The following is a 141,668-nucleotide window of genomic DNA, read 5'->3' on the forward strand; positions in this document are numbered from 1 at the left end:
TCCCAGGGGTAAAGGCAGGTGGCCGGGGAGGTGCTTCAGTGGACATTGGTGTGGGACCTCTGAGCTGGGACCACCTGTGTCCGCTGGGCCTCGCAGGAGACGACCCAACACCTGAGTAATGAATGGGGGGCTTCCCCAACCCCCCGGTCACCTTCTCTGAGTTAGGAGAATCATCTAAAGGACCCCATCTGTCCCCATCACTCACACAGCACACAAATGATCCAGGCAGCGACCTAGCTCCAGGAGTGTGGCTGAGGAGCAATTTCTCTGAAACACAAAAGCTCACTCATTCCTTGAGCGCCATGCGTTCTAATTCATCCCGAAGTTTTCTTTCCGCACATGAGCTCTGACTCTCCTGGGCAGGAGTGCCTACCCCACCCCCACCCCTCCAGGGAGGCAGCACTGCTGCTGCCCCAAGTCCGCTCCCTGGCACTGTGGTTGCTAGAGGAGGCTGGGGACAGTGCACCCTGGCAGCACCGGGCGGCCGGGTCAAAGCAGCCTGGAAAGGCAGGTCTGGGCATGGAGTGGGCGCTGGGGGTGGCACTGGGATCGGTGCTGTCTTTCATTGTTTAAAGTCACACAGCAGGTACCTTCCCTTTGTCCCTAACATTGGGAGGGAACGACTACCAATTTCAGAGATGCTTCAAGGAAACACATGGGAGAAGGACCATTCAGAAAACTGTATTGCACGTTGATGACAGGCCCACTGTGGCTGAGAAAGCAGGGGCTACAGTGCTCGGGAAGCTTTCGCGTGGGAACATTTCTCAGACACGGTTGGTGATCCGGCCACTTCAGAGGCAGCATTGCCCGTTACTGAAAGTGGTGCATCTGAAAAGCAGAACTCAGGTGGGGAGGACGACGGCACACGGCTGGAGGGAAAAGACGGGGTGCCCCTGACCTTGGCCCTCGTGAGGCCACTGGGAAGGGACTGGGAGGCAAACATGATTCCAGGCGGCTCGGCTCCCTGGTCCTGAGACCCAGGGCTCAGAGGGGGGCCAGTGACCAGGGGTCAGGACAGAAGCCGTGTTCACAGACGAGAAGCTGACACGGGGACCTTCCTCCACGCTCCATGCAGGAGGGCGGACTCGGAAAACTGGTACCACACGGGCAACAGGCTGCCTTTGCTCCTCAGCAGCTTCCCACTCCCAGGTCTTCACCTAGAATGTCCAGAACGTGACACAGGGCAGCGGAAGCCTGTCCCGCGGGAGCTCTCACTCCAGCTTAAGGGTGTGCACGATGCCTGGCGCCCCCAGCTCCCGGCGCCGCCCAGAGCCCTGCGGCGGGCGGCCTAGTCATCATACCGCACTTCGGCCCGCAGCTCCTTGGTGACGTAGCCCACCAGCATGGCCAGTATCTGCTGCTGTAGGACCTCATTGGCCATGACCAGCGCGGCCAGCTGCACGGCGTCCGTCCACTCCACGTGCCTGAGGATGTTGGTGACCTCGTTAAACAGCTTCTGCTTCTCGCAGGGTGGCAGCTCCATGAGGATCTGAGGGACTGGCTTAAACTGCCCACTGGTCATCCAGGCACCTAACAGACCCCCAACGGCGCCCCCTAGAGGACAAGGAAGGCTTCAATTAGTGTGACCGCATTCATAAAGGACGGCCCTGGGTGCCGGTCCACAGCACGTCCCCATGGTGACACGTGGGTATTCATGAGCATGTCACAGCAGGCGCAGCTTCGAGCCCACTCGGCCAGACAGCACAGAGAACAAAGGTCGATGTGGCTTTCCGACCATTGGGCTCAGATAACTGACCCCCCGACATGCCTGGCCGGGAGCCCACTCACGGACGCAGCATGAAGCGTGTCCCCGCCCTGAGCCACGCTAACGAAAACCCTCTGCATGGGCTGCAGATGTTTCCCACCGACATCTCTCCGCTCACAAAGGACAAGGCTGAGAAGCCAGTGCACGGCCAGCACCCTCTCATGGGGGGACCGCGTTTCCTCCACCGGTTGCCTAATATGCTCTTTGTCCCTGAATTGTGGAAATTTCCAGTGAACTCATGTGGTTAAAGGACCCTGGGGACAGGCAAGGAGACCTCTTCTCGTGCAGCAATGTTTCTCATACAACCCATCCACAGTCGCAGGAGGATAACGAAGCAATTTAATGTGTCCACCTAGTTCTCTTTCTGCTGTCCTCAACGGGCACAAACGTTATTGTAAATGTAAATTTGTCACCACAGTTAAGGCACAGCTGTGGGACTGGAAGACCTCGAGTCCGCGGAAAGTGCCACCTGCCCAGGCCAGGGGCAGGTCTGCAGCAGGAAGTGCCCAGGGCCGGGGCTCAAACTCAAGTGCCTTCTGAGGCCAGGAGGTCACTGAAAGGGGAGACACGGGCTGAGCAGGCCTGTGGGGACCTGAAGAGCGGGGTCGCTGTCTAAAGGGGCAGCAGCTACCCCATGCCAGCCAATTGCTGCCACACAGAATACGAGTTTGTATCTTTTATGCGTCTCATGATTCTCAAATATTGATGATCACGTATTTAAAAGATGCAGCCTGGCTGGACTTCCTGACTCTCCTCGTAAGAACACATACAAAGTTGTAACAGTAACTTTATGGTGCAGAACCAGGCAAACACGACCTTACCCAGGTGGTCAAGGTCAGCATCACCAGGGAGGGCCTGTGGATGTCATGTGTCCCTGAAACGCTGCGATGGGAAGGGCGCTTCACCTCCGCGGTGTTCTTCCCAAACCCATAACCCCATCTATGAGGAGAAAGGGTCAGGCGAAGCCAGACCAAGAGGCATTCCACAGAACACCCGCCCACACTCTGCAAACCCATCACGGCCATGAAAAACCTGCAAGGTCCCAGACTGTCACAGACCAGGGACTATGGAGATGATGATTAAATGCCACGAGGTACCTTGAGCTGGACCCTGAAGCACAAAACAATCAGTAATGCAAAGGCTGGTACAACCCAAGTAAAGTCTGCAGAAAGGGGATAGATTACAGTGTGTCAGTGTTGGATTCTTAGTTTCCACAAATGTCCCTGGGATGTAAGATGTTAACACCAGAGGGACTGAAACTGGTGAGGGATAGACGGGGATTCTGTGCACTGTCTTTAAATCAACTCTCTGTAAATCTCATACTGTTCAAAAATAAAAACTTTAACTAAAAGAAGAGAACCCAGCCAGAGAGAAGCCGTGAGCAGGTGACTCGCCTGACGGGCAGTAACCCTGCACCCCCTCGGGAAGCTGAGGTGGAGGCTCCTGGATGCACACCCCTCCTCTGGGGGGAACGCCTGCACCTCACATCCTGGAGGCTGTAACTGCCCCAGGACAGGCTCCCCTCTGCCCTAAAGAAAGGGGCATCCCGGGGAGAAACACCAGGGATTACAAGTTTCCGACCCTTTTCCCCACGACTCTAGAGCCGACAGGAGTTGCATTGCTCTGCGCTGACCCTTCATGACACATTAGTGTTTGATTTAGAGAAGCACCTGTACCCTAAAGTCACCAGGAATCCTGACCAGCAAATTACTAGCTGTCTGGAGAAGAGAAAACTCCTTTGTTTTCTGGGTAAAATGATGCTCCTGCCCATGGCAAGGGGGGGTGGGGGGACAGTGGCCAGTCCCTGGGTCCCTTGCAGGTACCCTGTTCTGACCAGCTTCCCCTGAGTCTGAGTAAAATATGTGCTCCCAAAATGGCATCCAGGCCTGGCTATGTGACAAGTGATGCCAGCAAGCCGTCCTCTGAGCACATGGGAGGGCGGGACAGAGATGATCTCTGAGGAAGGAGGCCGAACCGTGTCTCCTCCCTCACTGGCTGCTTCCTGGATGGCAAGGACTGCAGCCACTAGTTCAGAGGCTGGAAAGGGAATGCAGAGATGGCAGGTCTGAGTCCGCCCACATGCAGCCTCTACTTTCTTCCTGATGTGGCCTCAGCTAATTGCAATGTCCTTGAACGTCAATCCTGCTCCTGAAGGAAGAACAGAGCAGGAAGTCTTGCCAGTGAGCTGCAAACAGAGGTCGACCACGGCAGAAAATGGTCGTTTCTCCAGCAGGCACAGGGGCTTTCTACCAGACTGAGTACCCCGCGGCCCCTGCCCCTGGAACAGGCTGCCCAGCACAGCAGAGGCCTTCCGGGAGGCCGCTGAGCTGATGTGGCAGGCCACGCCTTCAGCAGAGGCCACGCCTTCAGCAGACGCCCTGGGTTGTAGGGTCCATCGCAGCGACCTCGAGGGAGGCCTCATGGACCCTCCCCAAGTCAGGCCTGACTGGCCAGCTCTCCAACGCCACCCTACCCCGTAGTTTGGGCCATAGCTCGTGGTTTGGGCCACACGGCAATTCTCCCTGCTCTTATTCCAAAGGAAGCAACTGCATCCTAGCTCCAAGGAACCATGGGAAAATCAGCCAAACTTCACTCTTTGCCAGAAACCAGTTCCCGCATAGAAACAAGTGGTCAAACAAGGGGGCCGGGTGACCAATCTACGAGTTAGTTTTTCCCATTTCCTGCATTGGACTGTCTGCTTCTGGAAAGGGGACGCTCTCTCTGAAAGAGCTGATGTAAAATGACCGGACAGCGTCTCTCCTAGTTGGTGCCCAGCTTCCTCACCTCCCAGGTTGTCTCTTGCGGTGACCTGTAATAACCACAGACGAGGGGAACTACCCAAGGGTCACTCTGAGGTCTGCAGACTCTAGGACACATCCCTGGGGCACAGGTGTCCTCCAGGGCTGCATGACACGGTGCCATTTCAAGACGCCCTGCATCTGAGATATTCACACAGGAGCTTGTGTTGTTCATGAGACAAGTTATGGACACAAAGATCATGTCACAGGAGCAAACTTAACTCAACAACTCCTCACACAGGACGGAGACTTCTGTGTGGTCTCTGTGGGCGGGAGGCCTTTATCTGACACCCACGAGGCTGGCTGCCCCACGAGGAACTGGCACTTACCCACAGCTAGTCCTGGTGGCCCACCGACCAAGCCACCAACGAAGGCCACAGCCCCTGTGACCAGGGCGCCCTTCCCTGAGTGCTTGACAGCTGCCTTCATTTTCCTCTGCTCAGAAATGGAGCACAGCAGCTTCATGACGTCGTCCACCATGACGGGCATCCCGGCACGCCTGGAAGGAAGAATTTCAAAGGGCGAGTTTTAATGAGCGTCAGAGTGTTTCCACCCAAAGGTTACTCTTCCGAGAGTTTTGAGGACAGGTTCCCCGTTGCAGGAGAGAAATGTAGCTCTGCTATGTACACAAGACAGCACCCAGTCACGTGACAAGTTCTGTGTCACAGAGAAAGCAGGGTTGCGTTTCGTTAATAAGCAAACAGAATCCACCGAGTGGATGAAAGGTCTTCCTTACCCTCTGATTAACTTCCGATCTGTGACAGAGTAAAGTGACCACGTGCTGCAGTAGCTCATCACAGCTGTGGCAAGTCTGACCTCTGGCACCAGTGGCCAGCCTGTTGGCACTGGCTCTGCCAACCCCATGTGCAAAGCCTGGCACAGTGCGTAAGCCCCAGCCTTGTGACAGGGCATCTGTGCTCTGGCCAAGCCAGACAGGGGAGGGCACAGGGCTGCCACTGCACTGGACTCCGTGCCCCTCGTGTGACCCTGAGCAGAGTGTCGGCTTCCTCACCTGTATGGCGGAGACAAACCACCTCCAGGCTGGATTCTGGAGACAGGTGAGTGGAACGGGTACAAAGTGCCTGGCGAGTCTGGAACCCTGCAGACTCTCAGACACGATGTCTCTAGGTGACCATTCTGTTACCAACACACACCACTGGCTTCTAAAAGCAACCACACCAAAAATCAACCCAGTTTTCCTGGGACCGGATGAAGCAGTAACATGAAACCATCAGAGACTAGAAGAAATGGGAGAATTCCGGGAAGTCATGTACCTGCGGATAGACTGACAGGAGAGCACTCGACCTTTGGAACAATGATGTCAGAACAATTTCTGGAGTCAGGACGCTGTTTGCCACGCTGGCAGATAAGGGCAGGCAGTGTGTGGGGGCGGGCAGCCCTGCCCAGGGTGGGCATGGAGCGCCCCCACCTGGCAGGGTTGAGAAGCAAACTCAAAGTGGCAGCAACGAAGGAAGGCTAGGCGGGCACTTCTTGTTCCAGCAATCCCTATCCATTCAAGGCTGACACATGCAAACAGTCGCTAAAGGAACATGACTGAGACAGTTTGGGGCAGACTCTATTGCTCCATATCTTTTGGTTACATGAGGTTGTTTTGACCCAAGTGTAACCTAATGTACATCTGCCCTCCAGTCCTGGGAGAAAAGTCTGAGTCCTGAGAACAAGTCTGTTATCCTCCGTCTCCCCGCAGTCAGACTTCTGGGCAGTCCCAGGAGCGTGAGGAGGAGCCTGTGCCCCAGCGCCTGACACTGCCCCCTCTTTTCCTCCAACATCTTGGGATCAGTGATTCCCCACAAGGCACAGGAGTCACTGAAGGTCTTGCTAGCACAGCCGGCATGGCCTGGGGAGACTCGGATGTCACCACAAGCCCCCAGGTAGTCCGACCTCACTCTGGACACCAAGACTCTGAAAGAGCATGACCCAGGACATTTGACATCTATTCCTCGAGTTCAGAAATGGCCAAAAGAAGTCCCTCAGATGTGTCTATTTGCCAAGTGGGGTGTGGAAAGCAATGGCTGTGCAGCCCTGCAGGGCTGCCCACGGGCCCGGAGGAGAACTCAGATGTGCCGGTCCTTGCCTCTTCTCCCCGGTGTCCTGGATCTCAAACCCCTCCTGGCTTTCCGGCCCCTCTGCTCACCAGTGGTGACCACATACAGACAGAGCACACGCCCCTCCCCCTTCCCAGAAGAGAGCCACTTCCTCTCTTCCAGAGGTCAAGACTTGTCCACACACTAATGTCATTATAACAGCGAAGGGACTGCACATGGCAGAAGCCACTCAGAAATGGAGAAAGCAGGCAGAACCTGATTTTCCCAGAAGCCGTGGTCCTGTGAGGCTAAGCGAAGAAAATGAGTGCAACCTTGATTCCCAAAGAGCTGTTTGCAAAGTAACAAGAAAGCAGTTATGATGGCTACCGGACTAAAGATTTAAAACATTGTTTAGAAGTAATATCACTATGTTACGTTATCTGACCCACAGAAATGCCTCCCTTCTCATAAACACCCATTACCTTTGTCTCCTAATCAGAACACACTATATGGATTTCTGCCTGAATCAGTGTGTCCCAAAAAGCTCTTCTTAGTGATCTTAAATAAATGCTTATTGCCACTCACTTTGAAGAGCCTTTACTTTTAGGTTAACAGTTGCTGGTACTTAAAAATCAGGAGATCTCACATATACCTCAGATTCTACTCTTGAAAAATCGGAAGAGCAAGGCACACTGGACCTGCCTTCTGGCAGCGACTGAGACCAGAGCTGAGGAGGGCTGCCCTCTCTGCCACTGGCCCCTGCAGCGTCCTCCCTACCTACTACCTACCTGGCAGGTCACTACGCACCTGTCAAAGTATCCCTGTTTCTTTCTTAAAAGCTAAAGGAGCTACCAGCCCCCACCAGGGCTAATCTCCCTAAATTGTTACCATCCCTTCCCCATCATCTCTACACTAGCACCCACGCCTCCTTTCACAGGGCAAGGCCAGGTGTGCTGACTGGAGCAGGTATCCTGCTAGGACTCCACCTTGCTTATAAAACCCCCGCCACGCATGCGCGCACGCGGGTTCCCGTGGGAGGTCACACAGTACCAGCGTTACTGAGGGAGGGGACACCCACATATACCCGGGTTACTGCAAGAAGTGACACACAGGCACGACAGGTTAGTGCAGGAGGTCACACACACACACACACACACACACACACACACACACACACGTTACTGCTGGAGGTGACAGACCCAGACACCAGGTTAGTACCGGAGCCCCGCTGGGTGTTGGGCCCTGGATCCGGCGGCCTCCCCCCCCTTCCCCCCCCCCCCGCCCCCCAGCTCTGCGCTTCCGCCAGTGTCCTTCCGGCGCATTTCACTCTCGGTGTCCCGCGTCTTCATCCGGAAAGTGAGTGAACTAACGGAGTCACCTGCAACTGCTCCGGCGGTCGGCCATCCCCGCGCTCGCTGGCAGGCCTGGGGGCACGGCGCGCGCCCCTCCCCTGCCCCGCCGGCGCTGGGCCCTCACCTGCTGGAGCCGTCCCGCCGCCTCGCGGTCACCGACAGCTCCGCGGGGACACTGGGGCCTCCCCGCCCAGCCGAGGGTCTTCCGAACCCTGGGGCCGCCCAGCGCGCAGGCCCCGCCCTCCTGTCTTCCGGCTCGTGGCGCGGGGACCTTCCGGGTCGCCACCAACTAGGGCACAGTGGGACCCAGCCCTGAGGGCACTGCCACCGCCGTGTTTGGGCCCTGGCTGCCCAGCCTGGCGAGAGGACCCTGGGCAGGGCGCTGCGCAAGTCCCTCTGACCTGATCCCAGCTCCCAAGAGGCGTCCAGGGGCGGACCCTGTGGCCCCAAGGCCAGCACGGCCTCTCACCCCACCCCCTATAGGAAACCCTCTCTCCCTTTGGCCCTGAATTTGGGATCTCGGACTTCCTCAATCCCCCGCGGGAGAGAGCACAGGGCCTTGCGCAGCAGAAGGACTAAATTACTGTTTGGTGACTGCTAAGGCCACAGTCAAACAGCAACCAGGGACCTTTGGGGCTGGGAGGGTGGAGGGTTGAAAGGACAGGCGCACGTTTTACTCCTAGGTTTCCAGGACAAAGCTCAGGTTGGGGAGACTCTTGGGAGGGTGCAAAGGACGTGAGGGGGTGAGGTCACAGGTCACCCCCCATACCTAGCTCCCCAAATGGCTGTTGCTCAAGTCCCTTATTTCAGATGGGTAGTATTTGCATCTAACCTACCGCACATCTGGAAACTTTCAATCATCTCTAGATTGCTTATAATACTGGATACAACGTAAATGCTGTGTAAATAGTTGTTACACTGTATATATAGTTACACTGATCACCCATTTCAAGAATGTTTAGGGAATAATAACAAGAAAAAAAGTCTCACTTTAGAGGCCAGTTTAGACCTAACTACATAGCAGACATCAGCAGCAACATTTTTGAAACAATATTTTCCATTTCTGGTTGGTTGACTGTGTGGATATGGACCCTGCAGATAAGGAGGGTCCCCTGTACGTTAGAGGGGCATATGGAGAAGCCCTGACCCCATCTCCCCCAATCAGACTCACACCAAGTCTGGTCTTGGACCATCTCAGATCTGAAAAAGGCTTCTGGGGGCTTTCCATGGACTATCCCACTTAACCCTAACAGCAATCCTGCAAGGTAAGCATGGTTGTCACTGCCATGTTACAGGAGAACGGAGGCACCAAGGTCTCCTGAGACCACCCAGGTAGACAGGGTGAGGGGCCAGACTCCATCCCACAGCCACCTGGCTCCAAAGCCCGAGCTCTGGCCCGCACTCTGCGCTGCTTTCCTGGGTGCTGAGAGCACCCTGCTAATGGGCCTTTTTCACATTGCCGTAGTCACTTTGTTTCTTTTTCCTTTTCTGTTGTTTGAATGGAAAAGCACTTTGGAGATATATGCACAGTCACGTGCATATATGACTGTGGTCCCATAAGATTGTAATGGAGTAGAAATACTCCTACCACCCAGTGTCGTCGCAGTCATTGTAAATTTGTACCTGTTGCGAGTGTCTGTAAGGGCAATCACCACATTTCAGTCTCTTCCTGAAAGTCAAGGGGACATTAACCCCTCCACAGGGCCCTACGTCCCTGCGTGGTACTCGTGACGTGAGTGGGGAACAAAGTCCCGGCACACAGGTTCAGTTAGAGTGAGTAACAGCTTTATTTGGGAGCCAATGTCCCTCCAGAGGCCAAAGCTCTGATAAGCACAGGAGGTTATACAAAATAGAATTTAATAATGAACCAAGTCCCAGAGTCGATCGGGATGGAGAAGGTCCCTGGTCCAGGAGAGGTGACTGCGCCCACGACGGGTCTGAGGCCAGCTGGTCTTGCGAGGAAGAGCTTTGGAGATCCCAGAGTATCGCGGCTTGTACCTCGCACAGGACTCTGTCGGATAGTGTCTCACCCAGAGCCTCGCAGAGGGTCTTAGCCGAGCGCCCAGTCAGACCACTCACAGCATTGCTCTGCAGTTCTGCTTTTATCCTCTTTTCCTTGGACCTGTTTACCTCTTAGGTGAGAACCAGAAGTGGTTTGGTAAATGTGTTTATCACTCAATTTTGTTATGCTCAGTTTCACACAAAAACATGTTTTTACTTCACTCTTATCAGTCTCACACATATGCAGCCATATTCCTGTCCCTAGTAAACAACTTGTTTTGCAAACCTCAATCCAACATGTATAATACATTTTACATGCTCTATACAGGCCATCCCCTGATTTCTCAAATGTTACAAAGAAAACATTGAGGAAATTACAATTATTGTGTTTTAGCAAAAGTTTACCTGTGCAACAGGTGCATATTATATATTTCAGCAAATAGCATCCAAAGATAACACATATCATAAAAAGCAAAATTTAAGTCCACCCCAAACATTTCCAATGATAGAATTCTAGGTATTGCAAAAAAAAAATACACTGGGTTATATGTGCTCCACGAGCCAGAACAAGTGTGTAGGCGCAGGAATCTCTTAATGAGTCTCCAAAAGGGACAAGGTGTACTTAATTCAATGGCTATGCCTTCCTCAGATGACCCTGCTTTCGTGGTATAAACCAATGCCTGTATTTTGGTTGTATGTGCCTCCAATGCATGGAGGTGTTTAATGGTGTCATCATGAGTGGTCTTTAGCACGTCCGGATTTTGATGAATAGCTTCCTTGACTGTGGTGGAATTAATCCAAGGAATTGGTTCGCTAGTATCTGCCATCGTGGTGGAAGGAAGCAGTATGAGAAATGTGTATTAGTAGAGGTCATGTAACTATGACCATTAAAAGTAAAGTTAATATTCAAAACATGAATGCAAGCTGTAAAGGTTAACTTGTTATCTGACATGGCTGTGTGATTAAAATAGAATAACTGAGATTTGTTGCGTGTACACAAAATCCATGTGCCATCACCCAAGCTCTTTACCAGTGTTGGGGTTTCAGTTTGTAGCATAGGAATATCAGAGAAGGTAACTTCCACAGGATGCATAGTGAAGTAAATAGATGAAGTGAAAAGACGAACAAGATCTCCAGAAAGGTAATAGCCTTGTAGATAAAAGGGGCTTTCAAGGGGAACAGAGGTCCGTCCCTGAATTGTGACGGGTGTAGCATAAATGTCATAGAAAAGTACTGAAGCTGTATCTGTTCTATTAGATTCACCTGACATTCACCATCGGCTGTACAGCCAGATGGCCTGGAATAATCCATTTCTAACAGAGAAGAAGTATGGGATCTAAGAAAGAAGAAGTTTTGTTCTAACTGCTCATGTGATTGTTGTTGTAGTTGTTGAGTTTTCATAAGTGCATGGATAAGTGTGCCATGTGTATGTAGTAAAGAAGTAATTTCACCTATAGAAGAAGAAAGTTCGTGTACAATGTCCCGAGTCTGCTTGAAAAAAATGCTGTCTGGTTACTTGTTCCTCCAATAGTTTCCCTCTTATCTCCTGTATCCCAGCTGCTTGTACTCCAGCAGTGATGAAATTAGTAATGAGTCCAGCTGCTAACAGTACCTGTAATGGTTTCCTAACCTTGAAGTCATCCAGTGGTTTCATCATGCCTAAATTAATTGTTGTACGATATCTAGGATCGGTGTATCCCTTACATTTAGGGACTAGATATGACATCCTGAAATCATCTAAATTAAAAGTAAGGTGTCCCCTTCTAGGTATAGGTCTATATAGCAGGCGTTTAGGCTACACCATAATAGTTAATGGTGTGAATGTGGTACTGGTGACTGGAGGTGGTTTCACCAAACCTCATGTCCATCCTGGTTTATCACGTTCAGTTCTCAGGCCCTGTGTTGCACTGAAGCAAGCTCTATGATACATGGTCCTGGCACATACTCAGGAACATGGCATTTCTTCCATGTCATTATTGCTAGAAAAAGGTTCTGTTCAGTGTTGATGAAGGTGGTGTTTCTAATTCCTTCGGCTGGTACGTGAGGAACAAAGGTAGCATACTTCCAGCTGCCTTGCACTGGAAGCAACATTTGAAAAGAATAAGGACCTAGTAGCGTATTTGCTCTTGGCAAGTCTGGTAAAGAACCTCCCCAGGTTTCCCACCACTCAGGTGAGCGTCCTTGGAGGCGTGCAGAAACATTGGGCGGAAAATAAGAATGAAGATCTGAAAAGGCGTGCGGTTGACAGAAAGCAAAAGTTGGAGACTGTCTCTGTAGAACATCTGCTCGAGCAGATCCAGTAATAGACATTACCCTGATGTGTGTGTGATTCCAACGTTTGGTAATGCTATAGCAAAAGGAAGTGTGTATAATAATTCTGTCCAAATGTCAGCAATTTTGCTTTTAGGCCCTAAGGGAAAATATGGGCCTGCAGCTATGGGTGACTAGTGCTGCATAGCTGTTACCATCTCTGGCTTGTGTGAGCAGGAAAGAAAAATAGAGTAGCCAACAGTTTTTTGAATAGCTGTCCATTGGCCATCCCACCATGTGTCTGCAAAAACTGGTATTTGAACTTTTTCTTTGTAAGGCTGTTGTAAAGGGTAGCCATAATCTGTGAGGTTAAAAGGCAGCTTCCGTACTGGGGCGGTAGCCGGAAGGAAAGGTATCCAAAGAACATACTTCTCCCAACCAGTGGCTTTGTGTGTTTTCAATGTTACATTAAACCATGTAACATTAGCTTTTTCTATAAAGATGTATCCCTCCATGTCTGATGTATCATTAATATATGTAAAGTTCCTAAGTGGATATACCCTGGTGGTCTTTAGAATCTTGTGCTATAAAGCAGGGTTAGAGTGACTAAGCATAAGATTAGGCGTGTTCTGACAAGGGTTGGTTCCATTTTTACATGTAATATAAGAAGATATGCTGGTCCTTAAGCTTCTACCTGTATTGGGTATGAATGGTATAGCATGAGATTGTGTTTCTGTATCTACGTGGTTCCAAATACTCTGTGTGGTAGTTGCATTTACAGGGAAGCAAAGCAAAAGTTTTTGAGTTTTTAACCAAGTACTGTTCTTTAGGGGTATTGTAGTATAATTAGCTTTGTATCCAATTACACAGATGTGTTCCAATTTGGGGCATGCCTCTATTATTTCCTGGTCCAAATCTCTCTGAGGGTATTCCAATGGTCTATTAAGATTGGCTAATGTGGATGTAAGAATTGTAACCGGTGGATGAGTGATCCAATCCATTGGTACTGGTGAAAGGGTAGTTTTGATTTTGTTAAAAAAAATTTTGAAGGAGATAAAAAATTGTCCAAAGATTTATACCAAATATCAAATAGTGGGTTTCCCATACAGTTATGGATACAAAAATTTCCAAACACTGGGAAATTCAGAAAATCTGTCAGTTTGTATGTATAGTAGATTCTACCACTTTTTCTGTGGAAGTAATATTGTAGGAAAGTGGATATCCAAATCTTCCTGTTACAGGTGTTTTGCTAGGTGAGAAGCGGAAAGGACGCTAGAATTAGATTGAGGATCGATGGTTTAGCTGTAGTTCCAGCTATGGTTCTCGGGCTGGTCGGGGCCGTTTATGCAGCACTGCTGTCAGGTGTAGTGCTGTTAGTACGTGTAAGTTACTGCTCTCCTCCTCGTAACCCTCATAACCCTCCTCGTCACGATCATCATAAGCACCCTCCTCCTCTTCCCCAGGTTCCCACCAAAAGTTATAGACTAAATTGCTACAGCCCTTGTAAGATGCTAGTATCAATCAGAAGCATGTAGAATTAGGGCTGACGCTGTACGGTTCAATTCAGGTAGTATCAACGCCCATGCCAAAAGGTGTGTCATTATATTGTATGGAGCCTTTATGAATTTTTAAAGTTTCTGCATCCTCTAGGTCTTGTAAGTATACTGAAAAGTGTGGTATGTTATTAAAATCCTGATTTAATGTATAGTAAGCTGATTGTGTACATTCTATCCATGTATTCTTGCATGTTTGGACATCTTGTTTTGTGGCTTTGGTGTGTAAATTCCCTCCATCGCCTGGTTGTCTGCAGTCTTTGCAATATAACCTGCGTGCATCTGTCCTGTGTCTAGTAAGACAGCAATAGGATCGCACCTTGAGCCATGACAGAGTTCACGCTCCCCTGTTAAAAAAGGTTCTCAAAAGCCTAGGAGTGTTGTATAGAATGTATTCAGGAATATGTTCCTCTAATCCTGGTGCTGGAAGGAGCGTGGCGCCTGTGCGTATCTTACATGTTGCTCTAGCAGGTGGTAATAAAGTAATAGGAGACGGAGCTTCAGTAGGGTTTGTAGCAGAGATTGTGTTATTAATAGGGTCTATACCTGCCAGTACAAGGAGGGCGGATAGGAGAAGTTTCTGAAAGCATGTGTTCCAATAGTGGAACCGCGTAATGACTAGGACTAGGTAATTCAGGTCTAGCAAGCAAGATTTCAGGGTTATGTTTTCTCTGACACTTGTGCAGCAACGGGCAAATACAGTGTACCATATATACTAAAAGCCAAGCAAGTCCTGTATTTCCTATATTCAGTTTGCTGTCTAGCCAAAAGCTGTGTGCTTGAACAAACTTGTATCAGTAAGTCCTTCTGCTATTGCGTTAAGGTCCCATTCCTCACAGGCGTGAGAAGATCAAATCTATGTATCCAAAACGCATCTTCTTGCGGTCCCCATCTAGAGCCACAATGTTTCCAGAAGACACAGGTATAATTGGTAAACTTTACAGTCAGCCCCTGCAGTGGTGTTATCCCGAGAGCAAGTTCTAGTCCCACAAATGGTATGGTGTCCGGGCAAAAATATGTCCATGTAGATTAGGATGCAATAAACAAGAAAGCTGAAAACTACGCAAGTGAATCTGCAAGGTAACATCATCTGTGACAGGGGTAAAGTTAATTAGGGTCTGACTGTAATTCCTGTAATCCCCTTCTAATTTCCCTATGGTTTGGTCTTCTACCCAAAATGTAGATTCTCAGATTCCTAGCTATAATTTCATCTTCTGTCCATCTTCTGTTTTGGTTCTAACAGTCCAATGCATGGTCTAGTTTTGGCATTCCTATGCGTGTTAAAAAATTGAATCCTCCTAGTTAAATATTTCTGTGTCTCTGTAAAGGTGTCTAATAGTTGTCTAATGATAATAGTTTGCGGTGAGATTGGGTTACGTGATTTTCTAAAGTTTAAAGCAATCTGTAGATTATATTTGTAGCACGTTATCTGTTCTTCAGGTTTTCTATACATGTAATCCAAGTATCCAGGCATTCTACAGCAGAGAATATGCTTCACTTAGCATAACGAAGACCAAAAAGCTGGTTGTTTGATTTCTCAAATTCCTTTGCCCTAATGTGTCTGTCAGGTGGCCTCACCGCTATACAAGTGCATGTGCAGCAGTCTCTATTGCCTAGCCGATGTCCTAAGTTATACAGGCAGGATCTCCCCTCCTGAGGGCCCATGACCTGGTAGTGGTTTGGGGCTTTACCCAAAGGTGTATTTGAGGCACATGCCATCCCCTCCAGTAGGCATATTCACAAAGGAAAAGGGTGATAAATAAAATAGAGAAAATAAGGGCTGGTCGTACTGCCAAGTGAAGGTATGTTGGAGCACAGAGATAAATAAAAATAATATAAACAGGTTCAATAAGTGTAAGCACTAATAAAATATCTACCGTGTTTCCCCAAAAATAAGACCTCGCTGGACAATCAGCTCTAATGCGTCTTTTGGAGCAAAAATTAATATAAGACCCAGTCTTATTTTACTATAAGACCAGGTCTATAATATAATATAATATAATATAATATAATATAATATAATATAATATAATATAATATAATATAATATAATACCGGGTCTTATATTAATTTTTGCTCCAAAAGATGCATTAGAGCTGATTGTCCGGCGAGGTCTTATTTTCGGGGAAACAGGGTAGTAAAAAGTAGCAAGAATACTTAAAAGTTTGGGGGATTTGGTTGGCTCTGTAACTCTCCACATCCTCCTGAAGCCCAATAAATATTCCCTCCTCCATCAGCGATTATATCCTGTGGGGAGAGTTTATTTTTATCATCCTTAATGGTGACTTTATAAAGAAATTGACATGGTTTGTTGTCAATGGCAAATCGACAATGTCTGGTGAGTGATTTACATACTAGGAGTGAGGTGGCTCACGACCAAGCCTTTCCCTTTGATTTAAAAGGAAACATGCAACATCCACTGCCTATTGAAAAGAAGAATGTTGCTCTAGTAATTTTAGTTCCCTTTTTAAAAGTCCAATGAATCTTTCAATATTGCCTGAAGGAGTGGGATTATGAGGCAAATGATATCGCCACTGGATTTCCAAAAGTTGTGCCAGTTTTTAGTTGCTATGGAGGTAAAATGCGGTCCTTGATCACTTTCAATAACCTTAGGTGGTCCATAGAAACAACTCCATGGAAGAATCGCTCTTTGGGCTGCCCTCGATGTGGGTTTGTGACAGGCTAATGCAACTCCGAAGCCAGGGTATTTATCCACTAAGATGCACGTAGGTTTTTGGGTGTATGAGTGTGTTAAGGGTCCAATAAAATCAATTTGACAAAGAAAATGAAACGTGTATATAGATATAGTATCCGGTGGTTCTTTGTATCTATATCTGTCAATAAATGTTTTGCAGTCAACGCAGGTAGAAATAACGTGCTTAATGCATTGCCATGGAATTCGTAAACCTTTTAGTCAGCCAATTATAAAGGTAATGTGTTCCTAAATGCCCTAAGTCATTATGGACCTGTTTAATAGTATCACCAACTATAACAGGTTTTTGTTCTGTAACTTGTGTTGCATAGTCCTTTAGATGAGCTGGAGGCTAACGTGCCCTCTGTGGTCTATGTGGATGTGTTTTGGGGTCTAAGGGTTGTGTTTTGTCCGGTTCATTAGGAACCTTAAATGCTCCGGTTGTATCATAGTCCTGACATTTAATAGGAAATTTGATTTGTCTCTTTGGCCTCGATACTGAGTCCTTAGACTCTACCCTTACCTCTGATTCTTTGGTGAATCTTTGGAGTCTGCAATGTTATTACAGTATTCGTCTGGTGTTTCTCCCTTTCTATGTGCTGATACGTGTGTAACTAAGATCTTAATCTGTTCAGCCAACAGGCTTAGTTCTTTCCAGTAACCCCTGGACCACACCTCGCTGCCATTAATTTTGAAACTGTCTTTTTCCATATTTGTGACCAAATTGTAATTCCGTTAGCAACTGCCCAGGAGTCAGTAAAAATTCTGACCGTAGGTTGCCTTTCCTGTACTGAGTGTCTCACTGCCAGCACCACAGCTATGAGCTCTGCGTGTTGAGCAGAACGGCTCTCACCTTGTTCTCTGAGAACCACCCCACCCTCTGGCCTGAAAGCTGCTGCTGTCCATGCAGTCACGCCCTTAGTTACCACTGCTGAGCTGTCTGTGAACCAGACGTTCTGTGAGACAGGGGACCACCAGAATGAGCCCCATTTTCCTATTGGGACGTGGATTTTCTCATCTCTTGGACCAAGGTCTGGCAAGTCTATCTCTGCCTTGTGAATCTCCTCCGTGAGAAGACTAGGTTGCCCCTTCGTGGCAATATCGCTGCCTTGGATATACCATTTCCAGGTTAGCAACCACTGGTCATGTTGGACGCCCACTGTTTCTTCTGGTGTCAGCTTAGTCCAGTGTAGGACAGGTACTGTGGTTCCAACAGTGAGCTTGGTGTGGCCTGTGAGAGGCTCCGTTGATTTTGAAGCCTCATACAAGAGGCAGACCGATTGCTCAAATTTAGTATATGTATTAGGAGAGCATGGAAATCGCTTGGTCCAGAAACCACATGGTTTGAACAGTCTATCCCCTTTCTTTCTGGTCCACAGTTGTCTGTACTAGTTCCAAGCACAAGTCATCACCTAGTGCTAGATATGCTAGGGTGTGAAAGGTAAGAATATAGTCTTTTAACTGCTGAAAAGCTTTTTCCTGTTCTGAGTCCCAAGCAAAATGTTCTGCCTTCCTAGTTACTTTGTACAATGGTGCCAGCAACGCTCCCGTATAAGGAATGCGCTGTCTCCAACAGCCAGATAACCCTGTCAGCCTCTGAGCCTGTACCTTACTTATCCTTGGTGCTGTGAGAGCTTTCATTTCGTCACTGGCTGATTGTGGTGCTTGTCTGCTTGTGAATTCCATGTTATACCTAAAAATTTAACAGTTGTGGGACCCGAGGTCTTTTCCTCGTTTATGGTCCATCCTTTTGATCTTAAATCCTGTATCAATTTTTGTTTTTCCTGTTCCAATATGTGTTCCTCATCACGCATCATAACGATATCATCACTGTAGGAGATAATAAGAGAAGAGTATTTGGAGTTGTCCATTTGTGATGCCAAAATGGAATGTGCAATGACTGGGCTATTCAAGTATCCCCGTGGTAACCTACTGAATTGACAGCGTGCACATTCCCATGTGAAGGAGGTATAATATTCTTTGCTGTCCTAGGTAATCAGAATGGCAAAGAACATATCTGACATGTCAATTGTCACATAAAATTTGCTGTTTCTCTGGGTAATTTTATTAATTACCCCTTCAGGGTCAGGCAATGCCCCTGGCATTTTGGAACTATTTTTATTAATATTCCCGTAGTCAACAGTCAATCTGTATTGCCCATTTGGTTTTAAAACTGGCCACACTGGGCTATTAAATCTGTGAGAGCGACCTTTAGAGATTACGCCCTCAGTCACCATTTCCTGAAGTTTAGCAGTGATTTTCCTGTGTCCCGCCTTAAGGGGGTACTGTTTAGTAAAGCATTGTCCAATAGGTTTTGGTAATTTCACTGGATCAATCTAGACGGATGCTTCATTACATGTGAAGCCAACTACATTATTTTCTTAAGGTTTTAAGTAGAAGAAAGGAAGAAAACAAAGTATGTCCCAGGGTGTTTTCTAAATTTTGTCCTGTATAGGCACAGGAGTTAATTGGGTTTCCATCATAATTATGTATAATGATAGGAATTTTATATGCTTTGGAGAGTGTACCCCCAAGCCCTTCAATATTGCAGGATGGGAATGTCCCCAAATTCCTGCTATCTGTTTGATTCAACAGAGTAACCTGTGAGCCTGCATCAATTAAGAATTCTACCACCTGAAGGCGTGAAAACATTTCTCTATATAACTTTATATAAGGTCTGTTATCCCCGGGTCGATCATGGATGCTGGCTGTGTCCACCTGGGGATTTACCTGTTTTTTTAAAGAGAATTTTGGAGTATGTCATACCTGTGATTGTTGGTCTTCTCTAGCATTCCATCTGGGATTCCTGTTAAGAGCTCGCCTTAGGGGTTGTGTATTTCCCCGGACTTATTTTGAAAATTAGGGCTCCTATAGGAATTACCCTGAAAATTGGAATTCCGCTGTGGATTTTCTGAGAAGTTATTCACCTGTTGATTTCTTGGCGACCATCCCCTGAACATACTAATAACGGGCCTGGTGTTTGGAAAAATCTGCCATTGCAGGGCCTGTTAAATGTCTGCCTAGGGTTTTCCTGTTTCCTGGTTTGTTGCTGTGGCATAAAGCCTGTGCTGGGATTCCTGATTTGTGCATTGAATGTAAATTTTGGAATGCCGTGGAGTTCCTCGGCCAGTCTGAAGACCTTAATTATGTCTTCAATTATCCCTGCCTGTGCTATTGAAGTCAGATCTGACATTTTTAGGTGTGGCGGGGCTCCTCTGAGTATGGCTTTCTTTATTGCATTTGAAGCAGTCACCTGCATGGGACTGTTAATATTTTTGTCACATATCATCGCCAGAATTGCCAATTTTCTAGTGACTTTGATGGCTTGAGCTGTGTCCTTCCAGTGTAAACCACCCCCCAGGGACGTTGGGTCCACTGTAGGGTATGTGGCTCGCCAGGCCTCTGCGATCCAATCCCACAGTGTCAGTATCCCTGTCGGGGATGCCTGAGTTGTGGCCAATAGCTGGTCATTCAACTGAGGTTGCTCAGTGACGGCTGATATTTGCCTCATCCCTGTTCCTGGAAGCTTGATAGTGTTTGCTCCTTTATCCCAAATATGAAGGAGCCATTCTGCGTCTGCCAGATCTTTTTGTGAGAAATCAGTCCTCATGGTTTGGAGTTCTGCTCTAGTGAATTCTCTTCCCTCCTCTAGGTGTTGTGGTTTTCCCTGCTCATGGTTACAATCTGTAACCTGTTTTCTAGTTATTACCGGTCTAGCCTGGCAGACGTCCTCTGGGGCCCACGGGTTGTTATAATCTCCTGGATCCTCTGGGTGCAAATCCCTTGGTTTCCATTCATCATTTTTAAACCCAAACTTTAGGTTTTCTGCAGATCTGCTCAAAACTGTCCTGGTCAGTGTCTTTCCTTTATTCCTGTCCTCATCGACCTGTGAGAGGCTTTTAAGCAAAATCACAGGAATTGCCTGCGTGATCACCCTTGAAATGAAAGGATTCACATTTTTAGGATTTTTGAGGTCCATCCGTACATCCTCGGGGGTTTGTATGCGAAGCTGTTTCCTGACTTCTGCCTGTCTCATACCATGGATCCTCCTTATTAAGCACAGTATTTGGACGTCTCCTAACACTAAGCTTCTTTTTTAGGGATTTAGCTAGGGTCCACATCCTCTGGAAGAGAGAGACAGAGAGACAGAGAGAGAGAGACAGAGAGAGAGACAGAGAGAGACAGAGAGAGACAGAGAGACAATCTAGGAGAAACGGAAAATAAACTATAGAAGTTTGGATGCAAGAGAATATAAGTAATTAGTTTTCCAAACTAAAAATTCCCATTTCACAGTTCCAGCTGTTAACAAATTCTGTCTCAATTTTTCCTCACACAGTTCGGCTCTTTCATAAATTATTTTGGCTACGCAACGTGCCATACGTTGTTACCCACTGTCGTCCAGCACCACATAGATTTTAAGAAAAAATTCTCAAAGTCATTAATTGCTGACTACGCCAATTTAAAGCCGATTATACCATTTTAAACCCAACTACGCCCGTTTATGTTGCTAGCGCCTGTAAGAGCAGTCATTTCAGTCTCTTCCTGAAAGTCAAGGGGACATTAATCCCTCCACCTGGCCCTATGTCCCTGCGTGGTACTTGTGACGTGAGTAGGGAACAAAGTGCCAGCACACAGGTTCAGATAGAGCGAGTAACACACCTTTATTTGGGAGCCAATGTCCCTCCAGAGGCCAATGCTCTGATCAGCACAGAAGGTTATACAGAGTAGAATAGAATTTAATAATGAACCAAGTCCCAGAGTCAATCGGGATGGAGAAGGTTCCTGGTCCAGGAGAGACAACTGGGCCCACGACGGGTCTGAGGCGAGCTGGTCTTGCAGGGAAGACCTTCGGAGAGTCCCGGTATCGCGGCTTGTACCTCGCAGAGGTTCATAGCTCAGTCAGACCACTCACAGCGTTGCTCTGCAGTCCTGCTTTTATCCTCTTTTCCTTGGACTTGTTTACTTCTTAGGTGAAAACCAGAAGTTGTTTGCCAGGAGTTGTTTACTTGTTAGGTGATAAGCAGAAGTTGTTTTGGTGAAGGTGTTTATCACTCAATTCTGTTATGCTCAGTTTCACTCAAAAACATGTTTTTTACTTCACTCTTCTCAGTCTCACACATGTGTGGCCATCGTCCTGTCCCTAGTAAACAACTTGTTTGCAAACCTCAGGCCACATATACAATACGTTTTGTAAGCTCTATACAGTACCCCAGTGCATTACTCACCCTTTGTGGCGATCCGGGCGTCCAGTGCCTGTCAAGCCTGCGCTGGTGTGCGGTCACCCCTGGGCTTTCACATCCACTCACACTCACCTGCTGACTCCCCCGAGCCGCTTCCAGTCCTGCAGGCTCCACTCACCGTAAGTTCCCTCTGAAGTGGACCATGGACTTTTCTACCATATTTTTACTGCACTTTGTCTGTGTTTATATGTTTAGATGCACACGTACTTCCCACTGCATTACACTTGCCTACAGGACTCAGTACTGTGACGTGCTGCACAGGCTTGTAGCCCAGGTGTGCAGCGGGCCGGACCATGCGGCCCAGGTGTGCAGCGGGCCGGACCATGCGGCCCAGGTGTGCAGCGGGACGGACCATGCGGCCCAGGTGTGCAGCAGGCCGGACCATGTGGCCCAGGTGTGAGGTGAGCCGGACCATGCGGCCCAGGTGTGCAGTGGGCTGGACCATGCGGCCCAGGTGTGCAGTGGGCTGGACCATGCGGCCCAGATGTGCAGTGGGCCGGACCATGCGGCCCAGGTGTGCAGCGGGCCGGACCATGTGGCCTAGGTTTGCAGTGGGCTGGACCATGTGGCCCAGGTGTGCAGTGGGCTGGACCAGGTGGCCCAGGTGTGCAGTGGGCTGGACCATCCAGGTTTGTGTGACTCGCTCTGTGATGTTCACACAACCACAAAGTCGCCTAACAACACGTTTCTCAGATCGTGTTTCTATCATTAAGTAATGCCTGACTGTATATACGTATATTTTTAAACCACTTTATTGAGGTATGATTGACACAAAAAGCTGTACATGTTTGATGTATACAACTTGATGAAATGGATGTATGTTCACACCTGTGAAGCCATCACCATCATCCGGGCCATAAATCTATCACCTCTGGATATTTCCTCCTGCCCCTTTTATTATATAATCATGAGTGTGAGTGTGTATGTGTGAGTGAGAGTGTGTGCATGAGTGTTTGTGTGTAAGAACATGAAACATAAGACCTATGCGCTTAGTAAACCTTGCTGTAAGATGCAGTGTCAGCTGCAGGCACTTTGTGTGTGGATCTCTAGAACTTACTCATCTGTCATCACTGAAACTTTGTCTCCCTGTCATCATTCTGATACTTCTGAACCCTCTGTCCCCTGTGAGAAAGGGCCCAGAGCATTAACCAGGGTTCCCCTGGCCACAGTGAAGGCCCCATTCTTTCCTGAGCAGGAGTTTTGCTTGAGCCTGGGGGACCCTCAGGAGTGCAAGTTAACTGAAGTGAAGAAGAGCCCTGCTCCGTGGGGTGTCCCCAGGCCTGGACCCCAGAGAGGAACCAGTTCCTCTGCAGGCAGCTCCCCCTGGCGACATATTAAGTAAAGGTCTGCTCACTCCTTCCCCAGAGACAGAGAAGAGCATCGTGAGGACAGAAAGATGCTGGAAGGGAAAGCAACGTCACAGTCGAGCCCTCCAGAGAAGGTTAGCTGTAAGAAGTCCACAGACCTTCAACCCGTCAGCAGCTTGGGCCCTTCATTCTGATATGAGAGAAGTTGTGAAATGCACGCACAGAAGCCCGTCCATGTAAGACCCGTTACCACATCCTTATGGTGGCACCTGGGCCTCCTGCAAAGGGGTTCCTGTGAACGGGGATGCCTGTGGGGTCCCCACCATGGTGTGGTGACTGCACGGGCCCAGCGTACAGTGCGTTCATGACGTTCACAGCCGGTCTGGCTCATGACCTTGGACAGTCACTCATTGGCCCTGTGCCTCAGTTTCCTCATTCGGGGAACGACAACGATCGTGGGTGTCTCAGGATTGTTCTGCAGGTTAAAGGAGGTAATGTGTAGGACTCAAAGTTGATCTTGGTTACGTGGGAGGTTATGAAAATGAAGAGCATCCGTAAGTCCCACATGTGAGCCTCACGTCCCCAGAGGGGCAGGACACCCTACCCCCATCCTTCACCACGCACCCTTCTCCCCACGGGTCCAAGGATCCCCTGAGTGCCAGGCTGTGTTCACAGAGCCAGCCGGAGCCAGAACTCCGATGGGGTTCCCTGAGGCCAGCAGCCCTACCCCCCTTTCCCAGAGGCCAAATGAGCCACTCCTGCCTACCCGGCTCTTGCAAGTTGAGCCCACCCAGGCCGCATGCTGGACAGTCCAGGCGCCGGCCACACACATATAAACCCCTGCAACCTCTTAGCAAGAGCACACAAGTAAACTTGACGTCATTTTTAAACTGACATGTTATGCTCAGTGTTCTCTTCATTTTAAATTACTTCTGAGGAGGCACTAAAGTCTGTTTGGTGCTGAGGGATCCCCAGGAAACACGATCTGGTCTCGCAGCCAGTCACTTGCCCCGAGGCACCCAAGAGCCAGGGTCCGGGATTGTGTCACGAGCTGGGCCCAGGACACACTTCCTGAGGGTCTCTGAGTCCTGAACTCTGAGGTGGGGGAGGTCCCCTTCCCCCAGTTCTCCCCAGGATGCACACCATTCATTTTGTCTGTCAAGTGTTCAGTGCACTTTGGGCACATACTGGTGTATTAGTTGGCTGGGGTCCTAAAAAGAAGCACCATAGACGGGTGGCTTAAGACAGAAGTGTGCTGTCTCCCAGTGTTGAACTAAAAGTCCAAGGTGTCAGAGGGCTGTGCGCCTCCGCACGTGTGAGGGAGAATCCTTCTTGCCTCTTTCAGCTTCTGGTGCCGGTGGCAGGTCCTCCCGGTGTATCTGTCTTTGCCCAAAGTGCCCTCTTCTTATAAAGACACAGTCGTCCTGGGTCAGGGTGACCCCAATGGCCTCATCTTAACTTGTTACATCTGCAGAGACCTATTTCCAAGTAAGGTCACAGTTACAGGTACCGGGGGATAGGACATGAAGACATCGTTTTGGGCAAAACAGTTCAATCTGTAGCACCAGGGACCCACAAATGCCACTGTGGTGACTGGTACCCCTCAGGCGCGGGGCACGAGCAGGCACCATGGACAGAGCGGCCATGCCTGTGGCTTGGGTCAAAGTGTGTCCAGGGACCATCCCGCCGCCCGCCATCAGTCCTGGAGGGCTTGCTTCTGAAAAGCGACAAGGTGGCTCCGGACGGGTAATAAGCCCATCCTGAGCTTCATGCCTGTTCTCCTAAATTATTAATTCATCTCCTTCCTGTGCTGTTTGCATCCTTCAAATATTTGTAGAAGGTTATCCTGCCCCTTAGTCGTCACTTAGCCCACTGTACGTGTTTGCGGTGGCGCTGGAGTGTGTCCTCCTCATCCCCGTAATAATAATTATTATTACTATTATTGTTACTGTTTCTTCCCAGCGGACTCCCTTAGCCCCTCAGCCGCCATCAGAGCTGTGTGAATTTTCTCTAGGTTCCCGGTCTTTCAAGTGTCAAGGTCCCCAGGATGGAGCCCTAGAAGTCAGTGATGACAGGGGATGGCGCACAGACCCTTGATCCCCCGACTCTGTAATTTTCGTCAGTTTCTCCAAAGCCACATCAAATGACTAGAAAAGCAGTGCACTTACAGTGTACGTGCAGGTTCCTGACACACACCCCAGCCCTGCTCCCATCCACACAATCCTGTCTCCTCAGCTACAAAATGAGGATGAGTGCCCTCCCTCCCCTCTGGCCACAGCCTGGGGTGACCTCGAGATCCGCGTGGGGAAATGCTGTGTGGGGTGGGGGGAGGGGGGCGTCAGCACCAGCAATGCTGACATGAGATTGGACCTGTGCAGAATGTCCTGGGGTCAGCTGTTTGAGAACGCTGTAAATTCTAACTTAGAATTTACAAAAAACTCCATAGAACTGAGATTCACCCTAAAATCTGTTGGTTGAAAGAATGTAGAGATGCCCTACTCCAAAATCTGTTGGATTTTAGAATTCCCAAGAAAGTGTGCAACTCAGAGCCAGTGGGGCCCTGGAGACACGTTGCAGGAGGCCCCGAGGGGGCTTTGCAGGGCTGTGCTATGACAAATGACTCTGTTTTGAAGTCTACCTCATCTTCCATTTCAGATCTCGCTGAAGATTTCTTCTGTACCCGGAAAACGTATTTTCAGTCTGAGAAGAATGATTTTCAATGGTTCTGTTGAACATGCAATTCTCACGCAAGTATTTCTATAATTATGCTTTTTCAGTTATAACACAGTTTCTGGAACAATAGGACTTTTATTGTATTGCCATATCTGTTATAATAGATGTTTTATTACGGAAAATTATGGGAGAGTCACTATTATGATTCTGAAGTTTTTATTTCAAATCGCTCATAGGATGGAAATTCTTTCTCCCAAGTCATTTTTACTTTCTGCTGCGTTGGTTTTTGGGTTTTTTGGGGGGTGGGGGTTGAACTTTGTTCTGTTTGGGGTTTGTTCGATGATGCAATGTTTCCTTTTGCTGCAGTGCAGAGCTGCCCCTGGTGTGTGTTTGTTTGTTGTTAGCATGTGGTGCACACAATTTTTAAAAAATGTCATCTAGATTGTTCTATCTGTATCTGCATGCATCAGTCTGCTCGGGTGCCATTACAGACACCGCTGATTGGGGGTCCGACAACAGAAGTTTGTTTCTCGCAGTTCTGGAGGCTAGTAGCTCAGCATCAAGGTGCCAACAAGGTTGGTTTCATGCTGAGGCCTCTTTGCTTGGCCCGCAGGCGGCCCCCACCGTGCTGGGGCGCACGGGGCCTGTGAGTGCAGGGAGAAGTTGATGCCGGGCCTCAGCATATGAAGTCCATGGCACCGCGTAGCTTTGGTTGTTGTTGCTAAAGAAGTCTCCAGAGTACTTGCATTAAATGAAGTTGATAACCTTTATTTTAAGAAGGAATAAATAATATTAGTGAGAGTCACAATAGAGAACTGGAAACTTCAAGCACAGTAGACCGGGTAATATCCTATTTCGGATGGAGCCCCACTGGGGGGAGAAGAGTGGAGAGGGGCTGGGGTTGGGCTGGAGCTTTTCTTGGTTGATTCGCTGGTCTCAGGCCCCAGCTGGTGGGGTCTAGAAGAATGTTTGTTGACTGGAATACAATGGTTTAGGAAGGTTCTCCCTCTGGAGAAAGGGTGATCCTCAAATCTCGGACATCAGGTCTAGCTGTATCAGGCCCGTCGACCTTTCCACACTGGAAGGATTTAAGGGCTAGGAAAAGTCCCCAAATGACTGCCCACAGCAGCCCAGGGCCATCAGAGCCCACCTCTGAGCTTAGCCCTCATTTCCACGTGTCCCTGGTGAAACATACCCATGGCTTAGAGGCCTCAGCCACGGATGGAGGGCAAAGTCCTGTGCCCCGGGGAGAAGTAAGGCTCCCCAGTCACAGCCTCTAAGGAGACAGAGCTCAAATCATCCAGGCCCCCGGTTTCCAGAGGATTTCCTAGGCTCCCCAAGAAATAGAGGGAGGAAGGGACTTCCCCCTGTCACACTGTCAGTAACAGAATCAGAGCAGAACTCCAAACCTCTTGGCCTCTGTTCTGCCCACAGCAGACTCTCTGGCAGGGAGGGGAGGCGGCCTGGAGGGTACTGTGGTGGGGGTGCTGCCTGCCTTTGAAGGGCGGTAAACACACACACACACACTCACACACTCACACACACACACGCACACACGCACAGATACACACTCACACACATATACACACATACATACACACATATACACACACTCACACACACTCACACACACATATACATACACACATGCACAACACACACACATACATACACATATACATGCACACATGCACACACACACATATACACACACGCGCATATACATACACACACTCACACACACATAGTAAATCCAGAAAACCACAGAGGAGAATGTTCAGGGAATCTTCCAAATGGAGAACAGTGAGACAGTTCGAAGCTCCCAGAACAGGCACACTGGAAATCCCAGGGCATTCTTTTGAGGCTCAGTGCACAGGGAGCTGGGGTGTCTGGGGTGCCACCTTCTCCCCCACCCTCATGCCCACCCCACAGCACAGCTGGCCACTGGAAACTTCTCCTGCTTTGGGGAGCACACTCTTGATGGGAACCAGTAGGGACAGGGATCCAAAGTGGACCCACATTCCTTTTCCAGGCCCCTTTGCTGGGCCACCTTTCCGTTAGTGAAGCAGAGACTCGCCTCCTGTCCCCATCAGTTCTTACCCCCTGGGGACCTCAGGTGAATAATGCTCCATTCACCTCGGTGTTCAGGCCCGGATAAGGGAGGCTTTGGGGTGATGCTCTGGGAGATAAGCAGGCACAGCAAGCAGGACAAAGGCGCAGCCCCGCCTGATACATGTGGGGAAACAATGCAGCATGAAGGGAGTAGTGTGTGTGGATTTGACCCGACTGTGAAGCATCCCTCACAGGCCCCTTGTCTTCACTGGCTGCTTTCTGCTAAGTTTCGTCAAGTAATTAGCAGGCCGTTTCAACAGATAGATGAATTACAGTCAAGTATTTGTTTTATGAACATAGAATAAAGTCTTCCTTTCCTTTGTTATGGAGAGCATGGCCTCTGGGCAGGATGCAGGGGTGGTGGGTGAAGCACAGTGTCTCTCCTGATGGGGACCCTGGACCCTGCCTCCTCCTCCTCCCTCTCCCAGCCGCCCCCTCAGCTCCTGCATCAGCCTTCCTCTCTCTGCTCGCTGGCCTGGCCCCAATGAAGGAGGAAGTGCAGATCATCTGGGGACTTCCCCAAAGCATGTCTAACCCAGGCGCTTGGTGCCACAGACTTTGACTGAAGGGTTTGCAGAGGCCAGAGAGGGTTCCACTAACAGCATGACCCATCGAGTGCCTGAGAAGGAATACTGAGACATCCTGGTTCTCGAAACTTACTGGGGCCCAGTTGGGCTCACCCCACTCTATTGGGTCTCTTCCTCCTCTCTTCCCGATGGGCCGGCCTCAGCTCCCCCCTCGCTCTCGCTGGCCCGCCCTTCCCACAGCCGGTGTCAGTAGGTGCTCATCCCCTCCAGGTCTCGGCAGATGGGGGTCCAGAGCACTGATGTAGTGGCCACATTCCGCTGGGCACCCAGCCTCCTCCTACCTGGAGGAAAGCCATGTGTGTAGGGGTTTGCGCTAGTTAGTCTGTTTCCCTAATGAACGGCTTTCCCAACACCCGCTTTCGTGTGACTAGGGTGCTCGTACATTTTCTGCTCTTTTAAAAATAGCAAGTTTCATTCCTGCCACACATACAGATATACAGACATGCCCACAAGACTGCAGGTTAAAGAAAAGAAAATACCACCTTGAGGAGACAAGTCTTGAGTAAGTCTCTTCCCAGGTCTGTTGATGTGCTACACTGTCACTTTCCAGAACACTTTACTGTCTCAGCAGGGACGCTGGGGCTTTCTGAGATTGTCTGTTCTCAGAGGGCGATGGCATGTGTCCCAGCCATGTGGGTGACAGGTGGACAGAGGGAGGCATTCAGAGAGTGTTCTGGAGTGATTTGCAAAGTCTCAGACAAAAATACCTCTTCCATCCTCTGCAGAGTCTAGAGCTAAATTCGCACCCTTTTCCCTCTCTTCCCATCACTTCAAATCAAATTCTTGCCCTTAATGCTTCCTTTCCGAACTGCTCCAAAAAGGGAAGTCTTCTCACGCGTGTGAAGCGCCCCACATGTATGAGAATCACCCCACCAGGGTGTGCTGAAGCCTTAACTTAGCGAAATGTAAAGCTGCTAGGCCCTGATCGAGGCCCAGAATGTTTTCATTTGAGGAGGCACTCGGGACAGTGCACACCACGCTGCACAGATGCCCTGAAAGTGGCCACGGGGCAACCTGTGAGACAGCGTGTGCTCGCGTGTCTGTGCTGAGCTGGCGGGATGATGAACTCTGATGTGGGCCTGAGGCAAACGGGGCACCTGTCTCCCATGCACGCACCTGTTTGGAGACTGGTCTAACATCGTCCTTCCCCGTTCATCTGTGGAGATCAGTGCATGTTCGATGGCAACCTCATGCTGAAGCATGGTGTGTTCCACAGGCCGTACGACACTCAACAATTATTTGCTGGAGGAACAAATGAGCATAAAAAGAATACAATAATACGTTATTCCAAACACAGAGGTGGCACAGATTTATCCTCCAAACACTCAAACTCCTGATGACTTCTCCTTGGAGAAAAAGCAATGACACGAACCTCTCCTGTAACAAATTTCTACTAACCATGGATTTTGCCAAAGTGGAACTTTAGGTTTTACTGCGGAGCTCAGGACATGAATTGAAGATACCACTAGGGGGTGCTAGAGGTCAGGAAATGCGGGAACCATTGAAGGGGAGCTCAGGATTTTAGTCTAACTACGCGTTTCACTTTGTGAGATGTGTGCATTGAAATTTCCCTATGTCTTCACTGTTTCTGATATGATAACATTGCTCTGTAGATGCCCAGTTTGAGACATTTATGTCCCCTGTGATGACATGAAATTTCAAGACTGGCTACAGGTGACAGAACCCAGGTCTGTCTGCCTAACACCAACTATCTTCAGTACTTTGTGTTCTTATCATTTGTAGCCTGACACAGGCAGAAATCCCACTCGTGAACTCCTCCTTCTCCAGGGGAAGTCGGAGGTTGGAGACACTGTCTTAACCTGGGTCCTTCCCAAAGCAGAGCCTGAGAAAAGGGCTTGGGCAAAGGGAACTATTTGAGAGGTGGTCCCAGAAACAGGGGTGAGGAAGCAGAGAAAGTGACACGGGGAGGGAGGAAAGGCCAATACAAGGCTGCCATACGAAGGCTGGGGGCTTGTTATCAAGGCCCCAGGCTCAGTCCCTTGGGGACTTCTGAGCAGGATATGGACGGCCGCTCAGAATTCCCTGCCTACCCCCATGGATGAGCGTTCCCACATGTGTGGGGTGCATGTTGAACAGGCTCTATCTGCCATCCCATGCCAAGGCATCAGGGAACCCCTGGGGCCAATGGCAGAAAATACGCTGAAGGCACGGTGCCGATGACGGCCCATAGCCTGGCCTTTGTCACCACGGCCACGCCATTCGTGGGACTACTTATCACCCAAGCCGTGGGGTGGCTGATGCTGGCTTCCATCCATGGGGTGACTTGTCTTGTCCACCGAGCTGCTGGGGGAGCCCTTCCAGCACCCCCCTGAAGGGGTTGGCTGTCGGGGTCTGAGGGGGGACGAGGAGGAAGGACTGGGGCCTCCTTCATTCATTTCTTCAACAAACATGTATTATTACCGCTACATGACATGTATAGTTACCGCTGTGTGACATGTATGGTTACCGCTGTGTGACATGTATGGTTATCACTATGTGACAGTAGCAAGTCCCTCAAACACTTTGTGCCTCCATCTCCTGGGGGGGGGGAGACAGGAGCAGCTGGGCAGGAGTGCAGGCCCAGTCCTGCAGGGCCTCCTGGGCCCACGAGGCCTGGGGGTTTGTCCTAAATGCTATGGGAAGCCACTTGGGGGTGGTAGTGGTGGGGGACAGGGTAAGGCCTATAGGAAAACTAATCCAAATGACTTTTAAAATACAGCCCAGCTGTGAGGACCAGGGATAGGGGAGGAAAGGACACTGCAGGAGGTCGTATAGCCTGAACAAATGTGTGTGTTTCCCCAAAATTCATGTGTTGAAGCCCTAATGCTCAGTGTGATGGTATTGGGGTGGTTGAGAGGTCAGACGAGGTCACGAGGGTAGAGCCTCATGATGGGGTTAGTACCCTTATAAGGAAAGGAAGGGACACCAGAGGCCCCAGCACATGTTGCTATAGCCGCCGAGCAGACTGGCCTGTGCTCCAGGCCCTGGAGGAATGAGGGCCGACGGAGAGCAGTGCAGTGGGTGGATGGGGCACGGGGTGAGTCATACTCTGTAGGCTGGACCCGCGTGATGATGGTTGGGATGTGGGGTGAAGGACAGTGGCGTCAGGAGTGGCTCCCAGGTCTGGGCTCTGCCCCAAGGGGGATGGAGAAGCCAGTTCTGGGAGGGCAGCGGGTGGGGTGCAGTTTTATCGTGTGGGGTCCAGCACTGGAGCGCTGTTGCCATTAGTCTGTTTAAGGAGGCATCTGAGAGGTGGGGTGGGGGGTGGGCTGTCAGGAGGGTGGGGTGTCGCTGAGGTGGAGCAGGGAGATCTCCAGATGAAGGCAGCAGTCAGGTGAGTGATAAGGTGGTGCCTTCACAGCCTCTTTGTTCAAAACATTTACGCCCAACCTCGCCTCCCCCTGACCCACGCAGCCTCCTAGCACACTGTGCCCTGGGAGCAAGGACCTCCAGGTGTCCAAGACTGTGAGGAGGGTCCCTCCACTGCAACCCTCCCCCCCGACTTAAACGCTTTGTGCCTCCATCTCCTGGGGGGGGGGGGTAGGCAGGAGCAGCTGGGCAGGAGCTCAGGCCCAGTCCTCCCCACCGAACGCTTAGACCTCAGTTAACTAGCTGTTTTCAGGGAGAAGTCAGAATAATTCAGGACAAGCATCTCTGCGGTCAGGACGGGGTGTGTGTGGATGGTCCTGTGTCCAGTCCCAGGTCCCACGTCTCAGCCACGTGCTCAGCAAGACCGAGCTCGGCAGTGGGTCTTTCCTTCATTGTCCTTCATCCACAGACGTCCACAGGGTTCCTGACATGGGCGCAGTGCCCTGTTCTCACCGTTCATCTGAGCGGTAACCACAAAGAAAGGTCCCCGCACTCACGGAGCACACGTTCTGCTTGACAGAGGCGGCTGACGAGATCAAGAGGGTAATGAGATAACGACAGAAGAACAGAAGAAAAGAAAAGAAGGTGATATGAGAGTGAGAAGCCAGGAGGCAGGGCACTTTGGAGCAGGCAGTCTGGGAAGGCCTCTCTGAGGAGACGACAGCTGTACCAAGCACCAAAGGACGGGAAGGAGCCGGGCAAGGATCTGGGGAAGAGGGTCCTGCAGGGGATAGCCGAGAAAGGCGCAGAGGATGGAGGCGCTTGCCCAGGAGGTGCCCATTCTGGCCGACTTGGCCCCCTGCGGGCGCTCTCCTGAGGGGCTCTCTGGCCCTCCATTGGCCACCCCTGATGGGGGCTTCCTGAGCAGATGGGGCACCCTGACCCACCCCACACTGGGAACCAGAGGCAGAGACAGGGACCAAAATGATGTCTTCTTTCTTATTATCAGTATCTATAGCCTGTCTGGTGTTTGGATGCACACATTTACAGAACAAGACCTGTTGAAAAGCTTTAAAGCACAACACGATTCCTAAGGTGGGGAGAGAAATGATAGATATCAGAGAGATGACAGAGATAGAGATTCAGAAATGGGACGTTGTCTTCTGAAAATGAAGAGGCTTCCACCACTCTGGTCCCATGATGGCGCAGCCCCAGAGGGTGAAACCTGAAGACATGAGCGGCAGGCGGGAGGGGCCCAGGAGTCACGGAGCCCTGTCCAGGACCCTGGACTCCACAGCCAGGCCCCCTCGCTTTCCTCTCAACACTGACAGTCGCGCCCACTTACACGCCTCAGACTCCTGCTGCACAGAGGGCTTGGGCTGTGTTCCCAGAGCACTCACCACGTGGACAGGAAGCCAGCCGTTCTATAGCCTAACAAGTCACCAGGCTCTGGACTCCTTGGCAGTGATGGCTGCAAGGAAGGGAGAAGATGCACTGGGACGCCTCAGGCCACCGAGCCTCGTCCCAGGAAGAGATGTGGAGCCTGGCCCCGGCCAGCAGCACCTGTGGGCCCCCGGGCAGGGCCTGCAGCTGGCTGGGGCACCATGCAGGCGGTGCTACACATCCCTTACATGCCCCATTTGCACATCTGTGAAGGGGGACGCCCCTCTGCACCCCGCCTGCCATTCTGGGTCTGTCATTACCATTCAACAAAGACCTTTGGAATACCAGCCATGGGCCCAACCTCACGGTCGTAGGAGAAAAGGGTGGCTGAACGCTTCTGAGTGCTCTGGCCTCACAGAGCTGGCTATCACACAGATGTCCCCACCCTGTCACGGTCAGTCTGTTCGTGTCCCCCAGGACATGGAGCCCACTTTGAGGGCAGGGACTGAGCACCTTTGAAAAAGGTGTGTCACCCCCAAAGCCAGCCCAGAATCCATCACATGCTTCAATAGTTCTGTCTTTTATGAATGATGGGCCAGTATTACGGGAACACGAAGGTGTTGGGAGCAGACCTGCTTTGTTTTCCCTGGGGAGACCCCACGGGGGGCTCTGGACTAAATGGAAGCTCGGATGCTTCCCAGTTCTGCCTAAACTGATGGGCTCACCTCCGATCACCAGCCTCAGGGCCTCACAGGTCTTTTCAGAGTCCAGAGATTCTCTGGGACTCACCCCTCCTTGCCTCTGGAGAAAGGCCCAGCCCTGACCATTCCCTCTGGGACAAGCTCCAAGGCCACGGACCACTTCACGCTCTCAACCCATCCCCCATAGACCAGGCCAAGCTCCCAGCTCCTCGAAGGTCACTGCTCTCCGGCCTCCAGGCCAGGGTCACTGCCCCTCAGCAAGGACTGAGTGGATCAGGCTGCCCCTGCACCCACCTCCAGGCGGCTGTGGGGGGCTGGCTGGGGGCAGTGAGCTTGCCTGGCTCGCCTGTGCCAAGTGGGACGGTCCTGCATGGCACAGTTTGGTCAGGGGGCTTCAGACTTGTGTATTTTCACATTCTGATTGTTTCAGCATGTACGGGCTTCTGATGGACTCATTTACTGGGAAGCTAAAGATACCCTTAAACGCCTAAAAATAAACCTGAACTGCTAAAAATTCAGCATTTCTCTCCCTCGCTTTCACCAGCTGGGCCTGTCTGCTTTCGCTCCGACACCATCAGGAGTTACAAACAAGATTTACAAAAGCAAACAGGTTTACACCGGCCTGATTAGCTGATTCTCTTTTATCTGCAATTTGCCAAAACATTTTGGGGATGTTATTATTGAGACACTCCTTTCTTACTTTCCTTCCTCCCTCCCTCCCTCCCTCCCTCCCTCCCTCCCTCCCTCCCTCCCTCCCTCCCTCCCTCCCTTCTTCCTTCCTTCCTTCCTTCCTCCTTCCTTCCTTCCTTCCTTCCTTCCTTCCTTCCTTCCTTCCTTTTCTAATCCCTTCAGTTTTGTGACATATGCCCCTTTATTTTAGGATTTAGAAAAAGTTTTGTCCAAAATGTCCTCCCTCGGCCGGCTGCCGCTCCTTTGATTATTCGAAGAGACTCCCCTGGTTCCTGTGAGTACCAAGCAGACTGCCTGAAGGACAGTTTAGAGGAAACCTGCTAAACCAATAAATCCCGCTCACCCTCAGTTCCAGAGGAACCTTTTACATAAATATCTGCCATAGAAATAAATCAGATAAATTAGTAAGGACTCCATCTCCCCCAAACGAAACTGTGCACAGTAATGGTTATCAGACCAGTTAAAAGAATAAACCTATTAAATAAATAAATTTGCTCTACACCAATTTATGTCACCGCTGTACTTAAGGGGAAACCTCTTAAAAGAGTAGATTTACACACACACCGACCTCCACTGGGTGTGTGTAATTATGCATAAGGAGAGGCATTACTTTTAAAGTGGATGAATGGGCGATACTTTCTTGATTTACTGTTAGAAACAGAAAAATGGTAATGGCATGAAATAAGCGTTTGCAAACCCATTTCAGAAGACAGGAAATGCTTGATTTACCTAGGGCACCCATCATGTTCTGTATTTCAGATCGAAAGAGATAAATGGCAAGGCAAATGGATATTTGGGGGGAAATCTATAGCCTTTCTGTCAACTCTGCAAGTTAAATGTTTGGAATAAAAACGCAGAGAGTGTCTGTGTATGAGGAAGAAGCCGTGATTTATGAGCAATCTGGCAAATGGAAGTGGGCAGTGCTTACCTGGGAAGGTGAGGACCTCACACACATGAGGGGCCCAGGCCCTTTCTTTCCAGGACTCCCAATGTCCTTAGCTGTGAAATCTGGTGTTCACCCAGCCCAGCCCCGCCCCCTGCCCCCCCCAGCCACCTAGATGCTGTCCCAATACCATTCTTGTTCTGACCTCATTCTTGCCCTTAAAAACCCTTGCCCACCAGCCCAATGGGAGAAGAGATGGACGCCCTATCAGGTGGTTGGGCCTAGTTGTCATGGAGGCCACTTGTAGCTCTGGGCCTTGCTGTCACTCACTAATCCATCCCAGTACAAGTCTTTATCGAATGCCAGCTGTATATGAGATGTGATTAAAACATACAGTGAATGCTGTTGCCGAGTGCCATCCAACGGAAAGGCAGGGGTCTTCATTACAGGAATCGGTACAACGAAACTTAGTCACATTGGGTGACAATTTTCAACTTGTTCAATGCAGTCAGTCTGGTGTGAGCCACAGTTGAGAGGTGTGTTTTACAGTGTGTGGTAAATCATCCTCCATCATGACAACACTCCGTGTCACACATCGCTTCTGGTATATGGCAATTTCTGTCAAATAAAAACATTACGCTGTGTCCTCATCCACGTTATTCACCGGATCTGGCACCGTGTGACCCCTGGCTCTTCCCCAAAGTCAAAATGATTGAGGACCTAAGGCAGCCATGACAGCTCAACTAAAGACACTCACAAAAGAGGACTTCCAGAACCGCTTCCGAAAGTGGAAAGAATGATGGGACAAGTGTGTTTGAAGCAAGGGGGAGTATTTTGAGGGGGATTAATGGCAATGTGCCTTTGACTAATAATTTTTTTAAATTTAGACTTTCACTGTATTTTGTGATCACACCTTGTACAATATGTCAGCTGCTGCTCACAGCCACCCACCAAGTTTCTGCATTGCACACAACTCAGTGTTTCCCAAGGCAGAAATCATATCTAGAAATCGGCCATAATCTCAGGAACCTTGTCTACACTCAAATAGAGGATTGAAACTGGAGCCCAAACCCTGTTTTCCAAAGAGCAGTGCTCCCTTCCTGAATTGCCTGAGTCATTTCAGGACCTAGTCCCTCGGCTTCGCCCTTGCACAGAGCCGGGGTGAACTGTCAGGCGGTCAGGGCTGGGGCCCAGCGTCAGTCCTCACTCTGCTCCTCGCTGGCTGGGTCGCTCAGTCTCTCCGAGCCTCTGTTCCTGCACCTCCAGAATGAGTACGCCCGTCCCGCGGCCCTGATGGTTAAAGGAGCTCATGCTGAAAGGAGCTTGCCGGGCTGGCCAGTCAGCAAACAGAGACAAGTACTGCTTTGCTGGTTTTCATCATCAGGGAAACAAGAAAAAATATCGACCAGGTGACAGGCTGTGTGCACAGCTCCGTCGAGGTGCTCTGAGGACCAAGAGATCTGTCTCGAGATGTTGTGTGTTCTCGTACGTGAGAAAGGGAACATTTGGTGGTGTCAGTACTGCTGTGGCAGCTCAGGGAGGAGGATGTGAGCTGAGCTGACTTGGAAATGGAGTCAAGACAGACAGAGAGAGGAGGCATTTGAGGCCGTGGGCCCAGCCCAGCGGTCGGGAGATGCAGGCATGTCTCTGGAAGTGAAGCCGTGGGGGAGAGTCAGCGGGCCCCCTCTCGGCCACCACGCAGCCTGGCTTCTGCCACCCTGCTGCAGGCCCCTGGTGTCCTCAGCCCACGGGCCCAGGGGCCGCTGTGTGAAGGTTGTCCCTGCCTGGGCCACCCACTCAGCCCCCGGCGAGTGCCCCACTATGGCTCAGGGCGGCCAGCCTGGCCATGGCGTCCTGCTTGATGGTGCCCAGGCGGCAATTCAGGAGCTGGCAGATTTACACAGTCAGACGCACTAATATCTTTTGACCGGCCCACAAATTGTCATTTTTATGGGTATTTACAACCAAGGCACTTTGTAAACCTAAGAACTGATATTTCCCTGAGGAAACCTGGTTCTCGATTCTTGATAAATTCTTGGAAATTCAAAGCAGTCCCAGCCCAGGGGTTTCTCTGTCTATTTTGGGGCCTGGAGCTAGGCTTTCCTGGGGCAGAATCACAGGACAGCCTGAGCGGCCTCAAGGTGCTTCAAGCAAATGGTAATCCCAGCAGCACTCATCAGAAGAGCAACTGCCCTTCCCGGGTGTATCTCATCTAATCATCACAGCAGCCTCAGGTGCAAGCACTGTGGTGTCCCATGTCACAGATGAGGAAACTGAGGCAGAGGACCGCCGTGAGAGTCGGGGAAAACACACCTGGAGGGTAAATGGGAATGTGGCCCCAGTTTTCTGGGACAAGTTAGAAAGCCCAAATGAAACCAACATGGAAGCAAAAGAAGAAAGTATTAGCTCATGTAAACAAAAAGTGCAGAGGAAGTGATGGCTTCAAGCAGATGCTGGGCAGGGCTCCATCCGTGTTACCCAGTTTCCTGACACTGCCTGGCTTCCGTCTGCTTGCCTGTCCATTGTCACACTGGCTCGCCTGTCTTGCTGCCGGGGCCCCAGTCTTTAAAATTCCCTCCCACTCATATCAAACAGAACAGAGACGTGAGGACCCCATCGTGTGAGGGTGGCACAGACCCTGGGGCTGTCCACACCGGCAAATGTAACATTTATGAAGACAAAGGAGCCAGACTGGAGTCACCCTCCCAGGAGGCCTGCCACCATCCCAGCAGTTCAGTCACCTTCTAGCAAAGGGACAGGACCTGGATGTGTGACGCCCGCAGGTCTGGCCCTTTCCCCAGTTCAGGGCCCTCAGCCAGCCCAGCCTCGGCTCCCCATCTCTTAAGAGCCTCTGGGGCATCAGGGCGACACTCCTGAGGCCGTGACACTCCCAGCACCCAGCGTGCCCCATCACCACTCCCAGAAGGAGTTGGTAGACAGCTGGCCAGGCAGGAAGCAGTGGGTCCTCAGCTCTGCAGCTGCCCTGGCCCTGTGACCTTGAGCATAAATTATCAGCAGATTCCTCTTGTTCTCAACTCTCTTCCACCCATTACCGTGTTGACTTCAGATGCATCTTACAATCAATGGGTGCGTGGTTTCATTTCTTTTATTCTCCCAGACCTGGTGTTGTCAATGACCGGCTTTATAGTTGATGACACAGTGTCACATAAATCCAGGTACCACACAGAGCACCCAGGAAGGGTGAGGGGACATCCCTGGATCGGCCTGCGCCTGCAGGAGATGGGGGAGTTTGAAGTGAAACAGTGTCCAGCTCAGCTCAGCCCCCGCACAGGGCAGCCTCGTCACGAGGCCCAGATGGAAAGGCCAATTCAGGGCTGGAGGGTGGGGGCCATGCTTCAGGCACTGGGTCCCTCAAGCTAGGTGTTTGCCACCCCTGGGAGCCCCGGCCAGCCGCTGCTCACTGCCCACCATTCCTGCTGCACAGAACAGTCATTTCTGCCCCCTTCCACATTGTTCCAGAGAGCGACAATCCAAAACAAGCATCGCAACTCAGCAAACGTTCTTTTTTGACAGCTTGAACATTAAAAAAAAAAAAAGCTGCATGGAAGCAAAGCCCTCTCCCCACGGTGCTCAGTGTGGGGCTCCCTCGGTCACTGGTGGGGGCTGTGGGAGGACGGAGGCCCCGCCTGCCTGCCCAGTGGCAGCCCCAGCCTGGATCCTGGGGGCATCTGACGCCTGGACCCCTCCCACCCAGGTCCCACTCCTGGTTCCCAGAGGCCTACGACAGAGCCGGATGTGACTTAGAAGGCAACACCCACAGATCCAGGGGCCGAGTGGATGTGGGGAATGCTGCCCAGGGCTCCAGGGACAGAAACATGCCAGGAGCAAATTCAGGAGAAGAGGGACTGGTCCCTCCTAGTGATGGGGACACACTGAGGGGCCAGCCCACGTTCAGGGTGACACAGCTGGGGGGGGGGGGCTGGACGACACTTACTGGGACCTGAGCAGGCCTTGGGACCTTGTACTCCTAGGCGAGTGCTTCTCAAGGGAGTGGGAGCATGATTTTGCCTCCTGGGGGGCATTTGGCAATGTCTGGAGCCGTGCTCAGGTTTCACAAGTGGGGACAGGGTTCTATTGGCATCCAGCGGGTAGGCTGACGGTTGGGGGTGCTCACATCCTACCTGGCACAGGATGGCCCTGCAGCGAAAAAGTACTACAGTGTCCAGGTGGGGAAGCTCTGCCAGGCCCTGGGAACAGCTGACGGCCGTGTTTGTGGGACTGAGGGTCAGCATGCGGACACGCAGCCTGGGGTGTCTTCACATAAACTGGGACAACGCAGGGTGGAGGGTGGGTGGGTGACAGCCTGGGGCGATCCCGGCTGCCAGGCGCCATGTGGAACTGCAGAGCCTGAGATTCTAGAATGGAGCCTAGCCTTTGAGGTCTGTCGGGCCTTATATCCACCATGGCGGGGAGAACAAGTTTTATTGAAGCGTTTTCAGCGCCGTTTATAGAGTAAACATTTAGGCATGCGCCCCGCGGCCTCTGCCTATACTCCTGATCCCGGGGAGGGCCACTCAGTCAACCAGGCCTGGGATGGATGAGGTGTGCGCCCTGCAGGGGGCCCGTGGGTCGTGTGGGCAGGGCTCAGCTGGGTGACTTTTGAGGTTCATTGTTCATTCAGCCGCTACTTGTTGAAGCCCTACTGTGTGTGGGCAACTTGCTTGGTGCAGCGATGCTTACAGTTGTGGACGAAAAAAGGGGTTCTAAGGAAAGTGACCTCACAGGATGATTGATCATAAATTCCCACCTGGGCAGCCCAGGGTGGCCAGTCACACCCCAGGCCTGCAACTTCTTCAGTGAAAGGTTTAAGCCAGGCTTGTGCATCTAGGCTCACACACCTTTCAAATGCCAGAAGTAACCCCTCCGAAGGGGGCCTGACCCTCGGGAGCGCACACAATCTTGTCAGCTGCCCTGTGACCCACCCCTGCCTCGCTCTCTCCAATCTTCCCTAGTTCCCTCCTTAATCTCAAATGCATAAAAGAAGCTGCAAAACTCTTGTTCTCTGGAGCATCTGAGATCTTCCTCCCAGGCATTGTTGTCAGTTTGGCTCAAATAAACTCATAAAAATTCTCTACAGGTTTGACGTTTCTTAACAAACACAGTCTAGGACAAGAGGCCAGTTGGACAAAACCCACCAACGCTGACTGTCATGGGGCAGGCACGGGAGATGGCGGGTACTGCCTCCTGCGAATCCTTACCCTGGGGCACAGGGCCCCCGTGGGCCCCCTCTGCCCTCCTGTGCCCACAGGTGAAGTCTCTCCCTCAGGCCAGTCTGGCCCACTTCCAGGTCCACTCCAAGGAGAAGTGTCCACTGGAATCTCAGTCCCGGCACACAAAGCAGAGACCTCTGAGATCACCAGTGTGCCCAATACACAGATAAGAAAACCAATGCTCAAATTTGCATAGGCTGTGCCTGGAGGGGGTGGCAGAAACCTGGCTTAGCCAGATTAGCCAGTTCCCTTAACACTCTGCCGCCTGCCAGGCGCCCTTCCCACCCTGGCTGCCCCCGGGGATTGGGTGGGGAGGGCTTTCACAATTACCAGTTCTGTAATCTCCAATCTGTGGTCCTGGTTCCACTTCACTAAACTAGAAAGCCACCCTTAGGGTACCCCTGTCCTAACCTGGCCTGTTATGAGCCACCACTGGCCATGACCCACAGAGGGCATGGGGGATTGCTCATCAGGGGCTTGACTCTTCAGTGGGCAGCCCAGGGTAACCATGAGTAAGGGCAAGTGCCCACCTCTCCGCCTGGCCCTCCTCTCCCCACTGGAAGGTCCTTCTTGACCTGCGTGCGCCTGTGTTCCCCCTGTCGTGGAGCCTTCTGCCCCATGTTGGCTGTGCTGCCTCCACGGATCATGAGAGGGCGCCTGGCCCAGAGTCTTCTATGGGCAGCGCTGGCCGGGAGATGACTCAGGGAGGTCCATATCCCAGGGATCCTGCCCAAAGCATCTCTAAGAAGTAAACAGCCAGGACTGGACCCCAGACCTCTGGGCAGCCCCCTCCCACACCCCCACACAGTGGTCTGATGGGGAGCTGTCAGTTCTGTTCGTCAGCCTTTCTGTAATCATTGTTATATGTTAAACCTCTCTGACTAGGTCTTCGCCTTGTGCCCCATTTTGCAAAAATTATAATTAGATCCCTCACAGAGCCCCATTTCAACCCATGAAGTCTCACAGAAGCCCAATTCTCTCCCTAGGCTGGGAGATCAGCGATGCACTCCCTGCCCAGGATAAGAACATGAGCTAATGACAGCATGTCTGAGGGAGCCCAGGGAAGGGAGTGTCTTGTTGGCTGGGGGGGTGAGAGGTTGGGGTGGGGGGAGTGGCCGAGCTTTGCTGTAAGAGTTAGAGACTGACTCTGGACCCCCTCTGCCAGGACTCAAACCCCACTTTCCAGCTGTGTGGGCTGAGCAGGTTATTTAACCTCTCCGTGCCTCAGTTTCCCCTTCTGTAAAATGGGGGCAATTGGAGTGGCTCTCGTTGGAGTCAGCAGGACCGAACAGGGAAGTGCTGAGCATGACGTCAGTGTATAATAAATCTTAGCTCTCATCGTCTCTATACTTGGACGTATATATATATTCATATAGCCTTGTATTTGGACTGAGTCTTAATAAAAGGGGACAGAATCTGCCAGCCAGAAGGAAGGAGGTTTGGAGGGAGGCTGAGGATCTCAGAGCTAAAGGGCAAAGGCGTTGGAGCTGCAGAAGGGACTGCGTTTCAGAACCCTGGGCTCTCTCAGGCCTCCGGGGCAAGAGGAGATGGCAAGGGGCTGCCCAGCACCCCCACCCCCAGTACTGGCCCTAAACAGGCTGCTTCTCTTTCTTCTTTTTTAGAACGAAAACTCATCTTGCCACAGTATGCGGCAGCCAGTAAAACACGTTCCTCTTTAACATGTTAGCAAAACAGCCTCCAATTTGAATATTGGCTTTCTCCCATCTGTGGCAGTTTGCACAGATTTTTTTTAGAGTGGCAGAATGCCTCATCTACACGCCAGCCGGCTGCAGGCACCCTGCGCTGCTACAGAGTCGCTCCCCCCACCCCCCGCCGTTGGTGAGGACCCCCATCCCAGATCTCACCCCAGCCCCAGCCCCGCCCCTACAGAGTGTGGTATCTGGCAGGGGGCTCAGCTTCCCCCCACCAGCTTTGCTCAAGTGGGCCCCAGATTTGTGGATTTTGCAAACCAGTAAAACTACCCCCCTCAAAACCAACTGGAGAACTTATGATTTTGTCAAGGAAAGCTAATCTAGAGGGGAAAATCCTATCACCCACGGATCTCCTTCAATTCACTAAAGAAGGCGGTTTTGACATCAAAAAGTGAAGAAAGACAGAATTAAAGGTCTTTAAGCTGCGCAAATTTAGCTTTAGGGGACCCAGCATATTGCCTTTGTTTTCCTCCTTTGGGGTTTTTCCTCCTTCAGGGGTTAAAAATAACCCTGAGGAATCTGCAGATCTACTCCAAGGGGCTCATGAGTTGTGTGCCCTCGGAGTGCCCAGCTGGACCCTGTCCTGAGCTACTCTGGGCTCACCTGTCCCCAGCCCACATACTTAGTCCTCGGGAGACATACGCCGCTGCTCTGGAGCGTGTCAAGTGGCAAAGAACCAAGGAAGGAATAAATAGCAATATTTTAAAGTTTTGAAGTGCTATTTTAACACAAATACCAGAGCAACTATAGCATAAATCAACAGAGACACCCAAAAGTGTGTTTGTACAAGAAATGTAATAAGCTGGTATGAAAAACAGTGTCAACTGGTGCAGATGGCAGAAAAAGCCAGCATTCAAATGTGTGCTGTTTTACTAACACGTTAAAGATCAACATTTTGCTACCTGCTGTTCATGATAGCGGGATTGAAAAACACACAACACACACTTATCCTCGCGCACGATAGTCTAACCCAGAGAATGAAAGATTCTTAAGGAAATTGTCACGCACTTTCTATCCTTCATCTGGTGGCTTTAAAGCTTCCGTGCTTCAGAGGAAAATGTGCTTTCGCCCCTGTGCCTGATGTCTGAGCAAATTAGGAAAGGGAGGAGGAGGTGTCAGTGTTTCTGCCCTACCAGGCCTTCTGGGTTTGTAACTGGCGGGGCGTGGGGGGGCACAGAGCGCCCCTAAGTGCACACTACGGGCACCTCCCTCTCTGTGCACAGCACAGGGCTATTTCCAGGGCGCTTTCTCTGGCACCGCAGCTCCAGGGCCCCCGAAGAGCACTGTTAGGTAGGCAGGATGGGAGCAGTAGCCCATTCCACCGATGGGCAAACTGAGGCTCAGAGGTGGTCAGCGCCGGCCAGGGTGGCAGAGCCTAAAGGAGGTGGGTTAGGGATGCAGACCAAGCATGTAAACCAGCCGGAAGTTGCCAAAGAATTCTCAGCAGTCTCGCGCTGTTTGCTCTTAAACCCATCAGCTTATAGTCAACCCCCAGCTCCACCTGACCTGACCTTGGATAGGTGACCTGACCTCTGAGACCCCCCGGCTTAGGCTGAGGGATGAGAGGAACACGAGCCTCCTGCAGGGTTGGTGTGACATCCGGATGAGATGTGGAGGAAAGTGCTCAGTGAGGGCTGAGCCTGACCTGTGAGCAGGAGCAGTGAAGGCTTCGTCCAGAACGAACAGGGCAACCCGTGGGCCTGGGAGACAGAGCTGGTGTGTTTATTTGGTGTGTTCAAAAAGTTCCGAGGCCATGTATGAAAAGCTAGAGATTTCACTTAAAGATCTAGAGTTCTCCTTGTCTTGACAATCCCATTCAGAAGCTCTGGAAACGCAGAGCCAGCTGCCCACCTGGCAGCAAGCAGCTGGACCTGCTGCCCGGCCCACAGTCCCTGTGGACTGTGGCCGGCTGGGCCAGACAGGAAGCGCGTTGAGGGTGGGGCTGGGCCCCCTGGGCCCCACTGTGCCCGAGCACATGGCAGGGCAGGCTTCCCTGGCCTCGAATGTGCCACAGTGGATTGAATGATGGCATCCCCAAAAGAGAGGGCCACATCCCAGAACCTGTGACCTTGTTTGTTAAACGGGTCTTGTCAGGTGTAATAAGTGAAGGCTCTTGAGATGAGGCTGGATTACTCTGCCGGGCCCTAAATCCAATGGCAGTTGTCTGTATGAGCGACAGAAGATGGAATGACAGCACGACCTGGAGAGAAGGCCACGTGAAGACAGAGGCAGACACTGGGCAGTGCAGCCGCAAGGCAGGAGCCACTGGGAGCCGGAAGAGGCAAAAAAGAAGCCTCCCCTGGGCCTGCAGCGCGAGCACAGCCCTGCTGACACCTGGACGGCTGGCTTCCAGCCTCCAGAACTGAGATGATACATTTCTGCTGTTTTGGGCCACCCAGCTCGTGGTTGTTTGTTAGGCAGCCTCAGGAAACCCATGGGGGCATGGCCAGCTGGGCGCTGGGCGGCGAGTGGCCCTGACAACCCCTGTCTGGCTTTGTGAGCAGCTCACCCTCTGAGCTCAGACTCCTCAGAGGCTCCCTTGGTCCCCAGCACAGACTGCACAGCCCGTGGGGACCTCGGCTTCCCTACACTCATGCTCCCAAGTTCCCACAGCTTCAGCTGGTTGCAACGCCCCACCCCCTGCCCGCCCTGGCACTCCTGTTCCCTCTGCCCACCCCCTCCTGGGGAAGTGAGCCTCTATGCTGAACCCTCCGGTAGAAACTGCATTTGCCCTCTTGATGTCAGCCCAGAACCCAGCAGAGAGCCTGAAACATGTATGAGGTGCTCAACTAGTGTAGATTACACATGCAAACAGATCAACGTGCACATTCCCGGGAAGCAGCAGAGGGAGGGACAACGTGACACCGTGCTTTACCCATTACCCATGGCGACAAGGGAAAAGTACGGTACCATCAAGTGTTGCAGAGGATGTGGGAAAATACTCTCATAAGTCAATTGATGGTGGGAGTAGAAATTGTTACCTCTGATGTGATTTGTGGTATATTTAAACATTTTTAAGCACAAGTACTCCAGGACCCAGCGGTTCCATTCTTCTGTTTAACCTGGAGAAATCTTAAATGGAGACCTAGACAATAACTTTCACTGCAGCCTTGCAATAACAGGAAATAACCTCGATGACAGCAGAGGGCTGGTTGAATGCCCAGCGAGGGATCCCTGCCGGGAAATCACAGTTAAGGAGGCACGCCTGCCAGTTAAGACACACACCGCAGGCTGGAAAACAGTTAAGGACAGACGGACCCATTACAGAGTGTATTTTTGTTTTGCTTTAAGAAACCATCCCACAAAATAATACTACCAGTCACCTGGGCAGTTGTTCTGTGTTACTGTGACTTATAATAAGAAATGTATGTTTGGTGTCTGTCCCATTCTGGCACAGAGCTCCTAAAACCCCTGGAATTTCCTCAGTGATGAGAGCAATAAAGGTGTCAGTTTTTAGGTTAATGAATGACTTTTGGAAAGCTCCCAGGTAACCTAGGGATGTGGGCTGGTCCCCAGAAGAACCAACCCTGTGACTGGAGACTTGGAGCTTCCAGCCCATCCCCTGACCTCTGGGGAGGGGACAGGGGCTGGAGGTTGCATGGATCACCAATGGCAGATGATTTAATCAGTCGTGCCTATGTAACGAACCTGCCATAAAAACCCAAAAGGACTGGGTTTGGAGAGCTTCCGGGTTGGTGACTACGGGGAGGTTTGAGGAGAGTGGCACATTCTGAGAGAGCAGGCGAGCTCCACGCCTTTTCCCCAACCCCACCCTGTGCAACTCTTCCGTCTGTTCCTGAGTTACATCCCTTTATAATAAACCCATGATCTAGTAAGTAAAATGCTTCCCTGAGTTCTGTGGGCTGCTCTAGCGAATTAATCGAACCCAAGGAGGGGGTCGTGGGAACCTCTGATTTATAGGCAGTGGGTCAGAAGCATACGTGACTTTCGATTGGCATCTGAATTGGCAGGAGGGGTCGGGGTGGTCTTGTAGGACCGAGTCCTTAACCTGTGGGTGGGGTTGGTGCTCTCTCCAGGTAGAGAGGGTGAGACTGGGGTTGAATGGAGTTGGAGCACTGCGTGGCTGTGGAACCCCACCCCACGCCCACACGTCAGACATTGAGTGCAGCAGAACCTTCAGGGGCTCAACATGGAGTGATTGTACACTCCAAGGGACATGTGACAATGTCTGGAGATAGTTTTGGTTGTCACAACTAGGCCGGAGGTACTCCTGGCACCTAGCAGTAGAGGCGGAGGGTGAGGCAAAGCGCCCTGCAAAGTACAGCCTGGCCCCCACGACAGTCACCCAGCCCAAATGCCAGGGGAGCCAAGGTTGAGAAACCCTGCTCTGAGCACAGGAAAATCCCTGGAGGAACACAGGTGACATCGATAACACCCTCGAGGGAGTCTGGGCACTGGCAAAAAGAACTTGAATCCCATGGGTAATGCTTCCGCTTTGTTTTCTAGAATAGCATTGAATGCTGTTGTGTAACTAGACAGAGACGGAAGGACAGGGGATGGTCAGGCTGGACCAGGAGACCTGGGCCTGTCCTGTGTCCCCACCCCCACGCTGTGTCCAGGGCAGTGGAGGGGTGAGGGGGGCAGGGAGGCCAGAGGCTCATTTGGATCACTGCTGTCCCCACACCGCAGTCTCAAGGGGCTTGCTTGGGGCAGGCTGGAGCAACGGCCTCGTCCCCCGCCGTGACACTTCCAGAAGTGCCAGTACTGCAACAACACTGATAACACATTAGGTTCCCACTTTCCCGTAATGAATGTGACTTTTGGCAACTTTGCGGCATGTTTTTAAAAACAGCCTCTTTCACCAAAGCATCAGTACCAGCAAGTTTGTTACAGCCTCCAAAGCAACTTCATCCGTCCCCTGCAGCTCATGGTGACAAAGTGTCTCCATCCTCACGGCGGCTCCAGAACCCTCCAGACAATTAGCCCAGAAGGAGCGACACTGGTGTGCCTTTCAAGTACAGCTCGGTGCTCGCTTCCAGCAGGTACCAAGACCTGGTGAAAAAGACGGGGCCTTCCTCCCAGGACACGTTTGTATGTGCACTGACCCCCTCACCAGACCTCTCCTCCGTGCATCTGGGGCCCAGGAGTTCACAGTGGGTGACCTGGACCTCAGGACTCTTTCTGGACCCTCAGGATGAGACAAAAGAAGGGAGCAACTTAAGCTGAAGTCACCCGTGGCAGGTGGAGGCTATGATTCTTCTTTTAAGTTACTTGTAACATAGTCTCCAGGTAGAAACGTAAACACATCACAGGTGAGGCTGACGGCCCTCGTCCTGATGCTGGTGCCTGTGGGTGTCTGTCCCAGCCCTGTGGGCCTCCATGCTCGTGTGTGCCCGCAGGAAACGTCCACGGACACACTCATGCATCCACTCACTCCTACATCCTGCTGTCCTCACGTGCTCCAGGCCAGGAGGCGTAGGCCTGGGGTTTCCCACCCTGCAGTAGGGGGCCGGAGCCTGTGCTTGCCCGGTATTGCCCAAGGGCATGAATGAACCTGCTACGTGCCTGTCCCCGGCACCTAGAGGGCAACGCTGCCTCACAGCTACACGCATCTTCAGTGTCAATGGATTCGGCTCAGTTAGGTTTCAGCAGCAGTAAAGGCTTCTCTCAGTAAACTGAGGGGGCTCCACTCCCTCCCCAGACCACAGGGAAGGTTTCTGGATGGGGAATGTTGTGGCTTGAACTGTATCCCCCAAAAGACGTGCTGAAGCCCTCACCACCAACACCTGTGGATGTGGCTTGCTTGGAAGAAGGGTCTTTGCAAAGGTCATCATATTAAGCAGGATTATACTGGATTAGGACGGGCCCCCAATTCAGTGACTGGTGTCCTTAAAACGAGAGACACGAACGCACAGGGAAGACGCTGCGTGAAGACACAGGCAGAGACTGGAGTGCTGCTGCCACCAGCCCAGGACTGTGGGGACCCAGAGAAGCCGGAGGAGGAGGAAGGAGCCGCCCCCAGAGCCTGCAGAGAGAGCGTGGCCCTGCCCACGTCTGCGTTTTGAACAGATCAGCTCCAGAAGTGTAAGGGAACAGATTTCTGTTGTTTTAAGGCCACCAAGTTTGTGGTAATTTGTCACTGCCGCCCTCAGAAACTCACACAGGGGACGTATGGCAGCCGTCTCACCCCACTGCTGTGGGCATGGCCTGATCCACTCTCCTTGTAACCCAGATGAAACACCCTTGCACCCCGGGGTCTGAGCAGTTCTCAGCTCAAGGATTCCGGCCAGTGACTGAAAGCCACACAGGGGCGAGGTCCACATGACCCTGGTTAAGTACCCAGGGGTGGCCTCTCTGCTCAGGCTCCCACAGGGCGTGCCATCTGCCCCTGGCACCCTTTCCCGCCTGGCAGGCCCTTCTAGGGGCAGCCCCGCCTTCCCCCAGGTCAGGACAATCTCAGCACCACCGTTCCCTTCCATGGCCTCTTCCCATCCTCCTCTCCCATTTTAGGGAAAGTTTAATTCACCTAGACCTACATTTCAGCCCCATTACTGCCCCGGGCCTTTCGGGCCTGAGTAAGGATGGCCTGGGAGGTGGGATCACTTCCTCATTTGATGGGTGTGGAATGGTGGCGCATGTCTTCAGTGGGAGGGCGAGCTGCTGTCCACACTCTGCCAGGGGCCCTCCTCCCAGAACCGTCCTGGAGAGCCCAGCTGGCTGGCACCTTTCACTCCGGTGTCTGTAGGAGGGGAGGTGGCTGAGATCTGAAAGGATTGAGAGGCCCAGGAAGGCAGGAGGGGCCTTTTGGTCAGTGGTCGTGGAGGGTGGTCAGGGCTCCTAGAAACACCTTGAGAAAGCATTTCAGATCTTGCTCCCTGGTATATGTCATCAGTTTGGCTTAAATGAACTGTTATAAAACATTTTTAAAAAAACAAAAAACCCTCAGGGCTAGACTGTCTTGGCCCATCTCCTTGAAGGCTGAAGTTTACAAGAGTCTTCACACAGTAGCCATAGGAAGCCAGCAAAACACAATCCTCATCCTCTGACACACATGCACTTTAAACGTTCCAGGGTTTCCCAGAGACCCCTCACCGGCTTCCAAGGCCCTCAGAGGCAAGACCCACCCACCTCTCAGCCTTTCCTTGTTCCCACCTGCCATGTCCTGCACCCCAGCCATACTGGTCTTTAGTTTCTAGAATGTGCACACACCTGCCCCTGGGCCTTTGCATGTGCTGAATCTCTTGTCTGCTCTTCCCCTTCTCCTAAGTAATTCCTGCACATCCTCCACGTCTCAGCTCAAAGCTCACTTCAAGGGGAGCCCTCCCGACACCCCACCTTTACCCCAGAGCAGCTCAGATCTCCCTTTAGAGCTGTCACCACACCCCACCCTTCTCCATAGCAACACTTACTGGGGTAGTTACATGCTGATGGTGCCAATAAAAGCTCTGCCAGCTTAGCTTGCATCAGAGTGGATCCTCACAGCTGAGGAAGGGAACCTCTGACTGGCTGGGCCTACACCACAGTATCAACTTGAAACTGGGGAGGGCCATTGGCACAGCCCCATTTGAACCACTTGGATTAAAAGTGGGAAGGGTGTCCCACAAATGGAAATTACCTGAGGACAGGCACCAGCTATCAGCAGGGCAAAAGCAACTCCCCCCAGTGAGGGGCAAGCGTCCAGCAGGGCTGCTCGGGGCCGAGCTGGAGACCACATGGGCTCCACCGGCAGGAGCCAGCGAGCGGCACAGGAAGCAATAGAGGCTATGGGCTGCCTGCGACCTATCAGAGGGACCAGCTTGTCCCTGGCTGGGGCTGGGACAGCTGGGGCTTGGTCCCACACCACTCAGTGCACAGCTGCTGAGCTGGGGGAGGAGGGGGTCTGAGGGTGCACCAGCCCCGCTGTGATGGAGGCCTGGTCCGCTGCAAGGATGCAGACAGCACAGAAATAAAGCAGGGAGGCGGGTTGACAGAGTGGCCTGATGAAAACAGAGCAGGGTGGGTCACCGTGGGGGGCAGTTATCAGGAAGGGCTCTTAGGGCGAGAGATATAGGGAACCAGCACCCCTGACAGGAACGGCAAGTGCAAAGGCCCTTGGTAGAGATGAGTGTGTTGTGTTCTAGAAGGTAGAAGAAGGTTTGTGTGGCTGGAGCAGGAGGGAAGGGGCGGCAGGAGCCCTGGGGAGGAGAAATGAGACGCCATTGGGAGACATCCGGTGGGGAGAACGGACTGAGCGCTGGGAGGCGCGTGTCTGCTGGAAGGCCCACCAGTTGCAAGGGGCTGGGCTCCCCCTGGCTCCCACTGCCACAGAGCCGAGTCCTGGCACCCCCACCCCCATCCCCCACCCCACTTGTGAGGCAATGGAGACATCTGCTACATTGCAGATACAATTGGACACTTTTCAACATATTGCTTAGCCTATAATTTCCTGAGGCTCCATTCAATTCAGCCTGCACAGGGCAGGCAGGGACCTGGGCTGCTGGGGCGGCTTCCGCAGCAGAAGCAGGAGGCGAAGACGGCTCCTAGGTACAGGCGGGTGCCCAGTTTCAGGGCAGCTGACACTCCTCCGAAGGGGCTGCCTGACCAGTAAGTCAAGCCCCCAGCTCTGTGCCTCGGGGCCTTTCCTTGGTTAAGAGGAGAGGTCCATGGGTGTGAACAGACTGAAAGCTGCAAGGACAGCACCCGTCTTCTGAAGGAGGGATAGGTGTGTGAGTGGCTGCCACTCTCCCACGTTAGCGCCCTTCATCCTGATGGAACCTCACCCCTACCCTGTTGTCTAGGGACCTGGAGGCTTGGAGAAGGAAGTGACTTGCATGAGTTCTAAGTGGCAGAGCCATCACTGAACCCGCCATGGCACCCGCTGCGGCCTGGCTCTGGAGGGTCTGAGCCTCCGCCCCTCAGCTTCTCTGTCATTCCCTGGGCACCTACAGGGCGGGCGTCACCATGTCCATGACCCAGAGTGCTGCTCCTGTCACACCCTCCCCAGAAAGAGAGCAGAGAGGCTGAGGGCGCACTGGCCCCACGGGTCCCTGTGTCAGAAGCATGGGGGCCAGCCCCCATGTCCCCAGTGAGCAAACCTGACAGGCTCGCAGCCACAGCCCCGCCAGCCCTGCCCACATGGCTTGCTGCAGCCGGCCCCTTGGATGGATGGTTGAGCGAAGGGCTGACAACTGGTCCTGGGAAGTCTCAGGAAGACTCTGTGGGCTTTCCCCGGTGGTTTGTTGTCTCTCCTGTGCCCCTCTGAAGGGGCAGGAGAGGAAGCTGGGGCCTACAGTGAGCTGTGTGGGTGGGAGAGGAGGGGCTGTGCCTCTGCACCCCCCCCTTCTACATGTCTGTACCCCTGCCAGGACCCGGCTGCCCACAGTTCTCAGAGAAGCACACCTCTCAGCCACGTGCTCAACCGCAGCCTGTGTCAGCAACAGGACCTCGCGGAGGAGGGATTTGCAGGCTGGGGACCAGCAGTGCGTGGCCAGTTGTCTGAGCCTTTCCCTCCTCAGGACCTCACTTCTCCTTCCAGCTGCCACCTCAGAATAGCCCAGAGCCCAGTCTCCGTGCCCCACCCGGGACCAGTCAACTCCTGCGGGGGTGGCTTCTGCCAGACCCCAAAGAGCATGTGTGTGTGTGTGGTGGGGTACTGTTTCCAGAGGAAGGCGGTGCAACGGGCAAAGCTCAGCAGGAAGAGCTTGGGGTGGCAGGGGGAGGCTTCTGCATGGGCTTTAACGGTGAGCCCTGCTCAGACACAGAGAGGAGAGGGGCAGCACTCAGGATGGCATGTTTGTGGCAGGGGTCCGCAGGGTGTGGCTGCTGTGTGGCCAGGGGGTCAGAACCCCAGGACCAGGTCTCTGCTAGTCTCTGATGCACTTCGGAAAAGGTGTCCTGCTGGGGGAGCACAGCCCCGGAGGCGCATGGCCTGGGGAATGGCAGGCGCAGAGGTTTCGCCAGACTGCACAACACGCACAGCTGTGCAGCACGCCGACCCAGACGTCAGGACGGGACAGATGGGCCTCCTCTCCGCAGCCAAACAGTGTGTGTCCCACAGTGCCTGCCCGGGACCCAGCCTCCTGCAGCAACAAGATGCAAAGGGGAAGCAGGGTGGCAGCCCCCAGCTGCCAGGCAGAGGCCGAGGGCCAGGCGGGCAGCCCTGCGAGTCCATGGACACCCCACCTGCACGGCTGCTGGGAGTGAGCTCTGCTCCACAACAACAGGAAGCAATCCATCAGCCGCGTGGGCCTGCGTGGAGCCCCCGCAGCCCAGTGGACGGGCCTCTGATCCCCCAGCACACCCAGAGGCCAGAGGCAGCACCATGCGCCAATTAGAGGAGCCAGTCGAGTCGCACTGCACAGGGGTATTTCCTCTCACTGCACAGAACCGAGGGACATAAATCCCGGGTCCCCTTCTGTGGCCTGATCCTGTTGTCTGTGTGCTCATATCATTTAATAACTCCTGCCACGGCCCAAGGGCCAGGTCTGCGGGGGATCCTGGGGCCCGTGTGGAGATTCCCGTCAACATTCGGGCTGCTTACACTTCCGTTTCCCCTCCGAGCCTCCCAGAAGTTTCCATAAAAACAGATGTCGGTAATCAAAGACTTCCCAGCCCTGAATAGCTCTGCTCCTGGAGACTTCGGCAGAGCCTGCTTCCTCTGCAGGGTTTGTGGCTCCAAAGTCTCTTAAACCTGCCATCGAATCTTCCTTCCCAGGAAGGAAGGCCCCCCGGAATCATTTACCGCCTATTTTATGATCAGTAATAATGGTAATAACACCTTAGCTGTCTTGTTCCTCTTCCAATTATGCTCAGAGCACATGGCACAGGAGCGCCTGGACCTAAGGTGGCTGAGCAGTGAGCTCTCATTCCCATTTTGCAGATAGAAAGGAGGAGGCAGTATGCTGAAGGGACCAGCCTAAGTGCCATCTGCCCTAGATTCCAAACATTCCAGGAGAAAGGTGGGAGTGGCCTGTCCCCTTCCTTGTCACAGGCCTGCTGCTGGCCTTGTCCCACATTCCTTCTGCAGTACACCTTTGTCAACTGCCGCGGAGGTACCCCTCAGCTGGCCAGGGCTCAGCGGTGGGGTGGGATGGAGCCAGGACCTCAGTTTCCACATCCATGCTCCCTACAGCTCACCACGTTAGTGCCCGCGTGAGCTGGGCGGTGGGTGAGAAAATGACTTCTGAACCACACCGCCCAGACTGCACGTGGATTCCAGTCTCTCCTGTTCCTCGTGCCTCTTGCTGCCCCTTCATGCTGTGGAGACCAGGTGGGCTCAGACCAGATCCCACACACGCCTGGTCTCCCTAGATGGCAGGGGTGACAGCTGGGCTCAGCTGACCACAAGCCTTCTCCCAGGGCCGCGAGTCTTGAGCGAGAGAGCCAATGAGGAAAGGAGCACTTGTCTGGGAAGTCAGATTTCCCCAGGGGTGCTCTTGTCATTTGAGATGGCTGGAGTCGGTTCCCGTCACCTGCAACCAAACCCTGGTGACCAGCGTGGCCCCATGACCTGAGTACGTGATGCGGACCACAGCTCACATGTGTGGAGCCCCTGCTATGTGCCAGACACCCTCAGTGTTACCTCACTCAGTATTCACAATAGCCCTAGTATTATTATGCCCACTTCACTGATGGGGCTCCTGAGGCACAGAGAGGTTAAGGAACCCGTCCAAGGTCACACAGCTAACAACTCAGGCCACCTGTCACCAGAGCCTGCCTCCTTGATGACCATGCTGGTTGGACTCAAAAGAGCACAATGGCTTCTTGGTGTCTTAGAGGAAGAAGTAGGATGGAGTGTATGCTGTAATGGGGAGGTGGGGAAGTGAAACCCTGCGTGTGAAACCCCCTCTGCTATGGGAGTGTGGGGGACTTGGCTGGATATTGGCCCCAGATGGAGCAGGAGCATGTCCTGTTTCCAGGGCCCACCACCCCAGGCAAGGTGTATATGCCGTGCCCAGGGGCTGCTCTGGCCAAGGGCCACAGCGTGCTGAGGGGGCTGGGAAGATCTGTAGCATCATCAGCGGAAAGAGCCAGCATAGCCAGGTGGACCATTGGCTGAGGCAGGGGCTGCAGGTGTGGTCTCCAGGTTTCCGGGGGAACCCTGCAGGGGCTACCTGCCAAGTCCAAGGGGAGCAGGCCAGTGAGCAGAAGGGGCACCACAACTCCAGCCCAAGCAGCCCTTGGTCGTTCACCTCCTGGACTGCCACAAGGAATGTCATTTGAGCAAAGGCCTCCCCTCACTTGGGGACCATCTGCCTGAGAATGGAGCCAACATAGAGGAAAGCAGAGACAAAGAAAGATTCCTATCAATATCGGCTCACCCCAGATCCATCCATGCCTGAAGCCATGGGCCTTTTAATAGCATGAGCCAATACTTTGTTGGTATTCTTTCAGGTTTGACTTGAGCCTATGACTCCAGTTTCCATCACTTTCATCTGAATGAATCTTGACAAATGGGCTTCCATACTGGAATAAGCTCCAGCTTTCTCCCGCCGCTGCAATAGAGAGCGGCTTTAACACCCCTGGAGGAGTGGCCTCCTGGAGTTCCCTCAGGAGAAGTTGGAACGGGCACAGAGCCACCCACACCCCTGAGGGTGCCCTGGAGGCGAAGGTCAAGGAACCGACGTCCAGGGAGCTTTGAACAGAAACCAGTTGCGTCTCGCCCATGCTCAGAACTGTCCAGTGCCTTCTCATGCCTCAGACCGTGCCAAGCCCGCCCCGCTCCTCCCTGGGAGGCAGGCTCTCTGTCCGTCTTATCTAGAACAGGTAGGGCTGGCTTCCCCTGCAGGCCCCACGCTGGGAATGCCCCCCACCCCCACCCCTGTCCATGGTCCATGGCTGGCCCCTCCTAGCTGTCTCCTCTTCGTGTTGCTGCGGCACCAAAATCACCTCCCCTGGGGCCCTCCTGGTGGCCCCTTCCAGTCACAGTGATTTCCCTCCTTTGCAGTGATGACTGAGGATGGCCGCTCCCCTTGGTTGTTGCTTTCTTCTCCCCACTGGGACAGAAGACCTTAGCTTCACTGTGCCCATTGGACACTCACTAAACACTGGTGAATGAATGAACGAATGAATCGTGAACACAGCCTCCAAGGCCTTGCCAACCACCTCCCACCTCTCCTGACTCCCTGCATCGCTTCACACACACACACACACACACACACACACACGCACACGCACACACACACGCACACGCACAGAAAGCACCGTCATTCTCCACCTTTCTTCTGGGGAACGCCCAGCACCCATGACCAGGGGTCTTTCCTCACCTGAAGCCCTCTGGCCAACCCATGGCGGGCTGGCTCCCTGGTCCCTGGGAAGAAAAGGCCTCCTGTTGTGCCTCTGGCCTCAGCCCCCCAGTGTCCCCAAGGGAGGGAGGCGCCAGCAGCCTGTGTTCCAAGGAGACATGCCCCTGGATAGGGGTGGGTTGCTTTTGTTTCTTTCCATCTGAGGAAAAAATTAGCCTTCCTTACCAGACAAGAATGACAATTTACAGAAAATTATACTCTGAATTCATCGTCTGGAAAGAGCGGAAGTGGAATTCTATGGAAACCCGTCCCCACTGACTGGCTATTGTACATGCACCTGCTAACATTTGTTAAGCCAGGACTTTATGGGAAGGACATTTTGATCGCTTCCAAAGTTTGCTGAGCGATTCCCCTCTCTCTCAGGCACACGGTCTTTGTGCTGGAAATTTCCCTCGTGGCTCCTGTGAGCGCCGGCAGACGGGCACGTGGGCTCGCGGGCGGCGGCACACAGCAGCGGTCCCTCTCGTCCGCGTGACTCTAATAGGGAGGTTTGCAGGTGCCAAGCATGGAAATGGAAGCTGGGAGACTGAAATAATAGTTGGCACCTGTGCCGAGCTTGCCCGAGGAGCTGCAAACCATGGTGCTGGGTGAAGGGAGGGGCAGAGGACAGCAGGGGTGCAGGGCTCGGGCTTGGGCTGGGTGGCCCCTGGGTCGTGCAGGGGGGGGTGCAGTATCAGGATGCAGAGGGGCTGGGCCGGGTGGGCAGATGGTTATCCACCGCCTCCCATGCCTGGTCTCTGTGGTCCTATAGAGGTCTCATTCCAGGCCGCCATTCTGGGGACTGGCAGCCACTGCTCCCCCCCCACCCCCACACACTCCAGTCCTTAACTTTGGGACTGCAGCCCAGCACCTACACAAACATGTAGTGGCCTGGGAGCCCCAGGAGCAGGGACGAGGTTGCCATCGTGCCTCGGAGTCATGTGCTGGGCCTGGTGCATGCTGGGTACTGGGGAAGTACTTCCAGGCTGAGGACCCCTCCTCTGACACTTCACACTGACACTCGGCCTGTCCGGCCTCCTGGATCTCCAAGGCTTGTTCTTCTGGGACCTCACTGACACTAAGGATCAGAGGGCAGGCAGGCTGTAGACAGGGGCCTCTTCCATTGGCACCGTCATGCCAGTCCAAGAACCGGCGATGACCTGGGGACTCGCGGAAGTGGACATAAGCTGAACTTTCTCTGTGGGAACAAATGTTTAGGAACGTCATACATTGACAGCAGGAGGGGCGTGCTAACAGAAGTGGGGGCATCTGGGGCTCCAACAGCAGCAGGGGAAAAGCATGAGATGTGTTCTTGTGTGGAGAGAGTACCAGAAAATGTGGTTATTCCTGAAAAAGAAAGAAAGTTTAACAGAAAGTTTACAAAAACAATGCCAAATATTGTGATCAGACACATATACACACAGACACACACACAAATATGTCAAGTACGCAGAGAAGCCTCCACACCATCAACCACGTCCACCTCTGGAATGACATGGGGTCTGGAGCTGGAGACAGAGGGCCGGTGGCCTTATCTGCACTGTTTGCATTCTTCCCCTTCCCCTGAGGTTGTATTCATGCACGCTTCTGTAACTCAAAATTAATAATTCTTCTAAAAGAAAGGAAAAACAAAGCAGGCTGGTTTCTGCTCTCAGCCTTTCTGATCGCAGTCTGAGATGGGGCAGTCTACACAACCCAACCATCACAAAGCCCAGCTTGTGCCATTCTTTCATTCATTCATTCATTCATTCATTCATTCATTCATTCATTCATTCATTCAACATGACCCATTCTCTTCTCATGTTCATTCAAATGATGGGAAAGCATTGGGAGGGATCATCTCCATCTCTTTCCCAATAAGAAGAAAATGTTATAAATCCAATCAGCCAATGACAGCTACTGTGCACCTACTGTGTGTCATTGGCTGTGCAGTGGCTAGGGCAGATGATAGGAGAAAGGGGAGAAGCCAGGAAGGAGGGCAGAGCAGGAAAAGGGGAGAAGAAGAAGGGGAGGCCCACAGCTATCCAGACAGGATGGTGAGGCCAGGGGGGCCTGTGAGCAGCCTGGAAAGTCAGCTGAGGGAGGGCATGGTCCGGATGCCCTGTTCCTTCCACTGCCCCCTACAGGTTTTTCTGCTCTGGCGTTACTACTGGTTTTGCTGAGAACTGGGTCCTGAAATGCCCAACCTGGGATGAGTCATTTCTTCTCTGTCTGGAACAGCCTTTGCCACCCAAAGTCCTGGGCTCTGGAATAGAAAGGGCCCCCAGGGGGGAGGATCACCAACCCTATAGAACTTCCCCCAGTTTGGTACCAACCACCAGAACCTGGGACCATGAAAATTCTTCCCAAAGTGGGTCAAAGGGGGAGAGTCCTGAAGTTCACTCATTTAATGAATGTTTATTGGGCCCCTTTGGTGTGGGCACTGTGCCAACCTGGGAAGGCAGGTCATGAGCGATGCCCACATGGAAGTCACGGTCATGGGTGTGGGGAGGTGGGAGAGAGACAATAAGTGGACAAGCAGAGGAAATGATTAAACATCGAATTCCCATAGGACCCAGCAATTCCATTCCTAGGTATATACCCAACAGAAATGAAAACGTACGTCCCCATCAAAACTTGTTCCCAAATGCTTATAGCAGCATTATTCATACTAACAAACTGTGGAAACCTCCCAAGTGTCCACCGATGGACAAACGATGAACAAGATGTGGTGTGTCCAGACAATGGATGTTATTGAACCAGAGAAAGGAATGCTCCCTGGGCTCTCCATGAGGCAGCAGTCCCAGAAGACTGCAAATACGTGATTCCACTCATATGACAGCCCAGCTTAGGAAAGTCTGAGGAGACAGGAGAGTGAAAGAGTGGTCGCTTGGGGCTGGAAAGGGCAGCTCAGTGGGGAAGAGTTAACAGGTTTCTTTCTTAGGTGATGAAAATATTTTAAAGGGACCGTGGTGATGAATGCGCGTATCTGTGAATATACTAAAAGCTGTTGAATGACTCACTTTAAGTGGGTGAACTGTCGGGTATGTGAATTATGTCTCAATAAAGCTGTTACCAAAAGAAAGAGCAAAAGAATTGCCACTATCAGACAAATCCAGAGTGGACGATGTCCTACCAGTCAACTGGCCTGGACTTGTCCAAAAACCAAAGTCATGGGAAAGAGGAGCGGGGGGTGGCGCTGCTCTGGATTGAAACAGACCAAAGGACAGACCCGACAACCAACAGCAGTGTCTTCGGTTTGCTCCTGTTGAAAAAAATCTAGGGACAACTAGGGGGCATTTGACACAGCTTAGATGTCAGTGGTATTATGGGATTGTTGTTCATATGCTTAGATGCAAAACTGCCATTGTGTTTATTGAAGAGAATGTCCTTATTCTTAGGGGACACATATTTAGGGGTGAAATGCTGTGATGTGTGTACTTGGACAGGAAAAAATGTGTGTGTGTGTGTGTGTGTGAAGGGTGAGAGACAGCAAACACAGCAAACTATGAACAACTGGTGATTCTCGGTGAACACCTATTAACAGGTGTTCATGAGACTATTCTTTCAATATCTTGATATATAAAAGGCAGAGAAAAAAATGTCACTTTGCCTTTGTGCCACTTCTCAAGACCTTGTAAAACCCTGGGTTTTCCGCCCCATTGAAAGGTGTCATCAGAGCACAGTTGCCGGCCAGAAAGTGGGGTCTCTGACTCTGCCCAGGCCCGCGTTGCCCACTGCTGAGTTAGCCCTACTCAAAACAGCACCGAGGCCAGCCCCCGCCTGCCAGGCCCTGCCGTGCCCGGCCCTGGCTGCCACCCTCTCCCTACGACCGTGGTAGCCTCCAGCACCTGGCTCCTCCTGGAGCCCGTTCTCCACGTGGCAGATAGATAAGACAGACAGACCTCTGATCCTCTCCTGTGGCACTAAGCAGGACAGCAGCGTTTACAGTGTGCTGCTGGGTGTGGTCACGTGATTGGTGTCTCCCCGCCGCACGAGCCTGTGCACTCCACGAGGGCAGGACAGCCAGGGTTCCCTGCTCACTGGGCACTGGGCACCCTGCACAAACAGATGTGCAGTGTGTGTTTGCACAGAATATAAGAGACACCAAGTTAGGTCAACACAGGGCTGTTGAGATGGAGGAGAAGGGGTCCTTTTTTTAGCCCCTTCAGCTGTTAGCATGTAAGTGGGACTCCCACCAAGTCTCAGACCTGCCTGCTGGTGGCCTCGGACCTCAGGCTATGCCTGTTTTAGGAAAGGGAAGTTGTGACTTCAGCACAACACCAACTGCTACTTTACAGACCGGTCATGTCTGGGTTAGTGAAATGTGATGGACATGGAAGAACCACCCAGGACCCCCCTGAAGAAGATCCCATCGCCTCAGTCCCTCCGGGATTGCCTCAGCTGCAAAGCTGGCCTGCTGGTGGCTGTCTGCCATGCCCGAGGGCGGTGGCGACACGCAAGCTTGCCACTTGGCCCAGGGTGCGACTGCTCTGTGGGCACCTCAGTGCCAGAGCCCTCTGCCCACTCCTGCTTCTATGGCCCCTGGTCCCCAGGAGTTCATCGCAGGGCAATCCCCAACACACGTCCCGCACAGCAAACTGCTTCCGGAGAACCCAAACTGCCACAGGCCCGTGGCCTCTATTCCAGGGGAAGGCAGAGGAGCAGGCTGAGCAAACACCACTGTCCTAGCTGCCGCGACAGGGCCCCTCCCCCCTTACTAGCAGGGAGCAGAACCACCATGCAGGCCCGGGGGAGGCGTCCTGCAGTCTCTGCAGTAGGGTCCTCTCCTCTGGAGGTGCCCTTGTCACTGTGTGCACTCAGGTGGTGACTTCCTCTCTGCAGACTTCCACCTGGCAGAAGAATGGCACGTCACTATGATGTCGTTACACTCATGACCATGGAGGGGAGGGAACAGGAAAGAAACTAGGCCTTCCATGAGGAGTGCCCCAGACGGGGCACCTGGCTGCAGGGAGCTGGGGATGTGTGTTTGCACATTATGCTCTGCCCAGCCGCCCTGCCTGGGCTCTCTCAGCCCCCACGGGCCCCAGTCCTGTGGGCCTGCACTGTCAGCCAGACCTCACCTGGTTGCAAACATATCTGAGCCCTGGGTCTACTCTGCTTTGCCCCAACTTTGGCCAAGCTGCCATGCTCCAGGCGTGGGCCACTGGTCTCTCTGTCTGCAGGCTATGCCCGGTCCCCACCTCCACACGCCCTCAGGAGCTGAGTGATTTGTAAGCAAGTAAATCGCGTCAGTCACTCTCCTACTTAAAACCCTTCAACTCAAGGGCTTCTAATAGCATTAGAGTAAAATTCAAACTCTCTGCCACAGCCTGTGAGACCCCAGGCGGGCGCCTCTGCCTCTGCCCACCCCATCTCACGCCTGTCCTCCCCGACGGCACTCCAGCCTCCCTGCAGTGTCTGCGGACACAGTAATTTGCTTGCCTCTCTGGGCCTGGGCATATCCTGTTCCCTGGGCCTGGGACACTTTTGTGCTGGATTTTTGTCATGCTTCAGGTCTTTCAGGCTCAGATGTCTCCTGAGAAAGGCCTTCGCGAGCCAGCTTATCTGAAGTGATAAGACTGCTCTGCTCATTCTTGTCACATCACCCAGATACTTTCTCAAGAGTTCTTACAAGTGCCGAGAACCATCGTATCTTTTTCCTATGCTAGGTCACTCGCTTACACCCTGACCCCTCTCCCACCCTGGGGACGGGTCTCCTCCCGCCTTGGTTCCCTGAGTCCCCCGTGAGGGAACGGTCCTGGGCACGTGCCAGCTCAGTGAAAACCACAGGACGAATGACCAGATGAAGGCAGGCAAGCTGGCCGTCCTCGGCAGGGCGGGAGGAGCCGTGGTCCTCGCTGGCGGGCTGAGGGGTCCCTGATGAAGCCAGACGGGGCGTCTCTGCCTCCTTCCGTCACATGTTTACACCATATGGCTGTTCGCACTGGGCTGATCTGCAGACGCTCTAACTTGGAGCTTTCTTGCTTTTGTGTGTTACTAACATAAAGATGGATGAAACATAGCTTTCCACACATTCTGTGTTTGCTAACTATCTATGTGTATATAAAACAGACGCCGGTGGTACTAGCCAACCCACTTGTGAAGTGGGAGGAAAACACCAATTAGAGAGAGGGAGGGAGGTACTGGCTGAGAAGGAGGCCAAGTCTCCGGACTGCCTGAGCTTTCGGGGAGCAGGCTACATTCAGGAGGTCGCAGGGCGGCACACAGGTCTTGTGGCCCCCGTGGCCCCCAGGGTGGAATCCAGCTACCCCAGGAAGCATGGCACAGAGGGTACTTCTCTAGGCTCCTGCCCCTGGGGCCTCAGCACTGCCCTGCCCACCTCACGCTCATCAGCCCCAGACACACTGACAGCTGTTGCCTCCTGTGCCAGCCTCCAAGTCTGGTCCCAAACTCTTCTCTGCCCAACCCCACCTCTGACACGGCCTGCTGGACACCCCCCCCCCTGCCTTCATTCCTGAATCTCCCCCTCCAGTGTCTGAACATTTGAGCACCTCCCATGTGCCTTTGTGCAGATTCCTTCTGAAGGAAGAAGGGCCCCAAACAAGTAAACAAACAGGCAATTACAAAATGTCTCCAGCGTTAGGCAGAATAAAAATATGGGGCTTAATTAAAAGGGGAGAACTAAGCATTTATTCCACCATATGAGCTGTATTTCAGGGCAACCAAATAGCTCTAATTGATATGGAAAATTTCTTTACAGAAGACCCCAGTGAATAAATTCCGAACAGTGGAGTACCCCGGTGGGGGCTGGGGACACGGGCTGTCTGCCCAGCGAGAGACATGTTCCATCACTGACACGGTTTGGAAAGGCAAGGGCATGGTAAGAAGAAAAGCTGAGGACTCCTACTCCCTTTTATCATTATTTTAAAGTTATTTTCAGACAGTGCCCCCCCGTCCCCCTCCCCCCATCGCCTGCATCAGGCAATCCCACACACCGCCCGCCCCCCTGGCATGCCTCTAATTGGGAAGAAAAGAAGGAAACAGAAAAATCACCATTTTGTAAACCCCAATCAAAAACTGATTCAGGAAACAATTGTCAATGGATGAAGCTATTAGGCGAGGGGTGGCCAGGGAAGTTACGATGAAGGACGGGCTGTCACCATCTGAGCCTGCCGGCCCATCTTAGCATCATGAGAGGGGACAGCCAGGCCCCGTGGGGCTCTGGAGGTAATGACACGTGAAGCACACAGCATCACCTCCGGATATGAACTAATCACTTATGAGAACTGGTTTCTGTCTACAGGGAACACGGGGAGACAGGAACGGGTTAAATGACTCCGTGGAGAAGCAAACAGACAATTCCAGAATGTGAAATGATGGCAGGACCCTGGCTTCTGCACCAAATGTGGGAAAGACAGGGCTGCCTGAGAGTGAAAAGAGCAAAGGACACAGCAAACAGCCTAGCCCATGGATCCTATTTAGACCATGATCCTATTTAAAAGGCATATTCAAGGCAACTGGGAAATTTGATTTTAGACTGAGTGTTAACTGATACCAAGAACTGTCTGTTTTGTCAGGGGTGTTACTGGCATTGTGGGTAGGTAGGAAAACGCCCATACTTTTTAGAGTTGCCTACTTAAGTATGTAAAAGTGAAATGAGATTATGTTTGGAATTCGCCTTAAAATACCTCAGCAAGGGGGGGAAAAAAGCCATGGGCTCAATGAAGCGAATGTGACAAAAATCGTAATTGTTAAATCTGTAGGCTAAGTACATGAGGGTTCATTGTAGTATCATCTTTCTACTGGTGTGCATGTTGGAAATTTTTATAAGAAAAATACAAAAACAAAACAGAGAAAATTGGTGAGAGGCGAAAGAGAAGAATAGTCCTGAGATGGAGACAACGTAATTGAGATTGTGTGGCATGTCAGAGAAATGGATGGAGTCCGCAGGCGGGAGCAGAGGGAGAAGTGGGCGAGGAGTCGGGTGCTGTGTGACATCAGGTTCCTCTGCCATCCTGGGAAGCTGTCAAATGATCTTAAAGAGGGGCAGGTTTGATTGGACTTACAGACGGAATCTAGCTGTCAGGGGACAAAGGTATTTCAGTCGGGAAGAGGCAGTGTAGCCGTCCAGGCAGCAGACAGTGGCTCCCTCCAGGACCTGGCAGAGAAGGGCAGAGGTAGACAGGTTGGAAATACCTGGGGGGCAGAAAGCCACTGTGGCTTGCTGATGCCTGCAATGCAGAGGGTGAGAGAAGGGAACAGTAAGGAGGAATAGCAGGGTTGGGGCCTGAGGGATGGAGTGAGCGGTGGAACCAGGTGGAGAAGCAGGTGGGATGGATGGGGGGAAACCCTGAGGCATCTTACACTGAGGCCTGGGATCCGGCAAATGGGCAGGGCAGAGGTGTGGGCTGGAGGTGTAAGACCCCCTGGGGAGGGAGCATTTGGAGAATCAGCCATGCTTACCTGGAGGAGGAGGGGGTCGGCCCTGAGGAGGCCGCTGGGAGGAGGCAGAGAGCACACTGGTGTTCTCAGGAAGACGGGATGGGCCGCCAAGCCCAGCACTCCTGAGAGGGCTGTGCAATGAAGCCTGAAAGATGCCCTTTGCAGTGGGGGAGATGGAGGGCATTGGTGGCCTTGACAAAGACAGTTTCAGTGACTCCCCTTCCTGCCCCTCCCCCCCGGGTTGGATCTGGTCCCTTCCCCGCAGGCATTCCTCTTGCTGTTTTGTGATGACCCACAGGTGGGCTGCTTTTCTCCTCCAAAGGGCAGAGCGTCCTGCGTGCAGGACGCTTGGTTCAGCCTTCAGGCCCCCAGAACGCATCCCCGTGGCCAGCCAGCCGGGCTCCTCTGTGCCTCCCTTTCCTTGCTCTGACCAGTTTCATCTATTCATTTAAATAATAGCAGGTCACACAGTGAGTCATTCCTTCCAATTCTCTTTCACACACTCTGCTTTGTCAAGGAGGAAGCCTCTGCCGCTGAGATGGCTTTGACACCCCCTTGAATGTTTGCTCAGCTCCTTTTTAAAAAAACTGGTAAAATAGTACACATAACGTAAAATTTACCACCTTAACCATATTAAGTATCTGGTTCAGTGGCATTTTACACATTAACATTGTTGTGCAACCATCACCACCATCCATCTACTGAACTCTTTCATTTGACAAAAGTGAAACCCTGTCCCCTTAAACACTGACTCCCCCCCCCCCACCCCCAGCCCTGGGGACCACACTTCCACTTTCTGTCTCTATGAATCTGACGACCCAGGCACCTCATCAACGTGGAATCATACAATCACCCCTATTTTGAACAGAGAGCTCGGACCTGGCATGACCCGCCGCACATTGTCGCCTGTGCAGTTAAGAACACTTTGACGCCTCCCTTCTCTTTGTGGCTGTGATGCTGGCTTTCCATTTGGGGGAGGGACAGTATGTTTTCCTTTTCAAACAGACTGAAGTGGGAAATATTATTCGTAGTGAAAGGCTGAAGGTACAGAGGCTCTCAGATGGGGGAGAAGAGAGGGTGGGAGGTGGGGAAGCCCCGGCCGCACACTGGGGGGCTCCTTGCTGAGCCCTGGAGTCCCTGATACCAGCCCCATGCGGGCCCCAGCAAAAGAATGTGCCCCCACTCCGTGCCCCTGCCTCCTAGCTTCCTGTCACCATCTGGAAAAAGCTTTCTGTACCTCTCACCTTTGCCCTCATTCATTCATCCGCCCACCTATTTATTCCGCAAAGGTGGCTGTCCAGACCTTGTGCTGGGCTCTAGGAAACGCTCAGGCCTCCAGGCCTGGGCTCCTGCCAGCCTGTCCCCTGCGCAGTGCCGTCTTCCTTCTCTCCTCGTTTGTTTAATCCTGAGCCTCCCTCGCCCCCGACACCACGCTGCAGGCTCTGAGTCAGTTCCGAATGCCAGGTCGGCTCTCAGTGTCAGGCAACCACAGGGCCACGCTGGCCCCAGCCCCACGCAGGCCAGCCGCACGCTGCTGTGCTGCACACATGTGGGCCCAGCGTTGCCAAACCACCCTGTCGCCCGAGTCAGAAACCCTCACGCAGACAGGAGTTCAATTTTCTGCTAATATTCTGCCTGTTTGTGACCTCTGTCCAGTCACGTGTGGCGTCAGTCCCGTTCAGTGTCCACTGGCCCCCAGAGTGTCCACGATGCCCTTGGGGGCTCCTAGAAGGCAGGGTCACGCCCGTCCACCCCAGGCCCACTAGCATGTGACTGGGGACACGGCCTCTGAGGCCGCCAGGCTGACTAATAAGCGTGTGCCAAGGTGACTGACACACGCGAGGGGCGAGGAACGTCGCTGGCGAAGTCGGTTCCCGGGGAGCTGTGCCAGTGCCCAGCCTGGCAGCCCCGAACCAGGCCGGCGGTGACCGACTGACTATAGACAAGGGCCGCGTGGGCTGGAGGGCCACTGCGAGCCGCGGGGTCGCAAACGGACACAGCGTGACAGCGCCTCACCCTTTCCTTCACCCACGCCACCCACGACTCTCTTGGTCCCAAGTCAGGAGAAACCCAACCCCAACAGGCTAAGTGAATACGTGAAAATACATAATTGGCTCCAGCATCCAGAAAGTTCCTAGTAATCTGGTCTTGAGCTTGATTGGATCCAGGAACTCAACGAATCAGAAGCCTGCTTCCCCTCACCTTTGGCTCTGCTCCCCTGAGGAAGGACTTCCCTCCAAGGAAGGTCACCCTGAGTAGCAAGATGGCCTCCTGGTTCCAGGCCCACTTCCTGGCAGCTTAGCAACACCGAAGGATTTTCATTGGCCCAGCTTGGGTCATGTGCCTACCCCTGAACCAATCACATGGTCAGGAATGTGGTACTCTGGTTGGCCAGGACCCCACCCCATCAAAGTGCAGAGGGTGGTGCTTCAAGGAAAATGTGAGTCCCTGACCAGAAGGAACATACCAAGGCCTTCTCTCTCCAAGCCATCCCCCCACCCCACCCTCTAAGTCTTGCAGCTGTGCCTGTCTTCAGAAAACCCAAAATGAGATTTAAGTGAAAGCTGGGGATATGGTGGTCAGACACAGATCATTGCCCTCCTGTGTCTTAGCCCACTCTGTGGGGGTAGCCTATTGCTACATAACTGGCCCCCAACCTGGTCACACACCCCCACTCCTTGAAGTGTCTTCAAATTAGTCTCTGTTTCTGGCAACCCTGGGCTTAGCATAGAATCCATAAATGTCAGCTCATGGCTCTATCATACATTAAGTTTAAAGGTCAAGTTTAATTTTCAGGAGCGTTTTAACTGATCACAGCCTCTGTTTAAAGAAGTATTGACTGGACTTACTCTCCAGTGTAAAGGGGGTTAGATCAAGGAGGGACCACCCATTGGGTAGCCAGTCTCTCCACCTTGGAGTCCACAGCAGTGTCAGCTTGATCTAAATGGTAATAAAGACTTGGGGAGCATAGATTGGGGTCCTCGACTCCCGCTGACCTGGCAGGCCTGTGCACACTGATTTCTAGGGCTGAGGGAGGACAGGAGCCATGCCTCCAGGGCCTTCCCACACTCGAGGGGCCTGCTCACCTTGCGTGGACCCCACCCACAGCTCACACTGGTGCAGCCAGTCTAGCCCCTCTTCTTCTGGTATTCCAGTCTGGAGCTGCACAAGAGCCCCTCCTTTGACCCAGCCAGGCAGGTACAGTTGTCCAGCTCTGCTTGACAGCATGGCCCCTGCCAGTTCCACAGCCTACGCCTTCCCTGACCAACCCTCTCCAGCAGCAGCGCTCCTTACCTTTCTGTCAGGTGTGTTTAAGGAGCTGGTAAAAGTTATGCATCAGCTGCCCAGGAAAGGGCACACAATGGGCTGGCACTGTCTGCAGGCAGTTTCCTGGGCCCCTGAAAACTGTCTGGGGGCCCCAGGTTAAGGGATCCGATCTGGGAAGGACTTCCCACTGGCAACCCCCATGTGCTCACTTCTCCTTAACCCTGGTATCCTGGCTCCTGTCCTAACCCTCCCACCATCATTGGTGCTAAACCTAAATGTCTTTATGCATAATCATGGTTAATCCTAGTGAGCACGTACTACTGGCTAGATACTGTTGCAAATGCATTATGGGCATTAATACAGGAACCCTAGAGGTTGGGATAATTTGAATCACCCCACTTTACAGATGAGGAAATTGAGGCACCAAGAAGCTGTTAAGGCTCTTTCCCAAAGCTGCTGCCTTCCCCCCTCAGCAGCTGGTTTACCACCTCTAGTCCCATCCACAGTCTCCCTCAAGGCTGAGCCCATGCATGGACACTCTGAACCTGTTGCAGGTGCATCATGAAATGAACCCAAACAGCCAAAGGTGAGCTGCCCCAGACGAGTGGCCATCCATAACTTCAAAAGTCTCCAAGCCTTTGTGCAGGATGTTTCCGCTGCCTCAGACATTTCTTTTCTATTGCCTCTGCCAAACTCGTTCATCTTTCTCGCTTACATGCTGCTTCCTCCATGCAGCCTTCTTGGCAACCAAAAGGAGGTTGGATGCTCCCAACCCCCTACTCCACGTGAAGTTTTATCCCCCAGGATTTTCGTTATCAGTCTGTACTGCCGCTGACTTCCTTCCTTCCAGACTGTAAGCTCCCAAGTAAGCAGGGATTATTAAAGTCTTGCTTTACTTTGTTTTAATTCTTTTTTGAAAAAAATTTAAATTGTTTCTTAAAGTATAACAGTAAAGTACACAGATTGTAAGCGTATAGCTCCAGCCTACCTAAGCCAACTTGAGCAAGTCACCTCAGCAGCCTTGACCTCAGAGCCCCTGAAAGGTCAACAATCTGCTAGCAGAGTCTTTGTGGAGGTGACACAACTTAGCCTCTTCAATAAGACCCAGGCTCTAACATCAAGAAGACAATCATGAGGGAGTGGGGGTCAGAGAGCAAAACTGAGACTGTACAGCAGGAAAGACCTGGGAGTGCTTTGAGCCCTCTGCTACAGGCTTCTAGAAATTGAGAACAGAAGGTACTTTCAAGTTACATTATTCTATATCTGCCTCTCTCACGAGCCAGCAAGCTCTACAAGTTTTGGTCCATGTATGGTTTTCAGTCATTCATTCACAAATAGGATTGAAGTGTCTCCTTTCCTCCAGCACTATGGAATGAGACAGACAAGGTAGGGAGAGGGACACCGAACGAGGCAAAAACCAAGGAGCAAGAGACACGTGGTGGCAAGTGCTGGGAAGGACCTGCAGCAGGGCGATAGGGTGGAGAGAAGCTCCTGGGGAGAGCCGGGCGCTAGGTTAAAGGGTCACTGCAGACCTTGAAGTCCTCAGGAAGGAGGAGCAGCCCAAGGGGGCCAGAGCAGGTGACAACAGGCTCCAAGTCCCTGAGGTGAGAAAGGACAGCGGGTGGCCTGAGCTGTGAGGGGAGGGGTTAAAGGGGAGGTGTGCGGGGCTGAGGGCCAGTTCATGTAGTGCCCTGGAGGTCAAGGCAGGGGCTGTGGATTTGATCCTCAGGCTGATGGCGAACACTCAAAAGGCTTTAAGCTCGAGAGGGCCCCGTGGAGTCCCAGAGTCCCAGAGGTCGCCTGATGCTCACATAGGTTTGCGGGGCAGGGGCACGCATGGAAGGGACTTGACTATTAGTCGAATGAAGGAATGATGAATGCATGCATGCAGCCATACACGCACGGAAAGATGGAGGGACGTGCGCCCAAGAATAACAGCTGTTCCACAGGGGACCCAGACCCAGCGACCCGCTGGAGGCCCTGGTTCTAGGCCCAGCGACCTGGCGCTGTGACCTTGGGCACATCCTGGCCCCGACTCAGGGCCCAGAGCCCTGCGTCTCAGGGCGGAGAGGACCTGGAAGGAGGGACAGTGCGCGCGCACGGCAGGAGGACGAACGGTGGGACCGCGGCCCCAACCCTGGTCCGACTAGGCCGGACCGCGGCCGGGCCCGAACTCGCGCCGCCAGCCGTGTTTACATCCGCCCGGCGCCCGCCACGCGGCTTTTTGCCGCTCCAGCGCGGCCGGGCCCCGCCCCCGGCCCACCCTCCGCCCCGCTCGCGCCAGACCTCCACCGCGTCCGCCCGGCGCGGCCCCGCCCCCGCCCGCGCGCGTCGGCCGGCCTCCCGCGTCCCGCCCCGCGCAGGCCCTGTCACTGGGCCCGCCCGCCCGGCCCCGCCCGCCCCAGCGGCCCGGCGCCTCCGCGGGCCTGCGCTGCGGCGGGCGGTGCTGAGGGCGGCGGCGGGGCGGGCCCGGGGCCGGCGGGGCGGGGCGGAGGGTGGCGGGAGGGCGCGAGGGCGGGCCGGGGGCCGGTTCCGCGCGCAGAGATTTTTAAATGTCCCGCTCTTCGCCGGGCGCAGGAGCAGCCGGCTCGACCGCCAGCGCTGTGTAGGGGGCAGGCGCGGATCCCGCCACCGCCGCGCGCTCGCCCGCCGCCGCCTCCCGCCTCCCGGCTTCCCGCTCGCCTCTGCCGCCTGCCTGCCCCCGGCCTCGGCGCGTGCCGCTTGCCTGTCGCGGACACGGCTTCGGGTAAGGGCCCGCCACGGGCTGCGGACGGCGCGGCGGGCGAGGACTCCCGGAGCGCCCGGGCCGGGCCGGGGTGGGGGTGGGGGTGGGGCGAGGCAGGGTCGCCGGGTGCCCGGAGGCGTCAGCGCGGGGTGCCTGGGCAGGGTGGCCCAGAGACGGGCTAGAGGGAGTGTGGAGGGGAGACCGAGGCAGCGCGGGTGCCGAGGGAGGCGATGGGCCGGCAAGCGTTTCCGGGGCGTCCGAGCCCCCCCACCCCGGGTTCGGGCCCGGTATCGCGGGCTGCTGGCGGCGCCGCGGGTGACAAGCCACCCCGGGCCCATCGGCCATTTTCCCGACCCGCCCAGGAGGCTCCCGCCGCCGCCCGCGCGGGAGGGGGAGGGGTGTCCGGGGCGGGCCGGCGGGCTCTGGTCCCCTCCGCCGGTCGTCCTCACCCCAATGCCTGCTTCGTGCCCCCCAGGCCTGAGGTGTGATCCCGCGCCCTGCGCCATGCCGAGGGAGCGGAGGGAGAGGTGAGTGGCCCTGCCACTGCCGGGAAGGGAAGGGTGTGCGGCGGTGGGGGAAGGGTGGGCCCTTCTCTGGGGACAACTCACCCTTAACCTCTGTGCCACCCCGGCTTTGCAGGGATGCCAAGGAGCCGGGTACCATGAAAGAGGAAAGCTGCACCGATGTCTCTGTTCGCTCCAGGAAGAGGAAGGCAAATGTGGCCGTTGTGAGTACAAAGGAGACAGGTGGGGGTGGATAGCCCCCTCATCTTACCTAGGTGCCAGGCTGGGCTCTGCCCACATTTACTGATGGAGGGATACGTTGAGGGGTGGTCCGGTTTGCAGAAATAGCCCTAGCCTAACCAATTTGCCCATTTCCTAACCAACTTTCTTTTTCTCCTCTCTTTTGTGTTTTTGTCTTTGGATTGTTTGGTGTGTTTCCTTGGGGATGGTTTTATGTTAGTTTTTGCAAGATCCTGATGAAGAAATTGCCAAAATTGACAGGACTGTGAGAAGCCAGTGTGGCACTCAGGTAGGTTCGCTTGCTGACGGGCTCAGTAGAGCGCCTCCTGCTTCTCCTGGGAGAGTTGGGTCTCATATAGCCTTGCCTCTTGGGGAAGGGTTTTTCCCCATGGTTGAGCACCATGCCTGTCAGTGGGCACTGACCTCTGCCAGTCTTGGGATTCCAGGAAGGTCCTGTGTTCCAAATATGTGCTGATGTCTGGAGGAACCAGAATGGACATCAAATAACTCAGTTCTCCCCTTTCGCCCTTGAGGAAGCTGAGACTCAGGAAGAAGTTAACCCAGAGCCCTGTGCAAAGCAGGCTGTCTATCCTACAGCCTTGTCTCTATTCTGGCAAAGGGGGGGATGGGATGGGGGAGGGCCCCTGACACAGCTCTGTGGGTAACTGTGATAATGGGGGTTTGTGTGTGTTCATAAGAACGGCTTCTCCCCAACCCACACTTGTGTTTTTTCCTCCTGGTGCTCAAGGACCTCCCTGACCCCTCCTACTGCCTTTAGGTCAGGTTTAAACCCGCCCAGCCCCCCCCCCCCGGAAGTTTTTCCAGCCCCTCCAGCAATTACCTACAGTGTGGTCACTGCTGTCTGGGGCTCGACCTGGCCTCTGTCAGAGTATTAGTGGAACATTCTGTGTAATGATATGTGTGTTTCAACACTTTTTTGTTGACTATCTCATGTCTCCTGCCCCTCCTTCACGGACTTCCCGCCAAATTTCCTGCATGCTCATGATATCATTATAATATCAGAAGTTCCTGGCAGAAAAAGCTTGTGTTATCTGTCTACCTCCAGAAATGGCTGGAGACTGTAGTTACGGCTCCAGCAGGGAAGGCAGCCTCTCTCCAAACCGGCCGAGTAGGCCTTCTGACCCGAGCACAGATGAAAGCTGAGTAGCTAGAGCCTGGGCTGAACGCAGTGTCCTGACCATGTGGGCAGTGGGTGTGCATCAGCCATGGCAGCTGAGCGTGGGAGAGGGAAGGGCTTCGAACTGCTGGGCCACACGGTGTGCAGTAAGTGCCACTGCATGGAAGACCCTAGTGATTAGCATTTGTGGGGCGGTTCCATTGCATAATAGGGGCTGATGATTTCCTTCTCTCTTAGAAGAAAAAATACATCACTTTAGGAAAGGAAATAAGATAGTGCATCCCAAGTTCCTTCTTTTTCTCATTTTCAAACCAAGCAAGTTGATTTTTGTGGTATGATAAAATGGACCTCCACTTTGTGAAATGCAAGATTGGTTATTTGCCCAGCTGTGCTTTGAATTGAAATTTCCAACTGAGGTGAAGCAAAGCTGTCCATATTGAGTTCTTGGCGCTTTAGGTAGTTTCTGTTCTGACATCTCCCGAGTGGCACCTGGGCTGCTAAGACGGAGCTGTGGCCCTGTCCCTGGCCTGTGGAAAGGTGACAGTTGTGATATGTGAATAGCCAGGTTATTTCCCACTGGAAGGTGTCTTCATGGTTGTCCAGAGATTAATGACAACAGGTTTCTGCATGTTTTGTAGAGTAGATAGCTTAAAAATTATCCACCCATTTATGGAGCAGTTGTCTTGATGCTGACTCATGAAGCCAGAAGTTTGGGGTAACAGAGCCTTTCTGCCTGTTAACTCCACAGAATGGCACCATTACCATAGTTCAGCGCAGTACAGCAGCCTTCAGTGGCTTGTAACCGTCATGCCAAGCTCCATGTAACGGCTTCATCAAGACCACAGGGAACCTTTGAGTCTTACCCTGGACCTGACTTAATGAATGAAAAGAATACCCTTTTGTCTAAAGTCCACTTCATATATCCATTTTTTGCATGAGATGCAACTTTTTGTATTCAAGTGGAATCCTGAACTTTCTGTTACTTCTCAGAACGTAATTTTGCATAAGGTAGTTGTATTAATTAAAAGTGGCATCAGGAGTCGGGGCAGTTAGGAATCATCGTGATTGGTCTCTTGCTATTATCTCACTCCTCCCTAAAGTCTGATCTGCTTCCTTTGAAACATGTACACACTCCAAGTTACAGGACCCAGACTTATACACTGGCTCCTGAAAAGGCCAACTTTGGGAACCATGTGTCTGCTTGTGGTTCCCTCAGTTTGTGAGCTGCAGGCTGGAAACTGCTACCAGTTCGTCTCCAAAGGCCTGCTCTCAGCTATCCAGCCGTCCAGCTGTAGAGGGTGGCACCCAGCTTCCGCCTTCAGAGCTAGAATTCATTCTTGAATGAAGAGCAACTAAAGCAGTTGTAACGTGACCCTTTTTGAGTCGAGGAAATGCTCCCAGTGCACTGTGCTGGGACTGGAAGAGGAGGGTGCCCCCCAGCAGCTGTTGGCAAGAGCTGTCGTGGCTGATTTGCATGCCCAGTTCTGTGCAGGACGCTGGAGAAGGGCTCGGGCCTGCTTTCCTCTTCTCAGGACCCTGAAAGTGCTGTGGCTTCCTCTGAAAGGGGCCCGTGTGCTGTGACAGCCATCCTGTACCATGGTTTTCAGATCGATTTAGAGCCAAGTTTCCATGATCATTTATAGTCATCTCTGTTGTCTCTTCTCTAGTGAACATTAATGATTTCTCTGCTTTCAGGAAAAAAAAAAAATGCCACAAGTGTCAGACTTTCAAAGTGCTTCCACGCTGGCAGGATTGTTGTCTGCCATATCTTCAACAAAATCACTATTTTATAATTTAAAAAATCGATCATATACAGACAACAGAGAAGTGGTTACCAGGGGGGTGAGGGGAATGAAGGTAAAGGGGGTCAGATCCATGGAGATGTAAGGAGACTGGACTTTGGGTGGGGAGCACATAATGGCGTATTCAGATGTATTATAAAACTGTACACCTGAAATTTATATAAAGTTATTAACCAATGTTACCCCGATACATTTAATAAAAATACATCAATCGTAGGCTTCTTTTTACACTAGGACAATAAACAGAGTAGCTTTAAAATGAAAATTTCCTAAATGGCAAAATGACCTTGGTATTTTCCACATACTGAAAGTTGAATAAAAGTAAGTATCTGGAATTTTTAAAAGAAAAGCCTTTTGGTTTATAAAGATGGTTTATTCACTTAATGTTGAGTCTTACTTGGGTGTAGGGCTTCAGGGCGGGATTCAGAGGTCTTCAGGGGTATCTAAGCTCTGTCTCCAAAGTCGTCTTAGTATTAGGTTGGTGCAAAAGTAATTGCGGTTTTTGCAATTTTTTTTTTTAAAACCTTTTAAAACGCAGTTGCTTTTGTACCAACCTGACAGAACCTGTGACCATTACTTGATTTGGTTTTAACGGGGCAGGTGTTCTTTTTGTCTTCTTCCGAGTTATGAAAACAAAAAGTCCCAATTATGTAATGTATTTGGCTAGTCCTACAACCAAAGGAAGATGTCACATTTGATGTGACATTTTGTTTTAAAATGGGGAGACTTTAATTGTAGGTGGCAATTTATATTTTTGATCTTTTATACTTATGAATGTGGAGTGCTTATGTAAATACTCCTTTTGGAAATTCTACTCACTTTCAAAAAATTTTTATTTGTATTTGATAAAAAACAAATCTTTGAGTTGTGACTACGTAATTGCACAATACACTTCAGTAGTCATTCCCGTGTCTTACTGAGCTGCAAGTGTATCTGTGTGTATACGTATTTTTTGGTAACGTAAGAGCTGTTTGCATTTCATCTTACCCCTCCTGCACCCGCTGTGCTGCTCACGCACCACATATGAGAATGCTGTGTGAACGACAAAATGCTCCTGACTTTGTAGTTTTCTTAGCTCTTTCCTCCATGGGCTCCTAAGCTGTGACAGAAGTGAGTGAAAGCTTGGGGCCATTACTGTGGCTCTTACTCATCCACGCCATCACCATCTTAATTTAGGCCAGAATATCTATTCAGGCCTGGGACTTGCTCTCCAGTGTGAAGACATGTTTTGAATTACTGGCTGCTCTACAAATCAATGAATGTAGAAAGAGCTGCTTTGCATCAAACGTGTTTCTCCTTTCCAGCCTTGGGACAGTGATCCAGTGTGTGAAAGCCCCTGCTCCCTGATTCCCACACCTGACAAAGAAGAGGATGAGCTGATGGACCCGAGCTCCACGCGCCAGCCTCACAGCGGCAGGCCTGCCCGAGCCTCTCCCCTGCCCGTGCTGAAGTACGCTGCTGCCCAGTGCGCCCATGCCCCCGCGGCCGCCGCTGTGTGTGGCTGCACCTGACCCCTCTTTTGTTCTTGTAGCTGGGCAAATCGAGAGGAGGTCTGGAAAATCATGGTAAACAAGGAAAGGACATACTTAAGGGACAAGCACTTTTTACAGCGGCACCCTCTCCTGCAGCCGAAAATGCGGGCCATTCTTCTGGACTGGCTGATGGAGGTGAGCCACTCTCCCTGTTAGTGGGAAACGCTGACCCTTTCCGGAATCTTTTGTGCCATCATGACCTCCTCGTGGGTTTGATCCCACTGGCACATTCTGAGTCTCTGAAGCTGTGGTACATATACTAGCATGATTGAACATGGCTTGCATTTGTCCTTCAAAGAATTTCTGGAGTTTCTTTGACCCTTAGATATTTTTAAATTGGCATCTAATGTTTTTCATCAGAGTTTCACCAGTTGCAAAGGTCTTTTCCAATTAACTGTAAAAATTGATATTTGATCTTTGTTGATTAAATTGCTTTTAGACATACTCAGCGGAATGCAGGTAACAGCTTTTCAGTAGCCAATATTGTAAGTTTTAAAAGTATATGAACAACAAATAGAAGAAAACAAAAAAAATGAACAAGCTTGCCTTTAACAGAACTTGTACATTGTTCCTTTTTAACTAACAAAATGTATCAGTCAAATCTTTTATTGACCACCGTCACACTTTTCTGAAATAATTGGTCAAAAGAACAAGTATTACAAATTGTGATCGATACTCGTTAATCATAGAAAAGTACTGTTGTATGGGTCGTGCACCTCTTTCAGGGGGGACTGGGGGGGCACGCAGCAGTGCCTTGCTTAGGGACACTTCCCAGACACCTGTAAGCCATGGGTGAGTAAGAAAGGGGCTTTCTTGTGTGACGTGGAAGGTCATCTCACCAGATGGGTCTCACGAAGGTTCCACGTGGAAGATGAATCTGCGTGTTAAGCCTGTTGTGTTGTGCTCATCCTAGAATCAGGTCCCCTCTGCCACTTGCCATCTGTGTGCCTTAGACCAGTCACTCAGCTGTGAGCCTTGGTTTTCTCATCTGTACCGTTTTCTAGTGGTATTTTCCATGCAGAGTTTGTGTGGATTACAAATAGTGTATATGAAATGCCGCTTCCATAGTAGGCATGAAAAGGTAGCTGTTTTTATCAGTCTTACTTTGCTTTTCTTCACTGATCCCTGGAAATGTCAGTGTCAGCGTTTTCTGTGCTGGAATCCTTGGCAGGCCCATGTAGGGCGGCAGCCCTTGTGGTCGCCCAGCACAGGCCCGGTGGCACGTGGCCCTTCTGCACCCTTTGGGACATTGAGTCCTTGCAGCACCAGAAGTAGTACGATTCAGTCTCAAGCTCCAGCCCGCAAGGCCCTGGGACCGAGAGGTTCTATTTTACATAATGCAGAGGGTACCGTCGACTTTGGACAAATGCGTTTCTCTGCAAGTCGATCAAAACTGTCAGTAACAGCACTGAAAGGCTAGGAAAGAAGGGTGACCTTTATGTCGGCGAGGGGCTGACTGGAGTCCACAGCTCGCAGGCAGGCTTGTATGCAGCAATGTTAAGACGTAAGTTCCTTGGCCCCCAGCCCACCAGGACGTCCACACGGAAACAGTGACACCCTGGCTATGCACCTGCTGTGAGCTGGGGAGCGGGGCTGAGTTTGTTCCTCAGAACAGGTCTAGTTTCATGACTAATCGGACTATCGTCGTGTTACTTTGTAAACATGACTCTAAATATGGCTCCACCTGGACTTTACAATCGGTTGACCCTTGGACAATGCGGGTGTTGGGGCGCCCCCACCCCACACAGTCGAAATTCCATGTATAACTTCTGACTCCCCCAAAAACTTAACTAATAGCCCACTGCGGACCGGGACCCTTACTGCGAAGAGTTGCTTAACACGTTTAGTATATTATATCTGTTATATACTATGTATACAGTAAAGTACACTGAGAAAAGAAAGTGTTACTAAGACATTCATAAGGAAGAGAAAACATGCTTACAGTACTGTACGTATTTATTGGGAAATAATCTGTATAAGTGGACCCGTGCAGTTCAAATCCATGTTGTCAAGAGTCCACTGTACTCTTCGGCGACTGATGGAATTTTCTAGTAATGTCCCATTTGTCCTGGGTGCCTTCTCTACTTGTTAGCCCGTGAATGCGCTTCTCTGGGATGTCCTGTTTAGGAATGGCAGGTTTATATGTGCAGTGTGCTGATGAGTTGAGGTCTGATATTTCCTTGGTCTTTCCCAACTCCATCATGTACACTGTTTCGCCTTTCCTCCAATGATCCTGTGAGGTGGGCAAGGCAGGTGTTATCCTAATTTTGACATTGAGGTAATCTGAGATAAATGGGTGTGTCCAAGCGAGAGCCTAAACTAGGACCTGGGTCGCTGAGGTTTTTGTTTAATGCCTCCTAAAAAAGCTTTCACCTCTTGTGATTAAGAGTGTTTGTGATAGGTTAATCTTTAAATAAATGTGTATTCCAGCTTTTAAACTTTTACTGATATTGCCTAGTTGTGAAGAAATATGTTAGTTCATTCCTCAAGTTGTAATGAAACTTATAACGGGGGCACCACTCTTTGAGAAAATTCCTAGTTTTTCGGTGACAATGCTGCTTTCCCCAGCTGTCAACATTTGCTCTTAAGCAGTCCTTACGTCCGAGTCCCCGTTTGTCACTGCATGTGCCTAGGGCCAAGCAAGGTCACCATCCTTTCAGGAGAACAAGTTCTCTCGGTTCGTTAATACCGTCTAGAACCAAAACTCAGGGTTTTTGTCTTTCCGTTTTTCTCAAGTAACTGTTCTAAACTTACTAAATATTGTTTCAGGTGTGTGAAGTCTACAAACTTCACAGAGAGACATTTTACTTGGCACAGGATTTCTTTGATCGATACATGGCCACACAACAAGACGTTGTAAAAACACTTTTACAGCTTATTGGGATTTCGTCTTTATTTATTGCTGCCAAACTTGAGGTAAATGATTGTCAAATATCCATTATGTAGCACGTGCTGTTTCTTGAGCTCCACTGAGAGTACGGGATGAGGTCAATTATTTGTCTATGATAATACATATCCTAAATTGCATGTTTCCCCGAAAATAAGACCTAGCCGGACAATCAGCTCTAATGCGCATTTTTGAGCAAAAATTAATATAAGACCCAGTCTTATATTATATTATATAAGACCCGGTAATATATTATATTATATTATATTATATTATATTATGTTATATTAATATTATATTATATTATACTATATTATATTATATAACATAAGACCTGGTCTTATGTTATAGTAAAATAAGACCAGGTCTTATATTAATTTTTGCTCCAAAAGACGCATTAGAGCTGATGGTCCAGCTAGGTCTTATTTTCGGGGAAACATGCTTGTTCTCATTTGACGCCTTCTAAAGTTCAGACGCATGCAAAAAATGCTAGAAATCAACCAAGGAGAGAGAGAAGCAGTGAATGTATAAAATGCTTAGGTTGATGTTACTTTCAGTAAAAAAATTAAACTCTGACCTAAGAGGGTTAAAATTTTGATGTGATTGGAAAAGTGGATGGGCCCAACTTTCAAACATGTTGCCAAGGTATTGAAAAGGTGAAAATTTCAATATTCTCAAAGAGTGAAAGTTTGACTCATTGATCGATCGAGCGATGGGTGAGGGTGGGTGTGACACTTTTTTCACAGCCAATGCAGTTTGGAGCACAGGGTGGCCCTGCATTTGTCCCATCGACGCGCCCTCTCCCTTCCCTTCCCTTCCCTTCCGTGCCCGCATACTAAGAGGAACAGTTTGGATGTTCGTTACAAGTGCAGACTGAGAGCTTGGCTTGTTGCTAGCAGTGTCTTCCTTCTGTCTCCTGTAGGAAATCTACCCTCCCAAGCTGCACCAGTTTGCATACGTTACAGACGGGGCTTGTTCAGGAGATGACATTCTTACCATGGAATTAATCATCATGAAGGTAGGTTGCAAGTTAGTTTGCCGGTCCTTTTTGAAATGCATACGTCACGTCTCCATGTTCAGTGTGCGAGTGTGGCTGGGTGTCTTCCAGCTGGACACTGTGGCGTGGCTCACGGCTGCCCTTGGAGCCCCTTTAGAGGACAGAGGGGAGCAGAATGTCGCCTCCTTTTCTGAACCACTGGTCTCTGTTCTCTCTGTTCTCCCTCAGGCTCTGAAGTGGCATTTAAGTCCCCTGACCATTGTGTCCTGGCTGAATGTCTACTTGCAGGTCGCCTACCTAAATGACATATATGAAGTCCTCCTCCCGCAATACCCGCAGCAGATCTTCGTCCAGATCGCAGAGGCAAGTGGCCCCCGCCCGCTGGGGCGCCTGCTCTGCCCGTGGGCCCAGCGTCTCCAGAAGGGCTGTGTATTGCTGCCGGTTTCAGTGTTCTTTTCTTCTCCGTAGCTTTTAGATCTCTGTGTCCTGGATGTCGGCTGCCTAGAATTCTCCTATGGCGTACTTGCTGCTTCCGCCTTGTATCATTTCTCTTCATCTGAACTGATGCAGAAGGTTTCAGGTACGTTTGCCGTGTGGTCCATTCACAGGTGTGTGTTTACCTTACAAGCCACTTGTTGGCCTCAGGTTGAGCCTAAGGTTTGTTTTCATTGCAGGGTACCAGTGGTGTGATATAGAGAAGTGTGTCAAGTGGATGGTTCCGTTTGCCATGGTTATAAGGGAGACAGGAAGTTCAAAACTGAAGCAGTTCAGGGGAGTCCCGGCAGAAGACGCCCACAACATCCAGACCCACCTGAACAGCCTGGACCTGCTGGTCAGTACTCGTCCTGTGCCCCCACAGATTCTAAAAGCTGCCTGAATTCCTCTGCACTTTCCTTCAGGCAGGCTTCTGGTAGCCGAGAAAGACATTCTTTTAATTCCTTGAAAAAGAAAAGTGGTGGTCAATAGATGCTGCGTTCAAGCATTGTGTAGAGCAGAGATTTCTAAATTGTTCTTTGGTGTTTTTCACCTCACTCACCTTCATAGAAAAAAAGCACTCAGTACGTTAAGCCAAAAGCACACGTTGTTCCCTTTTAACGCTCCTCACTTTCAATCTTATCAACAGGACAAAGCCCAAGCAAAGAAAGCCATCTTGTCTGAACAGAACAGGGTATCTCCTGTGCCCACTGGGGTCCTCACCCCGCCACCCAGCGGTAAGAAGCAGAGTGGTGGGCAGGGAACAGCGTGACACCGGCCTTCTCTAGAGACAGTCGTGTGAAGTGCCTGCTCCAGGTCTCGTCCGTCAGTCCATCTGCTGCGGTGGAGGCCGCGGTAGCTTTCATAGACATTTCACGGAGGTGTGTTTTTGTGGATGACATTGGACAGGGAGGAGTGTTCCGTCAAGTGCTCAGAGGTTCTCTCAGTGGGTCAAGTGCACCAGCCGCCTCCAGAACACCGACGAGTGCTCCAAATGCTGCTAAGGTCGGTGCCACTTGACTCGACTGACTTCACACCAGTGACAAGGCTGGATGCCACAGCGCGCACGTCAGGGGGCCTCCCTGCCGTTCCGGGCTGGTTGTGTTCCTACACGTGTATGGGAGGGTCTCTTGGGAGGGTCTGGTGTGGCACCTGGAACCAGCTGTGCTGGGGCTGCCCTTCCACGTTCACAGATGACAATGTACAACTCCTTTTATGAACTGTTCTTTTGTAAGTGCTGCTATGCCTATCCATTTTTTAATAAAGTTAACACTGTCTGAGACAGCTGGTTTTGTGAGCTATGCCTGGTCATTTAAGATAGAAGTCAACCTAGAGAGTAGCTATGTCAGGTTCCTGTTTTGAACTTCATGCTTCCTGAAGCTCAAGCCTTTCAGTAAATATATTTAAAAGAAAACTGGAAATGAGCTTCAGGGTCAGCCTGAGCTGGGACTGAGGCTTCGAGTGGGCATTTCTCCCCCAGGGTCCTGCACGGTGCCTTACACAATTCAACCTAAAGATTCTTCTTTGGGCCGGCCCGGTGGCTCAGGTGGTTGAGCGCTGTGCCCCTAACACCGGGGTCACCGGTTCGATTCCCACATGGGCCAGTGAGCTACACCCTCTACAGCTAAGATTATGAACAACAGCTCTCCGTGGAGTTGGGCTGGCCTGAGCTGCTGCGGGCTGCTGTGTGTGGCCGTGGGCTACTGTGAGTGGCCGGCAGCCTGCGTAAGCGGCCAGCAGCTAACGAGAGTTGCTGTGAGCTGCTGGGAACCGCCGACCGATGACCGGCAACCAACTGCCTCAGCTGGGGGGAGCGCAAGGCTCATGATACCAGCATGGGCCAGGGAGCTGTGTCCTACACAACTAGACTGAAACAACGGCTTGAACTGGAGTGGGGTGGGGGGTGACAGAAGAAAGGGGAAAAAAAGAAGATTCTTGTTTGGAGGACTCGTTGACATAGAAGTACTTTGAAGAAGGCAATGCAAAGCCAGTTAGATGCAGCCACGGCCATGCTGTTGACGTGTGGTATGTGCCCTGACCGTGGATGGTGTCACTAAGTGTCCTGCTGATGGAGGCGGTCACTGCCCACGTCAGGCCTTGTGTGCAGTTCCCGTGGCATTCTGTTGAACATTCTCAAAGTGGTGGCCTTGTCAGGTCCTGTGTTTCACTTTGTCACGATGCTTTGGTGGGTGTCTGGGTTCATAAAAGGGAAGGTGAACGAGCAAATATCACTTATTTTTAACTGGGTATTTTATCTCATTTTGTAAAAAATCTGTTGGAAATAGAAAGAAAACAGCCAATTTAAATCTCATATTTACATGAGGTTGGAGAGCGACCATACCTTTTCACGTTGTGATGTAGTTCTGACAAGTTTTAATCCAGTTTCCTAAGAAATGCATTGTAAATCCACATGTGATGGTATTTAGTCAAATGATACTCTTAGCTAATTATGTCCTTCTCAGGCAGTGATGCTCTTCCTTAAAAAGTGAATTTTTAATGGCGATCATTTGCAAGTGATTTGCAAAAATCCTAAAAGTTTATTTACGTTTGGCATTTTCTAAATAGGGCACTAAAAACGTTTATCTTCAGAGTTTTATAAGTTGGAGAGCTTAACAAATGTGAAGTAACACTGAGAAGCATGTTTGAGGTAAATATTAATTTATAGATCATTTGGCCAGCCATCATGCTGCAGTGTCACTGGCCATGGGGAAAGGCGACTGCCTTACATTTACAGTTGTTGGAATGCTGCATTTCTGGAAGTTGGTGTGTTTTCAAATGGCAGTGTTACCACAGGCAGCTTAAACATCTGTGCTAATAGAGAATGAATCCCGAAGGGTAAGTGACATTTATAGCAATCAATATTTTCTGTGCCTCTAACAGGAACCGAAGAACCACTGGTAAGTAAAATCAAGTCTTCCCCGCTAAGGAACTTCCTCCATTTGCTAGTAGTCAGTGCAGACTTTGGCTGTGTCTACCCATTTTCCAAGTCATTTGTGTTCTGCAATTCAGCTGGAACCAGCTGAGGCCAGGTGACAGCAAAAGATCCCTGGGGTGGAAATGGCAGCGCTGGTGAAACTGGGTGGACAAATGCAGAGACGTGTGAGCAGGAAGGACCCAGAGGAGGGACGTGGCCGCAGTCTAACTTCTCGTGTTGGAGATGGAGACACTGAGAGCGACTTCCCAAGCACCCATGAAGACCTGTGGGATTGTGGCAGACACCTCACATCGTCTCACACCCTAGCTCACAGGCTGCACCCCACAGGCCTCACCACAGCTGCTTACGTGTGCCCCAGTGCCTGAGAAAGAACGCGTCTCCACGTGCGGCAGTTGAAGGTTTTCTCCCACACCATCTCCCTGTGTGGAACGCAGACAACTTACGGCATCACAGAGGCCACGGAGGTCCTTTCATACCAGCTGGGGAATGAATGATGCTGAGGTTCATGCTGACCTGACCGTAAGTACTGGAGGCAAGGAAGTCACATTGTGAAGCCCTTTAAGGCGTGGAGCTTAGAGCAAGAGACTCTGCTGCCCTGCAACTCAGACACAAAATGAGATTGGAGTTTATTTCGGCAAAATTAGGCTCCAGCTCAGAGCCAGGATGGGAAGAAATCAAATCTGATCATGTCTAGTCTTATTTACCCAACTGTGCATTTTTCTACCACGTTTTGAAATTCCAATCACATCTATACCTTGGACATTGTTAGAAGACTATTTTTATCCCTGCTGTAATCATCTAATTTGCTGATTACGGGTCTCAAATTGCCACAGAGAACTCAATTTTTGAAAGAATTGTCCTGTTTGATCAAATATGTTATTTAAGCAATGCAGTCATTTGTTCCACAAGGTTACCTGCCAGGCAGAGCTAACCAGGAGTAATGGCATTAGGAGCCTCCGCTGCCACTCGCGCATTAGCTAATCCGCCTGTGACAATAGGGTCTTAAATATAATTGGCCACACATTCTCCAGTTCCTGTGCTGACAGACAGTTGCATTTCGGATTCAGTGAGCATAGCTATTTCCTCCCTCATCCCGATTCCCAGTTTCACTCCAGAAGACTCCAATGTGCTGTTTCACAGGCTTACCAGCTCCTAGTCCTCCTGAGCCTCGGACAGGAGAGCAGCGGCATCCTCTAGCGAGTAAACACTCCCTTTGCCTCACGTTTAAATCACCTTGCTGATCAACGCCAACAGCACAAGTCACGCAGCATCCCACCGTGTTTAGGGTCGTTTCCCCAGCACAGATGCCTGAGGAGCCTCCCTTGACCCCTGCCGTGTGCTGGGGGCTGTCAGTGCTGGAAACCAAGGCACCCAGGTCAGTGGGCACGCTCAGGTGAGCCAGGGAGGCGGGCGAAGTGCAGCCCTGGGAGGGCAGTGCCACGGACAGGCTAGTTTACAGGGACAGTCCTCCCTGTGGCCAGTGAAAGTGGTCACCGATGGCGTGGAGGAAGGAGGGCGATGAGGCAGAAGAGGGGCTAGAGATCACTGCACAAAGGGCTTTGGCCTGCGGTCCCAGCAGTGGGGGCAGTGTTTGTGAGGAGGGCAGTGATGGCTCAGCGCTAACTGCAGGCCGAGGAAACAAGGCCAGGTTGCCCTTGGTGCCACAGGAAATGCCTGTGCAGTATGTGGGGGCAGGATGGAAGGCAAAGGGGCAGCAATAAAAATGTGCTGCGTGCAAAATCATCTCTCCAGGGCTGTCCCGTCCTGCATGGCAGGCCTGCGTCTCTCCTCAGTCCGCGGTGACTCAGGCCCCTGCACCTTGGCCTGTCACCCCACCCACGGCAGCTGGAAACTCACCTCCTGCAGACACCATGCTGTCTGTGGCCCACATGATGTCCTTTCCTCCTTGGGCACCGGAGGCAGTCACCAGGAGGGGGACCTGCTCTGCCACTTCCCAGCGTAGCCCTGGACACCGTGCAAAACTTCTCTAAGCCTAGTGACTGCTATGAAAGGGGATGGCACTATCAGCATTTACCCCATAAAATTAGGGAGAGACTATGTGGGGTAATGCGTAAAAAATGCTCACATAGAGCCTGGCACATTAAAAAGGAACAAGAAATGGTGGTTGCTGGTGTGGTTGTCACCTCCATTACTGCTGCTGGTGGTGCTGACAGGCGGTGAGCGTTAGAATGGAGGGCATGTCCTGGCCCAGCAGACTGAGGCCCTGGAGGGGAGCGCTGCAGATGGCACTAACCTAATGGCTCCCTGTAACCTGCATCGCACTGGCGCTGCTGACCCCACTTATTCCAGAGATGCGCCTCTCTGGACTTCTCCCCTACCCCTGCCCCCCCCCACACCCCCAACCAAACACACACCAGGTGTCATTCTTTCCAGGCCCCTCTGCTCCACATACGGTGAAGGGTCCACTGCCCACGACCTGGCCTGGGCAAGCTCACCACTACCCTGGGTGTCCCCTCACCGCCCAGCCAGGCTCGCCCCGGCTTCACAGCTGCAGACCCACCTGAAAGTGCCTCCACCTGCCCCCTTTTCATGGCCACGCACACTTCACCGTCTTCTAGGAAAACTCTACTTTACGGTCCATACTCTCGTGAAAATGGGGCTAGCAACACAAAACCACTAGATGCACAAGTCATCAGGGAAAAGAAAAGAAAACAAGATTCTTTCGTTCCCATCAGACGCAAACATTTCCAAGCACAGAAAGTAATGCAGTGACTACCCGTGGACCCATCACCAGACTCGCCAAATTGGCTTCAGGTCATTTTTGGAAGGGATGCAATATTACAGACCCCGTGGAAATTCCTCCGCCTCCCTCCCAAATCCCATGTTCTTTCTTTCCTCACAGGAAACCACCACCCTGAGGCAGTGTGGATGGTTTCCATACATTTTTCTAGACTCACATCATTTATATTTGGATCCATAAGCAATAGATTTACAGAAAACACAGCTTTGGGTGTTGTAAAATTTCACATAAATGGGATCGAACCTCACACACCATCATACCGCTTGCTCTTTCTTTCAACATTATTTTGGAGGTTTTCCCATGTTGGCACACGTGGAGTTTTCTCCCGCGTGAATATACCCAGTGTACAGGTGGGTAGGCTGAGTCGACATGTATAGTCACCTTCGTTAAGCTTCTTACTTTTCCATGCCCAGGATGTAGGCTGTCTTCCACTTGTAAAAAATCACTGTTAAGATGGAGAAGCAAGACGCTAACAGGAATAGGTCAGGTCCGGTCTCTGTTCTAGTGCTTTTCTGAGGAAGAAAGCCACACACCATTGAATTCCAGTTCCTGGAAGGGTTGCAAGGGTGGGCTGACACTGGACTGAGCCCAGACTCCGAGCTACACAGACAATCCATTCCGCCAGGACTGTGATGGACCAGCCTAGTAGGGCCATCCCGTCCTTAAAAGAAAAAAAGAAAAAAATCCAAAGTTAACATATTCCAGCAGTCACAGCCTGAGTCATCTAGAAAGTTCTCTGCGTCCCTCGATGTGCGATAATGACTTGGTCAGAAAAGCTTTCTTGAAGTTCTCTGTCCTCCATCCATCTGTCCCCAAGGCTGTCCGGTGGTGATGGTGGTGGTGGTGGTGGTGGACCCTGAGACAGTCAGGACCAAGTACAGGCTGCACATCGGGATTGCAGGTCTGGTGCTATCGTGGGGTTTCGTTGTGTTTGGGCAGCAAAGGGGTTTTCAAACACTTGACCCAACTCTTAAAACTTGTGAGAGCTCACACACACACACACACACACACACACGCGGCTCCCGCCCTGAGCGGGGTGGGTGAGCCACACCCTGCAGAGCAGCACGTCCGGCCACGCCCCACCTCTGTCTTGGCACCGTGGCTGTTGCTCTCACCCACGTGCTGCCTAACTTCTTGAGAAGAAGTTTCCAGGTATTTCCTCTCCTTGTGATCTTAAAGCGAGAAAACTGTATAGACCAAGGAAGAAGAATGTTTTAAGGAAAGTGGCAGGGGGAGCATATTTCTCCGCAGATGCACAGAATATCTGAACGTGTTGAATACCTGGGACAAAGCCCTGTGCCCTTTAGCCACCTGGCTCCTACAGGTGTTGGAGTTTCAGATTCCTGTATGTATGGGCGAGCCTGTGGGGCTTTCAGACCTTCACTTACCTACTCTGGGCCTCAGTTTCCTCATTTGCCCAGTGGGCAGGTGGGCCACAGTGTGTTGTGTTAGCGTGCTTCCAGATGAGTCTAGCTTCTCGGGGTGAAGAGCTTCTTTCTGTTTCTCTTCAAACTCTTGTCTTCCAGGTGGTGATGAAAGACGAGTTTGGGGTTTTTAGGTTTGCAATCACTCTTTAGGGAACTGCCCTGCTTCCTGTCATGCAAAGGAGGTTTCATTTCTCTAGACGTCAGGAAGGACAGGGGGTGAAGTCAGACTGGCAGGCAGGTGGGCGGGAAGCCTGCGAGGGGCTGAGAGCTACCCCCCACCCTCCCCAGTCTTCCAGGCCTCCCGGTGCCTCTCGTCCTCAGGGTGACCTGTGACCCTCAGCCCCTCAAGGGCAAGTCAAGGCCAGAGGTGGGCAGTGTGACTTCAGGGCTGCTGCTGGAAAAGGGTCCTCCACCCAAAGGCTGGTTCCTGGTCCTGCCAGGTGACCCTGCACATGGTCCTGGGTGTCAGGGACCTTGGGCTCCCTCAGAGCCTCATCCTGGGGACAGGCTTTGTTCTTCCTTGAATGGAACCCTGCACTGTGCTGCTGGAAACCCTCTCCCCAATTCTGTCCCATTGGTGAAGAAAATGGAGGCATCAGAAGACAAATTGCACCTGAAAATGATGAGTTTCCAGATTGCGTGAGTGATTTTCTGAGCTGCTCGTTTCAGTGGTGTCCAGGGCACCTGAGCGATGGCTCATCTGCTGCAAGACAGATGATGCAGACGCCAGTAAAGGATTCACGGGTCACAAAGGGTGGGCTGGGCGGCTTTATTAATGACATTTCTTTTATCCTCATAACAATGGCATGTCAGTAATCGACACTGAATGTGCCCGATTGATGCTAATGATTTCATCCTTTTGTTTCTATTTTTAAAAAAAGGCCTGCCCAAGCTGGTCAGCACCAGTGTGAGCCTGGAACCCAGCAAGGCCCTGGCAGCCCTCATCTTGGACCCCCTCCCTGTCCTTTTTGTACCCTGGCTCTCCCTGGCAATGCCAACAGCAGTCATGCCTGGCAGTGGCCATCCGCTGGGTCCCCAGGCCCTGTGCCCACCCTCCTCCATTCTGCTTTGGCGTAATCCCAGGTAAGGGACTCTGACATGGGTAATGCATCCTCTGTTTGGGTGGTCACAGGCCATGTGTGGGAGTGTGTGTGTGTGTATGTAGCAGTATTCAGAGCCAAGGACCCCTCTTGGTGTACATTCCTCACCTGAGTGTTCTTTTTGAAGGAAGAAAAGAAAATTAGGTTCTGGGCTGCTTTCTTCCCACATCCCTGTCTGCTAATTTTAGATTTTATTATTTGGCATAAGTTAGAAAAGGGTATGTGTGTTGGGGGCACGCGTCTGCAGGAGTCACGGATCATTTGCCCACATCTGTCATCCTCCTCCCATCCCAGAACCCAGCAGAATATATTAGGAATGGCACCAGAGTTCCCAAACTTAAATGTGCCACCGTCAGTGTCCTCTGCTCCCCACCCTGGTGCTCCCCCACCAGGGCAGCTCCACCTCTGACCCCGGGGAGGGGCCCAAGGAAAGCCTCCAGCGACCAACAGTGCTCCTGGTACAAGTGGCCGAGACACATGTGCAGCCCTGACACCTACGCTGCAGTGGGAACACAGTCTTCACCGGCACGCCATATGTCGGGGGCACACAAGCTAGGGACAGCCACCAGTCAACATGCAAGTCCCATGCAGGACGGTCACCTGGGACACCCCAGAAAGGCCTTTCCGATGGGGTTTCCAGGACCCTTGTGCCCCACTTCACACTGACACGCACCCCCCACCCAGGTAGCCCTGCTGTGTGGGAAGATCCCAGAGAGGTTCAGCTCAGACAGGGATGTTCTAGAATTTCTATGCAGGGGCCTTGAGAGTAACCTGCAGCTGAAAGCGGGGGCCAAGGGCACATCTGAGGATGGGCTGCACCTGCTAGTTTGTCACGGTGGTTTGGGAGGAACCAATGGTGATCATGGAGGGGTCTGAACTTCTCCCACACTCACTCTCTGGCACTGCCAACCCCCCCGCCCCACCCGGACTTCTACCCTCCAGCCCTCCTGCTCCTGGGCAGTGGGGGCCAATTTGAACAGCTGGTGGTCCAGGCCCTTTCTGGCGCCCTTGGTGGAGCCAGGGCTGAGAAGACCATTGGTGAGGAGCTGGACGAGGCTCTGGCAGGAGGCCCCGTGTGCTCACTCGCCCTAAACAGCTGCTAGCCCCTGGCATACTCTGCTGCTCCTAAAGTACCAGAACGGCTGCCCCAGCTCCTGGAGAAAGTCTCAGCCTGACAGCCTGCACAGTAATCTCACATTTGAATTTCATCTACAGTAGATTCTGGTTTCCTCCAGACAAGTGCCAACCTGCACAGATGGCCCCTCACAACACCAAGTAAAAATACCAAAGCTTGTGGTTCTGGGCCTCCCTTTTCCTCCGGGCAGATGTGCTGCTGCATTTCGGGAAGCGCTCCGCCTGTGTCCTCTCCTCCTGCACATTCTCACCCTCCTGGCATGCTGGCGGGGGCAATCATGCCCTCAGGGGGTGTTCTTGACAGTGTTTCTGGGGTGCCTGGGCCTTTGGAGTATGTGTGGGGGTCCAGAGGGGGAGTCAGAGTGAAAACTCATCCATCCCTTGACTACCCAAGACTGGCCATATTGTCATCCCCGAGGTGCTCCTGGGGAAGGGTTGAGGGGTGGGGCAAGTCTTCAGGGAAGATAATCAGTAGAAGTGGGGCAAGAGGCTGTGTGCATGCCAAGGGCAGGTGGCACGTGGGACAGAGGGAGCTCTGGGGGCTTCTGGCTTTTTTGACCCCTCCCCAAACCCCAATCATCCACAGGAGCTTCAATGACCCAATAATCTTTCCATCAGTGTTTGCTGAGAGCCTCTATGCCAGGCCTTGGGAATACAGTTCTGCACAAGACAGGCCCAGAGAACACTCAGTCAAGGTCATCTGTGGTCTGGGAAGGCCATTGCAGGGGCCAGGAGAGAGGCCAGAGGAGGCAGGAGTCCCCTTCTAGAGATTCTTGCAGGCCAGGCCCACCTCTAATGAGCCATGTGACCAGGAGCCCCAAGTGTGGGAACAGCCCACCACTCAGGTCAGCCTCACCCCAAACTCCCCAGGTTTCCTCTCTGGTGTCTCCTAGGTCTCCCTGTGTTCTGGCTTCCATCGTTCTCTTCCTTAGACCAGCAGCTGTGATCCCCCAGCCTGTTCTGAAGGAAAAAGACAGAGATTGGGAGGGTCCTCAGTAGCCAAAGCTCCAGGCCTGGGCCTCTGTTTGCCACTCAGAAGGCCACTCTGGGGTAGTCTTGCTCTCTTCAGCAGAATAAGAGTCCAACATCACACTGCAGCTCAGGGAGGCTCCCCACAGGTGTGTCCATTGGTCCTGGGATGGGGGTGGGGCAAAGGAAGCGGCATCATCAGAGGCAGACATGCTGAGGCTGGCTAGTAGGTAAGTGAGCTGGGAGGAGGCTAAGAAGAGTGTTCAGCTTCCGGCCACCACACAGGCCTGTGTTACTGCCCTGACCTGTCTCAGTGAATGCATCTGGATAAGTCCCTGTTTGAAGGTACCTGCATGGAAAATTCCATAAAACACATCTTGAGGGAAGGACTGGGGTCAGGGGTGGGACTGGGTTCAGACTGCCAGAAGGTGCAGTTCGCAGCCCCTGCATGCGCTCACCTGCAGTACATGGCACTGTCATCCAGTTCTTAGTCTAGTCATTTAATTCACACACAACCCCGTTTCAGAGAAGAGGAAGCTGACGCACAGAGAGGTTCAGAAACTTGCACGTGGGCAGGAGTGGGCTGGCCTCAGGGCCCGTGGTCATACTGCATGAGAAGCCCAAGCTTGGTTAACGCCATCAACCAGCTCCCATGAACCTCAAAACGCAACTGAGGTTCGGGGCCCAGGTGTCCCCTGTCCAGGACCGCGGTGGCTAGGGCAGCCGGGCAGCTCACTTTGTGCCTGAAACGCCTCTTTCTTTGAACACTGAGCTGCCGCCGTACCCTCCCGTCCACCCTGCTCACTCCGCGTGTGGCGCCTCCAGGTCACGCGGCGGGCGGAGGAGGACGCGGAGGAGAGAGGACGGGCGGCCTGGGGAGAAGTCGGCCGGAGAAGGGCCCGAAAGTGCCTCGGGCGCCGCCCGCTGCAGGGTTCGCTGATGACACAGGACTCCGGGGAGAAACAGGTGGGTCGCAGAGGAGGGGCCATCGGGTGAGCGGCGCCGGGGCTGTGGGGGTGGAGGTCACAGGCTTCCCGGGGTCCATCCCCGCCACGCGCGGGCGGAAGCTACTGCGACGATTGGGTGAGCGCCGCCTCCGAGCTCCTCTGGAGGCGGTCACCACTGTCGCCCTATCGTACAGTCGGGTGACACACGCCTCACTGCTTGACCCAGGGCAGGACCAACCCCAAGGGGCGGGCGCAGGACACCAGGAGCGGGACCGCGGCCCAAGCACGGAGCCAGACTTGCCGGAGTTCGGACCTTGAGCGCGGCACTTTCTGGCCACGTGGCTCTGGGCACGTTTCCTGCGCTCCTGGCTCCGCTTTCCCCATCCGTGAAATGGGATAATGCGCACATCATCGGCTCCTCACAGTTTATTAGGTCCCTGAGGGCTGAGCCCGACCTCTGTGTTTCCCAATTGCTAGGAGGATTTGAGCAGCTGGGGAAACTGAGGCTCCGCGGGGCTCACGCGGCCCGGGCGCGGTCGCTGCCTCCCAGCCCACAGACCTCCGGCCTCCCGGGCTGGCGCGGGCGGAGCGCAGCTGCCCTCGGCTCGCCGGGAGCCGGCGCCGCCCTCCGCGCTCAGCCTCAGCTCCACGTGCGCGTGTTTACCCACGTGACGCCGCTCCGCCCGCTGTCCCCGGCCCCGCCCCCGCCCCTCGCAGAAGGCGCCTGCGGAAGGGGCGGGGCCGGGTTGTGGGCGGGGTCTCCCCTGCGCAGGCGCTCCGTCGGGCCCGCGGCCGGCGGGGCGCGGGCGCGGCGGGGCGCGGGCGCGGCGGGGCGCAGGCGCGGCGGGGCGCGGGCGCGGCGGGGCGCAGGCGCGGCGGGGCGCGGGCGCGGCGCGGCGGGGCGCGGGCGCGGCGGGGCGCGGCGCGGCGGGGCGCAGGCGCGGCGGGGCGCGGGCGCGGCGGGGCGCGGGCGCGGCGGGGCGCGGGCGCGGCGGGGCGCGGGCGCGGCCAGCGTCGTCCCGGCTGCCAGGCCCGCTGCCCTGAAGCCCCAGAGTCAGGTAGGCGGGTCGCGGTGTGCCAGCCCTGCCCCCGGGAGACGGCCGGACAGGCTCGGACGCTCGCGCGGGGCCGCAGTCACGCGCAGGGTCCTCGGCCGTCTCGGCACAGCCTCTCCTTCGCGTTCGGCCCCTGCCCCCTGCCGTCCTCGGCCGCCCTTCCTCCTGTCTGTCCGCGGCCTCTTGCCCCGCGGGCGTGGTGTCGCCCAGGGCTTGGCCTGGGGGCTCTCGGCCACTCCCTCGTTTGAACGGGAGCTGCCCCGTGTGTGCCGGGCACTTTGCTAAGCGCTTTGTGAACGTCGCTGATACCACTCAGGACTCGTACACCCCGACCTTTATCCCTTGGCGCACGCCACTGTCCTGACTCCCCATCCTTCCATCCAGATGCCCGCTAGGTCCCTTGCTGGACGTAGACGCGTGTCTGACGTGGAACCCGCCTTCCTTCCCGGTGTCTGTTTCTGCCCCTCAGTGAACAGGCGTCACCGTCTCCCCAGCCAGCCAGCCAGCCCCCAAACAGGGCTTCAGTCTTCACTCCTCACTCCCGAGTCGAATGTTCCCCAGAACCCCATCTACTGTTCCCCCAGTCTCTCTGCTACACTGATGTCCGAAGCCCCATTGGGACGACGTCATCTTCAGCTCATTGACCGCCGCTGTTCTAGATGAGCCCTCGTCTGTCTCGCTCCCCTCCATCCGGTCTTCATGGGCGGCGCCGGGAACCTTTCTCAAGAGTGAGCTTCTAATAATTGCGTGCACCTGCTTTAAGCACTAGGCTAAAACCCAAACCTCCTCCTTTTCAAAAGTCAGAGAGAAGGCAGGGATGTTCTTTGGCCCTGCCAGTATTCAACATGGTACTTGACAGTCCTGGCAATACAACGTGAGAAAACTGAGTGAATTGTAAGGATTGGAAGCAAAAAGACAACACAGTTATTCTCAAATGAGCATCATCCTAGGAAACAAGAGAGTCAACAGACGGATTAACCTAAGAAGAGCTGAACAAGGGTACCTCATAGAAGATCAGAATATCAAGTCCGTAATGGGTTCCCCTGCAATAATAATCCATTTCTTGAAAAGGTAATAAAAATAAGATAGTCTGCATAATACTGAAATATGTAGGAATTAACCTAATGAAAACCACACAAGATCTTTAAGGAGGTAAATCTAAAACTCAAAAATATAGATGTTTTAAAAAAGATCTGAATACACAGATAAATAATGGGATAACATCTTAACCTTGGAAGAATGCATTCTCCACCAAATGCTTTCTGTATTCAATGTAATTCCAGTAAAAATTTCAGCCCAGTTGTTTTGGAACTTGGGAAACTGATTCTGCAAGGTATGTGGAAGAATAAAAGTCCTTGATCGGTTAACACAATTTTGAAAAAGAAGAACTAACAGGAGGTCTTGCTCTACAGGCATTAAATCAGATTACAAAACCATAGTAATTAAAATATGATATTTGTACAGACATGATTAACTTGGTATGTGAGAGACATAAAATAATTAGTGACTAGAGAAAGGCTAGATTATTTAGTAAATGGCATTGGGAATATTGACTTTCTGTAACAGAGAAAAAATAAAATTGGATCCCTACCTCGTACCATATACATAAACTCCAACTAGATTAAATACCTAATTATTAAATGTTAAAAAATAGAGGTGATAAATTAAAAAGTAGGATAATATCTCTGTGAGAGGAAAGGATTTATCATGACCTCCAAAGCTTAATCCACAAAGAGGGAAACGATGGATTTGGCTGCACCAAAATTGAAGATGTTGCTTTACTACAGATGGAATTAACATATTAGGTGATAAGCTGGAAGAGGGTATTCTCCATGTCTTAAACCAACACAAGGCTGTAACTAGGGTAATCAACTTCTGAAAATCTGTCCAGAAAAGAAAGGAAACATAATTACAAAAATAATAATGGGCAAAGGATATGTGGAGGCCATTCCTGGAGGAGAAATCAAAATAGCTGAGGTGTGGGAAAAGGCCCGTGCTCACTGGTGATCAGACAAAGGTAATGGTAAGGGATGAGGTGCCACGTTACCCCAGCGAAGGGACACAGCTCAGCGGGTCCGCTGACAGGAAGTGCTGGCGTGGCTGCACGGGGCCACATGTGCGTTCCAGTGCTGCTTAGGACGCAGAGTTGTAGTGTCTCCTGTGAGGGAACTGGACACGTAGTATTTGGTAAATGAAGATAATGACCATCATGGTGGACACGACTGCCCAGTGCTTGGCCTCTGAGGTGGAGGGTGGAAACCTGGTGAATAAAGCTGAGCATGAGATGAAAGGACTTCCGTCCACCTTCCCACAGTGAGTCAAGTCCAGTGAAGTCATCTGCGTCTGTCTGGGGCTGCTTTGTAGGTTTCCGGACCTTCGTCACGGATCCTCCTGCCATCCCCGCAGGAGGTGTATTTGGACTTGGCCCGGGAGAAAGTCGTGAAGGATTAGGCCTGTTTCCACTTTTGTATGAGGGCGCAGAGGTCCGAGGGTTCAAGATCTCGCCCCAGTGTCCAGGCAGAAAGGATTTAGAGGGCCGAGCTTGGACTTTGGAGTGTACACACCTGGATTCTAATCCCTTCTCTATGTTTTAGAGACATGAACTTGGGCAGGAAACCCAACCACAGTGAACCTTGGTTTTCTTCCCAGTGAGAGGGGAATAAAAATAAGGCCCAACTTAGAGCTGTCGTCAAGAGTCAAAGGAGAGAAGGTACCTGAAACCAGTTTCTCTCTCTCCCCCACCTCCCCCTCTTTCCCTCTTTCTCTCTCCCCCAAACAGCACAGACAAATGGGACTCCCGTTCTTTGGGGGGTGGTGGTGTCTTCACATACTTTCCTGATCACCACAAGGCAGTCTGGATGCCTTTTAGGAGAAGCTCGGAGCCAGGGAACGCCCCACGTAAGTGTCACATGAAGTCATCCGTCAGGGTCTCCTCATTCAGGTCCCTCCCCCTGCTCAGGTGTGGGGCGGTGCTTTGGAGCAGGACAACTTTGGATGCTGCCGGGCTCTGGAAGCTTCGGGTCAGCCTTCTGTGGGGGGTGCAAGGAACCCTTCTTGGCCGCCCACAGTTCTGACCTCTCTCATCCATGCATCAATACCGTACTCTTTTTTTTTTTTAAAGATTTTATTGGGGAAGGGGAACAGGACTTTATTGGGGAACAGTGTGTACTTCCAGGGTTTTTTTCCAAGTCAAGTTGTTGTCCTTTCAATCTTAGTTGTGGAGGGTGCAGCTCAGCTCCAGGTCCAGTTGCCATTGCTAGTTGCAGGGGGCGCAGCCCACCATCCCTTGTGGGACTCTAGGAATTGAACTGGCAACCTTGTGGTTGAGAGCCCACTGGCCCATGTGGGAATCGAACTGGCAGCCTTTGGAGTCAGGAGCATGGAGCTCCAACCGCCTGAGCCACTGGGCTGGCCCTCAGTACCATACTCTTGACTCGTGTAGCTGTGTAAAAAAATCTTGAAATCAGGTAGTGAAACTCCTCAAGTTTATCTTTTTAAGTTGCTGTAGCCATTTTAAGTCTTGCATTTCTGTATAAAATTTAAGATCAACTTGTTACACAAAAAGCCCGCTGGAATATAAATTGGGATTGCATTGAACCTATAGATTGATTCGGGAAGACCCGATCTTAGCAGTATTGAGTCTTCCAATCCGTGAACACGGTGTATATCTCCATTTACTTGGGTGTTCCTTCGTTTCTTTCAACAAGGCTTTATATATTCCAGCAGGCAAACCTTGAACATATTTGGTTGGATTCGTCCCTAAGTATTTCATTTTTAATGCCATTTTAAATAGTATTGATTATAAAATTATAAAGTTTCTTTCTGTCTTTTTTTTGTATGTTCTTAGGGATTTCCTACGTGGACAATCATGTCTTCTGTGAATAAAGTTAGTTTTAATAAATAAAGTTAGTTTGTAAATAAAGTTAGTCTTCTGTGAATAAAGTTACTTTGCAATTTGTGTGCCTTCCCCCTCCCCCCCGGCTTATTTCATTGCTCAGATGTCTGGTACAGAGTTGAACATGAGTGGTGAGGAGACCTCTCTGCCTTTTTCCTGATCTCAGAAGGAGAACATTGATTCTTTCCCAGTAAGGACAATGTTAGACCCAGGCTTTTATGAGATTGAAAGATGCTTTTATCAGATTGAAGAACTTCCCTTCTAGCTCTTGTTCGTGGAATCTGTCTCTTTTAAAAGTATGAAGAAATATTGAATTTTTTAAATGCATTTCCTGCCTCCACTGGGTTGATCATGTGGTATGTCTCCTCTTGCGATTATAATGATGAGTCCATTGATTTTTGAATTTTAAACACACCTAGAATTCCTGAGATAAAGCCCATTTTTATATATTTCTAGATTCAATTTGCTGAAATTTTGTTACGGGGTTTGCATCAGTGTTCGGACGGATGTTGGTTTGTGGGGTATGTTTGTGTGTGTATGTGTGTGTGTGTGTGTGTATGTGTCCTTTGGCCCCAGATTTTGTGGGTCTCAGTCACATTTTTCTGTGCCCAAAAGAGGGAGAAGATGTTTCTCAAAAGAGGACTTATAATAGACTTGATTCTGGAAGAGGAGGATGACGGGCTCGGATGGCCTAATGACTGGGTTAGATGGAGAAACGGCCTACTCAGCTGATGCCAGCAAGTGTAAATGTCTGAACAATAACCAGGGGTTTCTCTCCATGCATAGAATGGTCACAGCAGTTTGTTATGGTTGTTGTTTCTTATAGCTTCTATTTTTCTCCTGGGAATATTTGTCTTTGTATTTATTATGATCATATTTTCCTTTATGTTCATTGCATACGTATAATAGCTGCCTTAAAATGATTGTCTGCTAATTCCAGCATCTAAGGTCACAATATGTTTGCTGTCCATTGATTGTCTTTTCTCTAGGGTTTGGGTCATGTTTTCCTGTATCTTCATCTGTCAGATAAGTTTGGATTCTGTCTTGGTCATTGGGATGTTCCAGAGACTCTGGATTGTTAAAGTCCTCTGAAGAATGTTGATTTTTATTTAAGCAGGCAATTAACTTGGTTGAACTCAAACTGTAAAGTCTCTTTCCCCTGCAGATGGTGGTAGCTGAAATCTGTTAAGAATTTTTAGCTTTAGCTGGGCCACTTGGTGATCGCCTTACTTGTGTGGTTCTGCAGTTGCTCAGAGATTTGGGCATTTTATGCACAGATTTGAGGACCCCCCTTCTATGGCACCCACTTTTTTTGAATTTCCCCCAGGCACCTTTTATGTGCTCTAATTGCCCCTGGTTCTTAAGCCAGTCTGACTTTCCTACCCATGTTTTAGTTGCCCTATTACATAGGGCAGACTGGAGCCTACATTCTAGTTTAAACCCATGAAAATGGGAAACTTGTCCAGAGCTGTTCGCTGCTTCTGAGTAGTGACTCTCCCCCAGGGTCTGCCTTTTGGTCCCTCTCAGTGCCTTCGGTCAGTATGAGGATTTGTGGTGGTTACCGCAGAAGGCTTGGTCAGTAGGCGTCACTTGGCTCTGAGCAGAGGAGAACCTCTGAGGAACGACTGGGTGGCGGAGCAGAGCTGCCTTCCTGCCAGGGTCAGTGTGCGGACTCTTAGCCCCTGACACTCCGGTGGAGAAGAGCGTGGAGAGCAAAATCTAAACTGACAGCTTAAATCTGAAATCACTGAACAAAGCACTAGGTGTCTGAGAAAACCTGGAACTCACTCGATTAACTTTTCTGCCTCCATGTACGGTTCAGTTCTCACCTATAGAATATCAGGGAGAATTGCATCTTCCCATGTACATCTGTGGCCAGAAAATATCTTCCCTCTAACACTCATGGAGGGGAAGACTTGAAGGGGGCACATATGGGGCAGGGGAGGCTGGATGCACCATAGTTACTGTCTTGCTGCCGCGCAGATATTTTATCCGTAAAATGGTGGCTGCAGGGGAGGGCTAGAATTTCAGTGTGTTCATGTTTTGGCACCTGTGCTATGTGCTTTTGATGAATTTCTGAGGCCATAAACTGCTTCCTTGACAGTCTTTTCCAGTGAAAAAGGGAGTGAAGGGTTCGGAGTTGCATGCTCCTCCTCGCTGCTCCTGAGGCCCCACCCTCCCAGGTCCTGGGTCCCATTGATTCACTGATGCCCCCGCCAGGGGAGATTTGGGACTGCAGGCAGAGCCTTAGGTGCTGAAGGGTGGGGCTGCCTGGCATTCTTACCAGCTCTTTCCTTTCTAGATTGATCAAGCTTGCGACTTTGTTGAGACAGAAGAGTCAGATCCTTGGTCCACTGAACCTGACCAGCTTGCTTACTCGATCTTATTTTTCCATTAATCAATTAATTAATTTCCATTAATTAATTCCATTAATTAATTAACCTTATGAATTTCAATTTCTGCCTCTGCTTAGGAGAGGTGAGTTGTCTTTTGGATAGAGTCCACATCTGCCCTGGACTCTTCCACTGCTAGGTTTTTGCTCAAGACTGGGTTGGCAGTGTACTCCAAACTACCAGCCTAGCAAGTCCTTTGGGAAAAGAGAGCCTCTTTCCCAGTAATTCCAGCAAAAGTCTCAGGCCTGAGCCTCATTGGTCTGTCTTGGGTCATGTGACCATCCCTGAAGAAGTCACTCAGGCCAGGGACGCAGGGCTCTGATTGGCCAGTAGCCACCCTTATAGTCAGGGGTGGAGTTAAGTCCACCCCAATCACCTGGACTGAGGCGGGAAAGGGGCTTCCCCAAGAAAAACTGGGCTGTTCCCAAGAGATGTGGGCTGGGTTGCTAGATACAGATGTAATCAACAGGCTTCTACAGTAAGTTTTCTCCAAATTCCAGGTCCAGGACTCTTCAAGGCAGGGCTGCTGCTTGTCCTGGTGGTGTCAATTTCTCGTTTTATCCTTACACGAGCGAGCCCTGCGAGATCAGCGCTGCTCCAGGTAAGGGCACAGCGACAGGAGGTACCTGCAGGTGAGCAGGCCAGCCAGTTTGCACTTCCTGCCTCCGGAGGACCGGCCTGGGGCTGCCCCTTCACTGTCTTAGACCCCCACTCCTTCCCCTCTGCCTGCAGTCCTGACACCGAAGAGGCTGTTCTTGTTTCCGAAAAGAAAAACTTGGCAATAGCCGTGAGTTGAGACGACCTGATAAAATATTTCTTGTTTTCTCAAGTTTACATAGACTAAGTTTTCACTGTTGCTATGGGGTGGGCTGGCAGAGAGATGAAAATAAATCTGTGTAATTTATTTTTTGTATGTGTCAAGTATATTTCCGCTTGATGCGCACAGGCACACACACACATGCCCGCACACACAGGCTTTAATAAAATACTTAAACCCCTTTAATGCTCTCTGTGGAAGGAATAAATATGTACTGTACTTTCAACTTCTGTTCTTTGAAATACCATATGGTCTGCACTGTGTGCTTAAAATACTCCGGTGAGCTGATGCTTTCATGAAGTAGAAAGCCAGGTGGAACGTTCCCCACCAATCTCACAAGGTTAACTAATCCTTTAAAATACCGGGTGGAGGGCCCCCTTTGCCTGGAATGGGCGCTGTCAGAGGAGGTGGCCACTGGCCTGCAGTGGGGCTGAGAAGGGGGTGCAGAGGCAGAGGAGGGGGTGCAGAGGCTGAGAAGGGGTACAGGGATTGAGAAGGGGGTACAGGGACAGAAGGGGGTACAGAGGCGGAGAAGGGGTACAGGGATTGAGAAGGGGTGCAGAGGCGGAGAAGGGGGTACAGAGGCAGAGAAGGGGTACAGGGACTGCTGGATGGCACCTTTGATGCCGCCCTCAGTCACTCAGATCCTCACAGTTTGCGTCCTGCATAATCAGGAATCACAGGCTGATGGTTTGCATGAATAACTAAGTTTGTCATCGGGGTTAATTTTCCTTCAGAAGAGAGGCCCCCATCTCTCTGGGCCAATGCATATTTAATAAAGGGCAGGGAAATAAGGCTGACGAGGCTGGACGGCAGGGCGCCCCAGAGGTGGGAGGGGTGGCTGGACCTTGAGACCAGAGAGACCAGGCTCAGGCCGGGGCTGGCAGCTTGAGGAGGGAGCAGAACTCCGTGCATCCAGGAGGAAGGGCCAGCCTGGTTTGCCAGGCCCGTCTGGGCTCCCCTCTTCCCTGCCCCACCTGCTGCAGCTTTCCATCTACACAGGGGCGTGTGAGCCACCTGAGCCTGGCCTCAGGGCCCCAAAGGACTGCTACCTCCACAGGAGGTTGCAATTAGAGTCAGAAGCGGGAGACAGGCTGATGTCCATCCAAGACCTCCATGAGCAAATAGTTTTCACATCCCTTCTTTAATTTTCTTCTGAAAAACATAGTTGCATTATGTTGAATATATCTTGGTATTAAAAAGTGCTAGATTGTTCATTGTAAACATTTTAAATAGGCTATGCCTCTTGTAACCTTGTTTGGGCATTTCTTTCAGACTCTTTTCAAAGAAGGTGCCTTGGGTCTCTCGTCTGGCCTCCCCGCTTCCCATGCCTCCCAGGGAGCCAGGTCCCTGAGGGAGGGCTCAGGAGCCCTGATAATCAGCTGTTTCCTGACAGCTCCCAGGCCTTCTCTCTTCAGTGGCCAGTAGGTGGCAGTCCTGAGCCTTCCTCCTGCCCAGGGTCCCCAGGGGCCTGGAGGGAGGTGCTGACATCCAGACCCTGGGCTGTGCTAGGAAGCTATGTGGGGTCACCTAGCCCTGTCCGGCTGTCCCTGCCTGGGACTCCCCACCCAACTCTCCCGTGCCTGGGTCCCTGCTCAAGGCAAGTGGTCTTCCTGGAGGAGCTGACATCTTAGGTGAGTCCTGAGACAGGGAAGGATTTCAGGCAGAGGGAACAGGATATGCCAAGATCCTGAGGCACAGACCCTGGTTTCTTTAGGAACCGATAGGAGGCTGGTGTGGCCAGAATGTAGACTGTTGGGATGGGGACTGGGGAGTCAAGGTGACCTTGACACTGGTGGGGGCAGCAGGGCCAGGGCAGCCTGACTCAGGAGTCTGAACTTTATCTTGAGGGCAGTGGGGAATTCCCCCTCCAAACCATCAGATTTTGCCTTTTGGGAAGATTACTGTGGCCATAGCTACCTGACATCTTGTGGTAAGCCCCGGCCCAGGACACTCACACACCTGCCTTCCCACCCCACCTGGGCAGGACAGAGCTGCACACCCCCAACCCCCGTATTCCTAGGAGCTCACCTGCCTGTGGGGGGAGCCAGAAAGCTGTCTTCAGGGTGCCCTCCCAGCCTGGCTCCTGTGGCTTGTGGGTGATTGCATCTGGGGTCCCTGAGCAGGACACAGAGGGGAGCTGAAGGTCACCATGCTTCCTGCCTGGCTGTTTGGAGGAGCACTTTCCCCCATTTGAGGCGGCCAGTTGAGGAGCTCCCAAACACAGGATAAAGGCAGATCAAGGGAAGGGGACATGGCCTGAAACCAAGGAAGCAATGTCTAATGGTGGGATTTGGGGCACTAGGGCTGTTTTTGGGTAGAAGAGGTAGCAGGTGTGTGTTTGTGTGTATGTAGGTCACGGTAGATTTTGCCTGTTCCATCTCCCTGGGACCCAGCCAGAGAGAACCCCACCTGGGTGACACATGACATTCTGAAATAGCAAAGTGCAGCCGCAGGCACTAAGTACCCAGTGACGCTTCCCAAGTGTCCTCCTCTGCAGGGGAGGGGAGGCCGGGGCTGCAGAGGCTCCATTCGGAGGGCTGGTGAATGGCTAATGGCTATTGAGACATAATGTCCACTAAGTCACATCTGATTCCGTATTTAACGTTTAAATATTTAATTAATTAACTGTGGCAAATATTTAATTAAACACCATCAAAGCCACTGTGACACTCCACTCTGCATAATTCAAAGGCAAGCCAGCTTTCCCTAGGGCTCCCCACCCTCTTCTGCCATCAGTCCCCCTGCCTGGTGGAAAAGATCCCCAGTCTGGAACCCAATTCTGAGACTCAGGTCACCCCATGTCCTGGGCACTGCTGCTTGATTAGGCATCAGGCTGGCTCCGCAGTCGACAGAGAGTCTCCCCACCTTCACCCAAGGGCTCCCTGCCCTGCCATTCCCGCCGCCCCTCCCTCCCTGCTTGTCTCCTCCCCTCCGCTCTATGTAGACACAATTAAGACTGATTACTGGGTCCCCTGGAGGCCTGTGGGCACCAGGCTTCCTGCCTGTGCTAACAGTTTCTGACCTCGGCCACATGGATGGATAGAGGGATGGATGAGTGATCCAGGCTGGCCAATCGGAACCCTTCCCCAGGACTTTTCTAACTGGAGTCAGAGAGGAAAGACTGTTGTCTCTGGCTGTAAGGCTGTGAGCAGGTCAGCTGGGGACTGCGTGAGGCCAGTCCCTGACAGCCAGAGAAAGCCAACCCAGAGAAGAATGAATGTGGATGCAAAGAGAAAAGGCGGAGCTAAGACAGTGGGACCCTGTGCTAGTCCCTGGGTCCAGCTGTTCCTGAAGGCAGAACCACCGTGTTCTTTCTGTGTTAGGACAGGTGGGTCAGTAAGTACCTCATTGGTTTAAGCCAATTGAAATAATTTTCCTGTCACTCAAACCAGTGCCCTCCCCCACCTCATCTGCATCATGTCCGTTGCTTACAGATAAAATGACTGCTGGTGTTTAACCATAAATGACACTTGTTTGCAGCTCAGATACCTGCCAGCAAAGTATGTTGTGTTCCCCTGCATCTGCTCTTGGCTCTCAGGATGAGGGAGGCATCTGCGCCTGACAGGGTGAGTCCCTGGCAGTGTTGTTCCTGCCCTGTCCGTGTCTCTGTCTGACTGTGTCTCTCTGCTCTGCCTCCTACCTGCTGGCTCCATTCTCCAGCTGCCCAGCTTCCAGGCTTGCACCAGCCTCACCAAGGGAAACCCCAGTGGAAGAGGCTCTCTTTCTTCCTGACAGAGGCACAGAAGTTCCGCGATCTGAGCCAATGGGCTTTGGTTTCGTGCCCTCTGGAACCAATCACTGGCCACGGTTAGATACTCTAATATGCTCTACTGAGCAATGTGCCTGCCCTGGAGGTGGGGATGGAGTCAGAAGGACCCAGAGGGAGGATGGGTCCCCCCAAAAGTCACAGTGTTGTTACCACATGAAGACTGAGTGGGTGTGGGGGGTGAGGAGAGGCAGGAGGTGACTAGACTAGAGTGACACACTGCCTGGGGACCTTACCCTGCAGAAACGGGGTGACCCTCACTATTGCTTCCCCTGGTGGAGAGGACAGGTCGGGGGTGCTCACAGTGTGGGTGGGAGTTGAGACGGAGGCTTCTGACAGAGCCAGCCTAACGCATCGAGAAAGCACCTACGGTGTCCCAGACACTTGGAGAGATTTGGGGCGGGTCTGGGGTCTGTGCTGCTGACCACGCCCAGAGACGGGGAGCAGGTTTATCCCTGAGAGAAGGAAGGAGGGTATTCATGGACCTGAGGCCAAGGAATTGGGAGTCAGTGATAACTGAGAATAACTACCATGATTGATAATAAACAATATTTGTTACGCTTATTGTTTATGATCTGTCTCCCCTCCTGTTTCAGTTATCTAGTGGTGCAGCCACTCCATAAATCAGTGGCTTAAGGCAACGGCAATTTATATTTCTAATGACTCTGGGTGGCTGGGCTCAGTGGGCAGGTCTGTTCCGCGTGGTGTTGGCTGGGGTCGGTCAGCTGCTCTCAGCTGGGAGCCTGGCTGGAGCTGGAGCACACACATATGTGTCTGGTGCGTCCCCGGGTGTGGCTGCAGTGGCCAGGCGCGGCTGGGCTCCTTTCTGGGCAGGATGGTTGGACTTCTTACATCCGACTCTGGCTCCAAGAGACCCAAATCAAAGACTGCCAGCTTTCTTAACAGCTAGCCCCAGAAGGGGCACAGCTCACTGCTGCCACGTTCTGTTGGTCAGAGCACATCAGAGTGCCAGCCCAGGTGCAGGGGGAGGGGAATCGACCCTCCTGATTTTAGGAGGAGCTGGGGAGCTGCCCTCCTTGACTATTCACCACGTTCCACAGGTGGGCACGGGAACCGTTCCAGGCACAAAGCAGATTTCAACAAATATTTCCTGAGAGAATTGGACTCCATTTGCAGATATTTACTTTACTCCCCAACCCGTTTCTGGAACACAGGCCCAGCACAAAGCAGAGTTTGCCTGTGGGGAGAGGACCGTGCTTCACAGCCGGGGGCATGACAGTCTGTGTCCCACTCTCTTCACACAGGTACAGGTCTATAGAGATCCAGAAGCAATCCAAAGTAACCCACACAGAGTGTGTGTGTGGGGGGGGAGGAGCGGGGGAGCTTGGCTTTCACCCAGCCCGGGCTCTTGGCTGGGTGAAATTCAGGGTGTCCCCATTCCCCTCAGGGACCTTGGCCTGTCTCTGTGTGCAGCGTGGTCCTGGGGCCTGTAGACAAAATGGGCTTGAGGGGCCTTTTAGTGCTGTGATTTTATGATCAAAAACACAGATTTCTTTATTCACTTACTTATTGGTGCTGAGTCCCAGGCACTGTGCTGGGACACAGAAAGGATAGGACACAGTGACTTCACAGACGTGTGAATAGACAGGTAAATGTGACCGGTGTGTTAGGAGCGGGTGGACACACCACACTCCCGATCTGGGTAAGGTTGCTTCTGTGCAGGGCTGTCCAGCAGACGTCACCCTCGCAGAGTCCTTAAAATGCTGATGCTGGAGCCCCACCCCTAGAGACCTCACTGAACAGGTGAGGTGCAGCCTGGGTTTGAGTGTAGGTTAGGAGCTCCCGGGGCCACTCCAATATGCCCAGGCCCTCTCGTTCAGATTTCCAGCTGGATTCTGGTCTCCTCTGGGCTGCACCCCAGCACCCACTCAAAGGCAGGGCCCAGCCCTTTCTGCTTGATTTCCCTCCCAAACACCCCTCCTTCCATCCTTGGAAGTGGCACCCTGAGGACCTGCGGGACAGCCTGCCGCTGCTGCTGCAGGGGGCCTCTCACTGTCTCCCTGCCTGCAGTCCCTCCCCTCCCGTGAGTGGGAACTTGGTCCATGCATGTCTGCTGGCCTCCGGAAACCTGGCGGGCTGGTACCTGCGCAGTCCGCGAGGGCACTGCCAATGCTGGCTGGATAGGTGGGCAGGTTCCAGTTCCCACAGAGCTGCCCACAAGGGCTGACATGTTATCTGCGGATATTTTCAGTAGAGTCTGGAGAGTGCGGGGCTGGGTCTAGAAGACATCCATGCTGGAGACGGGACCCTTGCTGCACAAGAGAGAAAAAATATCTTTCTGTTAAAACTCGATTTCAGTTTCACGTAGGCAACTAATCTTAGATAATGTGGGAATCCTGTCCTGGGACTCAGTCTAAGTTTGGGTCCTTGCAAATGCGCAGGCATTGGGGTGCGGTGGGAATGTGTGCCCCTCCATCATGGGTCCCTTCCAGCGTCAGTGACATCGTGGGCTCGTAGACTCTTTGATCCAAGCAGCTCCCTGTCCTGGTTCTGTGTCATGGGCAGTGGGGTTGGGGTGGGATACCCAGGGGCCTTGTCACCCTACTGTGTTTCCCCCCAAATAAGACCTAACCGGAAAATAAGCCGTAGCATGATTTTTCAGGATGGGCTCGTAATATAAAACAAGCCCTAATGTGTCTTTTGGAGCAAAAATTAATGTAAGACCTAGTCTTATTTTGGGGGAAATACGGTAGGGCTTATTTTATATTACAAGCATCCTGAAAAATCATGCTGGGGCTTATTTTCCGGTTAGGTCTTATTTTCGGGGAAACACGGTACTAACATGGCCCAGCATCTCAGGGGAGGGCCTGCCTCCCACAGGAAGGCACAATGTCCTGGCTCTTGTCATGTCTTCTGCCATTTTCTGTGTCCCAATGAAGGCCACCCAGTTGGACCCCAGCCCAGAGAAACCCTTCCTGAAGGGCAGGGTGGAGGGCGGGAAGGAGCGCCTTCTCCTTAAATCCCTTCCTAGTGTTTCTCCACATGTTCTCCTTGGGCCCCGTATGTTCTCCATTTACTTAGGCCTTGAGTTTAGGAAACCAAAGCTGTAAAAATACGTGCAGCCTTTGCCCTCCCACTTCTGTCTTGAGATAGTGAGCAAAGAATGGCTCAGCTGCCTGCACTGGGTGGGGGTGGAGGAGGAAGGACAAGGGTTGGGGGGGGAAGAGATAACAGGTAAAGAGAAATAAAGTGGGATAGTATGTAACAAGCTGCCAGGAACACTGTACCATTGTAATAGATAATGCACAGCTGAAAATATGTAGTGAGTCACCTCCCACCGGTAATGACCTCTACGGGTGCCTGCTTCCCTCCAACCTCACCGGCTGCAAATGCTCCTGTTCTTCTGAATTTTTGTCACCTTGTATCCTACCTCTTTGCACGTTTTCTATTGGGTCGTGTGCCTTTTCTTGTTAATTTGTAGGGGCCTGGGAAGTGAGGTGGCCCATGTGAGTAGGCTGAGCTGTTGGGTTCTCCCCAAGGGGCAGATGGCCTGAGAGAATGATCCAAGGGCTCAGGTGTCCCCCACCCGGCTCCCAGCATGGACAGCACTGTGGGGAGGAGTGTGGGTGCGCCAGCATTGTGATAGGCTCCTTAGACAAAGAAAGTAAAAACACTGATGTAAGTAAGACAATACCTTACCAAACAGCACAAGTGAATTGCAAAAAGAAAGTAAGAGGCAGTGCTGCCGCGGGGCAACACCCTGCTGGGTCTGAGACCCTGCAGCAAATGTGGGGTCCTGACACCTCCACAATCGCACACCCTCATCCCTGCATCCTTTAACGCCCACAGCAGTGCTGCGAGTGCGTGATTATTCCCATTTAGTGGGCTGTCCAGGAGCACCGGGGAGGTGAAGAGACAGTGCCCCAGCGCAGAGGAAGTGGGTGATGGGGCCAGGAACCGGACTTGAGGCTGTTGGTTGCACGCCACATCCCCGTCTGTTCAAGTTTGTATTTTCTTATTTCCATTCATTGTATTTTATTTTACTTCATTGTTTCTAGTCTTTATTTTTCTAAAGACTCCCAAATAAATGTGTAAATCAGAAATGTTGGTTCCAGAGACTCTCCTGGCTGCTCATTGCAACCCCCGTTTAGTCCCGGTGCCTGACCGGTAGCGGGATGCTGTGGCCTGAGCTGGGACAGCCCGAGGCCAGTGGGGCCCCCTGGCATCGCTGCCTGCAGGCTCAGGGGCTGCGGAGGGCAGTGAGGGCTGGGCCAAGTGCCCACGGCCAGGTGCGTTTTTTATGGCGTGGCCGAGGAGGTCATTCTTATTAGTGGCCTTTACAAAGTTCCCTCTGAGACATTTTATTTCTAGTTCCTTAAAGGCGTCTGCAGGAGTCAACCTCAGGGCTTTCTCTGGGCTCACCCCCCACCCCTCCGACACCCACCCTTCCGAAGGGAGGGCCTCTGGGCTTCTGCAGAGTGCTAGGGGTTCCCTGGCGCCCCGACGTGGCCCCCTTCCCGGGCACAGAGGACGCTGGCTGCTGGGTCATCGCCCCCTTCACCGAGCCAGCCTACAGCCCCTTCTGCCCTGCTCCAGCCGCGCACTGCTCGGTTAGCAAACTCTCCCCAACTGCTCGGAGGTGGGAGTCCGCCCCCTCCCTCTTTCTGCCGCCCCTTCCCACACAGCACCCCACCTCCGTCCAGCTCAGAAAGTGCCCAGGACTTGTCCACGGGCTCCGCACCCACTCTTGGCTGAGCGCATCATTTCCAGCCCTCCAGCCAGGCTCTGGGCGCCATCGAGTGTAAGGCACTGCCTGAGCCTTGGGGCGGGGAGACCCCGCGCAGGGTCCCGCCGGCCATTCACCATCGGTGCGTTCTCAGCAAGGCCCTGGACCTGTCCGGTCCACTTTCCTCGCGGGTGCAGTGGGGTGACAGCGCCCTCCCACGGGGTCAGGGCGGCAGCGAAGCAAGAGGTGTGAATCGGCGTGCTCTAGGGCGAGCCCCGGGGGCGGCTGTCCGAACGGCCCCGCCCTCCTCCTGCAGCCTCCTCCCGCCCGCCGCCAGTCTGCAGGGGTTGGTTGCTCGTCGAGCTTTCCCGGCCTCCATCAAGCCAATCAGCACGCGTGCGCCTGGAGCTGCGTGAGGCTGCGGCTGGAGGACCGGCCAGGGGGTCCCGGCCGACTCCCCCACAGCCTGAGTTACCTGCGGGGGATGGCGCAGGCCCGGCGGACGGCGGGAGGAGGCGGCCCCTCTCCCGGGGGCGCGCCGCAGGTGGGCTACTTGGGCCGGTGCTGCGGCCCTGCCGCGCGCTCCCTCCCGGCGGCGCGATCGCAAAGCGTCTGCTGCCATCTGGTGGCTGTACGGAGGCAGGTGCGGCGCAGCGCCGGGAGGCCGAGCCAGGGGCGCGGAGCCGGGTTCGCAGATCCACCCCCCTGAGACTCTCAGACCCGCGCCACACAGCCGGGGAGCCCCCACGCTTCCGGCGCTGCTCCGGATGCCCCTAGTAGAGTGGGGTTCGGAGAGGGGCCGTGCCGTGCAGTGGTCGGCGCCTGAGCCCTGGCGCCAGGCTCGCCACTCCCCGCTGAGTGATGAGCAGCAGAGCCCATCACTCTCTAAGCCCCTGTTCTCAGCTGTAAAGGAGGCTTGGGAAGCGCGTGCCTTGCGGAGCTTTTGCAAGGATGGCCTGGGCAGACGCCTGGAAAGCCCCAGGCGCACGGTGAGAGCATGATAAATATTAGCTGTTGCTCTTGTAAAATCCCAGACCGCTTCTCAGACTCTCACTGTATCTCGCTGCAGTGTGCGGTGTTGGCCAGCTCATGGACTTCCTGTTTCTCTATCTGTAAACTGGCGACGCCCATGCCGGGCCTCCAACTCAGTGTAAAGTTGGCTCCGCCTCTCGGTGGACAGGTGTACCTGGCTGGCCTCACTGGTCTCAGAGGTGAATATTCTGCCAGAGCAAAAAGACTCCCCCAGCTGCTGCCGAAACCTGGAGGCTCTTGCCGGCGCTGGCTAGACTGGGGCGCTAGACCCGGCCTCATAGACCCGGCCGCATAGACTGGGCCACAGAGTCGGGGCCTCCTTTCTGAGCTAAGGGGTTCTGGGTGGCTGTCCTGCAAATCCCATCCCCAGGGTCACAGACCAGAGGGTGCAAATTAGAGGTCATGCTCCCTGACCCCTTCCCCAAAATGCCACACTGGGGCAGATGGCTCATCCCTTTAATAATATGGTGAACTATTTAAGGAAAATAAATTTTCTTTAACAAAGAAAAAGCTGTTTGGATCCACTCATGCACTCGACACTGTCCCCAAGACTGGGGACTGGTGTATGTGATGCTGTGTCTTACACCCAATAGCTGTTTTAATTCCCAGAATGCAGCAAGAGGGGGCCTCCAGAACCAGGCGTGACAGCCGGGTATACAAGCAAGGAGGGGGACGTCTCAAGCAGCTGCTGCCACTCCACCTGTGAAAACGCCGGCTCCAATTCAAAGGTATTAAATATTTGCCTAGCTGTTCAACAATTCTTCAAATAATTTACTTGCAGCTAATTCATATCTAGACTCAATGTCTTCATCTCTCCGAGGCCTCCGTCCTGGATTAGCTTGTCTTGTCTCTTCTGGGAGAAAGTTATCCTACATTCTAAAAATAGGGCCTGGAGTCCGGACACTGGCGTGCAGTCAGTGGAGGGCTGTCCTCTGGGGACAGCTGCAACCGCCCAGAGACATATTCAGGAAAACAGCCAGCCGTGAGTGCCCAGGCGCATGCGGGAGGCTGTGCCCTGCCCAGCCTGGCTTTGACCTCTGAGGGGATGCAAGCCTCCCACATCAGAGGCCAGGGCCTTTCTTCCCCCCATTGTCCTTTTCCCCTCAAAGTTAGAAGCCAGGGCCAGGCAAGGAGCAGGTGGCACGACTTTTGAGTTTAATAAAGGGACTTTTCTACAAAGGGGCATCTATGGGGGAGGGGCTGCACTGTGGGTCTGGTGGCAGTGAACTGTTCCCATACCTGGGGCTGCAGGGTGCGGGGAGGAGAAGCTACCTCCATCTGGGGACCAAGGTGTCTGTGTGGAGAGGGCCAGTGACCTCGGGAGGAGGAGCCTGGGGACTGGCCACCAGCACCTCTCATTCACTTCCAGTCTCCTGCTGGGGTCCCCAAGGCAGAGCACTGTGTCGGTGTGGGGAGCCTGTGGGGAGGCACATGGCAGGCGGAGGGGACATGTTCAGCTCCCTGTCCCCTTCCTGGGGTCTGTCCACCGCCATAGCCTCCTTCTGTCCCTCCTCATGCTGGCCCCCACTCCCTCTCACTGTCTCACCATCTGTGTCTTTCACTGACTCACCTCTTTTTTCCCTCTAGACATAGCCTCCCCACTTCTGTGCCCTGAAGGAAGCCATTGGGGTGGGGACTGTGCACCTTTCCCAAGTGATCCATTTGCGGTGGGGCCAACAGCCCTCCCCACTGTCCCCCCACCGCTAGCGGAGGGTGAGCACCAGGCCCAGGAGATGGGCTTCAAGTGCTTCTGGGCTCTTCCTGCTCTGAGCTGCTCTAAACACGGCCATGGGCCCGACGGCCACTGTCTGGCTTCAAGGACATCCTCATCCCCTTCCTTCCTTGCGCTCTGGCTGGAATTAGGAGGCCTTCCCCACTCCTCCCAGCACCTCTGGCCACCTCCGAGCCCCTGCTGGGACCTCCTACTGTGTGCCCAGCCTGCAGGAGTGATGCGGTGCCAGCCGGCACTCAGAGCGCATGGCCCGATGGGCAGGCCCCCAGCAGCCCCTCCCTGAGTTACTGACCATGCCCCCAGGGTCCCCACGCCTGGGTTCTGGGCCAGACCCCAGCTGGCTATATGGTAATGGAGGACTTGGTGTCTGCTCTTGACAGAACACACAGGGAGGTGGGGTAGCGCCGGGGAGAAGCCTGGGTGAGCCACGGGTCCCTCTTCTCTCAAGTACAGGTGACACTCCTTACCTCCCCAGCTCGTTTAGGGGTGATGTGAGATCATAGAGAGTTATTATTAAGTGGCAGGGACTTCTGCCCCCTCCAGACACATAAAAGATATAACCTCGAGTGGGAGGGGGCCTCGCAGGTGGGGGTTGAGGGTGCAGATCTCAGACAGGGAGGCACAGGAGGGACAAATGTGACCCAGGCATCCAACTTCAGCTCTGGTTCACGTGGAACAAAATCTTCCCCGGAATGATGACCCGGTCTTTGAGGTGTGTCTCCTGGTGAGGGCACCCCTGGTGACATCTCACTACAGCTCAGAGAAAACCCTACTCCCTCGTCTGGGGATGGCTTATCCAACCAACTAATGCAAATGCATTCTCGTGTTATTTTTGCTTAGTTTTAAGTCCGTCGGGTGCATCATGGCTGATCGCCGTTCTGACATTTTTCTTCCCTCATTAAGAAAGATGCCCCCGGTGAGTTACCTGTGCTGGGCAGGCCCCGAGCAGAAAATAAATATCGCTGGCATCCGCTTTGCTGAGCTCTCTGGGTGTAATTAAGGAAAAGGCCCCTGCAAGAGAGAGAAAAAACCGGGCGGAAAATGGTCCTCAAGGACTCCCCGGCCTTCAGAGCCATCTAAATGTCAGCCCTCCCATGGCATCCCTCTGGACCCGCCGGGGCCTCCCCACCTTTGAACCCCAACTCTTCCCCCGAAGACTTTGCCTTTCTTTCCATTGTGATTTGTTTTTCCCCCTTGCCGTGCCTCTGGTCCGTGCTGTGGTACACAGCCCCACCTTCCCGTGTCCAGGCGCCTGCTTTTCCTGTGGGGACCCACTGAGGGTCTAAGCTGTTCGGGTGGAGCTAACCTGTGGGGGAGTTGGGGGAGCCAAGCCGGGCTCATCAGCCCTAGGCTCACGACTTGGCAGGAACAGCTTCAGGAGAAAGTCTCCTGCTGAGGCTCAGCCTGGGGCCATCACGGGGGGAGAGTCTGGCCTGGGAAAGAGACCACCTCAGAGGACAGCCGAGCCTCTCGTGGGAACTTGGGCCCTGGCGTCCTGTTTGAGCCCTGTGTCCAGGCAGCCTTGTCCCTCTCCAGGTATCCTCCAGGAGAGCTGGGGCCCTCCCACCTGGCCTCACCCCCCCTGTGTCCAGCCTCTGCCTGTGCTGCGGGAGCTCGGGCTCCAGAGGGGGCACAGCCAGTGCCGGGGCCAGCAGCCGGCCTGATGCTGTGCTCTCGGGGCCAGGCCAGGGTCGTAGTGACTGCAGCCCAGGGCCTCTTGTAAGGCCCCGATTTCATGTTTTATCACCAGACGTGGTCTGTAAACAGCACAGAGGTTTCAGTGACCGGAGCCCCCACTTCCTGCTGGTCTGATGTCCCCACCTGTGTGTCAGCAGCAGTTCACAGTTGGGCTGGACCACATTTGTCACCTTCACACAGGGCTCTTGTCCTTGAACTTTGGAGTGGGCTTTGAATGCTGAGTGCCAGGCCCTCTCCTTCTGCTCTGAGCCCCCTGCCCCACTCTGGGCCCCTTTCTTCTCTCTTGCCTTGTTCCATTGCTTTCAGATGTATTCACCGAACTGTGAGTGTCTATTGGGCATGTGGCGTGCGCGCCGCAAGTAGTGGCTTCCCTGACGCCCGACTTCCTGTGCACTGCGAGTTCCCACTGCTCTGCTCTCCAGATCCTTTTCCTGCACAGCAATTATCACCCTTTACCTTTCTTCGTGTTTCTTTGTTTACTGGATGTGCTGCTGTCTTTTCAGCAATCTGTCAGCTCTCAGAAGACAGAAACTGACTGTTTTCCCCTATAGATGCCAGCACCTAACTCAGGGGTTGGCACACAGTGGGCCTTCAAGAAGCATCTCGTATGACTGGGTGGGTGGGCATGAGTGGGCCAGGCCCTGGCCCTTGTGCTGGAGGGCAGCCGAGTGGAGCTGTGTGGAAGCTGCTCCCAGGAGGCTCAGCCTCCAGTGAGACGGGTGGGGTGGGTCCAGACCTCCTGGTGTGACGTGTCCTAAGTCAGACCTCCGCAGAGCCCAGAGCTGGGAGGAGGCGTAAAGCCTGCTGCAGGGGCGGGAGAGGGTGCACTGGGTAACCTGTAGTGGCTGAAACGCAGGGGATGTAAGAGGAGGGTAGAAACGAGAGTGGGGCGTTCTGTCCTGCTTGGTCCTGCTCGCCTCCTGCTCTGCTCCCCGCTCCTGACTTTCCAAGCACAAATCAGCTCCCTGCGCAGAGCTGGGCTGTGATGCTTCCGCCTGGCCCACTGGGGCTGCGCTACGTGGCAGTTGACATATTGTGCTCATTGTCACTCACAGGGATGGCTGTAGCGTATTTAGGCAGTGTCTAGGTAATGGCCAATGTCCCATGTGGAAGGCCCAACCTCTGGGCTGAGGTGTGTGATGTGGGCAGGGCTGCCCAATGGAGTGTTTGGCACCAACCAGCCCAACACCATCCAACAAAGGCATGACGCTTCCATCCAGAGCCCACGTCAGTTGTCCTTGTGTGGTGCTGGCTAGAGGAGCGGCACAGGGCATGAGCACTGGGTCGGCTCCCAGCTCTACCCCTTAGTGCTGAGCGGCGGGCAGGCCCCTTCACCTCACCCAGGCTTGCTTCCTGCATGGAAAACCTGAAGAAGGCGCTGGAGAATTAGGCCATACCTGGGCCTGTAATGGACAATACTCTGTCACAGCGAGGCTTCCGCACAGCTGCCCCAAACCCTGGGCAGAGGGCTGTCCTGCCACCCGCAGTTCCTGGCCTTGCGTAAAGCAGGCAGCAGCTTCCTCATGCCATCAGCTGGGCATGGCTCTCTGTCTCCTGCCCAGTCATGCTTCCTGGAGGCCGGGGACATGGCTCTACTGCCTGTGTCCCCATTGAGGGCTCAGCCCTGGGCCTTGTGTCTTCTGGGTGCTCAGAAAGATATTTGCGGAATGGTGTGTGCAGGACTAATAGGAACTCACTGGATGTGTGTAGAAATAGCAAACCATTTTGCTAACTTCCTGCAAACCCCCTACCACCTCTTCTCTGGCAGCACTTGCCCTGTCTGCAGGGAGAAGGGCCAGCCACTGATGCAGAACTAAGGCCCTCCTACAGTGGGCCGTCGAAGTAGAGGGGGGCCCTCCTCCAGTGGAGGCCAAGACTGCAGGGGCTCCCCGCTGCCCCTGTGCTGGCCAGTAGATGGGAAGTTAGTGATTCAGAGGTGCAGGTCCTCTGCTGCAAGTGTGGGACTGGTGCTCGGAATTCCAGGTGCCCGATAAAGGCTTGGCTGCTGCCAGGGAGCAGGTCTCTGCCCCTCCCAGGAGCCTGGTACCCCATCTCAGCCAGGCCCCGGCCCTGACAGGTGCAGTTCTGATTCTGATGATGGTCTAGTCCCGTCACCCTGAGAGGTGCAGTCTGCCATCTGTGCAGATATAGTGCCCCTTTGGGAGCAGATATAGTCCAAATTCTCAATGTCCAGACACTGACATTTGGGGTTTTTTTTTTTTTTTTTTAAAGATTTTATTGGGGAAGGGGAACAGGACTTTATTGGGGAACAGTGTGTACTTCCGGGCCTTTTTTCCAAGTCAAGTTGTCCTTTCAATCTTAGTTGTGGAGGGTGCCGTTCAGCTTCAAGTTGTTGTCCTATCAGTCTTAGTTGTGGAGGGTGCAGCTCAGCTCCAGGTCCAGTTGCTGTTGCTAGTTCCAGGGGGCACAATCCACCATCCCTTGTGGGAGTTGAACCAGCAACCTTGTGGTTGAGAGCCCACTGGCCCATGTGGGAATCGAACCGGCAGCCTTTGGAGTTAGGAGCATGGAGCTCTAACCGCCTGAGCCACCGGGCAGGCCCTAGGGTTTCTTGATATGGTTTTCCTACAGGAAAAGAGCTACCCATGGCCACTCACGCACCACAGCTCCATGGAGCCCCGGTTTTCAAAATGCTCACAGCCCCTCCTGAGTTCGGAGCTGTGAGCTAAAGCATGCCTGCTGGTCCCTGGGCGGATCAAGGAGCTTGCAGGCTAACTGTGCGTGTGGAGTGCTCCTCGGGGACTCTGAGGGGCAGGCAGGGCTGGAGCCGCCTCAGGGACCTGGTCCCAGCCTTCCTTCTCAACATCACCACCACTCCTGTCCCCTCGCTCCCTACATTCTGGCCACAAAGACTTCCTCTCGACCCTCACACACCAAACTTACTCCTGCTTTGGCCCTGGCTCTCCTCCTTGCCTGCAAAGTTCTCCCAGATCTTTTTTTTTTATTATTTTTTATTTTTTTAAATTAAATTTATTGGGGTGACAATTGTTAGTAACATTCATGTCAGTCTCCTTCCGCTAGAATGCAAGAGACCAAAGGTGGGGACCTGGTCAGTCTGTTCACAGCCCAGGCACAGCTGTAGGTGCTGTGGCTACAGCACCTACAGCTGTGCCTGGGCCACAGGGCTGGTTCCGGATAAGCATTTGTTGTTCTTGATGCTGCTTTTGGACAGGTGCTCCAGGAGCTAAGAATGACTTTAGGAGAGCAGGCAGGGCTGCCACTTTAGCACAGGAGCCTCTGCGGGAGGCACCAGGGATACCCAACCCTGCCCTGCCCCCTCAGCAGGTATCATTCCTTTACCCGCAGCTGAGCAAGTGCCAGCAGACCAGCTTGGGGACCAGCTCTGGCCACCGGAGCCTGCTCTGCCTGTGTGCAGGACAGGTGGGGAGTGCCAGGAGTTCAGGTCGCGGGGAACAGGCTCAGTCAGTGACAAGAGAAGTTGTTGATAAACAGCCCAGTCCCTTGCCCTTGGGATGGGCCGAGGCCAGGTCTGCACTGGGTCCCGGGTTGCAGCTGTGAGGCTGCCTGCAGCAGGACCTGCTCATCGCCCAGTCGGGACTGGCTTCCTTCCCTTCCCTGCCTCACGATGCCGTCCTGCTCCCCCATCCCCCGACCCCACAGCAGTGCTTGGAGGAACCATCGCTTTGCTCAGGCTGTCCAGCTGCCTTTCAATGATGAATCCGTGGTTCGCAAAGGAGGTGCCCCAGGCCCTAACTACTGGACAAGGTGACCTGCCCCAAGGAGGCGGGAGCATGCTGCTGGGGGCCTGGAGCCCTGGTGGCAGGTCTCGGGGTCCTGTGGTTCCCTGGCTCCTGCCCCACAGACGAATTAAACTGAACAAGGTGACAAAAGTTGCCATTTGGGAAAGTCTGTGGCCAAAGCCTGCAGGAGGACTGGGGTGCGGGAGAGAAGGGGGAGGCAGGGAGGTGAGAGGCCCGGAGAAACCAAGGCCTGGGGACCAGCTCCACCCAGAACAAACGGTCCGCAACCAGGGCCCAGCGGGGCCCGTGGGAGCAGAGAAAGTTTCCAACTCCTCCTCCCGTAGGTATTTCTGAGAGCTTTATTTTTCTTGCCAGTTTGGCTAAGAAGCAAAAAGGAACAATAGATTCAAAGTGAAATAATTTGCATTTATGATGAACACAAGGAATATCTATCTACCTTGCATTTTCCTAAAAAAGAAAAATTAAACCAGTTTTTAATTAACTGATAAACTATTAATCAAATTTTTGCAATGTTAGGTGACACATTATTCATTTAGATAGAATGACTGTGAACTTAAACTAATCAAATCTGATTTGCCCACATAGGCTTGATTGAAATACATTTTAACTAGCATATACAAAGAGAAAATCTTGGGTTTCTTACCTAATCTTCAGAGTATACTGCTGAGTTAATAAGGGCAGTTTTTTTTTTAAATGAGACCACCATTTCTTCATCTGCATATCAAAATCAAGAGGAACTTAATTGCAAAACACATATTCCTGAAATCTAATCATTACACTGCTTTAGGGTATTTTATTGAAGCATGTTAAATTATGGACAGAATATTAATGATGGAGCTAATCAAACCCAATTAGTCACTTCTAACAATAGTCACATAAATATACAAGTCAGGCACTAAAGTACCGTAGATATGATGTAAAAAGGTGAAAATAGTAAACGTATGGGATATTTATGAAGTAGTCATGTAGAATTTAAAGCCCAAAATGACTGTTCAGTCACTTTAAAGCAAACAAGTTAGGCAGTGATCTACAATATTTGACAGGAATCCACAAGTTTCCCCCTATTCTCCAAGTACATTCAAATCCAGGAGATTTGAAGTTTCTAATCAATCAATCAGCAAATTCTAATAAGATGACTTACCATATTCATGACCCACTGTATCATTCTTGCATCCAAAGACTTTCTTTGGTCTTTTGTTTTCTGACTTTTTCAAGGCCTGGCAGAAAGGTAGGCCTGGGGTTTCTGGGCCTGGGAGAAGCTGATGGAGGGGTGGGTGTGGAGTGTTCTGGGTCTGGGGGTTTGTCCCTGGTGTCTCCCTCCCCGCCCCAGGGGCAGAGCTAAGCGGGACAAGACTGGGAAGCTGCTGCCTCATGCATCTCCTCCTCCTCTCAGAGCTGAGGCTCCAGGAAAGGGAGCTGAAGGGCCGGGGCGTCCCTGCCTGGCTGAGGGGTGTTGGTGGAAGACTGCAGGCCTGAGAGCTGGGCCAAAGTAGGTAGGTGCTGGGTCTGGAAATCCACCCTGCAGACACCTCCCCCTGCTTCTTTCCTAGCCTGGCTGCGTGGTCAGTCCCATCCTGGGGCACACATGCCGGGACGGCAGTTTCAGCACCAGGCCCCCTTAATCAGGGAGGCTGTCGGGCCCCACGGTTCCCTTTACTGGCCCTTGTCTTTTTCTGGTGTCCAGTGCAGACCCCATTTCTCCCTTCTCCTGCCCTCTTTCCAGGATACTGCGCTCCTGCCACTCATGCCAGAACCTCAGCTCCGGGGAGGGGGGTGTGCATCCCTGGGCCCGCTCCCCAAACCTCGCATGTGGAGTGCCAGAGGAAGTCGTTGGCACTGTCCCCCCCACTGTCCGATTATCTCTTCCCCATGGCACTTTGTCCCACCAGTGCTGGACTCCCTAAGCTTGGGGCGCTTGGAAACCAGGCAGAGATCCTGTTGCTTTTCCCTGTACGGCTCCTGCTTCAGATAATGGTGCCTCCATTTTCCTGTGCTCCCACTTTCAGTCTCTAAGGTTTGGGGGCTGCTCTACCCCTGATTCATGAACATGTGACCCAGGCCTGCCAACAGTGCACCCTGTTCCCTGGTCCCTGGGACTGGCTGACAGGCAGGAGCGTGACCAGGCAGCACTCTGGGGGTTCTTGCTGGGCGTGTAAGGAAAGAGGGACCCTTTTCTGCTGGGGTGTCCTGGAGGAGCGGCCAAGCCACCACAGGGAAATGGCTACCTGCCACTGCAGCCAGCACAATGGCTGAGCTCCCGAATCCAGCTGTGCCTGAGCCAAGAAATCTCCCCACTTTTCCGCTTTTTTCCATTTAGCCAGTTTGAACTGCTTTCTGTCTCTTGCAACCAAAAGCGTCCTGGCTAGTAGATAGAGGAGAGAAATGGGAGACATCCAATCTAGACTCACCCTAGGGGAATGGCTGTAATTTCAATGGGAAGTTTTTCTAGGAACATAATAGGTCTGTGTGTGTGTGTGTGTGTGTGTGTGTGTGTGTGTGCTGGGGACAGTCTAAGCACCATGGTTGTCACCTGGTCCGTGAGGATTTGGTAAGTTTGCCCATGCAGTAACCTGGGCCGGGAGTCAGGAGGAAGGGTTGGGTGGTGGCCTGAGGGACAAGTGTGCTTTCACTGTTAGTGACAACGGAGGCGTTTGAATTCAGGACCAGTTATTCCCAGTCACCGTTTATGAATTGCCTCCAGGTGAGTGATCTCCATTCAGTGTTAGACCGTGAGCCCCACGCACAGTTGAGAGCCCAGTTCAGGTGGGCCCTGCAGAAGGAAATGACAAAGCGATGGAGAGTTCCAGAAGGTGGGAAGGCAACTGGGACACTAGCAAGTTGAAGGGTGCAGCGGGGGCGGGAAGTAACATTTATAAGCACAGACCTTCTAGCACATGCTGTAGATGGCCCATCTGAGTTCCCCACCAGTTGTGGTGGACGCTTCCCACACAAGTGACAGCTTCTCACCACCAGCGGTGGCTCCCCTCTGCGTCTCAGACTATGGCTTCCCCAGTCCCTGGGGAGCTTGCTTAGCTGACCTGCGGGCAGCCTGACGGTGTCTAGGAGTTAACGTCCAGGGGCAGCTCTCAACCTGGGAAGGAAAGGGCAGGAGGGAGGGATGGAGGGAGGACAGCGTCCCGGCCTCTGTGGGAGCCAGGGACGGCCTCATTTCCACACCCCTCCCCCACTCCCTCCCACCTCCCTCCCCAAATCACCCCCCAAATAAACCACCTACACCCAAGTCCCTGTCTCAGGGTCTACTGGGTACTAGGGTATTATTTCACTGTGTTTGTCATAAAGCATATACAAACACACATTTTAAAAGGATAAGATAGGGATAAAATAAGCAATATTTAAAGTAACTTATTTATTAACAACACAATCGTTTTGCTCTCACCCAAATATTAATTATGAGATTCCTCGTGAGTGGCAGTGTGATTAAATGTGTTTCATTATGTTTGGAAATCTTGATTAACACTTTGTGATGCAGCAATTCAGAAGCCTGGTTCTGGGTTCATTTCCTCTTCATACTTGGCTTCCTGGCTTTGATAACTCAACAGACACTTCAGAAAGCTGCCTGGGTCCCAGGGAAGAACTGGTGTCACTAGCCAGTTCCCTCCACCAACGAGGCAAAGTTTCGGTCCGGTCTGGCCTGCAAATGCTGACCTTCGCTGGTGGCTGGTAGCGTTCTACTCACTGATCAGAAAGAGTTGCAGCGTTATGTTCTCTGGAAGGCTTATTTCTAGAATTGCAGCGTCAAAGGGTTTACACGTTTAAACATTTTCACTAATGTTCCTAGATTACGCTCCCCAAGGCTATGCTGGCATCCCCACCAGAACTTGGTAAGCATCTCTTTTTCCTCGCAGTTTGAAGCACTAGAGGTTAAAATATTTTCATCGATCTAATAAATAAAATAAAATATAATGTCTGTTTAAATTTGCATTTCCCTGAGCATCAGAGAGGTTTAATCCTTCTTCACATGTGCACTGGCCACTTGTAGTTCCTCTTCTCTGAATTGCCCCATTCATATTCTTTGTTCACTTTTATAATTATGTTGTCTTTTCCTGATAATTTGTAGAAGATTCTGGTGTATTCTGCATATGAATATCTGTTAAATACATTGCAAATATTTTCATTCTGAGGCTTCTGTTTAAACTTTGTAACATCTTTGTACAGAGAAGTTTGATGCATAGTTGAAACTGTTAATTGTATCCTTATATTTACTAGATTTGCCCCAGAATGCTTTCCCCATCCAAAAAGTACTTAGAAATTATATCATATTTTCTTCTATTATGTTTATAATACTTTTTATTGTCTTGAGTCTTTAAATCATCTGGCATTAGTCTTGGGTTATTATTTTGAGTTATGTAGAAGATTCTCTTTCAAAACAATGCGAAATTATTCCAGTGGTGTTTACGAGATACTCCATTACTCCCGCCTCTTTAATTTGAAATGCCAAATTAAAACTAAATTTTATTTAGGAGTAGTTTCTAGAATTTCTGTCCTATTCCACTGATCTCTCATAGTCCTGTGTCAATACTAGTTGTTTGACTGCTGATGTCTTAAACTGTATTTTGGTATTTGCAGGCAAAGTATTCCCAGTTGCTCTTTATACACATTTTTTATTCTTGGCATTTACACTTCCAGATGAACGAGAATATTAACAAGTTCATCACAAGATCTATGTGGACCTTGTTTGGGATTGCATCAACTATAGAGACTAATTTGTAGAGAGTCACAGTCTGACGTACTGAGTCATTGCATATGATTTCTATCTTGATTTTTAGAAATCTTTATTCTAATGATCTTCAGTACAAATGATTTGGTTTTCTTCATGTAGGTTTTGCACTGTTCTTGTTAGGTTGAGTTCTAGAATTTGTTTTGTTGTTCTGAAATGAATCTATTGACATGAAAATGTCTTTCTGATATATTAGTCCAAAAGTCAGGTTAATGGCATTTATGATGTGATCCCATTTTTCTGTAAAAAATACACCTGCACATGTGGATATCTGTATGTACAGAAAATCTGAGTATATTCACTTATTTAGTTCTCTGTCTCCTGGGCAGGGGCCTCTTCTGATGACTTTGTATCTAATATCTGGCACTTATTAGCAGCTCAAAACACTTCTGCAAAATGAATGAATGAATGAATGAATGAATTAAATAAAGGTATATTGAAGGGCCTACATACAGAGGACAAGTATTTCTTCCTAGTGTGTGGAATTACAGATTTCCTTAAGTTCTTCCTGCTTCACTCTATTTTCTGATTTTTCTTTTGTCATCATGTATTATCTTGTACTTTAAAAAAGAAAGATGATTGTCACTTGGAAAAAGGAGAAAACCATAACAAAAGAAAGAGTACCATAGGGTGTGCTCATATACTCCTTGTAAATTTAAAAATGGCTAGGGAGGGAGGTGATTCACTTCTCTGGGTGACTGCTTGTTCCCACATTAGAGACTTGGTTTTGCCATCTGTAAAATGGGATTCTTCCTGCCAGGCCTTTGCCTCCCTTTGACGCTCCCAGGCCGTGGGAGCACCTGTCTGCCTGAGCTGTGCCAAGCTCCAGCCCTCAGCAAAAGCCCCGCATAGCAAGAGGAATTAGAGGGCAGCTGGGGAAGGTCCTTCTTCAGTCCCAGAGGTGGTTTTTACGTTGTGATGATGTATGGTGTATGTTGCTACAATGCCCGGGACGCTACAGGAAGGGCACACAGACCACGAGACTCTTTGGGCTGCAAGGGCCACCAGGTCAATAATATATGCAGCTGGCAAATGACAACGTGGACCTTGCTCCCTCCAGAGAGCACATGACTATCCCCCCGGAGCCTGGTTTGCGTGTAAATAATGAGCTGCCGTACTGCGTGGCCACTTGTATCATCAAGGAGAGAATGAAACAAGAACCAGAAAGACAAATTAGAAAAATATGAGGGCACCGCTTATAGATCTGTGCAAGGAAGTGTAATTCATCAGGTTAATTTTGCTCGCTCTTGAAAGGAGCACAGTGTTGGTGTGTTTCTATATCTGACGTAAAAAAAAAATTCTTCGTATGATTATTATCAAGTAATGAAAAAACTAATAACATGTTTCTTAGGAGGAAGAGTGATGCAGGAAGTATTGTAGTTGGCGATGGAGCCCATTCCACCCAACGAAGCACTGAGCTCTTGCCGCAGATGATCTGACGCCACTGGTGATGACCTGGGAAGGGGGCTGAGGCTGTGCGATTCCGGCCACATCAGGCTGTCTTTGTACACTGGTTACAGGCAGTAGCCTCAGGCCTGCTGAGTCCAAAAGCTCCTGCTTGGCTTTTCAAATTTTTTTCTTACAGGCAGAGAGCCCTCACTCTACATGCACCATATCTCCCATGCACCCCCCCTTTTTTTAATTAAGAAAATATTTTAGAGCAGTTTTAGGTTCACAGCTGAATCGAGGGGAAGGTACAGCGAGTTCCCATATGCCCCGATTCCCCTCATAGCCTCCGCCATTATCAACATTCTCCCCCAGATGGGACAGTCATTACAATGACGAGCCTGTAGTAACACGCCATCATCACCCAAAGTCCATAGTTTCCTTTAGGGCTCACTGTTGGTGTTGGACATCCTGTGGGTTTGGACACATGTGTAGTGACACGTGTCCACCATTATAGTGTCATACAGAGTATTTTCACTGCCCTGAAACCCTCTGTGCTCTGCCTGTGCATCCCTCACCCTGCCCCCTAAGACTCCTGGCAACCACTGATCTTTTACTGTCTCCATAGTTTTGCCTTTTCCAGAATGTCATACATTTGGAATCATACAGTATGTCGCCGTTTCAGATTGGCTTCTTTCATTTAGTCATGTGCATTTAAGGTTCCTCCATGTCTTTTCATGGCTTGTAACTCATTTCTTTTTCACACTGAATAATATTCCATCGTCTGGACGGACCACAGTTTACTTATTCATTCACCCACTGAAGGACATTTTAGTTACTTCCAAGTTTTGGCGATTATGAATAAATCTACTATTACCATCTATGTGCATGTTTTTGTGTGGATGTAAGTTTTCAGCTCCTTTGGGTAAATATTAAGGAGCGTGATTGCTTGATTGTATGATAAGAGTATGTTTAGTTTTGTAAGAAACTGCCAAACTGTCCTCAAAGTGGCTGCACCATTTTGCATTCCCACCAGCAGTGAATGAGGGTTCCTGTTGTTCCACGTCCTCACCAGTATTTGGTGTTGTCAGTGTTCTAGATTTTAGACATTCTGATAGGTGTGTACCTCATTGCTGTTTTACCTTCCACTTTTTTATTATGGAAAATTTAAGCATGTACAAGAGAAGATGGAATTGTATAATGCCCTCTCCCCATGCCCAAACCCCCAGCTTCCACTATGATCAATTCATAGCCAGTTTGCTTTATCTCTACATGTACCTCCTCTTCTTTACATGCCCATGGGTTGGGGAGCCAGGAGCCCTGGGGAGAAATCCAGCCCTGTGCAGGATTCCAGGGCAGAGAGCCAGGCCTGCACCTCAATAAGACCGTGACCTTGTCAAGGTCAGGGGAAAAGAGGACACCATGCTGGAGAAGGAAAAACTTGAGGCCACAAGAGCCAGCTTCAAATTTTGGCAAGGCAATTCAGAAACAGGAAACACACAGAAAAGCTTGGGAACTCCAGGGAGACAAATTTGGGGCACAGCTTAAGGGAAAATGTTGAAAGCACAGAAAACGGTATAGAAAGATACTAACCAAACTGTGATAGTTCTGGGGATTGGGGGTGGGACCAGCATTGGGGGTTGTGATCCAAGGACACTGCAGCCTTATGTCCAATGTTTTAATTATTTCAAAGGAAAATACATTCAAGTTTTGCCTCTACTAAGAGCAAAACAATTTTAAAGGAAGGTATTTCCTACAATGATGACTGTCTCCTGATGGAAGTTCCCTATCACTGGGGGTATGTCCAGCTGAAGCTGCTGGATATGGCAGGTTACCCAAGCTGGGCCATGGAAGAACCACCCCAGAGTTTGTTGAAACAGAGATCATGATTAAGCAGGCCTGGGGTGGGGATGGAGGGGGGGGGCGAGAAGCAGGAGCTTTTTTCCCACAAAATGTGAAACTTGACTGGATATTGGATGATATTAAGGAACTATTTATGTCCAACAGATAGATGAAAAGGTGCTCAAATCTGCTAATCATGGAAATGCAAATGAAACCACAGTAAATATAACCTCACACCTGTTAGGATGACTTCTAAAAAACAAAAGATAACAAGTGTCAGTAAGGATGTGGAGAAATGAGAACCCTTGTGTGCTGTTGGTAGAAGTGTAAAATGGTGCAGCCACTATAGAAAACAGTATGGCACCTCCTCAGAAGATTAAAGATAGAACTACCATATGATCCAGCAGTTCCACTTCTGGTTATTTATCCAAAAGAATTGAAATTGGGATCTCAAGGAGATACTTGCACTCCTGTGTTCATTGTTACCAATAGCCAAGATATGTGAACAACCTGAGTCCACTGATGGATGACGGGGTAAAGAACATGTGGCATATACATACAATGAAATATTCATCTTAAAGAGTAAAGGAAATCCTGCCATGTCAGGAAAGCCTCTTTATTTGCAGAGGCCTGAGTGATGCAAAGGAGTTGACCATGCAAAGATCTGGCAGAAGGACTGGCCAGTGTGAAGATCCTGAGGCAGGAATGAGTCTAAAGTGTCTGAAGAAGAGAGAAGCCACTCTGGTTGGTATGAGTGGCAGGGGGCTTGCAAGGAGGTGGAAAGGTGGGTCAGATAATGCAGAATTCCAGTAGGGTATCTGGGTTTTCTTCTGGTTGCAGTGAGAAGTCAGGGAGGGCTCTACAGGGGAGAATGATGTGATCTGGTTACTTTTCAAAAAGCTCACTCAGGCTGTTGAGCTGCGAGGAGATTGGGGGTGTGTATCGGGTGTCTTCGGCTGCCAGTCATGGGAGTCCTCATGCAAACTGCCGGAACCGGTCAGGAAATTCACTGGCCTCTTTAACTGGAAGTCCAGAGGTAATGCAGGCTCCTTCCGTGTTGGTGGCTTCAGCCCTGAAACAGTGCTGTGACGTAGTCCAGGACTCAGGCTCTGCGGGCTACAGACGTCATTCGGAGTCTCGGAGGTGTCTGCGTGGCCTTCCTAGCCCTGAGGCTAACACACAAGGCTACATGCCTCATAAGTCCTCGCCACGGGACGGATAGATTCCTTATGGAAGCACCTTCAAAGAGCGAGGAAGAACTTTCTCAGAAGCCTCCAGAAAACCTCTATTTGTGGGGTGTCACATGGTCCTGGAACCAACCACTTGCAGGGAAAATGCATTCCCCTTAGACTGAAGCTGGCGCAGGTCCCATAGGCACGGGAGCCCATAGGCACGGGAGCTATGTGGGCTAGGGCTGACCATGCGAATGAAGGGTGGGGGGGTGGTAGGTGTGCAGTGGCCAGTGGCCATTACAGGGGGGCATGAGTGAAAGCAGGGTGACCAGCGAAAAAGCTATGATGGTGGTGCTAGAGAAGGTGGTCAGAGCAGTCAGTCAGGCTGCTTCAGAGGTGTTGAGGTTGGATATACAGTGAGGAAACGAGAGGAATTAACATTTACCGTTTGCCCAAGTTGTCCTCCCTTGTTTCTTTATAGCAAATGGAAAAGGGTGTGTGCAGACAGAGAGCTGGCCAGGAGACAGGAGAAGTAGAGCCAGCAGGCACACCAGGGTGCGAAGTGCAGGTACCTCCCAGCCTACTTCCGTCTGCATTAGGATGGTGAAGGAACAGGACCCATCCTTACTGTTAGGGCTTGCAGCAGAGATGATTGTTAGGGCAAGGCCACTCCCATTCAGTAAGCATTAATTGGGCCCCTAACGTGTACAGTGGTTATATGAGAAAGAGGGCACAGGAATTCTAAAATAGAGAAAAAGTGTGGGCAAAGTTACTCATATGTCTTCAGTGGTCCATACATAGCAATATACTAATGTAAGTACCAGAGCTTTACATAAGGAAAAATTAGGATGTGTGCAGTAATTAATACACATGCGAAACATAATTGCATTTTTAATTCATTCAACAGGCCCAGTAAAGATTTAAATTTGCTAAAATTAAATGGCCTAAGAAGCAGCTTTAGTGCATGCATTAAGCTCTTCCCGCCAGATGCAGCACTGAACGACTTGGGGGGATGTGAGACACAAGGCTAGACCAGCGCTCATCTCCGTGAACACTCACTGCCTGGACGTTGGTTAGAACGGAAGCCTCCGGAAGGCTCCAATAGGGTGCAGCCTGGGCGCAGGCCCGCCCCCGCCGCGCCGCTCCGGCACCACGTGACTCCAGGGGGCGGAGCGAGGGCGGGGCCGCGCGCTTCCCGGCGTGCCGCGCGGGGCGGGGCGAGGGGCGGAGCCTACGGGGGAGGCGCGGCCGGCACAGGACGCCTGGTTCGGCCCGGCCACCGGACAGCACCTCCCGCTCTCACCGGCCGGCCTGCTGCTCCGAGTCGGCGGCGGCGGCGGCGGCGGGCGGCATGCGCGTGTGAGATGCGGCCGCGGGCAGTCCGGACGCGAGCAGCGGCCGCCGGGGCAGCGGAGAAGGCAGGCGCGGCCTCCTCAGCGCGGGGCGCGCGGTGCATGAGGGCGAGCACGCGGGCGCTGGGCAGCTGCCGGCCACGCCGCCTCCATAAACACTTGTTTAGGACTCGTTCGCCCCGCTGAGGTCCGGGCGCCCCGCCATGGAGGCCCCGCCCGACCCCGGGCCCCACGCCTCGGCCTCGGCCTCGGCCTCGGCCGCGGCGCCGCTGCGCGCCCCGGAGGTGGCGCGGCTCCGCGAGGAGCAGGAAAAGGTAACAGGCCGCGTCCCGGCCCCGCGCTCCCGCCGGTGGTCTCGCGAGGCGCCCACTCCCCGGCTCGTCCGCGGCGCCCGGATCCCCCTCCCCGGCCTGGGGCCCTCCATGCGGGGCCGACTCCCCCGGCCGAGCCCCTCCTGCCCGCTTTGGGCCGCAGCCCCGCGGGCGGGGGCCCCGCTCGCTCCTGACCTGCTCCCGGGAGGAGCACGGCCTCTAGGCCACGAGAGAAAGTGTTGGGAGAAACTTTTGTCACGTGTTTTTGTTGTCTTTTGTCTGGAGCCCTTTGACCTTAGAGGGGAGGGGAGGGGTGGGGGACAGGGGTGTGACAATCTTTAACGTGTGTATAACGCATAGAGCCGTGCGCGGGGATTTCTCTTTGGTGGGAAGAGTTCACCTAATTAGCCTGTTACTGAGCGTTGCTAAAATGTGTACACTTTGTTGCTCTTTATCGTTGCGCTTAAACAATGTTTCATTAGGTTTGTAAGGATACCCTTAATGTGCGTTCCAACTTCGGTCGTTTAGTATTTGTCAAATTAGAGTGCTATTTCAGTAAATTGAAAGTTAAATGGAAGTTAAAACTTCAATCGTATAATAGAGTTTTAATATACCAACTAAGAGGCAAGGAAGTTTTGTATTTCCTATTGGTGTTGTAAATGGAGCAGTAGACCCAACTTTAGAAATACAGTGTTACTGTTTAATCTGCGGTTTTTCCCCTTTGCACTTTGTAGCATTTAAGATTAACACTGTCTCCTGGAAGTTTGCAATTTTTACTTTAAAAAGCAACATTTACTTACAATGTCCTCTGTCACGTTGGGGAAGAGTATCATGATTAAAAGGATTAGGAGGCGGTTTCAAACTGTCAACAGTGAGAATCCCAGACTTCTTCTATTGAACATTCCTGTGTAAAAATGACTACGTAACATAGGTGTACACATATATGTACTCAGGTCAGCCAGATGAGGGAATTCTCGTAGAACCTAAAAAATCCTGGTTCGCTGGCAAAGCACCTGTTGTGGGAATCTTTCCTGCTTTGTGCTGGTTGGTCTAAATTATTGTGTGCATTAGATTTCCGTTTCTGAGAGCCATTTTTCTCTAACACTATATACAACTGTTGGGTTTTTAAATTGGCCTTTTTCAAGATGACAGTTTAAAAATTCAACAAGTTTGGCATGTCTAAATTATAAGATATTAGTAGATCTTAATTTTTTTTGAAGGGAAAATAGAAAGAAAAGACAGCTCTTTATGAAACCAGTTTGTTCATTTTGGCAAAACTATTTACAGTTTCTGTTGTTTTAGAAAATGTGAAGCAGACGCTGAGAAGATGGTGTCCCCATTGGCCTTAGTCTATCCTGTAGAGGAATGACTTTCTCCTTCTTCGTAGTATGAGTGTGCAAATGCTGACTTGATATGTTCAAAAGAGAGATTCTGGTTTTATTCTGATGTTAGTGTGGCTGAAATACTAAGGATACATGGGGATGCTCTGAACAGCTTTCTGATATGGTACCCAGTTACTGCCTGTTCGGGTCCATCCTATGGGACCCTGAACAACTATTTTCAGTAGACATTGACTGTTTTACCAGATTACTTTGCCTTTGTTTTGTTAATGCTTTTGGGGCACGTAAAAGAAGCATGTGCATGTCTGTCATGTGTATGTACAACTCTTCCCAGTTCATGATAACGCCTCTCAGTAAACACCAGTGGACTAGACTAGGCTTTAAAGGCTCTGCTTCAGTGGACAGGAGACCCAAAATATACTGGTTAGCTAGCTATACTTTAATTATATTAATTATAGTTTACTGTAGGGAGACTTCACCTAGTAAATAGACATTTTTGTGAGGGACTTTACTTAGGCTTGAAAACCAGCCCAACTGTAGGGGTGTAGTGAACTCTAGTGCAGAAGTGGAGGGACAGTGTTGGGATGGAAAAGGGAAGATGGTACAATAGCTTTATACGAGGTGGGACAATGAAGTTCGCGAACTCATCCTGGAAAAAGTACTCCATACCTCATTGCTGAATATCACTATGGTCACCTTCGAAGTACTCCCCTTGGGAAGCTGTGCACCCACGCCAGCGCCTAGTCCACCCTTCAAAGCAATTTTGGAACTTTTTTTCTGGAATGACCCTCAGAGCTGTCGTCGTACCCTTGATGTCCTGAATGTCATCAAAATATCTTCCTTTCAATGATTATTCCTTTATCTTTGGGTAAAGAAAGAAGTCACTGGGGGCCAGATCAGGTGAGTAGGGAGGGTGTTCCAATACAGTTATTTGTTTGTTGACTAAAAACTCCCTCACGGACAGTGCCGTGTGAGCTGGTGCATTGTCGTGATGCAAGAGCCATGACTTGTTGGCGAAAAGTTCAGGTCGTCTAACTTTTTCATGCAGCCCTTCAGCACTGCCAAATAGTAAACTTGGTTAACTGTCCAGTTGGTACAAATTCATAATGAGTAATCCCTCTGATAGCGAAAAGGTTAGCAACATTGTTGCAACAAGTTCGCAAACTTAATTGTTAGACCTGGTATTATTTGGCACTTAATGTTCCTTTATAGAAGACGAATTAAATGTGCTCCAGGACTTGGCCTTTCCCTACCATGCGAGAAAGATTGCAATGACTGGTTTTTCATTTTCCTCCAGGATGGACCTGTACCTAGCCAGTGGGCTCTAGATCCCCAGGAGAGATGTGGATTCATTGCGTACAATGGGTACCTTAGCTTTAGGACATTCTTTTCTCTGGGAACCTTGGTGGAGGACTGCTGGGTAATGTGGTAAATTTAAGTGTTGCTCATCAGTTGATTGTTTTTTATTTTTTAATTCAGCTAAGGACTATAACAGGTTTTATCTGGGTCCCTCTCTGTTTTTCCTTGTTTTATCCTTTGGATCAGTGAATAACAAGGACAAAAAAATTAGTAACCTGAGGAAAAAAGAGGTGCGGCATGAATGAGCCATGACCCCAAAAATGACAATCTCTGTAGTGAATGGACAGTATCAGATATTGTAACGTTGTTTTCACTTATAACATCAGTGCTGAAACTTTTGCTTATTCCTTTTTGATCAAACAAAAAGACATGTACAGAAAGGTTCCTTGCAGCTTTGTTTATAATAATAAAATGAAAACTCAACATTAGGGGATTGGTTAAATCACGATACATATGAGGAGCTTTTATGCAGGCATTAGAAATTGTAGAACAGTATGTATTAAGTGGTTACAGTTATGTCTGCATGTATAGAAATATTCACACACTTTATATAGGAAAACACCATCCATCCAGTGTTTCAAGAGCACAATTTCATTTCTTGTTTTACCTAAAAGTGAGTGAAATTGGATGGAATGATAGTTTTTCAATAAAGGATGTTGATAAAACTCATTTTATTAGTTTTAATGAAAACTGGGATGTTGTATTTTTAGTTGTTAAATACTTTCTGGGCCTGAAAAATAGCTCTTGGCTCATTTGAACACCAGTTAGGTAGGTTTATTTCTTGGTTACTCCAGAGCTGATAGATATAATTTATTCAAACATTCATCCTCCATTTGGTTTCCTTTTTTCTTTTTTCCTTGGAGGTTTTATTTACTCTTTAATTCTCTGTCAAAACCTACAGGGACAAGGGGAAACTTGGACTAACTTACTTTTTCTTATAACCAAATCTGTATTTACCAACAGCAGTAAAATATTCGGTGGGAAAATGTAAGCTACTCCGGAACCTCTCTAGACTGACCTTGCCATAAAACTTATGATCCAGGGCTGCAGTGGAGTGTCTTGGGCTGTTATAGGGAAGTTCCGTTGACATTTTGGTTTCTTGGCTAAGGTGATATTTCTGTGACATCTGTACTTTACATCTCCATATACAGTAACTTTTAGAATTACTGAGATTTTATTGTAATGTGAAAAAAGTACTATATAGTTTTATTTTTATAAGTTTATTTGTAGAATAATAGTAACTTTGGAAAATTCATGCAGATAGTGTTATTTTATTACTACTGAGTAGCTCATGTAATTCTCACTTAGAATTTTGGAATAACTTTGTTGCTATAGAACGTGGGGTGTTCAATGCATTAAAAGTAAATTTTCATAAAGCAGAACAACTTAGTTAATGAAGGGTTTTCTTATTTTTCTCGTGATAAACTAAATTGCACATAGTTTAAGAAACTGCCACGTTCCCCATACAACAACTGTTCTTTCAAGCTCAAGCCATAGAATTTTCAACAGGTGTTTAGTGAGTACCTCTTACATGCCAGACGTGTTCTGCTGAGGGCGCAGTAGTGAATAAGACGGAGGAAGTCCTTGCTTTCGTGGAGATTGCATTCTAGTGGTCGAGACATGGAGTAGGCGCATTAAAAATGTCCAGTGGTGTGTGATACACCTATTAGGCCAGGGAGATAAAGAAAGCAAGGAGTCACCCCAATACATTTAGTAAGAGAAAAGAAAGTAAGGTAAAGGAATTATAGCGAGTGTGCAGGTGTGAGTGGAGGGACTTTGGATGTAAGTAAGGTGGTCAGGGAAATCTTGTCTTTTATGGTTTCTTTTGAGCAGAACCCTAAAATAAGTGGAGCGTGAGAAGCATGGATGGCTATTTGGAGGATATTTTGGAGAAGAGCTTTCTTCTAGTCCCAGCAGACTTGTCAGGATGAATCAGGGAGAGAGCTGTTTCCGAACAGTGTAAGGATTTGGGTTTTTGCTTTTGATAGGTGAGAAGGCGTTGGAATGTGTTTTGCAATTCATACTAAAATTATAAACTTCCATTTGTCACGTGTGAAGAAAGGGAAGCATGGGATTGCATTATCTAGAGTGAATCCTGTGTGTGCTAGATGTTTACAAATTTGGTGTTAGAATCCTTGTTAACTCTTAATTAATTTTTCAGGTGAACTGTTTGGGTGGCTTCTAGTTTTTGCCCTGAACTTTCTCATGGTGTATTTATTTGTGTGTTTAATTTTACTTATGCATGTTTTCCAAAGTTGACACTCCTGTGAGCAGTGGGTGACAGTTCTAGCTACTCTTTGTCCTTGTCACCGTTTGGTACTGTCTGTCTTTTTCACATTTGCCAGCCATTCTAGTAATGACTAATGAAGTTGATCACCTTTTCAAATATTTACTAGCTGTTTGCATTGCCTTTTGGTAAAATTCCTGCTCATCTCTTGTCCATGTTATATTGGGATATTTGCCACATTCTAATTGATTCATAGAAATTTTTTTATGTACTTTTGTTATGAGTCTTTTTTCAGGAATGCTTTGTAAATTTCTTCCCTAGTCTGTGGCTTAACTTGACACTCCATAATGGTGGCCCTTTGATGGGCAGAAATTCTTAATTTTAATAAGCATTTCCTTTATGGTTAATGTCTTCTCGTTTTTATGAAGTCCTTCCTACCCTCATGTTTGAAGATATTCTCTTACGTTATCTTCTAGAAGCTTTATTGTTTTGCCTTTCATGTTTAGATCTACACTCTACCTGGAATTGATTTTGTGTTTAATGGGGGGTTGCGGTCAGGTTTTATTTTTTACTATATAGCTATCTAGTTGCCCTATTGCCATTTACTGGAAATAGTATCCTCTTTCCACTGTATTCCCATCTTTGTCATAAATTGGGTGACTATAGATGTGGATCTGTTTGTTGACTCTGTTCCATTGGCCTATTTGTCTTAAACCAAACATGAACTAATTATTACAGCTTTCTAAGTCATCTTGAAACTTGGTAGTGTATGTTTTGTTGTGATTCCTAAAGATTCCTTTATTTTATCCTTTCCAATCCTTATGCTGTTTATTTCTTTTTGTTATCTTTTGCACTGGGTCAAATTCCTAGTGCAACAGAAATGGTGATAGTGGGTGTTAGTGGTAAACTTATTATAAAAAAATTCACCATCAAGTATGTGTACTGTGGATAATTTTTGTATTCACTTTTATCAGATTAAGGACATTTCCTTATTAGCTAATTCCTAGTTAGCTAATAGTTTTTCTAAATGGGTGAAGTTTAGAAAATACTTTTTTTAAATTGAGTAATTATAAGTAATTTATTGAAGAAAATGTATTTGATCTTTCTAGTGTTGAAGTTTTCTTTCCTTTTTTTTTTTTTAATAAGAGCAGTAAAGTAAGAATAAGTTTGCTTATAGCCAAAGATACATTTTGTAAGGAGATGAAATTTCAGATCTTATTACTTGTAAGTTTTATTTTAGAATAATTTTGTTGTTGTTAGCACTTAGTATCGTGTCAGTCATGTGCCATGAAAAAAACTTTGGTTTTAGTCGTTTGGAAATTGTTAATGAGCATTATGATACAGTGTTCAAGAGGGAATAGACTCCATTTTCATTGTGTTAGGCCTCTGCCGATTGGAGCGAAAGACAAGAACAGCTCCAAAACGCTGGCGGAGAAGGGGCGAAGGACCGCGCAGAGCTTGGGATTTGGCCGGGACTGCTTCATTTTCTTCTCCCGTCTGGCGTTCTCATTTTGCGTTTAAGAATCTTTGAGCTTATATCATTCTTGCCTTCATCTCCAGATTGACGAGTCTCAATCATTTTAGTCTGTCCTAAGGTAGTGTTTTTTTTAAGCTAGAACTGTTTGTCTTGAAAAACTGAAACAACAGAAAAGTTGAAAGAATAGTTTAGAGTCATCAATAATATTTTGTTCCATTTGCTTTTTCTTTCTCTCTTTATATCCCTTAGTACTTTCTTGTTGAATCACTTGAAAGTAACTTGCAGGCATCATCACATCCCTGATACTGAAGCACATATCATTTTAGAGCAAGGTTATTCTGCATAGTCACAATATCTTCTCTGGCACACAAGAAATGAACATACACACACAATAATAGTATTAACATTTTCAAATTTCCTCAAGTTTTTCTAAAGATGGCCTTTCTAATTCTCTTTTTTATTCCATGGTCCAATCAAAGACTGATTTGGCTGCCTTACCTTTTTAGTCTTCTTTCATCTAAACAACCCCCCTGCCTTTTTGGGTCTTTCTGAAATTGGTAGTTGAAGATTTTACGACAGTTTTCTTATAGAATGCCCCATGATTTGGAGAGGTCTGATGAATGTAATGAAGAAACAAAGGTAAACATTTTTGGCAAGAACATTACATAGATGATGATGACTTCCTATTGCATCACCTCAGGAAACGCGTGTTACTTTGTCCTGCTACTGGTGTCGCTGATTACTTGGTTAAGGTGGTACCTGCCAGAACTCTGCACTATCCAAGCCCCTCTTCCCTGTGTGAGGAATAGAACTTTAAGTGGGAATAATACCCAAAGACTGTAAATATCGTTTTCCCCAGCCACCCGTTACCGTGCATGACTCTTGCCTAAGTCAGGGACTATATTGGTGTTTGCAGTTAGTGATTTTCTAGCATCTATTTATAGCTGGTATTTTTCTGTAATGAAGAGCGTCTGTCGTCCTTTTACTATTACTGTAAGCTCCTGTTTTTGTTTTTTAAATTCAGCATGTTATAACTTGTCATTATTCCTTTTGACGCTCAGATTGTTCTACGTGTGGCCGGTGGGAGCCCCTTCAAGCTGGCTCCTGCATCCTTCTGGCACATCCCATCGTTCTGTGATCATTACCTTGCTTTCTGGTACCGCGTGTCCCTGGCTTACCTTGTACTAGTTTTCTTGCCTTAGTCCTGAAATTCACTATTTCTTCAAAGAGCTTTGGTTCTTTTTAATGAGAAATGCTCAGAAAGAAGATCTGGACCCATTGCCACTGGGATGGTGTTGCATCAAGGCCCGCTCAGTGGACAGTGCTGAGGAAATGTATTCAATTCAGTAGCCGGGAGAAATAGTGACCACCACTTACCATCTCACTCCAAGGGGTCCTTTGACTTTTTAAGTAATGTTTACAAATATTTACAGAAGTAAGAATGAGGAATAGTGAGAAACAACTTTATTGGCTATTTTAATAAGAGTGTAAACATAGCAGTCCTCTGTGTTAAGTCAATTTTGTGCACAAATATTGTCAGAGATGTCAGGGTACTGCCACATGTCCTTCTAGAAGAACAGGGCAGTCCAGGCTCTTGTCGCGGGCTCTTACAGGATGCAGGTCTGGTTGAATGACTGACTGGATGGGAATAACCCTATTTCTTTTCGGTTCTTAGAAGTATGTTGTTCATTCATTGATACTTTTCCCCCTCATTCAAGTCAGTCACCCTTTATTCAACATCCACTGTATTCAGCTGTGTAGCGTTGTCTTTCCAGTTGGCATGGTTTGTTCCAGGACTTAGGGAAGTACAAAGGTAAACCACTTCATCATTTCTGCCTTAAAACTCATTTCTAGCTCTCAGCGTCACCCACCCCACTGCTAATCTCTGACCTGAAGAAACTTAAAAACTTGTAGGGTGGAAAAAGCAGTACAACTTAGAGATCTTTTATTCCAACAATCTTTATTGTGATAAAATATTTATAAAATAAAATTTACCATTTTAACCATTTTTAAGTGGAATTAATTACATTTGTTATTATGCAACCATCACCACTGTTTCAAAAACTTTTTCATCACCCCAAACAGAAAGTCGGTAGCCATTAAGGAGTAGCTCTCCCATTTGCCCCTCTCTTGAGGCCCTGGTAACCTCTGGTCTACTTTTTGTCTCTCTGAATTTGCCAATTCTTGATAGTTCATATAAGTGGAATCCTACGATATTTGTCCTTTTTTGACTGGCTTATTTCATGTCGCATAAGGTTCATCCATGTTATGGCTATTAGTTGTCGTATTAATAGTCATAGTATTACAACTAAGAAGTTGGTGTATTACAACTTGGTTCCTTTTTAAGGCTGAATAATGTTCCATTGTGGGCATACACCACATTTTGGTTATCCACTCATCTGTAGATGGACACCTGGGTGGTTTCTACCTTTTGCTGTTGTGAATAATGGTGCTGTGATCATTGTTGTGCATCCATCTGTTTGAGTCCCTGTTTTCAGTTCTTTGGGGTACGTACCTAAGAGTGGAATTGCCAAGTCATACGGTAATTCTATGTTTAACATTTTGAGGAACTGTCAGACTGTTCACCACAGCTTTTGTACAATTCTGTACTCCTCCCAGCATTGGTGAGGTTTTCAACATCTGCATATCCTTGCCCACACATATTTTCCACGTTTTTGATAACTATGCTAATAGGTGTTTGGTGGTATCTCCTTGTGTTTTTGATTTGCATTTCCTTAATGACTAGGATGTTGAGCCTCTTTTCATGTGTTTATTGGACATTTGTGTATCTTCTTTGGAGAGCTGTCTATTCCTTTGCACATTTTAAAATTGAATTATCTTTTTGTTGTTGAGTTATAGTTGTTCATATGTTGTAGATGTTAAGCTCTTATCAGATATATGTTTTGCAGATATTTTCTCCTATAAGTTATTTTTTCATTTTCTTGATGCACAAAAGTTTTAAATTTTGATGAAATCCAGTTTATGTAATTTTTCTTTTCTTCATGCTTTTGGTGTTATATCTAAGAACCCATCGCCAAATGCAGAGTCATTAAGATTTACACCTGGGTTTTCTTCTAAGTGTTTTATATGTTTTTTGTTTTAGCTCTTATATTTATGTCATTGGTCCATTTTGAGTTAATTTTCTATATTGCTCATTGATTGTTGAATTTGAGAAAATTTATCTAGGCTATTGTCATCTGAAGACTCATAATCTGAGGGTAAATTTATATTATCATTTTCACTACCTTCATTGTGCTATCCAATATGGTGGCTACTAACCACATGTGGCTATTAAATTTAAATTTAAAGTTCAAATTAATTAAAATTAAGTAAAATTAAGATTTTGTTTGCACATTTCAAGCACTTGGTAGCCACATGTGGCTGTTGGCTGTTGCATTGGACAGTGTTGATTTGGGGGAGTTTCATCATCAAAGAAAATTCTACTGGCCAGTGGGGGTCAACATTTATATTCTGACTTGTTTTGTAATTTCAAAGTGTCTTCCTCTGTCATTTTTCTTTTCCTTGTCATTATGGGCCAAAAGTGACAATTTCTGAATTGTCAACTGTTTGAAAGCTAGAAATAGTCTACAAAGATGGGTGTCTCCAGTCTTTTACACATTTTTGAAAGATGATGCAGTACTTTGGGCAATACAGTAGGAAAACTGAAGGATGATTTTTCACTATTGATTGTATTATCCTTCTAGGTGATTCCATGATTCTTCCATTTCTTATATAGTTTTTTTTTTTTTTTAAGCAGTTAGGAATAATAGGTGAGTAATCATCTGGGGTGATGAAATAACAAGATGTAGGAAAAATATAAGCATTAGGATTCCTGTACCATAGCTTAGCCTTACAGAAAGGTTTACTGTGCTCAGATAGTAATTAACTTGACAAAATGAACTTTATTCTTTTTTAAATAAGTGAATTTTCTCATTCTTTGCAAGACATCTAAAAAAGAAGTCTTGAAATGCCAATCCTTGCAAATAGTTAGAACAGCTCAAAAAAGAAATTCAAAAACTCCAATTGGGTTCAATGGATTCTGATAGTTTGCATTCAGATCCATCACACAGCGTTCTTCCTTAGCTTTTCCCCAATCTACATTTGAATCTCCCTTCTTCTATAGTGAAAACGTTGGCTTTTCTATATTTATTCATTGGCTCTGTCCTACATTATACACCAAATAGTTCCAGAATTACTACATGACTACACTGCCAACAGCAAACCTATGAAGCAAAGTTCCAAAATTCTTTGCACTTTCATTTGTTTTTATAGAATTAACTGCCTTGGGGTGTGCAGTTAGGGTATTGATCTCAAAAGTTAACTTGAATTACTAGGTGGTTTTTTTTCCCTCCGTGGTTATATCTTGGATTTGATATACAATTTCTATTTGCATTCAGTTTTAGTGTTTGCTTTTTAAAATTAGTTTGATGGCTTAATTTTAGTTTTTGAATACATAAAACATTTACATGGTTAAAATCACAACTACAGAGGATATCAAAAAATGTATAGACATTTTAAAAAAGGGAAGGAATGTATTAAAATTGTAATACTCAATATATACCGATAACAAAAGATGAATACAAGTCATGTGTATACATTTTTTTGGCACCCCTGATATATCAAAAGGTATACTGAGGTAATTCATTCCCATCCCTGCTCCTGCCTGCCCCCATTGATAACCATTTTCATTAATTTCTAGTTTATGCTCCCTGTGTTTCTTGTTTAAAAATAAGTTCTAAAATATGCTACTTTATCCCCTTCCCACCTTCTTATACAAAATGTAGCATACTACTGTGTTTCCCCGAAAAAAAGACCTCGCTGGACAATCAGCTCTATGCGTCTTTTGGAGCAAAAATTAATATAAGACCCGGTCTTATTTTACTATAATTATAGTATAATATAATATAATACCGGGTCTCATATTAATTTTTGCTCCAAACGATGCATTAGAGATTGTCCAGTGAGGTCTCCTTTTCGGGGAAGCAGGGTATATCTTGGCCCTTGTTTTTCTCATTAAGTGATTCACCTGGGAATTACTCTGGTTCAGAGAGCTTCCTCCCCCTGTTCTCCAGTTGCACAGCACGCCGTTGTGTGGGGATGTTATTGCATATTCAGCTAGCATCTGACTGATGGGCACTTGGTGACTTTCAGTCTCTCTCTTTTTTTTTTAATTCACAATTCTATATTACAATTTTTGCACTAACCAGTCAGATAATTTTTTTTTTTTAATTTCATTGGGAAATATTGGGCAACAGTGTTTCTCCAGGGCCCATCAGCTCCAGGTCGTTGTCCTTTAATCCAGTTGTGGAGGGCGCAGCTCAGCTCCAAGTCCAGTTGCCATTTTCAGTCTTTAGTTGCAAGGGGTGCAGCCCACCATCCCATGTGGGGATTGAACCGGCCACCTTGTTGTTGAGAGCTCGCGCTCCAACCAACTGAGCTATCCAGCTGCTCCTGGTTTTCAGTCTCTTAGACGTACAAGTAATGCTTCAGTGAGTGGCTCTGCATAGGTGTCTCATTTGTGAAGTGACTTCAGGTGAACTAGAGGTGGGATTCCTGGGTCAAAGGGTGAATTGGTTTAGCTTTATAAGCCCTGTTTATGATTACTTTCTCAAAGAACAGCAACTCTCAATTTAATTTACAATAAATAAATTGATAAATAAAGAGGTAAGAAGGCTAGAAGGGGATGTTCACAGGCTGGACAGCAGCGTGTTGAGTTGCTTGAATTGCTGTTTTTTGGGGCCTCCACTGACATTTTCAAGTTATCGTTTCTTACCTGGAGGCACTAATTCCTGGCTATTCTTTAGGGCTCCACTCTTGTTCCCCTTCTACCTTTTTTCCAGAGCTATTTTTTTAAACAATGTAAATCAATTTATGTCATTTTATCACTCTCCTCATAATCCTTTGGTGGCTTCCCATTGTACTTAGAATAAAATTCAGGGGCATTAAAATGTGATGTGAGACCCTTGTATTGTCTGACTTGTCGCTTTCCAGGTTCATTTCTGGCCACTCTGCACTTATTCACTGTAACTTAAGATAATGCCGTAGTTTTTGGGGCCGAATACCCTAAATATGTTTCTGTTGAAAATACTATGTTTGCTTGTTTTTAAAGAGATCCCAATATAGTATAGCAAAAGCATCCCATTTAATCTCTGGGCTTGTCTGTTCCTAATCCTCTGATTTCATATTATAAATTGAGTAATAAGAAAGTTACTGCAAATGAGTGCTTTCCCAAAGAACAAAAAGACAACACTGAATTACTTGCCAGGCACTGTCCTACATTGTAGACTGTGATACACAGGTTATCTTTTTTGCCTGAAGGGACTTACAGATTTGTAAGGAAACATGTTAATGGTAAGCACAGCCTGTTACCCCAAAAATGAGACTTAGCCGGACAATCAGCTCTAATGTGTCTTTTGGAGCAAAAATTAATGTAAGACCTAGTATTGTATTATATTGTATTGTACTGTACTGCATTGTATTATATTATTATATTAAAGACCTGGTCTTATATTATAGTAAAATAAGACCGGGTCTTATATTAATTTTTGCTCCAAAAGATGCATTAGAACTGATTGAAAAGCAACACGGCATGCTTTTTTCTGGTGTTTCTACCACTTTCTCTGTTCCTACTTAGTCTCTTTAGTTTCTTCATCTCATCTTTAAACCTTGGTAATCTCTGTACTTTCCATTTTGGGCTGTCGTCTCTTTTCACTCTTCAAGTTCTCTCTCTTCTGCTCATTTATGCCCTCTGCTCTCGCGCAGAGCCCAGACATGTTGTCTGTTCGGAAGGCACCTTTGCTTGGATGGCCCACAAGCAGTTCAGTCTCATTTACTAAAAGTGAGGTGATCATCTTCGTCCCTAATCCAAGTGTTATATGTCCTCATCCTGATACTGGCTGGCTCCATTCAAGCTGGAATGTTTTCAGCCTGCGCTGAATCATCTCAGACCACTGATTTCCTAAATCTTGTCAATTCTTTCCATATGATACATACCTTCTGTCCTAAGGGACCACTAGTGTATTTCAGTTAGGCTCTTACTTGAAAAATAATGTGTCAGATTTTTCAGTTAAATGTTACTTTTAACTGTTAGCATTCTGATGTTACCTCATTGTGCTTTTATTTTTGCAGTTTTAGTCTGTGAGCATGGTATATCTGTTTATTAGTTCTAAATGTTCTCATCCATTACTTAGTTGGGGTTTAACTCTACCCATCTTGCCATATATCTTCCACTTGTCAAATTTGTTTTTATTTCTGTATTTCTCTTTCTTTTTTGTTAATAAAATATTTTATATTCTATTTTAAGCTCTCAGCAATATGGTTATATGGTTTTTATTTTCCTTTTAGTTATTGCCTTAGAGATTACAATATGGATTCTTTCCTTATTATAGCCTACCTCAAATTAGTAGGAAAGTATTCACTGCTCTTCTGAAATTTTGTCACTGATAAATTATTCAAATCATCTTTTGCTAGTTTAATTTCATTAACTAACCCTCCCTCATTTGTGCTGTTGTCATATATTTTACCTCTATATGTGTTTTTAACCCCTTAAAATATTAGGTTATTATTTTAAACATTAACTTTTATTTAATTCAAAGCTGGTAGTTCTAATTTCCCAACACTTTAAAGATGCCATTCCATTATCTTTTGACTTTCTTCATTTCTGTTAGTTTTTCTTCAGTCTTGTTGTTTTCTTCCCTGAAGAATTTGAATGTATTTCCCCTTCTATCTGCTTTTGGATGTTTCTCTTCATCTTTGGTTTTTAAGCAATTGATTATTATGTGCCTAGATGTGGTTTTCTTTGTGTTTAGTCTGCTTTGAATATGTAGAGTTTCTTGAATCTGTAATTTAATGATTTTTGTCAGTTTAGAAAATTCTTATCCACTCTTCAAATATTGGCTTTATGTCATTGTCTCTGTCCTCTATTTTTGGTACTCTGAATGTACATATATTAGACATTTTTACTGTCTCATATCTCTTACTCTCTCTCCTGTATTTTCTAGCCTCCTTTTACTCTGTATGCCAATTTAGATACCTTCTATTGACCTGTATTCCTGTTCACTAATCCTTGGTTCTTCTATCTAGTCTACTAGTAAACCCATCTACTAAAGCTTAATCTCAGTTATTTTATTTTTTAGCTTTAGAATTTGTGGTTTGGTATTTTAAATGGATTCTGACCCTCTATTGACATCTCTAACCTTCCCTCTATTTTCATGAATGTTTTAATAATAAAGTATCTGTAGGTGTATAAATCAAATGAGGGTTTGTTTTTGTTTATTTTTTTTTCTCTTGGTTTGTCATCAGCTGCTTATTTTCATAGACTGCTTTGTAATTTTTTATTAGATGCCAGACATTGTAATGAAAAATTGTAGAGACTCTAGATGATGTTACCTTCATTCAAAGAGGGGTTAAGTTTTCTTTTAGCAGCCGAGTACCAGTGGATCAATGTAACTCAGGTGAGAGTTGGTTTTGGGTTTTGTTAGGGCTGGTCTGTTTGAATTTTGCTCATATTCCTAGCACGCAAGCCTTGTTCCGAAGGCGTATCTCTAATTCCATGTGTATTATGTCTTTTTCATAAAGTTGTGTGATCTTGTATGTGTACTTCTGTTTCTCTTCTGTTTTGGTGTATTATTTGCCTATATTTGTACCAATACTTTCTTATGAGGTTTTGATATATAGTAGTAAAATTCCTCTGGTTTTGTTCTTTTTCAAGACTGACTTTAATGTTCTTGACCCTTTGCTTTTTCATGAATATTTTAGAATCAGCTTTTCAATACTCACAAATAACCTGCTGGGGTTTTGCTTGGAGTGCATTGAATCTAAAGATCAATTTGGGGAAAATTGACATGTTTACAATATTAAATTTTCCAATCCATCACCATGGTATATCATTCTATTTATTCAGTTTTTTCATAA

The 141,668-nt window shown here is 50.5% G+C and overlaps 3 protein-coding genes and 1 long non-coding RNA gene across 14 annotated transcripts in view; 3 read left to right on the forward strand and 1 right to left on the reverse strand.

The window, feature by feature from the left end:
- Positions 1-665: 665 nt before the first annotated feature.
- On the reverse strand, positions 666-8,351 carry LG11H19orf12 (linkage group 11 C19orf12 homolog). Of its 4 annotated transcripts, none has more exons than XM_019740540.2 (3): positions 7,987-8,351; positions 4,893-5,062; positions 666-1,554 (listed from the first exon to the last, which is right to left on the reverse strand). In XM_019740540.2, the coding sequence occupies exons 1-3, from the start codon at positions 8,010-8,012 to the stop codon at positions 1,289-1,291; spliced, it is 462 nt and encodes a 153-aa protein (XP_019596099.2). In that variant the 5' UTR covers positions 8,013-8,351; the 3' UTR covers positions 666-1,288. The 4 variants fall into 4 exon arrangements, with proteins under 4 accessions (XP_019596099.2, XP_019596100.2, XP_074171078.1 ...); XM_019740541.2 differs by having other exon boundaries at positions 8,085-8,347; XM_074314977.1 differs by lacking the exon at positions 7,987-8,351 and adding an exon at positions 7,827-7,895.
- CCNE1 (cyclin E1) lies at positions 7,691-80,741 on the forward strand. 8 transcript variants are annotated; one of them, XM_074314971.1, is made up of 15 exons: positions 7,705-7,818; positions 23,062-23,239; positions 25,659-25,750; positions 69,737-69,905; positions 70,360-70,411; positions 70,524-70,611; positions 70,848-70,916; positions 74,872-75,017; positions 75,099-75,234; positions 77,869-78,015; positions 78,909-79,004; positions 79,212-79,346; positions 79,452-79,563; positions 79,658-79,815; positions 80,107-80,741. In XM_074314971.1, the coding sequence occupies exons 5-15, from the start codon at positions 70,389-70,391 to the stop codon at positions 80,227-80,229; spliced, it is 1,233 nt and encodes a 410-aa protein (XP_074171072.1). In that variant the 5' UTR covers positions 7,705-7,818; positions 23,062-23,239; positions 25,659-25,750; positions 69,737-69,905; positions 70,360-70,388; the 3' UTR covers positions 80,230-80,741. The 8 variants fall into 8 exon arrangements, with proteins under 8 accessions (XP_074171070.1, XP_074171072.1, XP_074171075.1 ...); XM_074314969.1 differs by lacking the exon at positions 69,737-69,905 and having other exon boundaries at positions 7,691-7,729; XM_074314974.1 differs by lacking the exon at positions 70,360-70,411.
- Positions 80,742-92,147: 11,406 nt separating this feature from the next.
- Positions 92,148-98,977, forward strand: LOC141567535 (uncharacterized). The gene is made up of 2 exons (XR_012490249.1): positions 92,148-94,495; positions 98,574-98,977. It is a non-coding gene; the product is annotated as an uncharacterized LOC141567535 (long non-coding RNA).
- Positions 98,978-125,894: 26,917 nt separating this feature from the next.
- URI1 (URI1 prefoldin like chaperone) overlaps positions 125,895-141,668 on the forward strand; it is a 61,736-nt gene continuing 45,962 nt past the window's right edge. Inside the window, exon 1 of the mRNA XM_074314978.1 lies at positions 125,895-126,355. Within this exon, the coding sequence (XP_074171079.1) occupies positions 126,245-126,355 (111 nt within the window). The 5' untranslated portion in view covers positions 125,895-126,244. The remainder of the gene's footprint in view (positions 126,356-141,668) is intronic.

The sequence above is a fragment of the Rhinolophus sinicus genome, linkage group LG11 (assembly GCF_036562045.2).
Source record: "Rhinolophus sinicus isolate RSC01 linkage group LG11, ASM3656204v1, whole genome shotgun sequence".
Classification (NCBI taxonomy): Eukaryota; Metazoa; Chordata; class Mammalia; order Chiroptera; family Rhinolophidae; genus Rhinolophus; species Rhinolophus sinicus.

What these genes read in the sequence shown, in the direction of transcription:
- LG11H19orf12 (XM_019740540.2), bottom strand. Translation starts at nt 8,012, where the DNA reads ATGGCCGACCGCCGGAGCAGTTGCAG. An exon ending in GACCGCCGGAGCAGTTGCAG is followed by an intron (nt 5,063 to 7,986) that starts GTGACTCCGTTA and finishes TCTTCCTTCCAG; the next exon opens with GCGTGCCGGGATGCCCGTCA. An exon ending in GCCACCAGGACTAGCTGTGG is followed by an intron (nt 1,555 to 4,892) that starts GTAAGTGCCAGT and finishes CTTGTCCTCTAG; the next exon opens with GGGGCGCCGTTGGGGGTCTG.
- CCNE1 (XM_074314969.1), top strand. Translation starts at nt 25,723, where the DNA reads ATGGTTCTGTTGAACATGCAATTCTCAC. An exon ending in GGAAGGCAAATGTGGCCGTT is followed by an intron (nt 70,612 to 70,847) that starts GTGAGTACAAAG and finishes GTTTTATGTTAG; the next exon opens with TTTTTGCAAGATCCTGATGA. An exon ending in TTATTGCTGCCAAACTTGAG is followed by an intron (nt 78,016 to 78,908) that starts GTAAATGATTGT and finishes TGTCTCCTGTAG; the next exon opens with GAAATCTACCCTCCCAAGCT.